Source organism: Nansenia antarctica (genome assembly GCF_963989245.1).
Source record: "Nansenia antarctica genome assembly, chromosome: 1".
In the NCBI taxonomy this organism is placed as follows: Eukaryota; Metazoa; Chordata; class Actinopteri; order Argentiniformes; family Microstomatidae; genus Nansenia; species Nansenia antarctica.
In genome coordinates, this window is record NC_137674.1 from 91,777,106 (window position 1) to 91,899,001 (window position 121,896).

The 121,896-nt window shown below is 42.8% G+C and overlaps 4 protein-coding genes across 4 annotated transcripts; 3 read left to right on the forward strand and 1 right to left on the reverse strand.

Annotated features, from left to right (window-relative positions):
* Positions 1 to 25,218: 25,218 nt before the first annotated feature.
* On the forward strand, positions 25,219 to 26,925 carry rai2 (retinoic acid induced 2; the record flags this gene model as incomplete). The annotated part of the gene is made up of 1 exon (XM_080527257.1): positions 25,219 to 26,925. One exon carries the CDS (start codon positions 25,219 to 25,221, stop codon positions 26,923 to 26,925), a length of 1,707 nt encoding a protein of 568 aa, XP_080383383.1.
* Positions 26,926 to 40,562: 13,637 nt separating this feature from the next.
* LOC308160994 (sex comb on midleg-like protein 2) lies at positions 40,563 to 78,677 on the reverse strand. Its single transcript, XM_080534924.1, has 15 exons — positions 78,612 to 78,677; positions 68,943 to 69,031; positions 65,646 to 65,720; positions 61,026 to 61,096; positions 56,341 to 56,575; positions 56,129 to 56,217; positions 55,769 to 56,012; positions 49,470 to 49,750; positions 49,163 to 49,277; positions 48,781 to 48,984; positions 45,470 to 45,631; positions 45,091 to 45,216; positions 44,495 to 44,725; positions 43,127 to 43,290; positions 40,563 to 42,458 (listed from the first exon to the last, which is right to left on the reverse strand). The coding sequence occupies exons 2-15, from the start codon at positions 68,962 to 68,964 to the stop codon at positions 42,333 to 42,335; spliced, it is 2,145 nt and encodes a 714-aa protein (XP_080391050.1). The 5' UTR covers positions 68,965 to 69,031; positions 78,612 to 78,677; the 3' UTR covers positions 40,563 to 42,332.
* Positions 78,678 to 80,837: 2,160 nt separating this feature from the next.
* On the forward strand, positions 80,838 to 115,123 carry tmem259 (transmembrane protein 259; the record flags this gene model as incomplete). The annotated part of the gene is made up of 11 exons (XM_080527268.1): positions 80,838 to 81,050; positions 89,412 to 89,717; positions 89,985 to 90,099; positions 94,215 to 94,325; positions 94,930 to 95,052; positions 96,900 to 97,000; positions 97,501 to 97,558; positions 101,085 to 101,168; positions 101,842 to 101,974; positions 103,073 to 103,172; positions 110,780 to 115,123. The coding sequence occupies 11 exons, from the start codon at positions 80,838 to 80,840 to the stop codon at positions 111,596 to 111,598; spliced, it is 2,163 nt and encodes a 720-aa protein (XP_080383394.1). The 3' UTR covers positions 111,599 to 115,123.
* Positions 115,124 to 118,116: 2,993 nt separating this feature from the next.
* On the forward strand, positions 118,117 to 119,545 carry LOC308173831 (E3 ubiquitin-protein ligase TRIM35-like; the record flags this gene model as incomplete). The annotated part of the gene is made up of 1 exon (XM_080548892.1): positions 118,117 to 119,545. Exon 1 carries the CDS (start codon positions 118,133 to 118,135, stop codon positions 119,543 to 119,545), a length of 1,413 nt encoding a protein of 470 aa, XP_080405018.1. The 5' UTR covers positions 118,117 to 118,132.
* Positions 119,546 to 121,896: the final 2,351 nt, after the last annotated feature.

Genomic DNA, 121,896 nt, shown 5'->3' on the forward strand with positions numbered 1-121,896 from the left:
GTGTGCCATATCTCAGTATGTAGGCTATGCAGTGTAAGTAAGTGTGTGAGTTTATTCTGTTATTTATGCTATTATATCTAGTAATGTGTTGAGAAGCAATGGAAATGAATCAAGAAATTGATAGAGTAGGCTAACTTACATTATCATTGTTCTATATGCAACAGAACAGATCACCCAGCATTGCTAATGAAAAGAATCAACGAATGTGAGTCTAATACCAATACTTGCTCAATAGGTCTTAAAATCTATTAAAAGTGGTCTTATAAAGGTCTTAAATATAACTTGTTGAAACCTGCAGGAACCCGCATAATTATTTTGAGAACAGGTTGCTTACATTAATTATGCGGGTGTTAAGGTCAGGGCCATCGCTACTTACACGCGCATCATTGTTAGACCACTGTTAATGATAGAGCTAACCATCTACGGGGGAAAAAAAAGTGTCACCTTTTTGGACCATCGCCAGTTTGCACCCCTGCCTTTGACTCCCTGACTCCTCTTTGTGACTCACTGACTCCTCCATTTGACTCCCTGACTCTTCCCCCTGGCTTCTGGTTCTCTGCGCCTCCTCCTCCTCCTCCTCCCCCCGGGGGACAGACAGCCCCTCTTTCCTCCTCCTCCTGCCGCTCCTCCTGCTCCTTGCCACAGGTATCCCATCATTCTCGGAGCTCGGAGCAACAGATGCTGAAGACTCCCCCCGCCCATTGGCAATGGACCCTCCAGGGGAACTGAGAGAATGAGAGAGAGAGAGAGAGACAGAGAGAGACAGAGAAAGAGAGACAGAGAGAGAGAGACAGAGAGAAAGAAAGAAAGAGAGAATAGGTTTAGTCACACTGGTGTTCAACTGCCATACAGTACAGTGCCTTTGGAAAGTATTCAGACCCAAAATAAATAAATAAATATGTTTCGAGGGCATTTCCGGCCCAGTAGGACAGAGACAGCAGAGACAGACAGGAAGGCTGGGTGAGGGAGAGGAGGGACGACATGCAGGACAGGTCCACAGCCGGGACGGAACCAGGGGCCCAGCGACCACGGGGCAGGTGGCAGGGGGACCCAGGCCAGCCAGGGACCCCAAACCACCCAGGGGACCCCCACATCCGCTTTAAACTGAGTCTATAAGACAACGAAATAAAATAAAAAGTGAAGGGGTCTGAATACTTTCCAAAGGCACTGTAATGTGTGTGTGTGCGTGCGTGTGTGTGTGTGTGTGTGTGTGTGTGTGTGTGTGTGTGTGTGTGTGTGTGAGAGAACTGTGCATCCTACACACCTCTGGGAAGTATTTCCCTCTTTGTCTGTAGATCCCTCTTCTCCTCTTCCTCCCTTCTTCTTCTTCTCCTCCTTCCTCCTCCTCTCTTCACAGGCTCGGCTGGAGGCCCGGCTACTCTCACTGCTGAGTAGTAATAATACTATAATATATAGTGGTAATCTATAAATATCACCATGTTATGATGCTACAAGGCAAGGCAAGTTTATTAGTGTAGCACATTTCATACAACAGGGCAATTCAAAGTGATTTACATACACCATTATAATAAATACAGATAAAGAAAGAATACGAAAAAAGAAGTAAAAATGGCAAGAATAGATACATATAAACATTTCACAACATCATAAGACATCCAGTCCATGCTACAGGGCTGTTAGGTACCTTCCTCTGGGAGGACAGCGTCTTCTGTGTAAACTGCTGCTGCCACGGAGGGTAGTTCTCCTCCAGGTACCTCTCATACTCCACCTGAGGGTTCAGACTAGGACAGATGGGGGTCACAGATAGTGTGTGTGTGTGTGTGTGTGTGTGTGTGTGTGTGTGTGTGTGTGTGTGTGTGAGAGAGTGTGTCTCTGTGTGTGAGAGAGTGTGTGTCTGAGTGCGTGTGTGTGTGTGGAGATGTTTTCCATCTGCAGAATGAACATAATTCATTTCCTATGGCGGTCAATTCTGAAAGGGTTAAAGAGAAGGGTTAAATGTTGACTTGTTCAGTCCGAATTTGAGGTGTTATTATAGTGTTCTTACAGTAATGTATAGTGCCTTGTCAATGTGAGAAATTTTAATTTTATAATTGATACCAACTGATGCTCTGATGCACTTTTGCTATTTGAGGGGTCTCTTGTTGAAACAGGAAAATAAATAAATATTGTTTATGTTTTTTTACTGAAAAACAAACTGTAAGTGCACTTATACTGTAAAATATAAATGTTTGTTCATTCTGTGTATTATTAGTAATGTGCTGCGAATGTTCCTCATATATACCATACTTTTTTCGGTCAAAATTAGGAGGGAAGAGAGGGAGAGAGAGCAGGAAGGAGGGAGAGAGGAGAGAGATGAAGGAGGGAGGAGAGAGGGAGAGAGTTATTATGCTATGTGTTATTATATTGTTCTTACAGTAATTAGTGCCATGTCAATGTGAGAAATTTGCTTTTTTTGAGGGGTCTCTTTTGTTGAAACAAAGTTTGATTTTATTATTTTTTACTGGAAAAACAACCTGTAAGTGCACTTATACTGTAAAATATTGTAAAAAATAAATAAATACATGTATGTTTTGATTAATTGTTTAAGCAATTCACTTCGTCCAGTTTGGAAATGTCTGAATTTAAGATTGCTAGTACAGACAACTTTCACTGAAAGTTACCTGGTTGCCGTAGGATTCTATGTTAACTGAACCTAAAGTCAAGTTTAAACAACTTGAATAACTTTGTTGGTACTGCTAAAACAAATAAGTTGATGAGACTTAGGTTAGTTAGTTCATTCAGTGATTTATTGACAACACAGTTTGTCAGCTGAACTAATTATTCTAAGTAAGAGACACTAAAGGGTGAGTTGAGAGAATTTGAGAAAAGGTGTTGATGCAACAAAAATATTTGTTCATTTGACAAAAAAAAACAAGTTCACCCAATGGTTTACTTGCTTTAATTAGAGTCCTGTGAACTTGGCCTTTTAAGTTGGAGAAACGTAATTGTGAGTTGTAATTACTTGACATCCTTTCCTGGCTAAACTTAATTGTGAGTTGAAATTACTCAAGATTTTAAGGCAACCAGGTTACAAATTATTTTAAGTTGAGTCAACTTGCGATTTTTTTACAGTGTAGGTACAGTGCAGTCGGCCTGTTTACTGAACGTGATCATTTTGATGAGCAAAAAGCTGTCTGTGAACACGCATGCGCACAGGGTTGCCAGATGGGGCGGGTTACCGCCGAATGGGCTACTGTATTTAGCGGTTATATAGACTGGTTAGGCTGTAAATTGTCAATCCCATCTGGCAACCCCGCATGCGCAACTCTACTAGTATTTTGAATTTTTAACGGCAGTTGACAGTTGACCTCATCGCCATCGCCACACTGTCAATATGAGTGATATTAATTCAATAGAAACGTTGTGTTCGGTGCCGTTTTCTCTGAGGACATTTGAGGAAAAAAAGAATATAATTTCAAGAGAACGTCCAACTCCTGAACTTGCCATCACAAAAAACGAAAAGAGTTTCGTTCATCACTTTCAAGCTATCTAGCTAGCACATATGAAAAACACGGCTAGCTGGCTGCCCAGAGGTTAGCAATACCGCTATGACTCAGCATGATTTAAACAACCTCCATACCTGTTAGAAAGGTTCCAATGTTCTAAGTTCACGATTGTTATATTTGGTTATCATTTCCACCTTAAGAGCTAAGCTGTGCGTAATATCACCTGCCACCTTAAGTGCACAGTGCATTCTGCGCAGTTCACGCCGCAGAGATTGTTATTCGAGTACTGTCTTAAGTTGGTGTTATAATTCAGATTAGTAACAACATGTGTACTGTAATACCTCTTTCTGTTTATTGCAGAACCACACATACACCCATTGTAGTGTTTGCAATCATCCTACCCATGCCTGAACTGTACCCTGTCTGAACCCACTAAAGAAACCTGAACACAAAGTCAATCTCCTGTCATGTGTGTCCTGATCGACGCCCCGGGGGCGAATGGAGCATACTCCCATTGAACTATTCACCTTATACAGTCCTTTCAACCTTGTTGTAGCCTATTATTATCATGGTCGACATGAGAATTGTTGGCTACTTCATATCACAACTGAACATTCATATCAGAATCAGAATCAGAATCAGAATCAGAAGACTTTTATTGCCATGACATGTAAACATGTTAGGAATTTGGTTTGGAACAATGGAGCACGGTTTACAGCAGGACAGGTGCAAGACAGGACAAGACAGTGCAAACCAACATCAAAGTGCAAGAGTCATAATTAATATAAATATAAAGTGCAGAGATCAAGTGTTCAAGTGTTCATATCCAGACAGTCCAAAGCTCTCTGGGTGGGGGTGGAGGGAGGGTAGATATATATATATATATAGCCTATAGCATTATTTGAAAATTGACAGCGCTGTACAGGCATAATCATCGCCGACATCATTTTATATGATGTACACATTTCACGGCAAGAGACAGTTTATTCACCCAACAATTGTTTGTTCACTGCAAAACATTAACACAGTGAGGATTCAAACAAACAAAATAATGAATACACTCTGCAATTGGCTACTACTACAACGTGGTCTACAGTGATATACAAAAAAGACATTATATACAATATTATAAATATCTGTTTGTTATATAATATTTGTTGATGAACTACTTTGCTGTGGTACCTATGTAATACCACACAGCTTGATAGGTACATACTGTGCAGTGTATCATTCATAACTGTACATAGGCTACACATATCATAATATCTTATCACTATTGCATGGAACTTGGGTGAAAAAAAAACCTCAGCTCCAACAAATCTGAAGGGATTGATACAGTTTATCATTTTCATAACTGTCTGTACATATACATATCTTATGTATCACTATTGCTATATATAGCCTATATATAAACACATTATGTTACAAATATCAGTCTTATCCACTGTATCTAATTCAGCACTGAAGCCTGAAGGTTGAGCACAGTGTGTGTCCCCTTGCTACCTCTGCTGATATAAAAGAGAATTGCAGCCTTGGAGAAAAAGATGGCAGCCGAATTCCAAGGCAAATACACAGACACACACAGAAATACTGCAAAATCGCTTTATACTAACTCGATTTTGAAAATGTAAAGATGCTGGGTAGTAGAACGCACATATCTAGGAAAAGTCATGAAAGGAGGGTCCTGAAATTTGATCGAGTGCAAAGGTAGATTTTTTTTTGTACTCACTGGTGCTGTTTAACACCTCACGGCTGATTAAGTGTTAAACCATCCCCCTGTGCCCTTGATATCCTGCCAAGCCAACACCTCCCTTTTCCAGGAAAGTAAAGCACAATCTCTTCAATAATTTTCAATCAGGCTTGAAACGGCACTGAAATGGCCCTGTGGGGAGCATGGCGCGTTCTGGCCTGCAGGTGGAGCCAGACTGTAGTGAAGGGTGGATGACACCTCTGTGGGTTAACCCTACGAGTGGTATGACAGATTTTCGTTGATTTTAGCTAGGTTTGTAACCAAATTGTATTGAATATTTAGTGGAAGTGAGAAAACCACGTCTTCTCAACACACCGCCATAACCTGAACTCCCAAAATATATATTTTATTTAAATTGCACTGTTTTGGCAACATTGGTCTCTCTTCACCTGTCATACCAATGTTGTGTCTTTTTTTTGTCATTATTAAATAGTTATTTAGGAGGGCAGTAATACCACGTTCATTGATAAAATGACATAAGGGATGGAAAGGGGGGATGGCAGTTTTAGAAGGGGGATGATTTGGACAGTTTTTATTTCAGGGGGGGTGCCATTCCCCCTCATCCCGACTCAACTCGAAATCCAGTATCATTTAGCGCGTGGCCGGGCAAGGCATAGGCATGTTGAAGAGAGATAGACAGCTCCGGAGGGATATAAAGAAAGACTGTAATACAATCATAAACATTAGTTCCCTTTAAATCTTGAATTTAACCCATTTTCTCGGCTGGTAACAACATCGTTAATTTTATTACGAGCCACTTAAACTTCGCATGAATTACAGTAGGCAACGTTTTTCCAGTGCGGCTCACATGCCTGTAATAACTCCGCATAACCAGTAGGTAATGTGCGTAAGCAAGTTGAATACTCGACGTCGAGCTACGATCGTTTCCACGATCAAATTGACTCACGTTGAAATTGTATAAATCACTACGTTGACGTGGTTTTCTACGTACGACACGGGTAAGATCAAAATTTGATCTAAGCACGTTCTATGAATGAGGCCCCTGGTGTTATAAATTGTGACTGTGTACATTTTCTTATATCTGTATTGTGAATTGTATAGGGGACCAAAATAAACATTCTCAATCAAAAAATTCCAGTAATTTGTACAGATTACTGCTCTGTGGATCATGTCCATCTAATGCTATGCCCTGACCCATTAGAGAAATAATAGAGGTTATCTCCTTAACGAGCATGTCACGTCTGTGTTTTTGTTTAGCTTTCAGCTGAGCATCAAGTTGGGATGCAATCGGTTGCTGCTGGAGTAAATGAATAAATGCACTTTGTATGGGACGGCCTCTCTGTGGTATTTGCTGCTTTGATGTTTGTGAAAAGAGTGCACAGCACGTTAGATCAACATAACAGTACAACATGGCATTTTCAATACCCAGTATGCATAGCGTTAACAAAACCATGGCAACGGTGAATACATCACATCTCCTCCCCCCTTACAATAAATGTCCCATTTAACATTAGCTACAAAATCTTCAAATAACACCATAACTCTGTAGATGTCTGTAAACAAAAACAATAACAATGTTGCTGTTTAATTCACCAATAAACTTTTTCTTTTTTTTTCAAACAAGCAAAACAATCCTGGGGTGAGGGTAGACCACCTCAAACCCCTGACTGTACCTGTCACCAGTAGGGGGGGGCGAGAGAGGGAACAGACAGGACTAGTTCTAGACACCGAAAACACGGCTCTGTCTCCCTCTTCCGTCCCCCTCCAGGTTCGAGATCCCCCACGTTCACAGACAAGACACAAGACAAAGAATACCTTTAAAAACAATCTTTATTAAATGTTCTAAAATCTGAAATTCATGTAAGGGGGCACTGATGAGAAGGCAGGGGTAATGCAGGGCTTCAGCAACTACCTTGACTTTTGTTCCACACAACCAACCCGCCACTATCGTCCACTCTGACCCCAGTCTCTCCAATTATAAATGGACACACTCAACCACACTGCAAAACGTGAACTAAGAGATCAAACTCACACTCAAGCTGAATCATAAGATCACTACACAGCAGAAATACCCCTTCCACACAGTAGGGCAAAACCGAAAAGCACACACGATTGCACTCAGCAAATTTAGGTTGCACACGTGATGGAGGATACTGGTGGCATCCACAGGACAGCATGGGGGTTCCAGCCTCAGGGCTAAGCCAAATGCCTGTTACCAGCCCTCCTATAGTCCCCCCCCCTGTTCCCCAACAGTCCCCAATAAATACTAAATACTTAATATATATAAATGACAGTACACAAGAAGGGAAAGGAGCTGGTTTACATAAATAAAGGCTATGTACACTATCCACTAAGATCTGTTATGTAGGACTAGATGTTGATATCCCTCGATAGATACATACTTAAGGCACCGATGAGACTCTGTGGTGTTCAAATGAGCGATGGCATCCTTTGGGTTGTCAAGTGGGCGCCCTCCTTCATGAATGTTTCGCTGATAAGCCCACGACACCTCCAGAGGGTTCAGCAGTGAATCCCAGCGTCCCAGGTTCACTCCCTAGATGCGATCAGCTCATTTGAACGCCCGGGTCGAGTCCTTTCTCTTCATCCACAGCCACTGGCTCCCCTTTTCAGCAGCCTTGGAGAGGTCCTTGATTGCCTGCCGGTGGGTCTTCCCTCGCACTCCCATCTCCCTGAGTAGCCTGGATGTTGAGGTGGCTACGAACCCTCTGCAGCCTACTTCCACTGGGCGTACCTTCGCTGTCCAGCCTTGTTGTTGGGCATCTGCTGCGAGTTCAGTGTACCTCAGCCTCTTCCGCTCGTAGGCCTCCTCCACTGCACCCTCCCAGGGCACAGTGAGCTCGATGATGTAAACGAGCTTGAGCGAGGCTGACCACAGCACAAGGTCTGGTCGCAGGTTGGTGGCTGCGATCTCAGCTGGGAAGCAGAGTTTCTTGTCCAAGTCTGCCAGCAGCTTCCAGTCCCGTGCTCTGCCCAGCTGCCCACTATACTATACTGTACAGATAAAACGACTAGGGTTGTCATATTGCACATAGTGTTATTGCACATTCATTTAAAGTGTCGCAGTTTGCAGGCTTGAAATGTACACATTTGTGCCTCAGCACTACACCTGATTTTTTCAATCCAGCAGCTGCCATCAATCCGTCCAGACTGTCCAGGGCCCAGAACCTAGGTCTTTGCTGTGTTCAGGGCCTGGATGGCCCTGGGGTAGAAGCTGAGCTTCAGTCTGTTTGTCCTTGCGGCCATGGTCCTGTACCGCCTTTTCGAGGGCAGCCGGGCAAAGTGTTCGTACCCAGGGTGGGATGGGTCTCTGGAGATCTTGGAGGCCTTCCTGAGGCAGCGTGTGTTGTACAGCTCTTCCAGAGAGGGGAGGGGGGCGCCGGTTTAAGAGAAGTATTTAGTTCGTACGTCCAGCCCCCCGCCAGGGAGCGTCCTCCCTCTCACTCAGGGGGGGGGACCGGAAAATCCAACACAGTACTGGGGGAGCAAGGATACTCAACTGGCTTGTTTTGATCAGTCTCAGTGGTTCTCCAAGTCCTCCGTTATACCCCAACCATATAGGCTAATCCACAACGAGAGGGTCTCGTGTGTCGGGCGTTTCAATGATAGCGTCCAGCGCAGGTCAGCGAGGTGATCCGGTCCTGTCACCGTCAGCGTGCGGTGTCGGAGCCGGCGTCACGAAGACCTCTCCTCCGGCGTAGCTCTCCGTCTCTCGCGGTGCACTCGGAGAGAGAGACAAAACACAGGTCAGGAACAGAGACAAAAGGCGGCCCCAACTCACATGCAAAACCCCTATATTAGGGTGAGGTGTCGAGCTATAAGTCCAAACGATCAGGAGGCCGCCGCTGTCTTTCAGGATTTCACCGTGCAGCTGGAACCTCAGAGTCTCTGTGTCTCTGTGGTGGGCTTGGACCAGAGGCAGATGCAGGCGGAGGTGTTACTGTCTCTTTGATTGGGGAGTCAGGTGCTGCGGCAGCAACCTCAGGCTCAGGCATAGAAGAGCCTGAAACTTCTGCAGGTAGATCAAGAGGCGGTGTATCGAGAGGGTCCTTGGCAGGCAGCGGGGTGTGTGTTGGAGCTTGTAATAGCTGGTCGATGTGCCTTCTCCAGACGATGTCAGTGGCAGTTTGAAACGTATACGATACCGGTCCAGTCTGTGCAATGATGGTGGCAGGAATCCACTTAGATCCACTGCAGTAATTCCTTGCCAACACAGATTCACCTGGAGTGAAAACTCTGAACTTGGTTTGTCCTCTTTGTTGGATTTGTTTCTTTTGCTGCTGTGAAACTGTCTCTTTCACTGACGTTGGCTTCAGGAGGTCAAAGTTGGATCTAAGCTCTTTGTGTAGCAACAAGCTGGCAGGTGATACTTTTGTAGTTGCATGTGGCGTGTTGCGATACGTCAGTAGGAATCTGTGCAGCCGCTGATGGAGGATTCCCTGCCCTTGTGATGCCTTTAATGCATTTTTCATTGTTTGCACAAACCTTTCAGCGAGGCCATTCGATGACGGGTGATAAGGTGCTGATCTTATGTGCTGTATGCCATTTGCTTGCAAGAAAGCAGCCATTTCCTGGGACACGAACTGTGGTCCATTGTCAGTGACGAGTTGAACATTTCTCCCAGCTTCTCAATTGTCTTTTCGGTTGTGGTGGATCTCATGATAGCCACTTCAGGCCATTTACTGTGTGCATCCACAGCGACAAGTAGCATTCTGTCCTCAAAAGGTCCTGCGAAATCAATATGCACACGATGCCATGGCCTTTCTGGAAAGCTCCAGGGGTGCAGAGGACCTAGTTGAGGATTGTTCCTGATTTTCTGACATGAGGAACAGGTTTTTGCTATCTCCTCTATCTGTCCATCCATGTTTGGCTACCAAAAGTAGCTTCTTGCTATTTCCTTCATCCTTACTATTCCACTGTGTCCTGAGTGGAGTTGCTGCAACACTGGTTTGCATAGTGTTGGTGGTATAACCACTCTCCTTCCCCACAGCAAACATCCAGACTGCACCGACAGTTCTGCCCTCCTTGCGAGGTAAGGTTTCGAAGCACCGTCGTTGCTGCCAGAGTGGCCCTTTACAACAATGTCCAAGACAGCTGACAAGACCGGGTCATTGCGTGTGGCCTTCTTCACTTGTTCAGCTGAAACTGGCGCATCATCCACCTGACTGAAATAGGCAACGTGCTCAGTGTGCAGCTCTGGTTTGGTGACAGGGAGTGGCAACCTTGATAAGCCATCGGCGTTGCAATGTGAGTCTGCTTTATGATATTTTATGACATATGAATGCCCAGACAACAGCAGCGCCCATCGTTGCAGACGGCTTGCGGCGAGAGACGGTATCCCGGTATGTGGTCCAAGGATGGTCGTAAGAGGTCGGTGATCGGTAAGGAGTGTACATTTCCGTCCATATAAGTACTGATGGAATTTACGAACGCCAAAAATTATGCTTAACGCTTCCCTCTCCAGCTGACTGGCTTCGGCTTTGTTTAAAGTCCTTGAAGCAAAGGCAATGGGCCTTTCATCCCCATTTTGCATTATGTGTGAGATAAGTGCACCCACCCCGTATGGAGATGCATCGCAGGCCAGCTGGATTGGGAGTGACGGGTCATAATGAGTTAGGACCTCTGACCCCACTAACACATCCTTTGATTTCTGAAAAGCCTCCTGGCATGCTTTATTCCATTCCCACGCCTTGTCCTGGCAGAGTAAGTCATGTAGTGGCTTTAGTAGCGATGCTAGGTTTGGGATGAAACGACGTAGTAGTTGAGCAACCCTAGGAACGAACGCAACTGACTGACGTTCTGGGGTGGCGGTGCATCCATGATGGCTGTGATCTTGGATGGGGCCGTGTGTAGGCCCTCGGCATTAATGACCTGTCCCAAGTACTCCACGGAAGAGCGGAAAAAGTCACATTTTCCCTGCGAACCCTGAGTCCATATTCCTTTAGTCTTTGAAGAGTGGCGTCCAGATTATGAAGGTGCTCGGAATCGCTGGCCCCTGTGCAAAGGATATCGTCTAAATAGCACTGAACACCTGACAGGCCACAGTGACTGGCTCCAGTACTCCACTCTTCACAAGAGCATCCAAATCAGCTTCCACCTTGTCTCTTATAGCATATGGTACCGGTCTAGCTTTCAAAAACACCGGTTTGCTTTCAGCCTTTACATGTAGTTTTACTGTAATGTCCTTCATGCTGTACTTCCATGCTTCCATGCTTTCCTTCCGGAAAACCTCCTTGTGTTTTTCCAAGACAGCCTGTAGGCCTGTGGAGCCGTTTGCTATCATGCGTACTGCTTGCCAGTCCAGCCTTATTTTGTCTAGCCACAGACGTCCCATCAATGCTTGATAATCTCCATTGGCTATGTAAACAGGGAGCTTCTCAGTTTGTCCATTACACTGGACAGTCACATCCGTCATACCCCTCATCGGAACGGGCTCTCCTGTATATGTTCGAAACTTGGTGTCTGATGCTGGGAGGTGCTTCATGAATTTATTGTAGACTCTATTTGAGATGATTGAAGCCCTTGACCCAGTGTCGATCTGCATTTTCACTGGAAGTCCTTCCAGCTCAGGGGTAGCCCAGTAGCAATCTGAGCCCTCATCCATGTTTAGTACTCTGAGAAAACATATTCTCTCCTCCTCCTCTGAAGAGTCACTAGCTGTCTTTCCCTGCTCGACGGTACGAACATGTCTTTTCTTTTTGTCATATCCAGTGTTTTTCTTGTATCCAGACTTTGTTGGCCATTCAGCGCTCTTTTTGTTTCTACAAGCCCGCTCTATATGCCCTTTCTTTCCACAATTATGGCAGTCCAGGTCCTTACACCAGCACGTAGATGCAAGATGTCCTGTTCTCCCGCAACGACACATGGACCCTGGCCACTTTGCTCCTCACTACTGACCTTATGCACTCGGCTCGTTGTATGTAACTGCTGGGCTTCCTTTGCTGCCATTTCCATAGTCACGTTGATATTGACAGCTTTCTCCAGCGTCAGATCACTGACTGTCAGTAGCTTCTTCTGTGCCGCTTCATTACTCAAACCGCACACAAGACGATCTCTCAATGTGTCATTTAATGTTTGTTTAAATTCACAATGTTCAGCTAGCTTCCATAAAGCTGCAACATACAGGGTAACAGACTCGCCTTCTTCCTGGCTGCGTCGGTGGAGGCTTTGGTGAAAAATGGAGGGCTAGGATATTATCAACTATTTCCTTATATGTCTTGGTACCTGGCTTTGTCGGCTGTAGCAGGTTAGGTAACAAATTGAATGTCTTTGGGCCCATAATAGTCAGAAATGTTGGAACTATCCTGTCATCATCAATGTCATTTGCTGTGATGAAGTAGTCAAAGCGCTCTGTATAGCTAGACCACTGTTCAACACTCTCATCAAAAGGTCCAATATTACCAATAATTCCAGCCATCTTCTTATTTTCCCTTAACTGGATATCTTGGTCGCTCCCCTCCTCTTGCTGCTCCATACACTGCGCAACGCAACACAGCGAGCGGGACGCACTTTACCGTTACTACGGGTGCAGGCTAATAACATTGGTGGCTAACTAAAGCTAGCCCAGCATCCGAGCAAACAACTCGCCGAAACTTCTTCCGGTCGTGGATTCAGACGTCCTCGTCGCCAATTTATGTTATATCCTGAGGACTATGAACCTCACCTGTATAACATGTACTACTCAGACATGGCTGTAACTTGAGTATTTATTTTATCTACTGTGGAGCCCCACGTTAGATCAACATAACAGTACAACATGGCATTTTCAATACCCAGTATGCATAGCGTTAACAAAACCATGGCAACGGTGAATACATCACAAATAGGAAATCTAATTCTTAACTAAATGAATTAATTCTAACCTACTAGATACAAAAAAAAAGCAGACAACAATAATTTAATTAATATTTATTATTTATTAAAACACTTGTGACTTGAAGTGGTGTTTCACGCAATAAATGTGAGCAATGATAGAGCGAGAGAGTAAAATTGTGTAAGTGTAAAATTGTTTTGGTGTATACAGCAGAGCTTGAGAGACCGGAGATCGGGAAAAACATAAGATAACATTTGAGAATTGAATAGAATAATCTGAAGAGGAGATAGCATAGATATTCAACTGAGCAATCAGTTTGTGACTGTCTTGAAAAGTTTGTATTTCTGTTAGCGGTATAAACCGAATTTGGACATTGGATTTTGATATTTTGATATTTTGATATTGAGCTGAGGAGAACCTAGCTAGCCTAGCTACGTAAACTAGCTATGTAGCTTAGCTAGCAGAACAGACCTTTCCATTGTTCCCGTGTGGTTGGATTGTACTTCTTTGAATGTATTTTGGAGTTTTTGTTTTTGGTGTTTGAGTCTGGAGTCTGTGGATACACTGTCTGCATTCTGTGTGTGCAACTCCATCTGAGGTTGGTGTGAGGATGTTGGCTGGCGAGCCTTTCCCAAGACAGGACCTGAAAGAGAAAGTACCATTGGACTGAGCTTCTACATAACCGGTAGGATTGGACTGAGTTGATCTAATAAGAAGAGGACCTGGAACTATTCAAAGATTGATTAGGGCAGAGACTATCATTATTAGCCACCCTAAAAGTGTGCAGGTTTTGTTTTGTTTCTAATGCACTGATTTGAATTTAGGCTAAGAGCCACCAGTGATCTGATATTTTATTTAGTTTTACATATTCTACTGATATTTCGTGTCCATATTGTGATTAATTTTGATAATTGATTTCCTTATCATTTCATAGAGTAATAAGGGTTCATAGAGTAATAAGTGTTCATAGAGTAATAAGAGTTCATATTTCAAAGAAAGAGTCTGGTTAAAAATATATAGAATAAATACATAGATAATAAACATACATTAGAATAAATACATAAATAGGAATACATAGATTATAAAATACCTAACCTCATACTTACCTGTGATCAGAACCAGACTTGTCCTGCATACTTAAATCATCTTGGGTTACCTGTGGATAAACACAGCATCTTTTTATTGTGTTTTCATTGTGTTATATGTTTGTTATTGTGATCAGTAATAAATAAATTACATGGTAGAGAACAAAAATAAAATATATACTTATTCTCTTACCTTGTAAACTTTAGTTTAGATCCTGTCCCGTGTGAGTTCATTTCGATGGTGCTGACCTTCCCTCTCCTAACAAATCTAGAGTTTTCTGATCATCTGGTCCATAACTTCATAAGTAGCCTTCTGTTAACAGTGTTCTCTAAGATACTTGTTACAAGTTTTAGTAAACCCTGAACCCAGTCCTTTCATAGTCCATAGGTGGCAGTGAGTACAGAACAATTTAGTTCGCGTTTGACATAATGTTAGCCATGGGAAGTCTTTAAACCACTGCAGCTGAATTGAGCGTGTTTTCTGTGTATTACCTTGCAACGTTACACGTTTTGTAGCTGAAAGAATAGCTGGGTCATCTGGCTGGTTGGACTTGGTCAGATCCCTGCAACATTCACTGGAGCAATGCACATCTGCATTGCAGAAGAAACAGAGGTGGAAGCTGTTGGACATTCTGGGGCGACGGAGGACTGGCTGGCTGAGTCGGGACTGGGCCGGGCTGACTGGACCGTTGCAGCGGCAGGGCGGTGGACTTTAGCGGGGCATGGAGATGAAGCAGGGTCGGTGGCTGCTGGAGGCTCAGGAGCGATGGAGGACTGGCCGGCTGGCGAGGATTCAGAGGAATGGGTCGAGCGAATAGATGCATCAGCGGAACTAGCAGAGTTGCCCCTGTCAGCTGGAGCGAGACAGACACGAGGAACGCGTTATCTACCCGTTAACTAGCATAGCATGAGGTATGTAAAGTACGTCAGCAGTGCATAACGTTAGCTAGCAGCAGCTAGCTTCTTCTTTCGTGTAACGTCAGAGGTCCAACTCGGTGTCGTGTAGCCATGCCCGCATATCTGGTTCTAAGTCGGAGAGGCTGGCTTCCGAGGGTGGTCCATATAAGGGGCAGATGGTGATTATATGGTCGGCGGTCTGCAGCTAGCTAATTATCTTTGGCTGGCTGCTGTCATGGGGTGGCCTGTTACAGTCGAGTCAGCTGGAGTGACAACTTGGTTGGTTTGGGGAAAAAGTCTGTTATTTCTCGTTTCATTTTTGCACCGAACTTGGTCAGTACTAAAAGATAGGGTTAGGGTTAGAAGTGAGAAGTTTACGGCAGTCACACACACAGGTCATGACATATAGCCAATAATGTTACATTTTTAGATAACTTACTGCATTATTGCTTCCTGATAGGCTATGTACACAACGGCTAGAATTTGAATTATTTAATTTCTTTGTTTTTTCAGTTGCACTTTTTTTTTATGAACTAAAATGTCATGCTTTTATGAACTTTTCATGCTCAACACCGGCCATACCGGTTCCGCGGCCCATGGCGACACTGACTGTCATTTTTAAAACAGGGCCAGTGAACACAATACAATAGATATTACTAACTTCAATCTTTTTAGGCCTTCACACAGTAAATGCCAGCACAGCAATCTTATTATACAACAGAGTTAATTTGGGAAGGAAAATGTGGTGTGGAAAATCACATTAGAGACAGAGTGCTGTCTGTGCTGCTGGGGGCACACACACACACACACACACGCACACACACACACACGCACACACACACACACACACACACACACACACACACACACACACACACACACACACACACACACACACACACACTCGCTTAAAGCACATTCAATGCAGATGTTACCAGGCCCCCTAATGCATCATGTCACTGATCTGTCCCAGAGCAAAGCTGTAAGACAGTGATGTGTGTGAAAAAGGCGATGACCTAAAACAGAGGTTTTTTTCAGGCTTGCGTGATGAGTCCATGAGGGGGTGGAGGTGGGGTGACCTAAATTCAGAATCACTCAGCCCTGACTCCTCGTGCATCTCCTGCTCACACACCAAAGGATCCATCCAAAAGCAGTGCCAATGGCACCTCTCCCTCTTTCCCTCTAAATTGTTCTAATTATCTTCTACTGTTCCTCTATTTTTTATTTATACGCTCTCAAACAATCCTGTATCATGTATCATTTTTGGGGAACTAATTAATAAAACAAATGTTTGTTATTGTGTTGTCATGAGATTGATACCTTAATAGGGAGTGTTTTTACAGAATATTCCTCTTTAACACAAATGCACCAACACAAGCAGCTAGCTAGCAAGTGGAGCTAATGGTGGGTCATTGAGGTCACTGTGAGTCTGATACTAGTCTGTGAGTATTAAATCCAGTTCTGTATCGGACAAATTGTGATCTGTTGTGTTCAAATTGTATTTATATTGTATGGCACATTTAAACAAGTGCAATAAAGTGCACTTTACAGGGGGAAGAATAAATAAAAACATAAAGGAGAAAATACAAACACAACAAGGTAAAACAACAGAGGATAATAAACTCATTACAGCCATGGAAGTTCAAACTGTAAAAGCAGATGTCAAGTGAGGACAGAGTCTAAAAACATTCATAGAAATAAATAAATAACAACAACAACAACAATAATAATAATAATTAATTAACAAATAAATAATATTATAAAACAACAAATACTTTGATAGGATGAATTCTGACTTGAATGGAGACATGGTGAGAAGAAAAACTGAGGGGAATTGTGAAGGGAAGCCATGTGTTCTTTACCCAGGGGAGGTTGTGTGGCTCATTAATGTGTAGATTGGCAGCCTCTCTGTGGAACAATAGGAGGCCTGGGCCTGAGACTGGGGCTGCCTGGGGCCGATAGGGAAGCCCCAGGGAACCCACTCACCGGACCTGGCTGTCACCATCACAGACAGCTCCTAGCACTCCTCTACCTCCTCCACAGGCGCAGCAGTCATCTCCACACCTCGTCTCCCATCATACTTCCATCAACCACAGTAAAAAGGGCTATTGCTATTGGAAGTGATACTGAAAACCTCATCAAAAAGAATCTATGGAGGCATTTGCATCGCTTTAACATCAGCTGCATTTATATATGTTGAGCCATTTGCAATTCATATGCACAGCTTTTTTATTCTCCTTCTTAATCTCATGTTTTAGAATTTCTTGTGACAAATAATACTATTCGGACCAGCCCTGCTCTCATGTGAACCCTCAAGCATCCATGTACGTTTTTATTTGCTGAATAGACAGACCTCCATATATATTAGCCTAAGTAATACAATACGGGTTATACGATACAATACGGGTTATTTGAACCAAACAATATGTTTAGTAAAACTTCAACAATACTGAAAACTTTCACAATACTGAAAAGGAATTCTTCATGAAGCTTCATTAGTATGAGGAGGATTCGCTTCACCTCAGAGGACAGAGCATCAGAGGGGAGGGGGCGGACCGCTATCCCTAGAGCTGCGCGCGCAGCCTCGCTGTCACAGGAGTCGATCCTTCTTGGGGATATTATTAACCGAGCGAACGTCTGTCTATGATGGGGATATAAAAACGTTACCTATCAAACGATATTATTAGCCCAAGGCAATCATATCTCGGTTTTTATTACATAAATTCTACGTGTTATGAATTGCATCCAACGCGCATTTCTGCTGGAATGGTAAATATTGTATCGGCGTTGCTCATCTCGGGGGACAAGAAGTCATTTATGGTGCTGGAAGGATTACATGAGAAGAAGAGGTCTTTAGATTACTAACAGGCACCCCATTCTGGCTGGGTGCTGTTTGCTTTGGAACCAGCATTTTAATGAAGGTACATTTCTTAATTATTCAAATTAAAACGCCCTTTAACTATGCTAATAAACAGGCTGATCATTACGCACATTGCGCATTTATTTATGTCAAATGTATTGTTTATGCTATAATGTAGGAATGTTATGCTTTCAAGTGACTCCCCTAATTTAAAATCATACAGTACCTCCTTTATGTATGCTTCGGTGTCTGATTGATACAGTTAGTCACAGCTATCATCATCTGTAGCCTTTACCTATATACCTATGCTTGTTTTGGTGTTAAAACTTCTGAGGTCAGGTTTATATCATACCTCAATGATGTCTAGACAGTAAATAGCATCTATAGGTAGTCACTATGCAAACCAGTTTGTGTTTTGTATGTCAGGTCAGTGATGCTCAAACCTAAACATTTACTGTGGCTCCTTGTTAGGTAGATGTGTACTGTCAAGTGACACCTTTGAAGACTTTTGTTTTCAGAAAATAAAATAATGCACATGATATGTATAACTCGTGGAGGTCTCATTTGACTAATGTGAGAAATCATGCAGACTCGAACTTGCTGTGCCCCTCTCTGGCATTCACAGTGTTAACACACTCTGGCAGCATCTGCTGTTTGAACTCCTAGTTGCCATATTGATTTTCAAAAATCTGTAGCCGTAGATGTCCAGTCAGTGTGACATCAAATTGAAACACTCTAAAGGCCCTTCTGTCTCAAACAGATATAGATGCTAGCAATGCTAGTTGTCACTCAGAGCAGAATGACTATGACTTGACAGCATGAGGACAGTAGATGCATCAATGCGAGCATTGTGATGCTCATGGCATGGACGGACTAACATTCCTAGGCATTTATGGTGGTGGTGGTGGTGTGGTCTCTGCATTTAAATGAAACAATAGAGCATTGTTATTATGCAGCATCTCATGTTAATGTTGACTATGTTGACTAATTACATTTTGGAGGAAAAATGCATATATTTAGTATCAAATAAGTGTTGTTGTCTCTGGGGTGCGGTGTTGGTATTACCAGACCTCTGATGTATTTACAGTGGGGGAAATATGTATTCAACTCATCAACAATTTGTTTAATTCAACATATTGCAGCTATTCACATGACATTTAGACCAGACATTGGTATTAACTCACTAAAACTACACAGCTAAAGCAATTGTAACATTCCAATACATAAAAAAAGCTATGTACAATAAAGTACACAAGAAAAAAGTATTGAACACAGTAAGAAAAAACACTAAACCAGCTTATGCCACTAATGAGTTCTCCTACCTGTGCTAATTAGAATCAGTTGGGTTAGTGCATGTTGGTGAGTAAGTACTTTCACTCTTTGAAAAAGGGTTTCCCACCTCTGAATGCAAGTTAACAAATAATTTCTCACCAAGCTTTCCTGCAAGAAACATCTTATGATGGATAGAGGCAAAGCTCTCCCTTCACAACAAGATTGTTGAGCAGCATAGTAAAGGCACCGGTTACAGACGGATTTCTCAACTCCTAAATGTTTCTAGAAGCACCATTGTTCTGCAGCTGTTTGTGAGGGAAGTTTGTGTGTTGTTGAAGGGACGCCTCATCGACACTTTGTTGCTGTTGTTTTCCCTCCTATCACTGACTTTGTGTGTTGTACATTCCTTCGATGAGGCAAGGAGAAGAAGGGAAATGTGGAAATGATTACAGTAGAGGGGGTGGGATCTCCTCTGGTCCTCCCAGGGCTAGTATTCTTCTCAGTTTACCCAATTAGTTTTAGGTGCCTGCAACTTGAGCGCCTGAACACCAGTATTGTGTTTTTACTTAACAGAAACCTCTCACAGAGGATGTTTTATGTACTTTTACAGCACAGTACTACACAGACACTCTGACCCGTCTTGTCATAACAATAGTGTTTAGAGACTGAATGGCCATTAGCTATTTAGCAGTAATTATAATGGATGTTCTTGGGTTTCAGTTGTGCTCTGGCTTACATTACTTCATATTTAATTAAAGAAGCGTTGTGTTTCTGGCGATTATTTATAACTGTCCCTGAACTGTAGTCCTCCTGTTGAAATGGAAAATGACAGAAGGCAGATGACACAGGAAGAAGACCTTCGGAAAAGCCACAAGGTTGAATGAATCTCATCAAGGTACACAGAGTCAGAGGTTATTTGTTATGTACTATTAGTATTCAAGTCATGTTGGTAGAGAAGTGACCATAATGATTGTATATTCTCATGAGGGACAGCGGTGAGCATGAGGGATGGATGTAAGCATAAGGGTTGAATGTATTGATATTCTGATTGATAAACATAGATGATAACATGGACAATGTTAATGTATTTTTCTTTAACCAATCAGCTGGGAAGTATGGGCCAGCTGGCAAAATGTCTACTTATTTGTTTGTATATACAGTAAGGCTGGGATAGGTTATAATTCAGGTTATTAGTAATTCTATAGCAGGGATGTAATACCAGCTTCCAGGAGGACCACCTTATCATTGTGTTTTGAGTGTATAGCAGCCAACTTCATGTCAATCAAATTGTTCTTGATTCAGGTCCAGCATTCACTTCAAGCCCCCATACCCTACTAGCAACCACGATTCCACCCCCATGGCACAGCCCCACCTAAGACCTTTTTTGAGCCAGGAAAAACCCTGTGGCACATGATAATACTCATCTTATCTGTCCAAATGATAACTACTGGTTTGCACAGTGAAGTAGTAGTTCAGCTGACGTATTCTGCACAAGATAGTCTCTGACACATTCACGCCTACTCCTGGAGAGTGTTCCTGATCTGTGAGACAGTTGTTTTGGGATTTTCTTAATTATTGTGAGCATTCTTTGGTCATCCACTGTAGAAGTTTTCCTTGGCGGACAAGCCTGTTTCCAATTGCTGAGCTCACCAGTGCTTTTTAATGATGTTACAAACTGTTGATTTTGGCAAGCATATGGTTTTGACTATGTTTCTGAATAATTTATTTGGGTGGAGGGGGGATTTTTTTAGCCTAATAATAGCTTCCTTGACTTTCATTGATACCTCTTTGCTCCTCACCCAAAACCTAGAATCAATATGAGATATTGACAGCTGTCTTATGCCTGCACAAATTACGTGATAGAAAACACCGTCCTCATTTTTTATCATTAACTATTTTTTCGTTCCCTAAAATAGGGGGTCTATATAAAAAGTGTTTGTTATTTCTAAACGGTGAAACCCATGTACACACACACCCACACATAAAAGCAGAGAATCTCCACCTTAACCTCATAGTAATTGTTTGATTTAAAATCCAAACTTTTGGAGTATAGAGCCAAAAGAAGATCAAATGCTTCACTGTCCTATTACTTACACAGGACACAGCATATAAGAAGTAAACAAAAAAGGTGATTTGAAAATTGATGGGTGTGATGGGTGATTTGAAAATTGCAGAATGCTGATAACACAAATGCTTTTCGATCCCCACTTTGACCAAAAATACTCAAGATTACTCAGGAAAAGAGTATAGATATTAGCCATACATGGATAATTAATTGTCCTGGTCTTCACATTGCACTTGTGTGTGTGTGTGTGTGTGTGTGTGTGTGTGTGCGTGTTTATGTGTTTATTGGAGAGTTAAGTGCTGCACTCACATGATCCCAGCTCAGTGATCCGTGTACGGCAGCACTGGTGTGGAGAGGCCAGAGAGCAGCCAGCTCTCCTGCTGATGCCTACTCAGCTGAGAGAGACTATTCACCATGGTCTGAGTTAACATCTCCTGATCCACAGTCAGATACTGTGCAGTTGTTAAGCACCTTATGATATGCCCAAAATGTTTCTGCAGTACATCATCAGTTTAATGAGATAAAAAGGGAAGTGCTATATTAGTCTTTTCCTCTATTACTGGGAAAAAAAGGAGAGAAAATCCATCTGTCCTGAATGCGCCTCTGTTCAATAGTATGTCAATTCAAATTACACCATTCGATGTAATAATAATAATAATAATAATACTACATTAGACTTATAGCTTTTCTAGACACTCAAAGACGCTTTACAAACTGAAAAGATTTGAGTAGTAACAATAAAAAGAAACAAAAAATAAATAAAAGAAAGTATAGGGGCCTAATTAAGGTAGTGCTGGGGACACATGGGAAGGGGAGGGGGAGAGGGTTAACTGGTGAAGGCAAGCTTGAAGAGGTGGGTTTTGAGGGCCTGTTAAAAGGTTGGCAGGGTGTTGGCCTGTCTGATATGGTTGGGGAGGGCGTTCTAGAGGGACGGGGCTGCGGCTGAAAAGGCCCTATCACCCCAGGTCCGGAGCTTGGTCCTGGTGGTCTTGAGGGTGGTTTGGTCGTTAAACCTGAGGCAACGGGGGGGGGGGGGGGGGGGGGGGGGGGGTAGGAGGGGGGGGGGGACGAGGTCGGCAAGGTAGGAGGGGGCCAGATTGTTGATGTAGTCCTGTGACTGCGGTAAGCTGGCTGACACTCCTCCCTAGACTGTTGGGCTTAGAAAATGAGAAATGCTCTTGTGTGGCATGGTGCAGGTAGAAGAGAAGTGAACAGAATTTGATTATTGATAGATTAAAATTATTTTGAAAAGAGTTGATGTGGACAGATCCTCACATAGCAACAGCATGATGTTGACAGTCCCAGTCTGAAATCCTCCCCTGTCTTATTTATGACTGCACATACTGAGTGTATGTTATCCACAGTCTTTTATTGGATCCTCATATGGTGTGTTTAAACATGTTGTTGCTGTTTTATCCCCAAGGTGCACGCTCTCTAGATCTGTCCCTTGTGTCAGCCATTCGTCTAATCATAGATATGATCCATCAGAGGCCTGGTACAATGTCTCAGCTACGCTACAGAACAACATCACAACTCACCCAGAGGGAACAGCATTCCTACACTTTACTCACCCACCCAAGCAAACCAACACTGCATGGAGGGCTATTTCCTTCAAGGAAATCTCACATAAAACCTGTGACATGGTCATTGGTGTGTTGATCTGTGATGAAGTAACCTTTACTGCTGACATTGTAGGCCTACAGTAACCAGAAGCCCCCTGGAGCATTCTATCACTGGGGATGGATGAGGGCTGGCAGGAGGAGGATGTGGTAGCTGTTGTCTGGTGTCACACAGATACATGGAGGCAACAACATGATAAATGTTGAGGACACACAGTGGAAGAATAACCGTACACTGTCCGCACATGGACCATCTATTTCCAATCATCCCATTATCCCCTCTCCTCTGCAACTAATCTTTAGGCCATTGGTGCAAATAATATATTCTTTGTCAGTTTACCAGGGTTGAATAGGTCCATCTCTTCATGGACCACTGAGAACTTTGAGCAGGCCCTACATTTCTGTTTGCTGGTATGATTGGACTTGTGCAGTACTTGGAGTTATGGTTTCTTTATGATTAGTATTTCCCGTAAAGTCATATCCAAAAGAATAAATAATCTCCAAAGCCAGTGACCTACCCTGCTGCCTTTTCAATTCTACATTATGATTTGTACATGTTTAACTGAGTATTTACTTAAATACATGTTAGACTAACTCTAAAGTTAGATGTCTGATGTTGATAGCATTTAAACTAGTATGTATTTGTTTTCCACAAACTTGAACAAGTAAGTAATTTCTACTCAGGCACCAAAAGTGTAGAGTAACATACTGAAGATAAATTAAAGAAATGTTTGTGTAATAGAACCCTGGTTATATGAAATCTACTCTCAACTGCAATATTGTCAAGTTTACTCTGTCTTAAGATTTAACTCTGTTGTCAGTGTCTGACTAGATAGTATCTTGCCTCAATGCTGAGCAGTCTAATTTTGATGTATTTCAACAGTCAAAATGAATGTGTAGCTAAACTGCAATGGTTAGTTATAGTTAAACAATGCATTGTTTACTTGATCTCAGTCAATAATGAAATTGAACCATTTCAGAAAGTAGAGTTTGCCAGGGGCTCTTCCTTGGCCTCTCAAATTAAATGCTTCGCCTCATTCAGCTACATGGCTTATTATTACTCTAGGCGTAACCTCTCCAAGTGAAGTCTTACACCACAGGATAAGAGTTAAACAAGGGAGGGAGGAATAGAATGGGCTTTGAAGAAGAAGAAAAAAACTCCCTCCAGTCCCTGTCTGTAATCAGAGGGAACCAGGCAGCATGATGGAGTGATTTTCCCCACAGCAAAACCACCCATGTGTCAGTGGATTAAAATTAATAAAATAAAACCAGTGTCTTTGTTGAGGAGACAAACTACAGAAACACAGATAAGCCCTTTTAACCTAACTGTCACTGGCAAGAATAGAGGGTTTTGTCTTGTATTTGGAGAGGTTGACAAATATAATTCACTCTTAATCACCCTGTACTGTTACTTTCTGTAACTGAGTTGAGGCAAATGCTTTGATAGTTTTACATACACCAAAGCTGGTGTATTTGTTGACACGGTTTTGTCATCTTTGATTATATAATAGTATTTCATTGAAATGGCTTTATTGTTTACTTGTACTTGTCTTTGCTAATGTTTGCTTATGAGAAAGAAAAAAAGCATGCTGTGAGAGGGAAATCATTTGCAGTGGTATCCAATCTGTATGTTTTCCCTGGCACTGGCAGTGTGTTCTTCCTCACTGTCTGCCATGGTGTGTAATGGGTGAGGGGATGCTTGAGTTGGTCTATTTTGTGTAATAAATTCCACTCATATTCTGGCACATAAACAAATAAACAAGGCTCTTGAGAGTGAAGCTAATGTGATTCCCTTTAATCCGAGGCTATACTCAGATGTGCAGTAGTGTGATGGTCTGATAGATAGACTAGTGATTATAGCCAGGGGTAACCAGCGTTCTCAAACTGATACTGCCTCAGACGATGCTGAGTTGAAAACTTAAATATGACACAAGTAGCCACAGACTACCTAAACCCGAACATAGATAATTTAAAGAACAATAGACTGTGGATTTGTTGATTTGAATGGAAATCTCTATTGAAGGATATTGTTGCCAAAATTAAGGTTTGTCCTATAACCAGAAATGACACTATTTAATTAAACATGCAGAGTAGTATTTATTTTTGTTCAGGTATTGCTAACAACATTTCAGTTATCTCTAACAACATTTGTTAGCGATACCTGAAATGTCCCCCTATAAGGTTGACATGACTGATATTGGCCCCCAGACAATTTGAGTTTGAGACCCCTGCCTTGTTTCTTATTCAAGCACAGGGTTTACATCATCTTATTTTCATATTTTTCAAATGTGTGGAATGAGCAGTGATATTTTAGTTTTTATAACATATTGCTCTCTCTCCTCTTTTTTTAGGACTGCTCACACCAATGGAAAAATCATGAGGCACGCCACTAGCACTTGAGGAAGATCTTGGTAGAGAGGTCAAAATAGATTATGCAGGGCATGTACAAGGACAACATGGCCGTGACCATGGTTACATGTAGCCCCCAGGCCGACGTGTGCAGCAGTGACTTGGGAGAAGGGGAAGTCATTGGGAAGTTGGAGAATGACATAAATACAATCATCACTGCTGATTCCTGGGATGTCAATTCCTCAGGTCTAACAAAGGGAGAGCTCAGCCCCTTGGTGGATGTCCCTGGACCCCCAGTGGTAAGCCCAACGGCTGAATCACCTGGAGGGATGGCCCTCAAAGTAGCCACCACTGTCCTACAGCCCATCTGCTTGGGAGACAGTCCAGTGATGCTGCCTATTCATCTCCAGATGGCAGGGGCAGCTGGCCCTCAGCTTGGCCAGATGGGGGCGACTCCCTACTTCATGACTAGCCAAGGCCCAGTCTCCCTGCCTCTGGTCTTGGAGCAGCAGGTTCTTCAGCACCTGCACCCTCCAGTGATCCCACAAAGTGCTCACTGCCCGGCATTGTCCCTGCAGAACAACATCCTCTGTCAGAATGCCTCTGTCACCTTTGGCTCACCTCCAGCCACGGACCAGAAAACAGCTGGGCAGGTGCAGGATCCAAGCCTTTTGTCCCTCCTCCAGAATCCAGCCTTTGCAGCCATCCTGCAGGACCTTTTCCCCTCTCAGTCGCCCACATCCTGTCAGTCAACTGGATCTGTCCAGTCAGACCCTTTCACCTCTGCCTTTTTCCCACCTCCTCCACTCCCACATCCCTACAGCTCCCCACTGGCCCCTCTGGTACCCCCAGCCACCCTCCTGGTCCCCTACCCGGTCATTGTCCCTCTGCCAGTGCCTCTTCCCATTCCTCTTCCCATCCCCATCCCTGTCCCACAGAGCGAGGGCTCCAAGCGGAACACTGACCCGCCGAAACCAACTTGCACTGTGAGCAAAAGCACCCAGACTTACACAAAGGATACAGCTACCTCTCCTCTCCCTTCACCAAGAGGGTATATCATGCCTCCTCCTCACCTACAGCATGCCTCCCTGTCCTCTCTCTCAGTGGGTGAGGGAGAGGTGCTGGATCTATCCCTGAAGCCATGTCCAGTTGAGCCAAAACAGGAATTCCCTCAACAGCAGGACAATGTCCTCGACCTGTCAGTGGCTGGTGTGAGAAGAACGTGTATCCAGTCATGCGGCTCCAATGGGTTATCAGGGGGCGAGAGACCACACCTCTCTAGTCAAGGTGCTACCAGCACCACCATGCATCTGGGTGTCCTCAGGCCCGTGGAATGCACTCAGAAGCTTCTGAGCAGCCTGGCTTCACTGGAGTTCAGCAGGCAGCACAAGTGGCTGGTAGACAGCAGCATCGGGGCTAGCTCATTGACCCGCGAGGCCTCTCTCAGCAGCACAGGCAACATTGAGATCGTCAGCACCTCACAGACGGCGAAGGTCATTGTGTCGGTGAAGGACACGGTTCCCACCATCTTCTGCGGCAAGATCAAAGGCCTCTCAGGGGTGTCCACTAAGAACTTCTCCATCAAACGAGATGGCAGCCAGGGGGCTACAGCTCTGCAGCAGCTCTATGGAGCCCCATCCAGGGCCCAGGGGGAGCAGCATGACCCCAATGACCCCCTCAAAAAGATCCCCAAGAACAGAGCTATCAAACTTAAGAAGGTCAGCTCACAAGAGATCCACATCCTTCCCATTAAGAAGCAGCGTCTAGCTGCATTCCTCCCCAGAAAGTGAAAGTGGTTGGCTGAGGCATGTTAATGTCTGGGCCCGTCTCTGAACACTAGAACAGAACCACATGCTGCCACGTTCTCCAGTCAAAGGCATGTAAAGCAGCCTTTAATCGTCAGGAACTTGATTGATCATTGGTCACACACTTCAAACCATTCACTTGTATCTAACTATCTCTTCTCTCATTTTCCATGTTAAAACAAGATGGGAACTGAATCACTTAACCAGATGTCACTGGTGATACTCTGTTTAACCCTGAAGACTACAAGTTGGGTCCATCTTTAAGTTTATGGTTCACTTCCTCGTGTTTTAATACCTATTTGGGCACACTGAAGCCATGAAATATGATATTCCACAGTCTTTGAGTTACATTATTAGAGCTGAGCAGTATATAATGGCTGGGGCTGACTGTGACCTGTCCCATCATATGTAATTGCCATATTCATCAGTGGCTGACTCAAGCAAAACGTCTTCTTTGATGGGGAGCATGGCAGGCTAATAATGACTTGGCAGGACTGCCTCCCGCCCTTTCATTAACTTTAATGAGTGTCGGAAATGGCTGTCAATGGCAACAAAGCAGTTTTCATCATTTAGTTTCATGGGAGGAAAAAGGGGACCTAACTCTATACTCTATTTACCCCCTTTCAAATTAAACACAATCTTCATCAAGGGCTTGTTTAAAAAAAAAAAACGGATCAGATGTTCAATGTTCCAGTAATCTGTTTTTGTTAACATTGACAATAGTCCTTTTTAATCCAATGTTTTTAAACCTTTGGTATACATTAAGACAAAGCTAAAGAAGAAAAATAGGCTTCACTCCCATCCAACTGCAACAACTTGCCATGTCAATTCTATCTCTGAAGAACTAGCTATTCTTACCATATTTGTAGCGTATCTTTGACTGTCTCATTGGCAGTATTACTATAAAGCTGGTTCAGAGCTATGTGGGGTCCTCATGATGTCAACCTTACCTGTAATGAGTGTACTACTACTGTGTACACTGCTTCAAGTGTTTGTGTTACATTTTAATGTTTTCTTTGCACATACTGTATGATGTATTTATGCTGTCCTGATATTCATGTTTGTTCTTAGAAATGTGTCTGTGAGTGTACCTGTGTCTTGGTTTTATTGGATGCACTTTGTCATAGCATTTTTAATTAAATGTCTGAAGTTACAAGGTACCGCTACCTATTGTTACCAACAGTACCCTACTGAGGATTGAACATGTGTGGAATTATGTGGTATTCTCTATGATAAGGGTGTCTCTGATAAAGCCAGGGGTTGATAGAACCCAGTGGCTTTGTGTTTGACTGTGGCAGAAAGATGTAAATGGAAAGGAACTGAAACTCACTAAAGGTCCACAACAGGTATACACTAATGATGTGTGTATATACCTGTAAGGCCAAGTTTAGACAACAGTAGTTGTTTTACTTTGTAAGTATTTTCTAACATTAAGTTATTTAATTGTAATGGATGGTTGTTTGAGGAGAGTACATCCTGCCAGCATCAAGTAATGCATCAGAACATTCATCATTCAAGAGTGCACTGTATATATTTTGTATTACCAATGTGAAACTGTACACACACACACACACACACACACAATGAAGTGTTGACATTTCTGTGGACTGGACCAGAGTTGCTGTACAACATCATTATTCATTCTTGCCACTGGCACACTATTTATAATTATGTGAGTGATGTGTTGGGAATGGAGTTATCACACTCTCCAGGGTTAGGCAGATGTCACACTTCCTCAGTCAAACATCTTACTTCCAAATTGTCAATCAGGATTATTATGTCAACAGACTAAGCAAATAGCAACTCAACAGATCTGTTGATGTTGGCACGTGTACTCTTGCTCCCCTTGTGCGTACTTATCTTTTTATAGGGCAATACATTACAGTAAAATGCCCTAAAGCTTGGTGTCACAATATGTTTCTCTGGTTTGCTCTAGCAAGACATACCATTTCATATCCTGGATTGGTATTTCAATTTGTTATTCATGGAAGATTGTCAACAATGGCTTCAAATCATCTTTACAAAGTAATCATACCAAAGGGTGACACAAATGGAGGCAGATCGAAGTATTTTAATGATAACCATTGTGTTTATGTTTCAGCCAGTCATTTCAACACTAGTGCTTATTGTGAAAAGTTTCCATTTTGTATGCATTGGTATTTAAGTAATGAATGACATTTTTCTACTGTTAACCATCTGAGGGTTAGATTTTTTTGGTAAGCAATGAAGGATCACAAAATAAAACCATTGAGCAACTGTGTAATTGCAAGACTTAATGTCAATCTTAATCGATTGTGAACAAGTATGTGAAGGGTGGACAGCATGTTTACATTTACTGTAGCTAAGAGAAATACATCTAATATAATCTTGATTTGGGTCATTTACTGTAGCCAAGAGAAATACACTGAGCAAAAATATAAACGCACTTAAACAACGCTTGTTTTTGCTCCTATTTTGCATGAGTTGAAATCAAAGATCTATGGCTGTGTTCAAAATGGCATACTAGCATACTGCTTACTGGATGAGTAGCCTACTGCATACTAAATTCATAATAAGTACGCCAATACCAGCCGACCGTTCACACGGCATTATGCATCTTAGTATTCCAGAATGTATTTCGCACCGCCGGCAGCAGGGATTTTAAATCCTCCATTTTAAACCTCCATGGGCTAAAAGCTGTATCGCAGGCAACGAGTCTACAGTAGTGCAATGTCTATACTCACTACGCGTTGTCCATACTCGCTACGCCAATCAGATGACAGTGTCTATACCCGCTACACCAATCAGATGGCAGAGCCGGGTATAGACATCCCAATCAGATACAGAGCCGCCTTTTGATGGGCGGAGCCAGAGCAATCGCTCATCAGGTTAGGTTCAAGAAAAGTTCAAATTCAGCAGAGAGAGCGAACGTCTGTTCTTCAAAACGAGTGAGTAAGAAAAAATAAATATTTGAATAAGTCAAAGTATTTCTGTGTAAATGAATGTCCTTCACGAAGCATGCTTGTGTGATGTGTATAGCTTGCTAGTTAGTGCGTTAGAAATACTTCCATCAGGAAGATATAACAGAATCTATAAGCTTAAGTCATCAATGTGAGGTTTGTGTGCGATATCCAGCACCGTCTTTGTCCGCGAATAACACCGCCTTTGTCCGCGAATAACACCGCCTAACACCAGCTAGGAAGGTGGTAAAAATACAAGACTATGCTGGATAACTCCACCATCAGTATACGGTCAGTTTGAGCCATCAGGCATCATTCTGGCACCCCGGGAAGTAATGTTTTGAACCCCGAGAGCATGCATATATGTCTAGCCGAAAATAGTACACTCTCCTCGGCCACTGCACGCGCCTACAGCACCGTGTATTCGGCACGGTTCTTTGCCGGTGTGAAAGCCCTATCCTATCCCTCTGCCTCTCCACTCAATTAATCCTTTATTCATTCATTCATGTAAGAATCCACCCATTAGTCCATTATGGACAGTGCGCTAGTTATGGGTGATTGTCAAATGTTTCAGATGTACACATGATTGGTGAAGATGATATGTACTGTCTGTCAGACCATATATCTTTTTTTTTATTCTGGCCCAATATGATTTTCTCTCTCTCCTCCTCTCTCACCCTTATGTCTCTCTCTCCTCCTCTCTCACCCTTATGTCTCTCTCTCCTCCTCTCCTCCTCATGTCTCTCTCCTCCTCTCTCACTCTCATGTCTCTCTCTCCTCCTCATGTCTCTCTCTCCTCCTCATGTCTCTCTCCTCCTCATGTCTCTCTCTCTCCTCCTCATGTCTCTCTCTTCCTTATGGCTCTCTCCTCCTTATGTCTCTCTCCTCCTCCTCTCTCTGGTAGTTCAAGGATGAGGTGGTGAAGGAGGTGGTGGAGAGGATGTGTAATGACTTCTCTGGCCAGTGCTGCACCCACAAAGCTGCACCCACAAAAAGAAAAAAATGTGGAGACAATGCCAACCCAACTCAACCCTACTTGGTGAAGACAGGAACCACAGGCAACCGGTGAAAATCACAGGCATATGGGCTACCATGTCAGGTCAAATAGTCTTACTGAAAGACCTTGTATAAAAAATATTGATGGGAATCTATAGCCTGTATACCTTAATACTTGATGTCTTTTATTTTCAGAGAATCCACAGCTCCTGTTTGAAGGGACCGTGTTCCTGCCACTCCACAGAGAAGATCCCCTGACAGGCTGTGAAGAGTAGGGAGCTTCTCTTCCCACCCTCAGCCATCACTGACACCCTCCTGTTCATACATCATAAATGTGTTTGGGAACCACGCCAACTTGTTGGGATAGGTATGAAGTCAACTGCCACCAATGGGCAATACTGTGAAATTGTTAATAAAAGAGTAGTCCACAACATCAGGAACACATGCTACCTGAAGAATAGGTTTCTCCACTCTCATATGGAGTAACTCTCCCATGTCACACTGTGATGGTGGTCATTGTAGTCTGTCTGGGATGGAGGATGTCAGTGTAGTCTCTTTCAGAAGGACAGTTTAGTCTCTCTGTGGTGGAGGGGAATCTTGGGGGAGTTGTTACACAACACATTCTTGTTTATTTATTTATTTGTATTTTACATAATTAGAGTTAGTAGATTTGTGACAGCCCCCCAGTGTGTCTGAATTGGAGTCCTAGTATACTGTACTTCCAAATGATTTAGCATGGGGGGTCAGGTTCAGTACTAGATTTGGGCAGAGGTCCAATAGTGTCCTACCTACAAAAGGTTTTGTACATATAATCATTTTGTTCATATAATAATGTTGTACACATGAATGAATGAATAGTTTAATGACCACACGACCTAGGTCGGTGGAATTTGTTTTCGGTACAGCTCAAAAAGCAGTGTCAAAAAACATACACACATTTTACATGACTATTACATGGACATGAAACACACAACCACAAGACAAGACAGAACATATTTACAATTTACAATGTATACAGTGCAGTGAGTCAGGTATTGAGAGTCCTTAATCATCATAATCATTTTGTTCCTATTTATAATAGTTCCTGCAATTTCCTGTAAATGTCTTTATCAATTAGTAATCCACAGTATGATTATGTATTTGTGTATGTTGTTTTTTAAATAATAAAATGCTGAGACAATACTATGACATTCATTGTGTTCTTCATATTTCCAAGACATCTCAAGACATCTTAAGACATCTTCATATTTCTGTGTGAATAAATGTAAATAAATGGCATTTAGGAAAAGACAAAGCACTCTCACACAAGTATACTTTTGATAAAATAAGCTTTATTTCCATGCAGGAAAATCAGTCCAATAACATGTGAATAAATGTAAATAAATGGCATTTAGGAAAAGACAAAGCACTCTCACACAAGTATACTTTTGATAAAATAAGCTTTATTTCCATGCAGGAAAATCAGTCCAATAACATGTGAATAAATGTAAATAAATGGCATTTAGGAAAAGACAAAGCACAAGTATACTTTTGATCAAATAAGCTGTATTTCCAAGCAGGAAAATCAGTCACCTAGTGAAAAAATAAAATGTGCACCTAGTAACACATGGCTACTTGGTATGCAGGAGATCTCTGTCACTCTCGGTCAATGTCACCTCCCCTTTATTCCTTGAACCTCCCACGTCAGGTGATGCGACTGTGTATGGAATATTAACCAATCACGTCATCAACAATTGCACTCCGATACGACGGACCCCCCTCTACAAGTGCTAACTTGTATGAAGTGTTATGGATATAAAATGCACCTGCATTCGTTGTCCGTAGCATATGCCTGCCCAAGTGCCCATACCATAACCCCACCGCCACCATGGGCCACTCTATTCACAACGTTGCCATCAGCAAACCGCTCACCTACATGACGCCAATACACCCTGTCTGCCATCTGCCTGGTACAGTGAAAACCGTGATTCATCCGTGGAGAACACTTCTCTTGCCAGACGCCATCGAAGGTGAGCATTTGTCTACTCAAGTCGGTTATGACGATGAACTGCAGTCTAGTCAAGACCTCAGTGAGGATGAGCATGAAGATCAGCTTCCCTGAGACGGTTTCTGACAGTTTGTGCCGAAATTCTTTGGTTATGCAAACCAATTGTTGCATCAGCTGTCCGGATGGCTGGTCTCAGACGATCTTGCAGGTGAAGATGCCAGATGTGGAGGTCCTGGGCTGGCGTGGTTACACATGTACACAGGTTGTGAGGCCGGCTGGATATACTGCCAAATTCTCGACTTTGGACTTTGGAGACAGTTTATGGTAGAGAAATGAACATTCAATTCGCGGGCAACTCGGGTGGACTTTCCTGCAGTCAGCATGCCAATTGCACACTCCATCAAAGACATCTGTGGCATTGTGCTGTGTGATAAAACTGCATATTTTAGAGTGGCCTTTTATTGTGACCAGCCTAAGGCACACCTGTGCAATAATCATGCTGTCTAATCAGCATCTTGATATTATGCCACACCTGTCAGGTGGATGGAGGTATTTGGTCTTTGATTTAAACTCATGAAAAATTGGAGCAAAAACAAAATTGCGTTTATATTTTTGTTCAGCATATAGGGCCGAGAGAGAGTCGGCTGCCATCAGGAGGTCATTAGTGAGTTTGAGGAGGGCTGTTTCTGTGCTGTGAAGGGGGCGAAAACCAGACTGGAACTGTTCATAGAGGTTATTGTTAGAGAGATGAGTATGAATCTGTAAAGCCATCACTTTTTCCAGGATTTTTGAAAGAAATGGCAGGTTGGAGATGGGACGGAGGTTATTGAAGATGTTGGGGTCTGAACCAGGTTTCTTCAGAATTGGTGTTACGGATGCAGATTTGAGAGATGATGGGACAGAACCAGAGGTGAGGGAGGAATGGATGATTGCAGTTATCAGGGGCAGGAGAGAGGGGAGGGAGGCTATGACCAGGGAGGAGGGCAGGGGGTCAAGTTGGCAGCTGGATGGCTTGGATTTCCGGATGAGTTTAGATAAGTCGGCAGCAGAGGGGAGATGGAAGCAGGAGAGAGGTGCAGAGAGGGGGGGATGGGGAGATAGGGGAGATGGACAACTGGACATGAGAGGGGTCAGTTGCTGGTGGATATTGGCTATTTTTGAGTTGAAAAATGACATCAGGGAGTTACAGTGGTCAGTGGAGTAGAAGTGTGGGGGAAGGGAATCGGGGGGGCGGAGTGAGTTATTGACCACTGAGAACAGGGCCCTGGTGTTCCCAGCATCAGCAGTGATTTTGTCTGTAAGATATTGGGATTTGGCTGAGGAGAGGGCGTCTTTGTAAAGGAGGATGTGGGCATGGTGCATCTGTTTGTGAACAGTGAGACCGGTTTTTCTGGAAAACCGCTCCAGCTGACTTCCTTTGGCTTTCAGTAGACGTAGGTGAGGGGAAAACCAGGGGGCAGAATGGGGGAATGAGACAGTCCGGGTTTTGAGGGGCGCGAGTGAGTCCAGCAGAGTTTGGAGTCCATCATTATAATGAGAGACGAGCTGATCAGCGGTGAATGGGGGGGTGATGATGGGGAAAGTGTCGATGCCTGTTGTGAGATCTGCTAAATTAATGTGTCTGATGTTGCGGAAGGACATAGTACGTGACTGTTTGGTTTTGGATAGTGTCAAACTCAAGTTAAATGAAACAATCATGTGGTCAGAGATGGGGAGCAGGGGAGGCTGGTTCATTAGGGCAATTGGACAATGCCCCACCAAAGGGAGAAGAGAGAGATTTTTTTTTCCTATGACTTCTAGACAGTGTTGCTTCTGAATATCATAGTCCAATCAGCTAGTGTTCTGTGGAGTATATCATAGTCCAATCAGCTAGTGTTCTGTGGAGTATAATCCAATCAGCTTCAAGTCCCGCCCCTTTCAGTGCAACTTTCATTCTACTCGAAATTGCACTAGGCAGTTCTCGTAGACTTCCATGTAAAATCTATTTTGGTAACTTCAGGCCATTCGGGCATTCTCTATGGGTTTTTGGGACATGCACAAAGAATCGTACGTGCTTACGTCATGTCATACGGCTGCAGAAGAAGGACATTGACGCAGTCTTCATAAAACATGCCATCCAAAGCTTCACAAGCAGCATGCAGGCCATAAGGTAAGATCAAAAAATATAGTTTGTACCTTCTCCGTAATATAGAACTTTGTAATAATCAAATGTATGCATGCTATGATGAATGGGAAAGGCGCCGGTAAAACTAGTAGGCTTATATAACAATGAGTTGAATTAAAATTAGGGCTTGCCCGAGTAATTGGAGTAGGATATTCCACTATTCATTTGGTAGGTTGCTATGCGAAGCTTCTTTTTTGCAACAAAACTTTGCATTTAATTTATTATGTTACATTATATTAATATGTACCGTATTTTCCGCCCTATAAGGCGCACTTAAAAGTCCCAAAAAAAAAAAAAAAACGACAGTGCGCCTTATAACCCGGTGCGCCTTATATATGGATCAAAATGTAAAAATTACATGACCAATATTTTTTTTTAAATAATAATACAATGTTTCAATACGACTGGTAAACTACAAAGCCGCACCGCTTGCAGCATTACGGTAATCAGTAAACGACGGCCGCCATCTTGGAATCTCCGCGAATGCTATGCTTGTGGTGGGTTAACATAATTCACCCCCGGAACTAATAGTTGGGAGTATTGTTCCGTACGGAGGGTTAAGTGGGTGGTACTGAGTTTTAGTTCCTGTTTTAAGTGTGTGATAACAACTGGTTCATGTCTGTCAATAAACGTCTAGCTGTGAGTTTCCGAGGGAACAAAGTGAGATTCTTGGTGCTTTCAACTTGAAGTTTTAAAGTACCCACTCGATATAATAAACAACAGTTTAACGATCACTAAACACTTATCATTTGTGTATTGGATTCATTATTCTCGTTTGCCGGAGGCTACCGGTAAGGGAGGGTTGATTTGTAAACATACTTTCGTTTTAGCTCGTGTTCAAAAGCAAGAACTGTGTGTTCATCTAGTTATGTGTAGTTATGTGTTTTTAGCATGTCGATGTTCTCCCAGTATGTTGTCATGTTATTAAAATACAGTTTAGACCTTCGTAGCGATGTGTTTTGTTAGCTGTTAGCCGCTAGCAGCGTTTGTTGTGGTTTGGTCAGATTCATTCAGTGTTTGAGATGAACCAACATTCAAATACGCCTGTCGTGTTCAATCTTTCTCTGATTTGAATGTATGACACATCATTTGAAAGCTTACAATCTGTAGTTTAAGCATGTGTAAAAACTGAAAAAGTACGTTGCACATTTCACCAGGAGCTGTCACATATTGGTTGTTGGTTATAATTGTATAGCCTATTGGTTGTTTTCTGGTGTTGTTTTGCTCTGTTTGTAGTCTACTTGATGTATTTTTATCAGCTGTTAAATCACCACAGCGGTTAATCCACTAATAGAGATAATAGCAGATTGAAAATGCTTGTAGCTAACTACTCTATATCTCGTGGTTGCAGCTATTGCGAATTGCTATTCACGCGAGTCAGCTGTGAATCACCGCAGGTCCTTGACGCTTGTTGCAAAAATGGATGACGAACGGCTGATACTTGAGGTGGAAAAATATATATTTTTGACAGTGGAGCAGGTAGAACGTTGATGGTGACAACGCTCAGGTGGAGCTTGGACAACGGGAAGTTGACACAACACCGATGGAGAGGTGACGCAACGCAGTAGGTGGAGCTTGGGCGTAACGCAACCCCAGTCAAACGTTTGACTGCAGTATCTATTCTATGCGCCTTATAAGCCGGTGCGCCTTATAAGCCGGTGCGCCTTGTATATGAAAAATTTTCTAAAATAGGCCATTCATTGAAGGTGCGCCTTATACTCCGGTGCGCCTTATAGGGCGGAAAATACGTAGTTACTTAATGTAATGTAGTATATTACATTTATCAAACTATACAATACATTTTGTCAGCGAATTACAACTAAGCATTTTTTTTAGATATATGTATTAGGCTAATATATAGAACATGTCTAAAAATGTCTGAGGTTTAATTTGTGAATAGATAGACCTACATATTTCTATTCAAGAATAAGCATATCTACCTAAATAGCTCCAAGATATCTAAGTGGTCGGGAGTGACTCATGTGCACAGCCTGTTAAAGCTAAAGTCAACTGTTATACTTAAAACAGATCCCTCTCTCCTGGAGACCTTAAATCATCTTTAGACTACATTTCAGAAATTACTGTAGATACAATTACAACTACAAGACAGCAGATTGTTCAGCTACATTTTCTTATTTGAAATCTTAACACTGTTGGTCTGTCTGCCTTCAGGGACCAAAGCTCATCTCAAGAGCAGCAGCAAGAAGCCACAGGAACCAGAACATCAAGGAGGGTCTTGGGAGAAGAAGAGAAGCAGAGGCTGTCTAAAGAGGTAGGTCCAAGTTTTGAAACACAGTGTTGGAAAATCACCACCAATCAGAGTTACATTCAGGGATGGGATGGTAGCAGTCTTTATTCAGTGTTGTACTTCCAAAGTGCTTATTTCCACATTTTCTTTCACACCCCATACTTTTGACAGATCTGCGACACAATCCTGGCCCACGCCAAAGAAAGGTTTTCTTTCACCAACCACCTTGTGAGTGCCACGCTGCTCCAAGGAGAGATGTTCCAACAGCACTGCCATGCATTCCCTGTTGAGGCTCTGAACACCACTGTCAAGGCATACCCCATGCTGAACCAGGTGAAGCTCAAGACTGAGCTGTCCCTTGTCTATGAGAGTGCTGAGTTCAAGGGCTGCTCTGGTGCACTGGCACTGTACCAGGTTCTACACAGGTACAACCTCCAGGAGACTTTCTCTGAGACTGTAGCTCTAGTGAGAGAATGATTAGTATTAACATGTGAATATTTAAATCACCTAACAGAATTCTGTTGGATGAGAGTGAACAGATGTGGGTGAGAAATGTATTGAATTCATCAATGAAATCCTTGTTTGGTTTGGGTGGGCGGTAGATATGAACTAAAACAGTTGGGGTAGGTCCATTTAGTTGTAGAGCCACAGACTCAAAAGAATGAGACACTGGCAAAGTGACAGATGAGACCTTCCAGGACTCGCGGTGGATTATCGCGAGACCCCCCCTCTGCCGGTGAGACGGGGCTGGCAGTTGTAAACAAACCCAGGTGGAGTAGACTCGTTCAGCTGAGAGAAGTCATTGGGATGTTCTCTGTTAGACAAAGAAAGTCATATTTGCGGTCGAGGAGGAGGTCCTGCAGTAGTTGTCCCTTGCCAGTGAGGGAGCGGATGTTAAATAATCCAAATTTGAGATCAGAGTGCTGGTTGGAGAAGCCAACGCTAGCCGACCTGCGCAGGCCGGCCAGCGCGCCACGGTCCACTCTCCTGCAGGTGTTTCTCGGAGGGTGGCGGCGGGTGGAGGACCAGATGGAGCTTATTGCAGTGGAGTCGTCAATGTGGTAGCTTCGTCCGGCTCCGCGATGGATGTACCTCCGACGGGGAAGGCGAGCGACGTCCGGGAAACGATGCAGCACAGACGGGGGAGCAGATCGATAGGAACGAAGTTGGTGGAGCTCCGCACTCATGTATTGGATCAGAGTTGACGCTGGATATATCAAGAAGGACAGGACAGTCCACAGGAGCATAAAGCTCACAGCGAGATTGTAGATCCACATGATGAACGGGCAGACGTTACGTTCACCGAACAGCGGCAGCAGAGGCTGGGTGAGTGGAGCGTCAACACGCTAGGTAACGTTTGAGCAAACACAAACACAATACTGACAAACAGATCGATTTGACAGCAAGCCCAGGGAAGAGACCAACGGTACCACGTTCGCCAGGAGTAGATGATCTGCTGCAAACTAATAATAATCATAAAAACATTAAAAACAACCGGAGAGCAGCGGCAGCTAATCGTGCGAGCGTTCACTCTCTCTGAGACGAATGTGGTTCTTCCGTACCTAGTAGGTTCATCATCATGTCCATGTGCTGAGAAGGCGTGCTGTCTCCCAGCCCCTGAATTGCGAACAGACGTTGGGCTCGTTCTGACCGTGATAGTTCGAAGGTCTTGAGGAGGAGAGCCTTAAACGCTGTATATTTATTCAGGGCAGGGGGAGCTGTAATGAAGCCCACCGTTCTGGCTGCAGTGGAGCTCCCCAGCGCCGAGACGACATGGAAGTAGCATGCGGCATCATCTGTAATCCCATGGAGGACGAATTGCGCCTCCATCTGCGCGAACCAGTAACGTGCAGTGAGGTCATTGGCTGGGTAGGCAGTGAGCTATTAAAAAAAAATCATGCGATTAACGCAGCAGCCAGACTTCAAATGGCATAGCGCATACTATAAAGGCAATCAATAGCCCTTATATCTTTTAACGCAGGCTCAAAACTCACTTCTTCAAGAAGTAGGTCTACTACCAGAATCCTCCCTGCACCTATTGTATTGTTAGTTTGCTATTCTTCTCTATGCTATTGCTATTGCTATATTGCTATACTGTATTTTTTGTTTGCTATTCTTCATTTTGCCTTAAAAAAGCAGTACACTCCTACGTTAAATGCAATTATTGTAAGTCGCTTTGAATAAAAGCATCGGCTAAATGACTGTAATGTAGGCTAATATACTATACTAAAGTCAATCACATAGCCCATATATACTATACTATCAAATAGCTGGTCAAAAATGTCAAATGTATTGTTATCTCATAACTACACATAGCGTAGCGCAACAGCCTGTATGGCATTGCCTACATTCACCTAGAACCGCGGCGCGAACAGCAGAGGATGCCGCTACGGCAAGCCAAACGCAAACTATCAATCATGCTGTCAGAAGCAGCGTGGGACGGTGCCTCAACGTCCACCAATGAAGACAATGTGAGAACAGACTACGCATGCGCAAACCTACGAAACCGTTGGTCTGTCACTTCGCATAGCACAGAAGCACAAGCAGTCTGCCTCAGCCTCTGGGAGCAAACTCTCCTGGTGCCAGGGCATGCATTATATTTTTAAAACAACACATTTTACATCATTTATTTTTATTTTAACAACATATTAACACATTAAAGTTAAGAATAATGAGTAAAATACATTTTAAAAATATATTTTTTTGAGATAAAAAAATAATAAAAAAATATTTTAAAAAGACTGATATTCTTTTTCTTTCTTAAATGCCTGGGTGAGGCACTGCCTACCCTGCCTCACCTGACTGCACGCCACTGGCGCGAACCATGCTGCTGCGGACGTCTCCCAAAACTCCGGCAATTTGAGAATAACGGCGTTATTTGCCATGTTGGTTCAGTCTCGGATACTTCAACGGGACTGACGTCGGGGTCACCACCAGTGTAGTGCCGAGAGACGGGAGTCGTAGGAGGTGTATCAAATGTCACAGCTAAACGTTTAATGTAGGACATGAACGATTGTCAACAACACACTCAGAGCAGTAAGTAGAACTGAACTAAACAACTCGGGTACCACGCACTTAACTGTCCGTGCGGAACAATACTCCCAACCCATAGTTCCGTGGGTGAATTATGTCAACCCACCACAATATCTAACATAATGTTGACCTCAGTGGGTCACTGAAAAGCACACAACAAGAAAGGACGCACGTTGTTTTCCTTTTTCGGTATGTTTATAAAATAGAAAATACACAACATCATGAACACAAATACATATTAATTGTTTTGAAGACTTGTTTCGCTGTGACTTTAGGAATATAGGCGACTTGCGCAACATATATTTTTCAAGTACTTTGAGATGCAAATGAGTTTAACAGCACTATGATTTTGTGTTGCATGTATGGCACAACAGGTACTTAAATTCACCAAGGGACCAACGGAGGAACATGTAGTTTTACTGCATCACAACCAATACAGTATGCTACAAGGGTTTGTACTAACAAAAAACATATACACCTGAGAAATCTCAAAGTAAAGCAAGGCAATTTCTATTGTATAATTTTGAGGGGAATTTTAACTACAAGGCGCTGTATAAAGTATTAAAAGGCTGTATGAAATACATTGTCTGCAATTTTCACCCCACCCCTTCACATTTTCTACTTATATATGATTTCATTAAAATATTCTTTTTTTCTACAAAAATGTACATTCTTATCGCTGATATTCATGGTTAAACCCATAAAACTGTACACCAGAGCTGTTCATTGATAACAGTGATTGTAACGGTCAAAATGACAACATTGACGTCCTAACTGGACCGGTGTAGATGTTTCTTACTGGTACTACAAATGTTATTACATAAAATTCTGCATTAAAAAGCCCTTAGAAATGTTAAATTTACACTTCTACAATAACATGTCCTCTGAAATAAATACAAGCATCCAGTGATTTCCAAATCATTGATTTAGAGCTCTGGATGCTTCCAGATCAAGGCTCTTCAGAGTCCTCCACATTAATAATGCCACCAGCAGGGGGCAGTCAACTCTTTCATGCTTGTCAGTGACAACCACAAGTAAATTACTATGTCAATCCCAGCCTGTGAATTACACACAGCAGTCAGAGGGATTCCAGCATGACAGAGTTTGAATTTCAAAATAATTCTCAGAACATATCATGTCCACATGATTGAGGCCCTGAATCCCACACCAGCCCCTAGCCCCTGTGTAGTGTAAACCAGAGAAAATCAGATCATATGCAGAAAATGTTACCAATTAGCATAATATATCAGAGTACTTTCAGATCAACAGGTTACAGGCAAGGGGTTCATTTGCGATTCAGATGAAGGTCTTTTGGCAATGCCAAAATATAATTTATATGTGTACAATACAATGACCATGGGAAGGAAAGTCATCAGTTTAACATACTGTTCATGCTCTTTTCATCTTTCAGAAATTAAAATAACTGTCATGACAACAATCTTGCAGTCTGCCTTGGACTGGCAGCCAGCAACATTTAGAATTAATAAGAATTGAAATGGAAAATTTAAACAAACAACCTTGCAGAACAGATGGAACTGTGTAGTGTGAGGAGGGGGGGATTCTAACAATAATAAAAACAGAAGTCAAGAGGAAACATTCTCCATCTTTGGGATCAAAATCAGGATCAGAAGTCTTAGTAAAGTCTTAGTAAAGTCATCATTCTCTCAGTCTCAGTAAAGTCATCGTTCTTGCGCCCGCCCTGTGCTATGTAATGTAAACACTCTAGAGATTATCTTCCTTTGGGATTGAAACAAGTTGATGCCGTCTATCTGCTTTGGACAGCTCTCTGTTCGCTGATGAGGCAATGAGGTAACGTTTGTGTGTGCGATGCACAGCACGTCTCCAACACACTGTAAGAGGCAGGCTGCAATAAGGTTGGAAAACATCCTTGGAAGTCAGGAGTCACGGTGACCTCTACGAGACGCCACATCTATACACCCTGTGTGTGTCGTTGGTGTGTGTGTGGTGGTATTGTGAGCTGGATCCCAATCTTGGCTCTTTTTCAGTCAGCCGTGTTACAGCCTGCTACAGCTTGCCTTGTCTGAGTCTCTCTATGTGATGGCAGAGCTTGAGGGCAGGCCCCAGTTTGAGGCCCATGTACTTCATGACCATGTCGCTCCGCAGCAGCATCAGGGCCTTGCCGTCTATTTCCTGCAGACACAAACGGAGAGAGAAGTCAGGAGCTTCCTGGAACAGAGACCATCACACTGTTCAGTATACTAAACATGTATGCTGTACTGTAAATCTGTGTGTGTGCGTGTGTGTATATATATATATATATATATATATATATATATATATATATGTCTGTCTTTTGAACCTAGCTAATCTTATTCATCTAATGTTATTCTGAAATCATCAAAACTAAGATATGTGATATGTTATAATAAAGTAAAAAAAAACTCCTCTAACCAGTTTGTCATGCATTTCTTTAAACATGTGTTTTTGTTTTATCTCCCCCCCAAAATACAAGTAAATACTAGTATTTTAAACTAACAAGTCACAAACTAACTAATATATTAGTGCTGTCAATCGATTAAACATTTTAATCAAGTTAATAGTACTAGTACTATATACTGTTTATATATATATATTAGTACTGTCAATCGATTAAACATTTTAATCAAGTTAATCACAATAATATTCTGACATTAATCAGATTAATCATTGTAAATCCAAACCTTTGGAGCATAGTGCCAAAAGAAGAAAACATGCTTCACTGTCCCATTACTCACACAGGCTACTGTATAAGAGGTTATGATTCTGATCAGAAGCAGTGAGTGTGTCAGCAAACGGAAGCAAGATTCCAGGTGACTTACATGTTTCCGGAACAGCTCAGCGTGTGGGGCTAGTGCAGACGGGTCGGCGTCCCTTACAAACTGCATCACCTCCTCGATGGACCAGGTAGAAGGGCTCTTACCGGCCACTCTGGGGGGCTCCCTGTCTGCCGCGGGGGCCTCAGGGCCCGTGGTGGAGCTGGCAGCTGGAAAGAGAAAGACCAGGCTGGGCTCAGTCACCCAGCACTCAGAGACCAGAAGAGAGAACCAGACACATCTAGAGTGGTGTTTCTCAACTGGTGGGTCGTGACACAAAAGTGGGTCATGGACTCGTTCTGAATGGGTCGCGGAGTGTGTGGTCAATCCCCCCAAAAATAAACGTCAATTATTTTGCTAGCGAAGCAAAACAAATTCCGGATGTCAGACTTTTTTTTGGACAGACGTGCGTGAAAGAAGTGCAGCAGGCTAGCCGTTGCCATGGCAACATGAACTTAACCTGTCACTTGTCATTCAAGCAGTGGCTAAATATGGCGAAGCACACATTTGACTCAGAGTATGTAAACAACAGAAAAATGACCTCAGCTACTAACAGCAGTTGCTGTCACATTATGGGTTTACGTACAGTGCTTTTACAAACTTAGAACAGATTGAGCTGTTTGGCGACGAAATCTGGCTCGCATGAGTTGCGTATCTTGCTAATATGTCCAAGCACCTCAACACATTAAAAGTGTCTATGCAAGGGCAAAAATGCCCTGAAAAGAATTCTTGCGGCAAATTTTGTTTAAATAGATTTGCTTGGTTTGAACTCTATAAAAGTGGGTCCCAAAGCCAGACCAGTTGACAGGGGTGCAAACTGGTGATGGCCCAAAAAGGTGACTTTTTGTGTGGCTAACCTTAGTGGGGGAAAGCGCTAGCACTAATGGTGTTAAATAGATATCGCTAGCACTAACGGTGGTCTAACAATGATGCGTGTGTAAGTAGCGGCAGCCCTGACCTCAACACCTGCAGAATTACTTCTAAAACAGTTTACCGTGACTGTGTTCTCTATGCTGTCTAGAATTGTACCTAGCTGCCTGAAGCTAAACGTTATTTCAACAGCAGCAGAGTTTAGCAGACAGGGAGATTAGTTAGCTTGCGCATCATGTGACTTGGAGGAGACTTAGACCCCCCCCCTCAAAATATATTTTTTGCAGATCTACACAATTCACATGGATGACATATTTTGAGATAAAAACGGCTAATTTAGCAGAAAGGTGACAAGTTTGCACCCCTGAGTTGAGAACCACTGATCTAGAGGATCTCAAACAACTGCAAAACCCACGAGCAGTAACCGACAGACGAACAGTTGCTAAGGAGGATATCCAAACAAACACACACCGTGAGGTGAGAGAAGGCTCCTAGCGGGCCTACCTTCCACTCGTCTGTGTGTGTGCGTGGAGGTGAGGTCGGTAGGGTTGGAGGAGGGGCGGCGAAGGGAGGTGCCGTGGCCAGGGTAGTAGGGGCTGCCGCCGGCCTGGGTGGGGGGGTGGTACTCAGAGGGGCTCCGCAGCGTCTGGGGTCGTGGGGTCATGGAGTTGGAGGCCGAGTCCATGAAGTGCTGCTCCTTCAGTAGGCTGTTCTCCTCATGGGGCAGAGTCTCTGCTGGAGAAACACCACCACACACACAATTACACCACTAAAAGATAGACACACACTTCACACATTTGTCACACATTCTTAATGAATATTATTAATATGCGACTTGTTCTTAGCTTGGGGATGGAAAATACATGATCTAAAATATTTAATTCAATAACCTTTACTCGTTTAGCTTGAAGGAATTATTTAAAATGGCAAATAAAGCTGAGTGTGGACTTCTAACCCTAACCAATAAGCTATTGTAAACTTGAGGTATTTATACATCTCTGCCACCATGTTTCTGTTACTTCAAAGTGTTGTATGATGTGTGATAGTGTTGTATGATGTATCTGTGCAGTGAGACTGTATTGACAAATGCTGCTTGGTACCTTCTGAAGGGTGGGCCTCGGTGCGCAGGAGCTTGGGGGACAGGGGGGCTGCGTAGGGGGGAGAGTCCCTGGAGAGACGCTTACTTCCCCGGTTTAGTGACGGTGCCTCTAGCGCCTCCTCTTTCACTGGAACAGAGAGATGGGGGTGGGGAGCTGCTCTGAGCCACTGCTATGGTGTACACACATCCAACAAATAATAACAAAAACACTTTGAGAAACAAAGGTGTGCACACACGTATGGACAGACAGGCAGGCAGAGACACAGACGTATGGACGGACAAACAGACAGGCAGACACATGTATGGACAGACAGACATGCATGCACAGACGTATGGACAGACAGACAGACAGGCAGACAGAGACAGAGACAGAGAGCTACCTGACTTGGTCCTGTCGTAGGCGTTGTACTGGCTGAAGGGCTGGCTGCTGAACAGGTTGTCACATTGCAGGTGGCCACACAGCGTCTCCAGGAAGCGCAGCACAAATGAGGCACTGGAGGCCGAGGGCAGCTTCACCAGACGAACACCGCCGTCCGTCCTCACTGGGGTCAGAGGTTAAACACACAGTCTCACCACTGGCTCACTCATCAACCACGGGTCCATGGGTGAACAATACCATTTGTACAGCATCCTTCAATGCTACTAAACTAACACTACTACCATGTGGAATATCTAAGCTTTTGGTCTTTTTCTTCTTTCCTTTTTTTTACGTCATTCCTTGACGTATATATTCTATATGAGGCACATGACTGAAGTACAAAATGTAAACGTGCTAGAGAGTGTGGTGTAGAGTGTGGTCATAGCAGCACATTGTACCCATGGGCTGAAGGGGTTCAAATCCTGCACCCAAGCCTTTCTACTCTGTCTCTCCTCTCTCTCATTGTAAGACCACCTGTACAAATTCTACCTGTCTGAAGAAAAGAGGAATATGGAAGGAATGTGGAAAAAAGAAAAGTGAAAGATGATGAGATAATTGTTTTACTATGTATTGAAGAATTATTGTTTGTACTGAAAAATGCCGTCATGTGACAGTAGGTGAAAAGACGAGTGTTGCTGTACAGGTGCATCTCAAAAAAGTGGAAAAGTTCATTATTTTCCGTCATTTAATTTTAAAGTGAAACTTTCATATATCCTGGATTCATTACGAGAAGTGAAATATTTCAAGCTTTTGTTGTTTTAACCTCTTCTTATCCACCTAATTTTTCTGGTTTTCTGCTCGAAATGACATGCCCACAGTGAATATAGAATATCTCCACAATCACAAGGGCCTTCATAATGATATTGTTATCAAATAATTTAATTTAATTTTTAATAATTTTGCCATTTAGCAGACGCTTTTATCCAAAGCGACTTACAATTACGAATTACAGGGACATTCCCCCTGGAGTAACTGAGGGCTAAGTGCCTTACCCAAGGGCACACTAGTAGTGGTGTGGCTTCAGGCGGGATTTGAACTCACAACCTTCCGATCACAAGTCCAACTCACTATCCACTAGACCACCACTACCCCAAATGAAAGCTAACACCTGTGGGGTGGCTGTAGAAGTGTCAGAATCAAAATCTATGTTACTGTGTCAGAGCAAATAGAGCTAGAACATTATAAAACATCTCAAATTCAGTCTCCGCCTAAAAAAACAACAGCTTTTACAGTGAATATCACCTTGGAAACCTGATAACCAAGCCCAAATCATCTAGGAATCAGTACTCCAGGGTCTTATTAGTACTTGTGCCAAAGTTGATGCTAGTAACGTGAGCAAATGCAACTTTGTACCTGTTTTAGTACAGGTATGTTTAGGCGGACACCTATATGTTTAGGCCATTTGGAGATATTTTGGCACCATCTTTGACCTTTGACCTTTCTCATGTATCATTATTTTATTTTATTTTTTATTTTTTTGGGGTTGGCCGACCAATGGTATGGAAATTTGGCGTTGAAACCGGACATGACACATTCTCCAGTTGGAGAAAACTGGATGTGACTTAGGCCGTGTTTACCGTCTCGGGAAAAAAAATGTGGCATCGTATAGCATGCAAAATTGTGAAAAAAATGTGATATCGATGAAGAGAATTGATCGAGGTAAACTCTTTATATCACTTCGGATGCCCATCTGGGTCCGTGGATAAGAAGAGGTTAATGTTTATGATTACGGCTTATAGCTTGTGAAAACGTATAGCTCGACAAAATACCATCCAGCCTCTTCTACTCCGAGAGAAGCTTTCAGGTATGGGGGTTGATCCCTCCACTACATCCTGGATCATGGGCTACCTCACTGGACGGCCACAGTCAGTCAGGCTGGGGAACTGTGTCTCGGACACAGTAGTGAGCAACACCGGGGCTCCGCAGGGAACTGTGCTGGCTCCCTTCCTGTTCACCCTGTACACGTCAGACTTCACCTACAACTCAGAGTCCTGCCACGTACAGAAGTACTCTGACGATACAGCCATAGTGGCGTGCGTGAGGGATGGACGGGAGGGGGAGTACAGGGATCTGACAGGAGCCTTCAGCGTCTGGAGCGAGAGGAATGGTCTGCTCCTCAATCCAACCAAGACCAAGGAGCTCGTTATAGACTTCCGCAGGTCTAAGCCACCTCGGTTGCCCATTAACATCCGGGGCGAGGATATCGAGGTGGTGAAGACCTACAAGTACCTGGGGGTGCATCTGGACGACAAACTGGACTGGTCCGCCAACACAGATGCACTTTACAGGAAGGGCCAGAGCAGGCTGTACTTCCTGAGGAGACTTAGGTCCTTTGAAGTGTGTGGAGAGATGCTGGCTATTTTTTACCAGTCTGTCATGGCCAGCATTCTCTTCTACGCTGCAGTCTGCTGGGGTGGAAACATCTCAAAGAGGGACACCAGACGGCTGGACAAGCTTGTGAAAAAGGCGGGTTCAGTGGTGGGAAGGAGTCTGGACTCTCTGGGGACGGTGGTGGAGAGAAGGACGAGGAGCAAGCTGCTGTCCATCAGGGGCAATTCCAACCACCCTCTCCATCATGTCCTCACTGGGCAAACCAGCAGCCGCCGCAGAGGGCGGTTCATTTCGGTACGCTCCCGGACGGAGCACTATAAAAAATAATTTATCCCGGCTGCTCTGAGACTGTTTAACAGCAATCAAAGTAGTAGTCGGGGTCAAGGCTCCTGAATTTGTATCGAATTGAATCTGTATTTATTTATTTATTTTAATCATCATCATCACTTTTTTTCTGTATTTTAATATCATAGCTATAGCCATCATTTTACCAATTTTTCTATCATGATCTTACTGTTTTTTATACTATACATGGCTGGCCCAGTATTGTTGTCTGTCCTTTATGTTGTGCTGTCATGTCATTTTTAGAGAGTGGCGTGGCAAACTGAATAAAGTATAAAAAATAAAAAATAGGTCAACATTTCTGTATTATAAATCCTTTTTTTGATTGGTCTTATGTAACACTCTAATATTTTGAGATACTGGATTTTTGATTTTCATGAGCTGTAAGCCGTAATCATCAACAATCAAACAAAAACGGCATGAAATATTTCACTTTATGTGTAATGAATATATAAAAGTTATACAGTATATGAAAGTTTCACTTTTTAAAATTCAATTATGGAAAATATTTAACTTTTCCACAATATTCACATTTTTGGAGATGCACCTGTATCTAGTTTCTAGTGTGGAGAAGTGAGATTGCAGCGTTGGAGTGGTTACCTCTGACCACCTCCCCCCCGCCAGAGTGGGTCTGCAGGGCGCTGAGCAGGACCTTGGGCTGGTAGGCACAGTCCAGACACGTCTGAACTGCCTGCTGGAGGACAGCATTCACCGGCCCCGGGCCGAAGTGGTCCGGCAGCCGCTGCATCTGTTTCCTGTCCAGGTGTGGTCCGCAGTTCCCGTGCTTGTTCACATACACACACACTGTGCCCAGCACACGGACATGCACACACACACACACACACACAAAGAGAGAGATGGAGACTGTTTCAAAGGTGGTACACCATAGGTTGCGTTGGTGGGGGTGGGGGGGATTGAAATGGTTGTTGTTGAGATTGAGTGACGTTGTTGTGTGATGAGGGTGTTGCACTGAGGGGTTCACCTGTGGAGACTACAGAAGTGAGGTGGGAGGGGAGGTCTTGTTGCCCCTGAAGATTGGCCAACCGGCCTACTGGAGAGGCTGAGGACACCGGGCCCTGGAGCAGACGTGGCTTTCTCTGGAAAAAACAACACCCACCCCCCCACTTACTGGTCAGCCATTACTGTGGTCACAACAGAACCTTAACCCACCGAACTGAAGTCATGCTGAGTCACTGCTCAGAGTTCAACTGTTGGAATGCCTAAGAGCTGGTGTGTTTTCAGTATGGTGGGACAGGGACAGACAGCTCAGAGAGAGGGGGAGGTGTTACCTTGCTCCCAGGTTTGGGGCCTCTCTTCTTGTGCGGCCTGGGGGCCAGCTGGGTGTTGGCAGCTGTCTGGGGGGCCGGGCCGTTCTGTGCGGCGGCTGCTGCCGCCTCGGCCACTGCCTTGAGCATGGCAATGGTCTCTTTCTTGGGCCGGCGCCCCCTCACACCCTTCCTGACAGGCAGAGGGGGCAGGGGGGTGGGCAGCCTGTAGGGGGACTGCATGGAGCGCCTGCTGGGCTTGGAGGGCGACGCTGAGAGGACCGGCAGGGTCTTTGGCAAGGTAACTGCAACAACAACAACAACATGACAGAGATTGTTATCATGGAGGCTAAGGCAGGTATTCACAAAGGTCTTACTCCACCATAAAGCACTGTCCGGTGGCTGTGAAATCTGTGTTCATCGACACTTTTTGGACTGAATAGTCCAAATTTCAGGGACTGGGGCTGCTGTACGTACCGCAATTCAGAGGTCACAGTAGGTGGAAGAGGTTTGCTACTGAACTGTTGCTTACGGTTAGGGAATTGTTATGGGGTAACAGAAAATAAGGGCTGTTGAAAACTAAGAGCATCTTCTATGCATTCCTTACGGAAAAGAATGCAATTCCACAACAACCCTAAATTAATGAAATTCCTAGGGCTATTCAGACATTCAAAAATGCTCTTTATCCTCAGCTTTGTAAAACAATGCAAGACTAGCTCAATATAATCCTTCCATCAGCCTCCAAACATCTCAGCAAAGACTAGAGTAGTAATGGTGCATTAAATCCTTCATAGAAACATAAATGTCTTTGTCTGTGCTGGTTCCTCTGGCCCAGGCCTACACGTGCTCATTCATATAATGAGCAGATAACTATCTCCCATCTCAGAGAGTCTGGTGCAGGCCGGGGGGACAAAGGTGAAGGCCCAATTTATACTTCTGCGTCGAATTTACACGCGGCTACGCCGTAGCCTACGCAAGGGCTCTCCCAATTTATAGTTCTGCGTTGGTCGGTCTGCGTCGCGTTGGTCGGTGTACTCATAGCGGCATAAAAGCTATTTTTTTGTTATGCTTGTTGTAAAGAAAATGTCTATAATGCATTGAAATTAGGGTAGAACTGGCCTTTCAGAAACACTAGGACTCGGGACAGAGTGCAGTAGATTGTGCTCGTTTAAATAAAAGCCTTTCTGAAAAACATGTATTTGTTTTGTACGCATGTATTTGTATTTTCTTTGTGGGTAACTTCAGGGTCAAGTTAGTTTAAAGCAAAAATAACCAAAATGTTCATCCTTAGCTAACAAGAGCTTTACTCAACTAATATGTTCTAATTCTACCCTATACAAATACATGTTTGTCATGAGAAACTCAACACATGGATAATGCACACATTGAGGACATCATCAACTGAATATATATGCCTAGGATTTCAGACATTGAGATACCAGCATTATGGCATTAATTGCTCGATTACATAGAACAATGGCGTCTGGAAAAGTACAAAGAAAATGTTAGGCCTACAATAATAATTTCAAAGGAAATTTGAGCAATGGCTACCTGTCTTCCCTGTTGCCTGTCCTACCTCCAACAGTCTGGGATACCAAGCTCTATTCCCAAAAGACAAGCCTAGCCTAACAGATCTTTGCAACACCGCCCCTCCATGCATAGCTGTTCTTCATGAATGAATTCAGCATTATGCAGAAACATAGGTACCTCTGGCAAACTTTCATGACTGAAACTGGGAACAGTGTATAGAATCCAGTTTATATTTAATGAATTTGACCAAAGGGAGGCCTATTCAAAGCCAACTGAAAAAAAAGACAAGATACTGTTTTACAAACAAATACTAAATACTTTGACGGAAAAACATTTTCCATTAACCAACTGAAATCAATGGTTAATTCTGGGGCCACAAAATGATCAAACATGGACCCCATCAGTGATTACACACAAATCGTCCAAATACACAATTTAACATCACAAATGTAAGCGTAAGTGTACAAATAATTCAAACAGATGAATTGATGAGTTGAATCAAAACGTGACATTCATCCCTTCTCATAATCTGTCACTGAAGAAAATGCTCACCGTCCACACGTTCCACAGAGTTCCAAAAATATAAATAGAACAAAAGCAGAGAAACTCACCGTAGATGGGGGGGGGGGAAACAAAGAGGCTTTATATTCCCATGGACACCCACACCATAACAACCGTTCTCCTCACCTAGCAGCTTACACTCATCTGGTACACATGGAGGAGGATTCCCCCAGATTTAACCCACACAGACAATAACAAGAAAGTGTCTTTACCAAATGTTAGAACGAGCCCATAACAAAGCCCATGCTGACAGACGAGCCAGGTTCAGACACAGACTGAGACTGATTGGGGGGGGGGGGGGGGGGTTTAGAGAGACGAGGGAGGGGTACTAGGGGGGGATCTTCTACTACCGGTACAGACGTACTAGGGGGGATCTTCTCCTAAGCCCCACCCAAGCTTTAGTCAGTGTGTGTGTGTGTGTAGGAGCTCTTACAAGAGAGTTGGCTCCTGAAAGGGTTGTACAACACAAACGCTTCTACTAGTGTTTATAATCAAGGATGAGTCTATAGATTTCCTTCCTAACCTAACCTTCCTACACAGTCCTTATGATGAGTTGTTTGTTTAAGTTATGATCCCACTAAGACAAGATGATGATGACTCTGTCCTTTCCTCACAAACGCACAAGATGCACTAGACACTAGGGGTGCAACGGTTCTTGGTTTTTTTACGGACGGTACGGTTTGCGTTCCACGGCTCAATTCACTAGTGAACCGTGACGGTTTTCGGTTTCCGTTTTTTTTTTTTACCTTTATTTTACCAGGAAGTCACATTGAGATTAAAACCTCTTTTACAAGAGAGACCTGGCCAAGACAGGGTCAAAATAGTAGCTTAAAAAAACAGTTCAGATAACAACACAGGACATAAGACAGTGGCAACAATACAATAGACAAACAATGGTAGGGGTATTTACAAGGTGATTAAAACATTGAGAAGTAAGTCTAACCAAAGCAGGTACAGCGAGCGGTGACCACATCCTTTAATCTACGCTTTAAGATACTTATGGAAATAAGGGCCTCTAATTTAAAAGTAGTCTGTAGGTCATTCCAAGACCAAGGGCCATAATAAGACAAGCTTGCCCTTCCAACATTGTTCATGATAAGTGGCACCTTGTATTGTAGCCATCTACGAGACCTGAGACCCGAGCCACTCGGTATAGGGATGAACTTCAGGCCCAGATAATTCGGTAAGAAGCCAGAGATGATTTTAAACACAAGAGTGTACCAGTGTTGGAGCCTTCTGACAGAAAGAGATGGCCATCCAACCAGACTATACAGTGTACAGTGATGGGTCCTGAAGGCACTATTGGTGATGTATCTTAGAACCGAATGATACAGGGGGTCTAGCTTGGATAAAGTGGACAGAGAAGCAAACCTATATACTGTATCACCATAATCCAATTGTGAAAGGAAAAGGGCGGAGACAAGACGTTTTCTGGAAGCCAAGGAAAAGCAAGATTTAAATCTATACAGGAAGCCCACTGTACGCTTAAGCTTTATGGCGAGAAGATCAATTTGGCCGCGTTCGTAAATTAGCTCTGAGAGCGCCGGAGCGTCCACGTGAATGCCTCGAACGCGGCCTTTGGTCAGAGGTCGAGTTGGTCTGGAACGTTTGTTTCTGAACCGAACCGTACCGAAAACCGTGACCCAAAATACCGAACCGTACCGAACCGTGGGCCAACTGAACCGTTGCACCCCTACTAGACACCCAACCTTTCCTCCCTCCACCACTACCGTATCTCTCTAATTCATCTCCATTGTCCTGTCAGAGCCTCACAGCTTCTGTATCACAGGCTTATCTTCCCCACAGAAATGAGCAGCCATTACACGTTATACTAGGGATGTCCCGATCCGATATTGATATTGCCGCGATATTGGTCCTGAATGCTGGATCGCAGATCGCACCAGAAAAAAAATAGGCAGCGATCTGGGGCTCGCGATCCGGCGTGTCACTCACGTGATGACAACAGTAGTAGTCAGTGGTCACGGGCATGAGAGTTGGCTAGTAGCTACCTGTGTGTAATGAGTCTGACAATGTCATGATGCTAGCTGGTGAAATCCTAAACCATTTGCTTACGTAATTTTTCGGTTGTTTAAAACTACAAAAGCTTTCAAATGATGCGTCATACATTGAAATCGGAAAAAAGACGACACGAGTATTTGAATGTTTGTTTGTATCAATGTTTTGCTCAAGAATGGTGACTGCTAAAAACGCTGCTAACAGCTAGCGGCTAACGTTTCGTTCTAAAACGAAAGTATGTTTACAAGCCAGGTATCACTTACCGGTAGCCTCTGGCAACAGTGAATCCAACCCACAGATTATAAGTATTTAGTGATCGTTAAACTGTTGTATATTATATCGAGTGGTACTTTAAAACTTCAAGTTGCCTGTTATGAAAAAAACGAAAAGCAGATATTGTTGACACCCCTTTGATTCTGCAACTGGTTTCTGGTCTCACCAGCGGGCGTCACTAGGCTACACTTTTTAAAAGGGTGCTATAATTGATTTGCCATTTGTAAGAGAAGATAAATAGAATAAAAACATGAAGGCACTAAAACTAGAAATCAGACAGTAACTCTTTTTTTTCTACAATGCTGAATGCTGCAGTTTAAATTGCTTTAACTTTAAACCAGTTGGTCACTGAGTACTGCAGAGTCCTGTTTTTGTTGCTTGAATAAAGGCTGGCAGTCTTTAATAGCCAACTGTTGTTGTGGACTATATACTGGGGAAGTATTTGTTATTATTCTGGAGTAAAACAATAAATACAGATATCGGTATCGCAGATACCTGAAGCCCAGGTATCGGTATCGGTAGTGAAAAAAATGGGATCGGGACATCCCTACGTTATACCATTGGAAAACTAAACCAGCACTGTACACTGGCCTACTATCTTCTCTCATTAACTCCAATGTTAAGCAGCCCATGTTCAAGTGGGCTTCTGAGCGAGCACACATTGATTGGTTCTCACATACAAACATGTATTTGCATTTGGTCAAGGCTTTTCATTCCTTGCTCCTTTCGCTGGAGTGAAAAGTGATGGGGAGGTTCTTAAAACAAATACACCCAATGGTTTGTTCAATTCAATAAGATACAGAGTACACCAGCCAGCTTAGGGCACATTATTGATTCACCGTGTCAAAATCAAAAGGCTGCCCAGACTCTGAGGTCCATGTCTGTGTTTGAACCATCTTATATCATTAAGAAAGAGGAGAACCGTGAGCCAAAATGCATACAATTATCTAAACATACCAATGGCCAATGACTTCTTTTCTCTTATTCCCAAGGTATTTCGCATCACCTCTTTCAGACCACGAAAATGCAATGGTTTGATCAAATAAAATACATTTAGTATTCTATTCCACTGCTCTTCAAGTCTGTTGATCTAAATCACAATTACAAAATGTCCAGGGGCAGTAATTGCTTTCAAGTGAAAAAAATATCATAATACCGTATTTTCCGGACTATAAGTCACACTTTTTTTCATAGTTTGGCTGGTCCTGCGACTTATAGTCAGGTGCGACTTATGTCAATATATATATAATTTCATACTGACTGACATGAACCAAGAAGTAAACATTACCGTCTACAGCCGACAGAGGGCGCTCTGGGCCACTCTGGGCTTGTGACAACTATATGCTGCTGCTATACCCCTGAAGAAGTTATCTAAAACATTAGCTTGTTGAAGCTAAGCAAACGGTAGCTTGGTGAACTTGCTTACTGGTAACTTGCTTGTTGGACTCGCTGGCTTGTTATGTTCATTTAGCCTATTCAGCCTCCCAGGTATGTTCTTTATGCTATTGTGTAGCTGAATAACTGTTAATGTGTTACTTTAACATACCAGACTTCTATTCAGCCTGTTGTTCTGTGTGCTATTGTGTAGTTGAATAAACTTGCCTTTCCAGATTAAATGTCTGTTCTTGGTCTTGGATTTTGTGAAATATATTTCTAAATAAATGCGACTTATAGTCCAGTGCGACTTATATGTGTTTTTTTCTCTTAATGTCACATTTTTTGACTGATGCGACTTATACTCCGGAGCGACTTATAGTCCGGAAAATACGGTACCAAAAAGGTAACATAGAAGATTCTAATATTCCTCCAAAGGAAAGCATGGAAACGAGACTTTCCCTGAGTCTGTTTTAAAAATGATGCAAAGGTTAGTAGTGTCTCAATAGTCTGCAAGCCTGAAGATTGCAGAAGTAGAGCTCCAGCGCTCCCTACAGGGTAAAACTTACTACTGTTTCCTGGCGCTTGCAGACTGTGTTTGGTGACGGAACACCAGCCTACAGGGAAGATGTCGCGGGAGTCCTGTTTGCACCAATAATCGAAGGCTCCCCTCCACCCGTCAAACATGACAAACACCTCTTCGCCTTTCACTTCGCCTATGGTAGCAGGGCAGATGAGGTATGGATTCTTCTTGTCTACAGCCTCCAGCTTCATTCCGGGCTTGAAGTTGTTCTGGGAAGGCCTTGGAGGTTCCTGTCAATGGACAATGATAAAGACACAGAAAACAAATCAACAATGTACAGTGTGTTGCCAAACCCTAAATTGCAATACTTGTAAGGATAAAAGGTATTATCTAATGGTTTGGGTACCTTTTTAAAAGCGGTTGCTGGTGCCATCTCTGCTCCGTTTAAGGTTCTCAACAGGAACATAGGCCATGAGGATGCATTCATTCGGAACCCTTTCAAACAGAGAGAAGACAGTAGCAGGGAGCCATGTGTTAGACAGCTCTGCACCTCTCCATTCCCTCTTCCCTCGGCACAAGGCCTTCATCCCCACCTCCCATGGTACAAGGCCTTCATACCCAGTGGTGGCTGCAGCATGTCACCGTTCTTCTCACACGTGCCAATAGGCTGAATGTCAGAGGAGTCCACCAGCCTCCAGAAGTCGTTGGTGTTGTCGCTGCCGTCCAGACGGAGCCGCAGACGCACACCTGTCATGCCCATCACCGTGGCGATGCATACTGAGGTGGAGTTACGTGGATCATGAGCTTCAAGCTTCATGCCCACCTTGAAGTCATTGGTGGGTGGAACTCTGGACTAGAAACAACACAGGGGAGGGACATCATCAGAGATGAGGAGAACACTGCTAGGAGTCTGCATGGTCCAATACCCACAACTACTAAGTATAGAATGAATGTTTCCTGCTGTTAATCAAGTATACGTGTAGGGCTATGGCACTACAATCCTTGTAACTGTCTTAACTGTCCGGGGGGTGAAAACAATGATGTACTACACCATATACCAGGGATGCAACCAGGTGAGGGGTGGAAAAGGTGATAGAATAACATTGCAGTGGGGAAAAACTGTCTAGGGGGTCCAGGAGATATTCTTTACATTTCAACTGCTAAATGCAGTGTTCTGGTGAACAAGAGCAACAGGGAGAAAAGTTCTACTCTATTATACCATAAAAAAGGGTCATGGTCGAATAAGAAACGCCAGTTATGTAAGCATTAATGTTGTGACGGGGTGTGCAACAGCCGGTATCAGAACACTTCCAGCGGTTGTGACAATAAGACAGAGGCCACAGCGGGTCGAGGAAGCATGCAGATATTGCACAACTTGGAGCATTCATGCCTTTATAAAACATATCCCATCCTTTCTTTTGCGAGGATTCTCCCTGAATCGACTGGATGTCGATGTCCTTGAGTCCTTGTTAATCTCCAGTGTTCTACACACAATATGACGCCTTGGAATTCTGATATGTTAAAACACCATGTAATTAGATTTCCCTCAAAATGCTCCTGCATATACAACATTTATTGTAGGTGTTTCACAACCACCAGAGGGCATCGTTGAGCAATTTATTTATTGATTTTCCGGAGTGGGGCAGTCCCACTCATATTTTTCTTGATAGACAGTAGAGATTTGACAGTCAGGATGGGTGAGAGAGAGAAGGGATGACATGCAGGATATGTCCACGGCCAGAATCAAACCAGGGAACTCTGCGGTTACATGGTCGACGCTTAATGCCTTACGCCACCAAGCGCCCCATCGTTGAGCAATGGTGAGTGGATATTGAGAAGGCAATAAAAACTGCCTCCAAGCGGCTGCACTATCTCACGGTCATGGCAAGACACGGTCTACCTGCGGATGACCTCATCACCATCTACACCACTCTCATCAGAACGTGTCTGGAATACAGCTCAGTGCTCTTGGTGGGCTGCTCTAAAAAAACAACAGGCTGAGCTAGAGCGAGTCCAGACACGTGCCTGCAGAATCATCAGAAGGAGAGCTGGTGAGATCTCACAACCCCTACCATCACTCCAGACCAGGAGGGAGGAGGCTGCAGTGAAGCTGGTCAGGAAAATGCATGACGAGCAACACCCTCTGCACGACCTGCTACCTCCAACACGAGGCAGCTGCACTGCCAGGACACTAAGGAACCAGCACAAGCTGGCTGAACGAAAGGCCAAGACCAGCAGGCTGGAAAACTCAACCCTTCATACTGCAGTTAGGCTGTACAATGACAGTATCTAGACCCACACAAAACACAGCATGGCTACCATGACTGCTACCTGCCCTTGCTTTGCCGCCTTGACATTTTTAACCTTACATTTTTAACCTTAAAATTGCTGTGTACGCTGCTAATATTTTTTGTCATGTATGAATTATCTCTTGTCATGTAAGTTCTGCAGTTTTTCAGTGGGGCCTTGGCTCCAGTGCAAGCATGAATTAATAAAATAAAATAAAATCAAAATGAGTTGTATATTTAATTTAATTTGTATTATTGTAATTTTGGTAGTAGAAAAAGTTTAAAGATGGTTTGGACGATAGAGAGATTCGCCAGGTAGTTGAAATAAAGTGTCTTATTTTAGTAGAGGATACAGTTAGAGATGGTTTAGTTGGTTGATTGGATGGATAGAATGTTAGTTAGATAGATAAGATAAGATTGGGGTAGTTCAGTGGAGTGGGTAGAGGGTTGGTTGTTGGTTGAGTGGTTGAGAATGGTAGAGTTGGTTGGTTAACTGAATGAGTTAACGTTTTTGTTACAAAAAGCGTGATAGTTTCAAAAGATTGAAGTTTAAAAAAAGGTAGTTGAAAGGTTACATAGAAATATGGTTGGAATGACAGATAGTATGTTAGAAGATTATAAATAGAATGTTAGATAGATAGATAGAATAAGCCTGGGGTAGTTCAGTGGAGTGGATAGAGGGTTGAGCAGACAAGATGTTTCTGTACACGTCAGAATATATTCTGTTCTTGCTGTCAGAAGTTACATCATCAATTAAGACAAGTTAGCCAGTTCTAGTGGCAACTATACATGTCTTAACATAAACCCAAATACAAAGTCTAGAATCAATACTAGACAGCTCTCTTATTCCTGCACAAATGATGTGACGGAACACATCTGACTTAACAGAAACCACTGTCAAGCCAATTGTCCCATCATGTATGGTTATCCTGAAATAGGGGGACTATGTATAAAAGTATAAGTATATGGACTACAGTGTTTCCTCTATATGCATTAATTCGTGGCGGGCCACTTTGATTCAGGCTGCGCAACGATTATTAGTTATTATGACCGGAGAACAGAAAAAAAGCAGATTGAAGCTAGATTTAGGCCGCTTTCAGACCTACATTTCGTTACGATTTAGGGTAAGTTACAATATGTTACAATGTTGCAATTAACCACTGCAATCGAGACTGAATCGCTCTCAACAGGCGCGCGGCGCGAGGTGACGAGCTTGCAAAACAGTTTTGTGATAGGTCCGAATTTCGCGGGACATTTCGATTTCAGGAAATCACTCTCCTCTCTCTCTCTCTTCGCCCGGCGCCCGTTCCTTTAATCCCGTATCCTAATCGAAAATGCAACATCATCAGCGACGACTGTGGTTATTGCATTTACTGCTGTTCTCTGGTTCATGTTCTTATACCAGTGCTCAGTATACGAGTATTTTAAATGAACATTCGTAATATAGTCTGATGTTCATGGTCAACTAAATCAGCCTATTTTGTGAAACAAATAATGTTCCCGCTAATGGGTTAACCGAGCACCCTCGCACCTAACGCTAGCTTCAAACTATTCATAGCAATATGCGCGGGGCAAAACAAATCTATTGCCTCTAAAATCATCACGAACAGAACGGCGGAGGTACGGGTAAGCAGGGCTCATGTCGGTGTCATCAATGGTAAGAGTTGGTTTTCTTTAACTTTTTACCTTGCTGTCGGTTGTTTACCGAATGCTCCATCTGACTGTCACACTGTGATTTTACTTGTGTAAACAGTAACGTTAGCCGGTTTTGTGCGTGTAGTCTACTCTCATGTAGCCTACTTCGTATTGATGAGCTGATGATCTTTCATTGTGTGTGTGTGTGTGTGTGTGTGTGTGTGTGTGTGTGTGTGTGTGTGTGTGTGTGTGTGTGATTATGTATGTATGTGACTGTCAGTCACAAGTTTATATTCTACGGATGTTGTTCAGTGCTGTATGCGTGTTCCCGGTTCCATGTGTACTCTCGTGTACTTCATATTCGATGAGCTGATGATCTTTCTGTGTGTGTGTGTGTGTGTCATGCGCGTTCCGCATGTTCCGCTGCAGCTGTAGGATATCTTGGTATTTGATCACCTTCTATATAAAATCACCTGCTCGGCTTTAATGACTTAACCGCTATTTTAAAATATATATATATTGCCACCCTCTCAACAGGCGCGGGGCGACGCGCTTGCAAAACAGTTTTGTGATTGACAGTTTGGTGAAATTACGTCGTTGTTTTGAGCGCCAGTGCGCGTTTTATGCACGTGCACGCAGACTTTTTTTTTACCGCGCTATGCATAAAGTATAAAGCGTTTTTTATTGTGAATTTGTGAATGGTGAAACCAATATGTCTACACAAATACCATCAAATAGAGATCTCTACTTTAACCTAATAGTACTTGTTTGATTTCAAATCCAAACCTTTTGAGTGTACAGCCAAAAGAAGAACAAATGCTTCTCTGTACAATCCCTGTATATTATCTGAAGAAATAATGCAAATAATCTAGTTTGTTTTTTTTACGTTTTTGCATGTCTCTCGCTGTTTCTGTCAGTCCTAATTACTGAATTGGTGTTTAAAGGCTGCGGAAAATTAATAAATATTCCCAATTCGCTAATATGCCTGTCATGCTCTATTCGCCTGCACCTGACCATGGGCATCAGATAAACTGAAAGTATCACTCACTTCACTGCTTATGGGGCGGCATTGGCACTTACACAAAAACAGGCGACAACAGCAAGATCTGGCTCATTTCTGAAAATATATAAGATATTCTACACGGTTGTTGATAGTAACTGAGATGAGCTTTCAAGCAGTCTCTCCACTCTTCCCAGCGAATGGTTTTCTCCTCTCCTTTACTCTGTAGCACTGTTTTCTAGACTGCTGTTGCTTGCACTCCATGTGTTTTTTCTACTGGTCCTTCCCACGGAATCTATCATTTCTCACTCCCTTCATTTCTCATCTAATTTGTATTCACAAAATATGTTGAGGGAAAAACACCTGGATGGATTACATACCTGTCGAAAAAAGCTTGGGGGGGCCGGTGTAGATGACGACTCCTTGAGATACTCCTCCCAACTGAAAGACTCTGAATGAAAACACGTATGAGTAAGTACAATTTCAGTTGAACGTTTACATACACCTTAGCCAAATACATTTAATCTCAGTTGTTGTTTTTTTATTACAATTCCTGACATTTAATCCTAGAACATTCCCGTCTTAGAATGCAAATGGCAGGAATGTCCACCAGAGCTGTTGCCCGTGAATTGAATTTTCATTTCTCTACGATAAGCCGTCTCCAAAGGCGTTTCCGAGAATTGGAATTGGAAACATCTTTGGAGACCGCTTATAGTAGAGAAATGAACATTCAATTAACAGTCAACAGCTCTGGTGGACATTCCTTGAGTCAGCATGCCAATTGCACGCTCCCTCAAAACTTGTGACATCTGTGGCATTGTGCTGTGTGATAAGACTGCACATTTTAGAGTGGCCTTTTATTGTGACCACACACCTGTGCAATAATCATGCTGTCTTATCAGCATCTGGATATGCCACGGTGGATTCAAACAAATTTGTCAACACAATGAGAGAAATAGGCCTTTTGTGTACATAGAAAAAGGCCCAATCCCGATTACCTTTTCTACCCCTATGGCTCGTTTTCGAGTGTGACTCGATTCGAAGCCAAGGCCTTCGAACAGAGCCACAAGCCATAGGGGTTGAAATCTACCCCTTTGAATTGGGACAGCCCTTCACGACGTCTACGTCATCAGCAGTGGTTTAAATAGACGCGGTACGGGTGACGCGTTATGTTGCCGGCGAATTCTCACATCTCGCAATGCCTTCTTCAGCTGTGTTTATTTCTGTTGCGTGTGCTATAAGCATCTTTTTTCGTTTATTATCAACACACCTGAGAAATCATGGAAGAGGGACAACCCTTCAAGACTGATACGTCATCAGGAATATCGTAGAAAAGCATTGACGCTCGCGACTCATTCACAACTTCACTTTTACGCTATCAATCGATCAAACAAGTCATCAAATAAAAAAGAACAATGCTTCATTGTCAGACCATGACAGAATAACAGCGCTCTAACCTGTATGAAACCTGCCAGTCTGCACTGATTTAGGACAACAGTGCAACAACTTCGCGTGTGAACTTTAGTTAAATTTACGGCGTCATATACCATCAATGGGAAACATGGAAAAATGCATGACTTACATATTTAATTTTATGACGTTCCGAAATCCGAAGTGACAGGAACGCTGGAGAAACAGCCGCTGTCCACTGCATTAATTAACTACATGTCCTTTTTTTTTTTTTTTTTTTTTTTTTTCCAGATTTTTTATCCCTTTTTCACCCAATTTGGTAGCCAATTTAACCCAACTTAGCATCCAATTATCCCCTGCCTATTGCATTGGATCCGCCGCCCGACCCCGTGGCCGGCAGTCCCAGAGGAGGGCGCCAGGCAGACTAGGCTGACTGGCTCCTCGAGCCCAGTACTGTTATTCCGGCACCCCAGGGGGCGGTGTTGCGCGACGGATCCTAGTCCAGAAATACTCCTATACCCCCCCTCGGAAGCGGCCGGCCAATATGCCGCTTCCCGTGTGCCTCGGCCATTATCTGGATCTGGCGAGCCGGGATACGAACCCCGGCCCCGGTGGGCAGCATGCACTAGCGGCCAGTGCGTAGACCGCTACACCACCGCGGGGCTAACTACTAATGTCCTTGATGAGTCTCCCGCTCACTGCCCTCCATCAAAAATGTCACATCCATCAATAATATTACATAATAACAACTGCCGCAATACAATTTATACCACCACGGGGGGGGGGGGGATTCGCGCCTTTTCATGCACATATCAGCCTGTGGATAGAAAACTTTAGAGAGATAACTTTACATTAAATATGTCTACCATCATCCGCTGTCAAACACCACAATTTATTTCATGATTGTACATCTCTGAAATGTTAATCGCGCACATTTCTATGGGTCAGTTGCCGGGGCAGAGGAACACCAGGGTGACTGTCAGCCTGTGACAAACGCGCAGATATGAGTGCTCCGGTGTCTTGCTTTAGTTGTCTAATGGAAGTGATCAGGCATAACAGCGATTTTTTGGTTATGCTTGTTATAAAGAAAAGGTCTATAATGCATTGTAATGACATTAAACTAACGTTTGATAGATAACTTTACATATGTGTACCATCATCCGCTGTCAAACGCCACAGGTAATAATTGATTTATGATTGTACATCTCTGAAATGCTGGACTGTCATGTAGCCTGTAACGTTAAGACACACAGCACATCGGCATAATAACGTTTTGTTGTTGTTGTGCTTGTTAAAGAAAAGGTCTACAATGCATTTAAATGAATGGTACAACCCATTAATAATATTACATAATAACAACTGCTCAGATTAGATTGCGGGTGCCGCTACATGGAAATAGGTAAAAATGCGCATCATGTACAAGTCAGCCGAACGTTTGACAGATAACTTTACATATGTGTACCATCATCCGCTGTCAAACGCCACAGGTAATAATTGATTTATGATTGTACATCTCTGAAATGCTCGACTGTCATGCAGCGTTGTGTTACTGTAACGTTAGACACAAAGTGATTTTTTTGGTTATGCTTGTTATAAATAAAAGGTCTATAATGCATTGTAATGACATTAAACTAAGATAATAAGATGGTTATCATAATTTTTTAAATCTTTATTAATAAGTAATTACAGAGAAAGTAAAATGACATTTCCGCATTGAATAGAGCGACATAAGATTTCTGTAGATGATTCGCAATGCACCCTGGAATCAAGGGGTAGCGTACCCCTATGGCTTCGAAGCTAGTCTGGTCCTGGAACCGCTCGAAACGAAGTCATAGTTATCCCTCGAAATGAAGCCATGGCTCGATGAAATATGAATTGGGACAGCCCTACCCCTCAACGTGAACACGCAAATCAAGCCATAGGGGTGAAAACGAGGTCATAGGGGTGAATTGGGATTGGCCCAAAGTCTTAGGTCTTTGATTTCTTGTGAAAAATTGGAGCAAAAACAAAAGTGTTTAAGTGTAGATAATTTCATGATAAAATATGCCACAATACCAATGATACACTTTTGACATTACATTTCACTCAAGACTTTTGTCTAGTTGTGTCCTTAACCTAGGCTACATCACAGAACTTCTGAGGAGCTCTGTCTGAGGATGAATGGATGATGGTGTTTTTTTTTCTTTCTCTCCCTGTGCGGAGAGCGTGAAGGGGCTGGTACACAAACACACGCATGCACACACCCCACCCCATTAAGTCTTAATTATTATATTGGTTTCAAAGATGTGGTTGGTTGTGGTAACGACACACCTGTCTTGCCTATAGACTTAAGTGACAATTTCCTAAGAGGGTCTCTTTTGAAAATGTCACTCATACAGCAAACAGAATAACAGATACAGATAGTGACCTCTAAGTACACACTTTCTGCCTATCATGTCTAATTTTGCTTGACTGGTATTGACTTGAGATATTTTGGTTCTGTTTAATGTTAACCACAATCAACCCGTTTATTCAGGCTTCAGTCCTATGCAGAAAATGCTCTCTGTGATGCAGTCTGTGGCCCTGCCCTTCTGCCTGAATTAGCCTAGCTTTTTCCAAAATGTTTGGGGCGTTTCTGGGCATCTACCACTTGCTGTGGGTGTGTAACTTGCAACTTCTGTGTGTGTGTGGCTCACTGGCTACAGGTCTACTGCCTGGGAGCCGCAAGCAATTGTCAGTGCTGGAAGCCGACCTAAGCAACAAAAGCCTTCATGTGCAAATGAGTTTGTAACATGATTTTGTGACATTACAGCGAGTAATGAGTTTCTTTTGGGGAGTGAGGTACAGAATGGGGGTGTATCATCTGAATGAGGTACAGAATGGGGGTGTATCATCTGTGAGGTACAGAATGGGGGTGTATCATCTGTGAGGTACAGAATGGGGGTGTATCATCTGTGAGGTACAGAATGGGGGTGTATCATCTGTGAGGTACAGAATGGGGGTGTATCATCTGAATGAGGTACAGAATGGGGGTGTATCATCTGTGAGGTACAGAATGGGGGTGTATCATCTGAATGAGGTACAGAATGGGGGTGTATCATCTGAATGGGGTACAGAACGGGGGCGTATCATGCAGGCGTCAAAAACATTCCCCTCCAGTGGTTTCAACCAAGCACTAAACATGCTTTTCTCCAACCAGTCAGTTGAACTTACACTTCCCCATAGTTCCCCACAAAGGTAAAAAACGTAAGATTTTAAGACTGTCAGAATTTCTCTTTTACGTCACGCCTAGCTCAAGCTTCTTTACTACCTGGATGTTCTTCGAAAGATTCTCACCGGGGACTGCAAGGCTATTGTTTATTGGTTCCAGACCTATTAGTATACTATTGTTGGGGGCGGCGGGGGGGGAACTGATAGGCTAATTACCATACTGCTTACGTTGCAGACCGGACATTTTCCCTGTTTTTCCCATAACACATTTAAAAGCGATAAGCGATAAGTTATCGCAACTTCCTAATCCAAAATGTTTTTAAGGCCTACAATCGTGCTTTCAGACACTTTATTTATGTGTTACTTTTATCACACAATTTATGTGAAGAAATAATAATTACCTTTAGCAGCTGCCGTAGTGGGACCTGGAAGGGGGAAACTCCTTCCAGGTTTCTCTTTTTTGCAGTCTTTCTGATCTGAATAACATGGTAAAATGCATGGTTATTCATCATGTGCTACAGAAAAATAAATAGTAGCATTTATATCAATTTATGACACTGTTTGATGAAAAGGTCCTCATGTCGGGAATTGTGAAACGTTGTTGAAAGTCTTGTTGTGAAAAAAAATGTTTTCCGTTTTTTGGCATAGGACGAAAATGTAAGCGATGAAGAACCCACTCAATATCATAACCAACAGTTTTACGTTCACTAAATACCTACAGTTAGTTAACAAAGTCGGGTGGGGTTTTTTCCGTACATTTTTTTGAAGTTATGTTGTGTCAATCACGCTTGCACTGCACACCTAATCCGAAATATTCGTCATGGTCTAGAGCAGGGGTCGGCAACCCGCGGCTCCGGAGCCGCATGCGGCTCTTTTGCCCATCTTCAGTGGCTCCCTGTGGCTTTGACCACAAATGGATTTTGCCGCGGTCTCTCTCCTTGAACTACAACTCCCTGCTTACGCTGTAATGTTGTCCGAGGGCCAATAGGATTCGGATATGTTGGCACATGAGTAGTATTATACTGTACATTTTGACTAGACCCAACATGAGACTGGATGTGACAGGTTTTTTTCAAGAGTAGACCTATATCCACAGGGATTGACGAAGTACTGCGGCAGGCAAAGCAAGAAACTATCCACATTGTCTACAACTTTGTGGCTAGATTTATATACGGACATCGGCGACGCACATCGATGAACGGGAGGTTCCCGGTGAGCGCTATTTGCCTACTTTTAAATGCAAAAAGCAGCTTGTCTTTAGCTCAAACCATTTCCGAATTATGAACTTCTAAAGAAGGTATGATATTTGGGAGCGCCGGCGTTCCTGTGGGTCTGAGAGGGTTTAACTTAAAATAGTGAAAAGAGGACGAGGGAGGCTAGTTTTCATTTGGTACTGGAGTCTACAGTCTGTCGATTTGTCTATTTTTTGGCTGACGATCTCTTGGTTTGCTCACTTCCTCCGGATGAAATTACAAACTTATCCATATTTTTTCTCAGGCTAGTATAGCCAGATAAAAGTATCAACCCACTTGTTAAAAGGCACCAGAATACACGAAATTGCATCTACTCTGTTAAAAAAATGTTTGGGGGGGAACCCCCCAGACCCCCTTTACGCTATCCTAGTGTTTCACTTTTGTAAAGCACAATACGTTTGCATTCGGTTGTATGCATATGTGCTAAGGCTTATGTATTTGTAGCCTACTATTTTGATAGTAGGCTAATATAGCTTGCCTTATATAGACACTTACAGCATGTGTTGCCTTCATTATAAGGCTTATATAAGGCTTTACATTTTTTGCGGCTCCAGACAGATCCGTTTTTTTGTTTTTTGGTCCAATATGGCTCTTTCAACATTTAAGGTTGCCGACCCCTGGTCTAGAGGGACACATCGTCAAATTAGAACTGCAGGACAGTTGAATTAATGCTTACTGAAGCACATGTCTCAAGTATTATCTCAGCGGTTAGTCGGGTGAAAGAAAAACAACATACAGATGATAATTCACACAATATAATACCACAAAAGCGTACGGCACTAAACAATAACATTAATTTGGATAGCATCATACTCAAATTCAGGCAGAAAGGCAGGGTCCGGGCAGGTGCACACACTGTCACAGACTGACAATGCATCATATAGGTACATAATTCAGCATGGTTATAGGGGTTTCTTTTTCTATTCTCGAGAAGTGACAGGAGCACAAAATCATCCTCAAGAATGAGGAAAGTTTGTTTTCTCAACCGATTTTGTTCATGGAAAATAAGTTAACATTTTTGTTTGAAAAGAATCATATAGTTGTCCGCCATGGTTAATTTCCAAAACTTTGTGTTCTTCACAACAAGGGACAGTTGAAAGGGGTTCTTCCCCCTGATGTAGTCTACCATTTGGTTTTAGTTATATTGCTCTCACTTGTTTGTACCTTTTGCTAAATCAAGCATTTAGAATGTAGAGTGCATATTGCAAAATGTTGCAACGTCAATATAACAAAAAAAACGCATCAGACTGTAATGAAACGCATCGGAGGTCAGTGTGCAAGGACTCTGTGGCCTCGCGTGCCGAAACCTCCGAACGTTGGCGCTGTCTGGCGAACGAGCCCGCGTTCATACCAGTGTATCGTTCGTGGCTCGTTCGCCAGACAGCGCCAACGTTCGGAGGTTTCGGCACGCGAACGCGAACCGGCGTTCGGAACTGCCGGTGTGTAAGCCCTATGTGAGTAACGCTTTTTTTCCGGATGATGGATTTAAAAATACACATACGAAAAAAATGCATCAGTGTGCAAAGACCTTTAGTGTGGCAGTGTGTGTAGCCATGTGTGTGTAGCCATGTGTGTGTGTGTGGACCTGTTTATTGAAGTTTACAAAATGGATGCTTGACGCTCTCGCTAATGCCATCTACAGAATTTCAGAAGCCGGCAGAAATATTGACAGAGGGCAATTAATGAACTCCTTCATATTGGACTATATACATAACGGGAACCCCGAATCTGACAAAGACGAAGAAGACAACAGAATTTCAGACATTGATCTCAACATCAGTTCACTATTCATGGCACAGTCGCCTGCAGACAGACCTTCTGCTGTGTTCTTGGATACGTTTTTGTGAGTTACATGTGTTGTTTACTAGGATTTTGTGTTGTTTACTTAGGATAGCCAAACAGTTATTTGTTGTTTTGTGAGTAAGGTAGATAGCGCCTTTGTTAGCATCAGCTATCAAACCACTGAAACTGCTCACCATAATTATGCCACCCATATACTTAGAATTCTACAAAACTAATAGGCTAAATGGTGGGAGGAAGAAATAGGTTGTCAAAGATAAAACATAATGAATAAATACATGTGTTGCAGACCTACTAAACATGCAACATACTGTACAGTATGTTTCATGCACCATTTTAGTGTGTGTGTGTGTGTGTATATACTACGCTAGCCAAACAAGTGTTAGCTTGTTAGCTAGCTAGCTAGCTTTGTTAGAGATAATAGATTATAGAAAAGGTAAACCTAAAATTTGTGTTACAGAATGACGAGGTGAGAGGTTCTGAGAGATGACACCTTGATGAGTCACCAGCACTTACGGTATTTGTCGTTGTCATTGTATAAGCAATTCTATTTTATGAACATAGTAGTATTTTGTAGAAATGGTGTGTTGGGAACAGTAGGGAGTTCTACAAATGTTTCCACTAAGCATACCCAAGTCTTCTTACCTTTAAGTGAAGTCCTGCCCATGTCTGCAGGCTGTTGTGGTACTTCTACAAGGCGAAGACAGTTGCAGGTTGCTCACCCACTATGGCCCCTGTAGTATGAAAAAAAGGAACCGGGTCAGCCCATAAATAAATGTTTTTCCTGTGCCATTAAGTTGTCACATACATACATACATACTACATACTATGTTCTTCTTACAGAACGATCCGGAAAATTAGGAAATCCCCTCCTCTCTATTCCTCAATAGAATACAAATGATCAGAGGATGGATAATCGCTGCCTTTAAACTCTACATTCATGGAGGCTTCGTCCACATTTGACAGTTAAAATGGGGAATGGTCTCCTGTGCCCACTGTGTGTTCACAATTTCTTCTCCCATTGCTGTATTTGAATAGAGTTTATACTAGGGGTGGGCATCAATGAAAATATTTTGCTCGATAATCATTAATAAATTGAGTGGAAATTAGTTTGTCCACGTTATGTGTGAGAAATGAACTTTGCATTTGCCTTCGCATTGAATTTCGCAACGCAGTACGGCATGATGCAACAAGTTACGCCGCTCATTGCAAACACTGCGCAGTGACATAAATACAACACAACGACGACCCCGATGAAATTACCACCTGCAAACAGTACATCCGACCCTGATTGCTCCTTCGCTACCTTCGTTTGCCCAGCCCTAGTTTATACAACAGTTTGATCAGAACAAACATTGTGATTGGCCGAGAGTAGGGTTGTACATTTTGGGGAAATGTAGGAAATGTGAGGTGGAAACTTTATGTGGGAATTAACGGAAATATATGCAAATGACTATTAATACCATTCAATTTTACCTTATCATACGTAGATATAATTGCAAATGATTAAATCCTTCCAATAGAAATAAAACAAAAAAAATACTTAGTTACAAATTGAACCATTGCACCGAGCAGTCAGTGTTCAAATAGTAGACCAATGGTAGACCAACAGTTTGCATGCCAATGGTAGACTGACAATCAAACCCACTACTCTGGTATGTAAAACCCATTCTTCAGCAATTTTTGCTAAAGCTTGGTAAAGGAGTGGAAAGATTGTGAAAGGGAAAGGGTAGATGGCAGAGGAGTAGGAAGTGGTTGACAGGGGAGCAAGATGATGATGAACACTTAGCAAAGAGAAAGAGGGTGGCAAAGGAGCAGAGAGGATGGCTAGCCAACAGCCAGAGTTGGTTGCAGGTGTGGGCTTCCGGTGGTGGTCCTATCTTTAATATCTTTGACCGATATTAATACTCTGCAGTGCTAACTGATGGCAGTGTGACAACGGACCACTGTTTGTGGTTTAGGCTCGTCACTGTTGGGCCATCATGAAGTCCATGCGCAAGATTCAGCCATGCTGACAGCTTTTGCAGATAGATTGGCCGCTGACTGCCAACAACGGGCCATGCATGGGCCACCACAAGCTTGCTAGCTGGGATCCCTTGATCCTATGTCTTGGATTATTGCCTAGGTAGCCAGGTTGTGTAAAAATACCAAAAGTGATCTGGTGCAAAACTGTCTCTCTCTCAATGTCTATACTCTCTGTCCATCTTTATCTTTTCTCTTTTATTTTCCCCCCTTTTCTACCTGTTATGGCTCTATTTTGTGGCTTTTGGATTTGTCCTTGAGTAGGGCTGCCACAAACGATTATTTTCATAGTCGACTAGTCACCGATTATTTTAACGATTAGTCGACTAATCGGATCATAAATTACAGCTTATCGCACAATTACTCAATCGCTCTTATTTAGCTATCATCTTCTAAATCAGCTTCTAAATTTAGCTTGAAGTTGTTAGTTGTTGTTGTAGGCATGTGCTAACTAAAAATAAAGACAATTAAAATGATTGTTCACTCAAAAATAGATATTTTAATGAACTTTGCAGATTTATTTCTGGCATCACTTGCATGTAATGTAATGTAAAGAGTAGTAGAGGGTGCAAACTGCTGAGTAAAATGAGGTAGGCTAGGCACTAGGCAACCAAAAGAATACAAAAACAAAAATAAATAATTGTACAGAGTACAAAAGTTTTGCTTTGCTTCACTCATCTCATAGTAGAACGCGCCTTCTTAGCACTGTAACGTTAAGACAACATTTTTAGCTATTTGATAAGTATCGCTTTGATGACAACGTAAAATAATGTAAGAAGGCTTTTAACGTAACAATATCGTTAGCCAATAACAAGCTAACTAGCTTACCGAGACGAGCCATCGTCTTCCTCGTCATCTGCCACAACGTGCTTCCTTTTTAGATGCTCGCGCATCATAGACGTGCTGCCATGATAAGCGAGTTCAGCTTTGCAAATTTTACATTTTACATTCTTTTTTTCAACGTTGTGGTTGAAATGCTCTCACACTTTAGAGGTACGAGGACAGGAAGACATTTCTCTGTTTGTTTTTCCGGGGAAGTCACGTGTGCCCCGGATGACCGACACTGCGCATGTACATCAAAGACACTGGGAGACGCTAGCCAGTGGCAGCTTCAGGGAAGAAAAACGAATGCTTATCGAATGAAATGAATGGTCTTTATTGTCATTGATATAGTACAGGTACCAAACAACGAAATTTGGGAGGGGGGGCTCCCCTGGTGCTAGGCAAAAAAAAAAAAAAAAAACGCTTATTTCAGCTCCAAAAAAACATGCGACTACGGCGATTACCAAATATGTCGGCGACGATTTTGGTAGTCGACGTCGTCGTGACTAGTCGACTAATCATGGCAGCCTTATCCTTGAGGGTCAATGACGGATAAGGTTTTCAGAAGTGCAAAAAGTTAACTTAAATGATGCATAACACATTTTACATTAATAACATATTTTATATTTTGCACCCAAAGATGTGTAAATAGGACTAGCATAGATTGTCATCATTCGGTACAACCATTTAAAAAATAAATAATAATAATTACAACAGATTTCTGGTTGTACCTAATGATTATTTCTGGTTGTACCAAATTGTTTTCTTCAAGTAAACAGTTAAAACAGGCACATGTTTAGCTACCTATGTGAGAACCTTGAGCTTGAACTTAGCAATATAAGAATTCATATTAAATATATCTTTCAGTGTGTTTTAGCGGTTGTACCGAATGATGTGATATTTCAGGACATTCATAACAGGGAGCGGAAAAGTGCATTTATCAAGCATTTAAGAGAGCTGGCTACTTTTCTTCTCACTCAGAGGGACTGCTGCAGGGTTCTTAATGATGTCATATCCTGTCACATGATGATTATCAGTTGATTTGATCCAAAATGGTGCCTTGAAATTGGTTGCTCCGAATGATATCAGTGAAATATTTCTTTCTTGACAAAAGTAATTTGAGGAAAGCAAACATTTCTACATAAAAATCCTTAACCATTTTGCAGTATATTGTTATAAACCCTTGTAAAATCATGCCAGAATGTTTATATAATAGTTGTAATATCATTTTAGATATTTTAATGGCACATTAGCTGGTAGCATTTGTGTTCGGACGGTTGTACCGAATTACTTTTCAACCCTTTAAAGAGCTGAAAGTGCCTGAATTTGTAACAAATCACCATAAACTCTTTCTGTATTCAATAAAGGAGAGCAAATAGTGTTAGTTAATATAATGTATATATAAATTAATTGTTAATTTTTGAAAATATTACATTCAGACACAAAATGTACACGTCACGTCATTGACCCCCTTAGAGTAGTCCTGTCTTAATTTGTTTGAATGTGATGACAGCATAAATACATACATTTTGTTTCACGTCTTTGCTTCTCAGAAATGCAGAAATTAGAACCATAATAGTCCTTGGCTCAAACAGTGTAATAGTGTGGGCTCAATAGCATCTTGGTAATGTGCAAGATCTTGAGAATCAGCTGTACATGTGATGAAAGCGTGCACTGTACATGCAGAGGGTTGCAATTCCATTGAATCTGGGATAGTTTAAACAAAAATATGCCAAGACCTAGAATTGCCTTATGTGTATCTCACAAAAAAAGGTTCACCATTATAAGCTAACTTTTTCTAGGAATGTCAGTGTCAGGACTCGAATGTTGTCGTGCGACAATATCGCACGCCATGTGCATTGGCGTGCGATGCGATATTGTCGCACGACAACATTCGATTCTCCATTCACACCCACTCACTTCGGTGGTGTGAATTGAGAATCGAATGTGAATTGAGAATTTAATGTGGTTGAAGACACTATTGAAACCCTCCGTCGTAGACTGAAGACCCATCTCTTCAGGTTACATCTTAACTGCTCCTCCTGAGACATCTTCTGACCCTCACCACTACGTCTCCTAAAGACACCCGCTTTCCCCTCTACTGTGTCCCTAAGAACTTCTATTGCCCCCCTTGTACTGTTTCTCAGTTTCTCCAGTAATATAAAAAAAAAAATAATAATAAAAATAAAAAAAGTTTTACTAGAAGGCGATAATAGGGAGAATGTTTTTCCTTCTATCAGTGGCCCCGGGCCCGAGCTAGAGTACTCTTCCTGCAACGAATGGTGGACTGCTGATTCACATGCTTAGTATTCAAATGTATTGATTGTAAGTCGCTTTGGAATAAGGCGTCTGCTAAATGCCAAAAATGTAAATGTAAAAATGTAAATGAAAGTAATGACAGAAACATTTATTTGTCTAATAAATGACAACAATTTAGAAGCAATCATAAGCATGTCACGTGACCGCTTCTCCTCAAAAGAAGGATACGTGATTCACAGCACTCGTCTGCTGTAACACGCTCTGCGCTTTGTACTTGGGTGAGTGTTTCCCATACATAGTCGAATTTGTCCTGACAGTCTCATTACGAACCAAGTATTTTTAGCATGGTTTTAATTTATTTTATGTGCATTTTTTCAGCACTGCTTGTGGAAAGTGTTCGAGCAGGTTCGGGATAGGGCTTTGGTCCACCTTTCACCAGCTGCTGTCACAAATTCATAATTTAAAATTGGCTCCATCAAAGCCCAACAATGTGATTTTGAATCCCACGGTAAAACCGTAAACCGCGGTTTAGCGCTATCAAAACCCCAACCCATTTTTTGGGGGGACCAAATACGAAACATAAATGTTTTATTTGGACAAATCCAAAAGAAAATAGGCCCTGAAATAGGGGCGTATGTATAAAAAGTTTGGTAATTTCTATGTACACCAAAAGAAAAGCTTCACTGCTTCACTGTCCACTACTTACGCAGGGCACTGTATATGACTTCCATTTTCAACAGGAAAAGTAGGTTTTTCTTTCAGTTCCTCTTTAAGTTCGGTGTAAAAGGACCCATGAGGACGAAAAGATACATTTTATCAGAACTTGAGTTAATGCCAATGTCTGGTCTAAATTGAATGTGAATAGCTGCAATGGAAATATGTTGAATTAATTAATTGAATTACTTTGCTATCAAGGTTTTTTGTTTTACATAAGTTTCAAAGTGACACACTTTCTATTACTGTGTAAATGCCCTAATGCAACCTAAACTTCTAGATCAAAGCCGCAGGCCGATTCACTGGGAGTAAATAATATCCCCATGTTTAAAAACTGACCACAGCTGGTGGCACTGAGCATGTAGCCAGAAGAAATCCCATCAAACATTTAGCCTACCGGTAGCCTATACGTTATGAATCAGTGAAAATTATGTTCTTTAAAAGGGGTTGGTACATCCATTTTAAATTATTGATTTGATCATTCTGTCTTAACCCATCAGAACCCAAAATATCAGCTTGTTTTCCTCCATTGGTCATAAACAACGTAGACCTAGCCTAATTGTAAACAAACACTGTACCGTTAAAACTATCATTTTGATCTCATGAATGGTCATTCCATGCAACCATCGCTCCGCCTATGAATCTGAGATTTTCTCCAGCCCCATCCCTTAACTGTTTACTGAATCCTAGATTACATAGTTTCTATAGAAACAACACAGGTGCCATTTTTGTTCTCAGTCTGGTTGCTTTGGTGGGAGAGCAGAATTCACTACTACATCTAAGGTTACAGAACATTACAGAACACACGGATCACTGCTGCGACCAGAGAAGAGTCATATCACAAGCACTCAAATTAAATCATATTGAGGAATTTTAGAAAAAAAGTAAGCACTCAGGATCAGACTTCTTCCCTGCTTCCCCCTTCTCATTCCTTCGGATAGGGGCTCCGTTGAGCAGTCTCCACAAAGACTATGCATCTGTAGCATACGTACACTATTCAGGTCTACTGCCTGAAGCACATGAAAAGGATTCCTGCTCCTTTCACAAAACAGATGATGTCTGCCCTGAGTGGGGGCACCCCTAACCTGACAGGAAGCTTGGGGGAAGGGGATTTACAAGGGGGAGTTTCAAAGGTAGCACATCGTAGCCTACCACATCATATAAGGGTCTAGCTGAAACCGCACTTCAGGTTGCACACAAATATAAGGACGAGAGAAATAGAGAAACACAGCGCCACCATAGACTGTATATACTAGAGATATGCCACTGCCTTGACTTACTATTGGTAATGACAGGAAAGATGGCACCAGTCCCACGTGGGGATATATCAGTGTTTCCCAGAGGATATTTTGAGAGGGGGGGGGGGGGGGGGGGGCGCTGTTTCTCTAGTAACAAAGTTGCTGTTTCTCTAGTAACAAAGTTGCTAACCAATATCATTTTGGTATGAGTAGTTCTTGTCCTTCCCTCCATAGGCAACTTGCCAAAATGGTGGTAGAGTGAAATGGATTCCTTTAAAGATGCTTTGCACAGTCTATCACAAAACGAAAACATGCTTCAAAATATCCTACGTGTTTGGTGTGTTGTTCTTTTCTGAAAAAAGTTTAAATTAAGTCAAAATACTCACAAGAGTTATTTCCGTTTCTTCCTGTGACGGTGGTGTATTGCACGTTCCGGCTAATGCAAGTGCACGCTTTCCCCTCAATATGCGACTTGAGGGGAAAGCGTGTGCTTTCATTACCCAGGACTCGACTTACACCACCACCATAGGAGCAAAATGGATCAAACATCTCTTCTGGTAAGTCTTTGGACTTAATTTCAAGTCTCTGCAAGAAAGAACACAACAGACCAGTGGGATATATTGAAGCAGGTTTTTATTCTGAGATAGTGTGGCAGTGTGTTTTTCTGTTTTCGTCAAGGCATTTGTGTGCAACCAAAATGGGAAGCAGTCGTGTTGCAGCTAATAAGGCTTTCCCATGATGTTGGCCTACTTTGTTACTTTTATGAATCTGAACCCAAAAAGGGAGGCATTTTGTGGGAAGACAAACATTAGGGATGTCCCGATCCGATATTGATATCGCCGCGATATCGGTCCTGAATGCTGGATCGCAGATCGCACCATAAAAAAAAATGGGGCTCGCGATCCGGCATGTCACTCACGTGATGACGACAGTAGTAGTCAGTGGTCACGGGCATGTAGCTAGTAGCTACCTGTGTGTAATGAGTCTGACAATGTCATGATGCTAGCTGGTGAAATCATAAACCATTTGCTTACGTAATTTTTCGTTTGTTTACATAGTCTGAAACTACAGATGGTAAGCTTTCAAATGATGCGTCATACATTGAAATCGGAAAAAAAAATCAGGACGACACAAGTATTTGAATGTTTGTTTGTATCAATGTTTTGCTCAAGAATGGTGACTGCTAAAAACGCTGCTAACAGCTAGTGGCTAAAGTTTCGTTCTAAAACGAAAGTATTGTAACGTCCCCACTTGGACAGTGGTTGAAATAATGACAGATAGCTTCTCTCATGTAATCTGTGCGTTTAATTGTAAACTATCTCATACACAACTTTCTTAGTTCACCGGAGCTCTCTCTCCCAACGGTCTCAATAACACACACAGCACCCCCCCCCCCTGACCTCCACCAATCACAGGGGTGCATTGGCACACAACACAGTAACAGTGCGAACATGAACATGAACTCAAGCATTAATGAACATTAATGAACAGGGTTGCTACACTATGTTTACAAGCCAGGTATCACTTACCGGTAGCCTCTGGCAACAGTGAATCCAAGTATTTAGTAATCGTTAAACTGTTGTATATTTTATCGAGTGGTACTTTAAAACTTCCAAATGGCCTGTTATGAAAAAAACGAAAAGCAGATATTGTTGACACCCCTTCGATTCTGCGACTGGTTTCTGGTCTCACCAGCGGGCGTCTCTAGGCTACACTTTTAAAAAGGGTGCTATAATTGATTTGCCATTTGTAAGAGAAGATAAATATAGAATAAAAACATGAAGGCACTAAAACTAGAAATCAGACAGTAACTCTTTTTTTTCTACAATGCTGAATGCTGCTGTTTAAATTGTTTTAACTTTAAACCAGTTGGTCACTGAGTACTGCAGAGTACTGTTTTTGTTGCTTGAATAAAGGCTGGCAGTCTTTAATAGCCAACTGTTGTTGTGGACTATATACTGGGGAAGTATTTGTTATTATTCAGGAGTAAAACAATAAATACAAATATCGGATTGATTTCGGTATCGCAGATACCTGAAGCCCAGGTATCGGTATCGGTATCGGTAGTGAAAAAATGGGATCGGGACATCCCTAACAAACATACAATCTCTCCATTTCATTCATACATTTGAAATACATGTCATGGGGCGTCTGATCCATCTGCACTGTGCCGGTCTTTTAACAATCTTGAAGACCCAGACAGTTTTCCTCAGAATATTGGATATTTAGTTTGCTGGATTATCCAACAACATGGCACTCAACTCAACCATCACAGTTGAACAGGTTTTAATCCAGATAATTCAATAAATCAGACCACTGTAGAGTAATCATGTATGACGTTCGTCTATATATAGTATAAATGTCCCGATCTTTTGAGAAAAAAACAGGGGGAGTCGCGCCTCAGCACTGATCAAGGTAACGCATCCTCACCTGGATTCGTCTGTTTTTGCGTTACTCCTACGAAAGAAGATACAGATTAACGATACGCATAACATGGTTATTGTACAGTAGAAAATGTAAGTAGGCCTACTGAGATTAATTCAAGAATATAGAGTCAAACCTGCTCAAAGTTCAACTGTGATAGGTACAATGAGAAGCAAGTGCTTTGGAGTTGGATAATCCATCTGACATTTAGACTAGTGTGCTGTGTGCTGGAATGTTGGAATGGAACATGATGCCACGGAGAAATAACGACTGACAACTGGCGGGCACAACGATACTTTTTTAAACTATCGTATTAGCTAGCTAGATCAATCCTTTTTAAACTGTCTAATTTGCTACTGGATGTCTACTATGTTACCTGCTTTCAGGATGTCAGCCGTGACACACACACACACACACCGTGACGCGCTCAGTCATACGCTTGCTGCCAGGACGACTCCCTACCCCGTAGCGAGAAGTTAGCTAGCTGCAACGTCAGCGAACACTCCATAAGATCATTATTTAGCTAATAGATAAGTACAGTTTTATAAAAGATCCATCTCCCTTTGTAATAACGGCCCAAAAGCAAAATATAGCTACAGACAGATAACGTTTGAAGTATAGTACCAACTAGGAGGTAGCGTTGGCTATATTGGGGTAGCTAGCTAGCTACTGGGCTGGCAAGCGCCAGCTAGCAAGTGTTGACAAATACAGCTAGTTACAGCTAGCTTTTTAGCGAGCGATTTTTTCCGACAGAATCGTCTCTTTTAGATCATGACTTAATCTGTCTGTAATTTCAAATAACCGTAGATGAATAGATTAAAAATAAACGACTTACAAGTGCCCTTTTTCTTTCGAAATTGAGTCAGATCACAACACTTTCCTTTAGTAGTCAGCCGCCATATTTGTGCTACTTCTGTCAACGAGTGCGCATGTACATACTAGAGCAGGGAATTCAACCAAGCCCACTTTCCCCCCCTACTGTGGGGAGGATGTTATAAAAGTTTAATGATCTGATTGTGTTAAGGGCGCAAGCGCATAGCCCTACTGTAAAGTTATTCAGCCTTTTCATGATAAATGGCCATGACTCCCACAAATATTGCTAACTTTTTGCTTTTTGGCAGGCACGTAGAGGACCCCAGTCCCAGGCCACACCCTCACAGGGGGGGGGGGGCAACACCTTGAATTCTTCAACTTTGAGAGGCTGTCACTTTTTAACCGTTTTTCACTGGCAGATCCGCCTCCTCAAAACAAACGAAAATCCAGTAAGATTGAAAAGATGCGTCCCAAAAGATTTTCGTCTATTTTAGAATTTTGTGACAAACACCGTTTTTTCCCTATATGTTTACTTATTCATTTATTTATTTTTAAATAGAACATGAAGTCCGGCAACAACACAACATCCAACGAAAGTCAGACACACATTGATACCCACATCACAAACTAAGAACAACAATGAAAAACAAAGCAAACAAAAAACTCAATTTCAGACACAAAAAAATAAAGCAAACAAAATACATTTTTACAATATTCTGATCAAGTAAAATAGGGCATAGCATAGAAACGTCCAATCCTACAAATATTTAAGTTGTGAATTTCTCGCTGTCTGAAATTGTAATAGGGCCTACCACGTTTTGTAAAAATCTGAACAGTGGCAGATTTCACTGTTTTGATTGATTGATTGAAAACTTTATTATAAGATTTGCAGAAGTAGGTACATGAAAGTACATATTACATACAAGGTCAACTAACAGGATAAAAACCCAAGAAAGCCACTGGCTTATTTCAATTGGGGTCCTTGATACTGTAATCATTTAAGCAAGCCCACTAATGAGTATGAGCAAGAACAACAGTTGGACTTGCTGAAGCAAACCCACTAACAATACACATATTTCCCGTAACCTCTGCTTATACCTTGACAAAACTAATTAGAAGACAACTGAATTGAAATTACTTTCCAGTAACCTTCATTCCTAGAACTCCATTCTGACGGCAGCTTCGGAGCTCTATCCGGAATGTTGTGTAAACATTCGACCTACAGGGGGCGCTGCAGAGACTACCTATGGAGGACTAGATTTCCGTTGTTTCTTCTTCTTGACTTGTTGTTGTTGCTTTCCTGCCTGTAAACGCTTGTATAAACAGCAGCAAGGGAATCGATGAAAGTAGAGGGACTACGGATTATTTGGTCAAGAACTCAACAAAAAGGAATGAAGAAGAACTATTAATCTCTATTTCGCAGATTATGCTGAGATGATTGACAAGTGTCGATGCGAACTCACGACTAACATACGGGTTCCGGGTAGATAATTAAAACGTCAGCGATAGACTGCTAGCCGTAGCTAGCCGTATGGGTTTGCCATTTCATTAGCCAGCTGTCTTTATTATGCAGGTTTTCCTCTTTTATTTGGAAGTTCCTGATCTGCAATGATATAGCTGTTAACCAACTAAGTTGTATATAAGAAAGATATCTGGAGACAACATTACAACAATTGCCAATGACTGCTTCGGAAGATTGCCTTAAAACGCAAGCTAGCTACTAGCTAAGAGCAAGCTAGCTTGTTGGCTAGCGGTGCTAATGTCTGAAATGTTTCGCAGACAGAGCCTATGTAACGTTAGCTAGCTTAGGAAGTTCTCTTGCTACTACGGTGCAAGCGTATTGACCCTTATCAGGCCTAGCTCAAAACTAGGCCTAGCTAAGGATCCGGTTTTAAATCCATTTGCGACACGATAACGACAGCTAATGTAAGCAGGTATTGGAACTCAGTCACATGCAGTAAACCAACTCATGTGAGTGTGTATAGATTTGGTGTGTGCTATGCCCAGCCAGTCATGATCTTGGATAATAATACGACACACAACCCAAGTAGCTAGACGTCCACTTGTGATCATCTTAAGACATTCTTATAAACACTGCTTTGTGGTGTATTGTTGCGGTTAATGTGTGTTGCACCACCCTACTATCGGGAAGCTTTGGAGTTGGTGAAAGCCCAGGACGTTGATGCACGTCTGACCTGGATTAAGAGAACAAGTCAGTGCCATCATCAACCACCCAATCAGAGATACAATGTCTGAAAACCAAGGCAACGTGAACAACAACGTCCCGCTGAATAACAACGGCGGGGCGAATAGGATCCGAAATCCCAACATCAACCAGAACCCACTCATCAATGTACGAGACAGGCTGTTTCACGCCCTCTTCTTTAAGATGGCAGTCACCTACGCCCGGTTGTTTCCACCATCTTTCCGAAGAATCTTCGAGTTCTTTGTCCTACTTAAGGTAAGGCTTTCTGACATGTTTCCACTATGCGCGTTAAATGCCACTGGTGGATGCTACTGACTGCACACTGCAAAGTAGGTTCAGCAGGTCTATGCAGCTCTGCCTTGGTCATGCTGGACATACCGCGGTCATGCCACAGGGGAAATACCTCGTTTGTTTTGAATGTGGTGCTTCTGTTTTGATGGGAGGATTAGTGGCTGAGTAGGTTCAGGTTGTAGGTTGTATATCGCCTTGGAGTAATCATCTTCCAATCATTGTTCTTTTTTTGACCCACCATAAACGATACCACATGTGTTCGCACTGACACCACACTCAACATTCTCATTTGATGAGATTAGGGCTTGCAGGTGTTACAATACTTGATGTGACTGGTGATCCGGATGGTGACCATGACTGCATACAGCTGGGGGGGGGGTGTATTCCACGTAAATGTCCACACCAATTCATAGCTTTCAGTCACGTGGTTTCTTCCCTAGCAACCACCAACCTGACGGGCAAAAAGTATCATAGCAACATCGCTCAACATGGCGATTTACCGGCTGCCTACTATTTAGACCACCTCACCCATCTTCGAAGAACTATCAAGATACACGACGGTGATAGGAGTGGAGGATCGACTCCATTCAAAAACGTTTGGATTTCATGTCTTCTCCTCTATCCGGACACGTTGGAATTATTTTCCTAACCCCCGGAGAATCAAAGTTATTAACCCGCAAAAGGTGCGTCCTTGACCGGCTTTCTCCGTGAATAACACCGGTTATGGAGGTGGTACAAATACAAGACTATTATTGCTAAATTCACCATCAATATACGGTCATTTTGAGCCCTTAACCACCTCGCTGACACCCCGAGAAGATATACTTTTAATACGAAACTCGATCAACCGGGCGTTCGGGAGTTCTACCGCTGCTGGACGGAACTCCCGCTGACAGCGGGTCGAGGGGATATTTCTACCCGGGAATTCGCTCCTGTGTCCACGGTGATAGGAGTGGAGGATCGACTCCATTCAAAAACTTTTCGATTCCCTGGCTTCTCCTCTTTCCGGACACGTTGGAATTATTTTCCTAACCCACGGGAAATCAAAGTTATTAACCCGCAAAAAGTGGGTTTTGCCCGTGGGTTTTGCCCGCAAAAAATGCCTTTTGCCCGTCAGGTGGGCGTTTCCACTATGCTGTGACGTCACATGAAAGCTATGAATACGTTTTTTTGATAAACGTTTTTCGTATATAAAAATATGACCGTCCACACCAGCATGTTTAAAAGCAATATAAACGCTGTCATTGAGCATTCCACACCAGTAGTCGGCGATATAATTTTAACCTCATAGCCCCGCTGGCCAATCAGACGCCTCTGTCTTTCAATGTTCTCGTTAACTTAAAAGTCCAGTTAACAGTGAAAGAACTAGAAGCACTTTGTACACATCCATTTTCCTCGCTTGTGTAGCCTCGAACACCGTTGCCTGTTGTAAACATAGTAGTTACTGGTGCCAGGATATGACGTTGGAGGGAACAGCAAACAGCTGCAGTGCGCATGATCATAGAAATCTACACGCATGATGACGTGACGAATACAAAAAGCTCAGTCTATCTCGTCCACATGGCAAAAAATAATATACAGCGTTTTTAAAATCTTCACTCTGGCAGGCGTTTTTAAAAATCTTCGTTTTCAGGGGGCAAAAACTTGTTTGCGTCTGGACGAACCCCCCAAAACGAATATAAAAATCCACGTTTATCAAAAAAACGTATAGGTGTGGACAGGGCCTGAATATTCGCGATTAAAAGGAAAGCCTCGTTCAGGCAACTCTCGATTGGGATTCAAGCCTCAAGTGATTATTCGAATGAGAATCAGGCTTGTGTCATCAATGTTCACGCAAGACAGAATGGGAAATTCTCGATTTGTGCGCGTGCCCGCAGGTAGAAGGAGCCCAGAAGAGCCGACTGTCAAAAAGAAGATACTAGACTGAATGACAGCGCAGCGCTCCTACTTAAGGGCTCTGCACACAGCGTGCGATTTCTGTTGCGCGTCAACGTTCCATTTTGAAGTTTGAATGGAAGTCTATGAGAACAACACATTTCAACACACACGGCCCCGATTTTAATCGCACGGCGAACATTCGATTCCATTCATTTTGAATGGGACAAAGCACAAGGCGTGCGAGTTTTGTCGCACTGTCAAATTTTGCAAAATGTTGTAAAAGTTTGTGGTGCGACGGATTATTGCGTCACAATGGGACAATTGGGAAAACTTCAACTGGTCTATCTAAATTAATTGAGTCACTCATAACGGGGAGAGAGACTGGAGCATACATTTTTGACTGTCTCCTTTTTTGAAAGAAGTTAAAGGCTGAAGGTCTGACCCAAAAGGTCTGATACAGTACATACACCTACGGTACATGAAGGGTTTATGATGTACAACATTATCATTTCATTTTCATATCATATATTTCAAATACATACTGGACACAACAACGGATAATGGATGCCATTTGGTAAACCTCATCTTCTTTTCAGTGTGCCAGGCACATCATTCACTAATCACTAAAATATAGTTTTTGGCTGCACGGGGTTGCCAGATTTTCTAATCTAGCACGACTGAATGACCAGCCAATTTATACACATGTTGTATAGACACTGTCCACTGAAAACCGGACATCCGGCAACCCAACATTTATATTTAACTGAACTGTCAAACTATGGTTGGTTACCTGACATGGGGCTGGTATGAAAATTATGACAACGCTAGCTAGCTAACATTAATGAAGTGTCGAGTATAAACACAAATAAAACGTTAGCAACAAAAAAAAAGTTACTATTAACTAGCTAGCTAGCAAAAAAGCTAGCTATCATTACTTAAAAGCATATCGACGTTAACGTTGCTACTCACCCATTTTCGTTTGTCTCCTTTCGTTGATGAGATGTTAAGTGACCGTTGTTCTAGAACGAACTGTACTAGATACGAACATCACCATCAGCCAGCCACTACACTTATATAGCCCACAGCTAGAATCCATGTGGAGAATCCATTTATTTGTTGAGTGTTGTTGTGCTAAATGCTCCCATGTATTTTCCCATCAAACACTACAAGTCCCAGCAGTCTAGAGGACAATTGCGGCAACATCCGGCCATGAGACATCCGGCCGCCATCTTTCAGAACATGTACAGAACATGGTACACCCCCTAAATCAGGGGACCCACATATTTTATCACAATATGTCCAGTTGTATCTTGTAGAAATTGTGGAAGCAAGGCAAGCAATATTGGTAGAGCCTATTGTAATCAGCCTGCCTGGTCCGACTACGTAACAATTGAGAATGGAATGTTGAGGCGCAACAGAAATTGCATCGCACGCTGTGTGCATTGGGATGCGATGTTTTATGATTTTCTCATAGACTTCAATGGTGTGAGTTGAAAAAGGAATTTTGCGGCGCAACAAAATCGCATCGCACGCCGTGTGCGTTGCAATGGAATGCTGTCGCGCAACAGAAATCGCACGCTGTGTGCAGAGCCCTTTACTGATCTTTATGAAGACGGAAAATGAGATGTAAAAAAGTGCAGTACTGCCGCAATTAACAAAGCGAGGGAAATGGTTTGGCAAAAAAATTGCTGACAGATTAAATGTGTAGGTCATACTAGTCCCTATGTATTGTTATGTTTATTTTGTAATAAATTAACATTCACTACTGTGGTGATATCAGCAGCAGGTTATAAATGATCGGATCACAGGATGGCAGAGTGGTATCAGCCGCTGCTATCAGCGCATCGCTTTATTTTTCAGACGGGGGTTCGAATCCCGCTTCTGATATACACTTTTTACTGCCTTGCGTTGTCTGATGCTTGTACTCTGCAATAAATTGAATCTAATCTAAAAATGTATCTTTAAAATGATGGTGTAGGCTAATTTATGAGAACTGACAGGATTACAATGGTGTTTGAAGCCTTTCTGACTAGTAAATGATGTTCTTCCAGCATTGTAACTGGACCCTGGATTTGGCATAGATTATTATTTCTTATAATTACTGATGGATAGATGATTCACTTACTTAGACAGATGTACATCGATTTGCATGAAGGCTTCGGTTAAATGGCAAAAAAATAAACATTAGGCTAAATTAAATCAAGGATCGAACCAGTCCAGCAACCTTCGGACAACTAGCTGGCTGCTTTAACTCTTGCGCCAAACACACTACTGTGATATTGTCGATGCAAGTTGATACACACACACCAATTTATTTTTTACACCTTTTTATCTATCTATCACACATCTTTCTCTCTCTCTAGCACACTATCTATCTATCTATCTAGCACTATCAAATTATCTATCAAAATATCAAGTTATCTATCTATCTCGTAAAAGGTGGGAACTAATATTTCCAAAAAGACACTTGACGGAACTGTCGTCCTGGGAGACATTTTTGACACATCTTATTAAACCAGACTGTAAACCTGGTCGCTACCAGGTTTGTTCTGAAGGATTGGCTGAAATGATTGCGAATTAGCAAAAATAGTCTCGATTGTCTCTAATCGCCCTTCTTGGAATAGGGCCCTGGATGTGTGACATTGTGTTGAAAATAGACTCTCAAAGCTGTGTGTGTCCTAGTCACATTTCGCACTTCCAAAGACTAGTGCATGGTCTGCCAAAATAACTAAACATTTTGATTTCGTCTGAGGTGGGACGTGAACTCAAAATCTTCAGATGTCATGCAGTGTACTTAGCCATTACCCAATCGCTCCTTCTCCATGAACATGTGTGTTTCATCATATAGCATTCTGTAGGCTTGTGTGTTTCATCATATAGCATTCTGTAGGCTTGTGTGTTTCATCATATAGCATTCTGTAGGCTTTGTTTTGCACACTCAAAATCACTGAGACGCCCTCTGATAACTTGTGACCTGTGTAACAGGCTGTAATCATCGGTATCACTTGTTAAGCAGAGTGATTTTTCACCGTAATAATGGTTTCTTGACTTTGTCACACCTCTTTGGTCCTCATGTTGACAGACGTCAAAAGCAAACCCCAAAGGCAAATGAAAAGCCTATAATCAATACTAGACATTGACAGTTCTCTAATGCTGCACAAATTATGTGACGGAACACACGACTTACCAGAAACACCTGTCAAACCAATTGTCCTGCTACTTTTGGGTACCCCAAATAAACACCAGTGCTTAATTCAGACATTTCATAAATCCTTTCCATTGCTTTTGGATACCCTGAAATAGGGAGACTATGCATAAAAAGTGTTGTAATTTCTGAATGGTGAAAACGATATCTACACAAACACCATCAAATAAAATGAGTATCTCTGCTTGAACATAACATAGTCGTTGTTTTGGAGCGTAGAACCAAAAGAAGAGAAAATGCTTCACTGTCCCATTACTTACACAGGGCACTGTATATCGGCAGATGAGATGTATCAGTTGCATGATTTTTGGCCCCCATAAATTTGTATCGGACTCTAATGTCCAGTATCTGTTAGGGTGTGTTCTCACTAGAACATTTGCTTCACTTGAAACGCAGTTTAGGATCAAATTCGCTTTGCTCTGCGTCGTTTGGAGCTGTGAGAACGCGCATTCGAAGTAACTCCCGGAGCAAAGAACCAACGGATGCTCCGCTTGAAAAGGGTGGTTTCGCTCCGGTTAGAAACAACGCATCGAGGCTGTCCATAGGAAAACAACGATAAAAACACCCGCGATTAACTTAATCGTGGCGAATTTTAATTATTTGTATAATCGTCATAATCGTATGTTATGAATAAACTGTGTTTAACAAATGTCTGGCGCTATTTTTCAGCCTAGTCTACATTACTTTTGCAGTCAAGTTAGCGACTGTTACTGTAATATAATTGCAATTCCTCACATGAGCCGCGCGCGAATATCCTCACAGAACTTGTCACGCGCTATTGTTCAGCCTGCATGGGTAACGTTACTGTCAAGTCAGCCTGGTCAGTCAGTCACTAGGTAACGTATGCTAGCCTACTCACCATGGCTGGTGAAAAACTTTAGACGGGATACTGTCATTGGCCTTCCTTGTTATTACCAGGCAGTGACAGTCTATGGCTGCAAAAGGCACGGTCGCCCCCAAGCTTTAGCAAATATATTGTGGTGGTTTACTTAATACTGTTCAGCACTTGAGGTTACATGCAATGCATGACTTGTGCTATAGGCTAAATACAATGATTAAAGCGGCAAGTAGCAAGTGTGCGCATCAAAGGCATTAGGCACGTAACATCCATGCTGTATAAACACATGACAACCGTCCGTTATTTCCCGAACTTTGCCCGAACCCCCCGCGAGGACCCGGGGAACAACGGTATGCTCCCCGCGGCTGCTATCAGACTGGCCGCGGGAGTGAGTGTTGAGGGAGAGAGGAGACGGCAACCCTCGCTCGCCATAGACTGTATCCCTACTCGTCTCTCCTGAGCTCGGTTGTAACGTGAACCGTGGAATACGGGATATGTTACCGTATTTTCCGCACTATAAGGCGCACCGGATTATAAGGCGCACCTTCAATGAATGGCCTATTTTAGAACTGTTTTCATATACAGGGCGCACCGGATTATAAGGCGCATAGAATAGATTAAGATACTGCAGTCAAACGTTTGACTGGGGTTGCGTTACGCCCAAGCTCCACCTACTGCGTTGCGTCACCTCTCCATCGGTGTTGTGTCAACTTCCCGTTGTCCATGCTCCACCTGAGCGTTGTCACCGTCAACGTTCTACCTGCTCCACTGTCAAAAATGTTTTTTTTTCCACCTTAAGTATCAGCCGTTCGTCATCCATTTTTGCAACAAGCGTCAAGGACCTGCGGTCACAGCTGACTCGCGTGAATAGCAATTCGCAATAGCTGCGACCACGAGATATAGAGTAGTTAGCTACAAGCATTTTCAATCTGCTATTATCTGTATTAGTGGATTAACCGCTGTGGTGATTTAACAGCTGATAAAAATACATCAAGTAGACTACAAACAGAGCAAAACAAGAAAACAACACCAGAAAACAACCAATAGGCTATACAATTATAACCAACAACCAATATGTGACAGCTCCTGGTGAAATGTGCAACGTAATTTTTCAGTTTTTACACATGCTTAAACTACAGATTGTAAGCTTTCAAATGATGTGTCATACATTCAAATCAGAGAAAGATTGAACACGACAGGCGTATTTGAATGTTGGTTCACCTCAAACACTGAATGGGAGAAAAGTGACTCTAAACGCAGCCACAGCTACGAACGCTGCTAACAAAACACATCGCTACGAATGTCTAAACTGTATTTTAATAACATGACAACATACTGGGAGAACATCGACATGCTAAAAACACATAACTACACATAACTAGATGAACACACAGTTCTTGCTTTTGAACACAAACTAAAACGAAAGTATGTTTAAGTCAACCCTCCCTTACCGGTAGCCTCCGGCAAACGAGAATAATGAATCCAATACACAAATTATAAGTGTTTAGTGATCGTTAAACTGTTGTTTATTATATCGAGTGGGTACTTTAAAACTTCAAGTTGAAAGCACCAAGAAGGACCGCCTCGAAATTCATCGATGTTCATGCCCCGTGCTAGCGCTGCTTCATTCGAATAGTGACTGTAGAGACGCTTCTACTTGCTGCTCTCTGTTCAACAACCCACTGTTCGAGTTTGTCCTCTAACTGTGGCCATCTCGCTTTGTTCCCTCGGAAACTCTGTTTAGTCTTCTTTACTTGGGGTCTTTATACACACACAAGTGGTGTGGGACTGTGAGTAAGCACAAAACCGGTGTTTACTGATTACCGTAATGCTGCAAGCGGTGCGGCTTTGTAGTTTACCAGTCGTACTGAAACATTTTGACAGAGCGCCTTGAGCGCCGTGTACAACCAGTATGGATCAACCAATTAACCAATTGATCCATATATAAGGCGCTCCAGATTATAAGGCGCACTGTCGTTTTAAAAAATAAATAAAGGCTTTTAAGTGCGCCTTATAGTGCGGAAAATACGGTAGATGCTTTACAGTAATTCCCCAAATGACCAGAAAAGGAAGTTAGATTTGTCGCTGGTCGCTTTTGACTAATTTAAGTCGCCAAGGGGCTCTGGAAGTTGGCAACACTGGGAGTGCGTTCTTTAAACTTCCTTGGGTACGTTAATGAAAGGTGCTGATTGGCCGAAAAGGAATTGCTCTTTCTTAAGGACCCGGATTATGGCCAGAGATATGTGCCACTTGTGTACAGCCACATTGCTCTGTGGAATGGGTGTGAGGTCTGATGGTAGAGTGAAACGTGAGACTGCGCCATCTTTATGCACGTCTACCCTTGAAGATTTTTTAATAGATTTTTTAAAATCATCTTATATATCCCTTTTCACTTCCTCCATAGGCCCTGTTTGTGCTCTTCATCCTGGCCTACATCCACATCGCCTTCTCTCGCTCCCCTATCAACTGCCTGGAGCATGTGCGGGAGAAGTGGCCACGTGATGGCATCCTGCGTGTGGAGATCCAGCGCAACTCCAGCCGGGCGCCCATCTTCTTGCAGTTCTACGAGACAGACGGCTTCCAGGGCCTAGTGAAGGAGTCTGAGGGCGAAGGAGAGGGAGGAGGGGGGCTGGGGCTGGCCTCGCTGCACCACGAGGAAGAGGATGAGGAGGAGATGACCATGGAAATGTTCGACAACAGCTCAGTGCAGGTGAGATGCTGGTAGTCGGGAAATAACCTGAAGTTGGGGTGAGCTATTTGGACATCTCTGCTATGCAAGGGGGGCCACTTTGAGGCTAGCGTGGGCTAGCGTGGGCTAGTAAAGTGGCTGAGTAAAGTGGACCCAATCTCTGGGTAACTGCCTCTATAGAAGTGTGTGTGTGTGGCTCTTACATTTTTCTCTTTCCATCTCTATCTCTTTATCTCTCCTCTCACTTTCTCTTTGCCCCACCTCTCTTTCTCCGTCTCTCTTGTCCAGTTTGAGCTAGACATCGAGCCGCGGCTGAAGCCCTCAATGAGCGGTGGCGGCGGTGGTCAAGGCGGGGGCCTCAATGACAGCCAAGACCTCTCCTTCAGCCAAGCGCCCACTAAAGGTATGCAGCCGCTGAGGGAAACAGTCTCCGAGATTGAGATGCTAACACGAGCAGGTAAACCAATGCCCTCTCCCATCCCTCCTTATCTTCACTTCTACACTCCAGTGAGTGAGAATCCTGAATCCACTCCTCTCTTCCTGTCCCCGTTATGTTGCTGCTTCACCTCTGTTTATTGCTAGCTCACATCACTTCCCTGTGGCCTCGTTCCATTACAAAAATGTGTCTTTTATTCTCCGACATGGCACACTGAATCGGTGTACGTCATTTTACTAAACGTTGATATCAGGTCCATGCCATCTGCTGTATAGATCCAACTTTATGTGTAATCTCAAATCAATAGGAGTGTTTTTGGGTACCATTTGGAATTAAACATTTTTTTGTGTTCTGCGAATGTTGATATAGTTCACTCCAATGTCAACAATCACTGAAAGCACTCCACGTCTACAAAGCGCCATCAAGCGAACACGTTTTTGGAATGGAACCCACATGTTCTCCCTCCCTGAGGGCTAATTTCTTTGAGAACATGCAGTAGGGTGCTTAGTGAAAGAGTTCAAGTTCAAGTTTCAAGTTTATTGTTACGTCGCATTACACAAATGTAACAGAGTAAAATTCTTAGGCTTCGGTTCCTGACATTGCATTGCAGCACAAAGACATAGGGCATAATAATCAGGGGTGCACACAACTGGTGCGCCAGTGCGCATGCGTCGCCAAAATGCATGCTGCGCGGCAGATCAGCCGCATGAAGGCGCTTTTGCGCACCAACAGCTGGGTCCAAGAAGCAAGCCCCACTAAGTAACTATTTGCTGTCCCCTCAGCCGAAGGCCCGACGAGTAATCCATCACAACAGTCGACCGACGACGACCACGGCGACTCGTAACTCGTACTTTCATTCCGCGTATCGCGTATCGCACGGTTATCACGCCGCCACGTGAAAATTCAGTCCCGAACGACTCGTCGCTAAAAGGAAAAACAACACCAAGGGACTTCACGTTTCTTTTCTCTGAAGCTTTCAAACGTTCAGACGTTTGTTTTACAGCTTCATTATCGCACCTAGACCCCTGACCCAGGGAATATGGTTGGGAATTCTATGAAAAAATGGAAAAAAAAGACTTTGTTGCACAATCCAAATAATGAGCTATTTAAAGTGATAGCCTACAACGTCCTCTACCATGGTTGAAATTGAGGACAGTGATAACAGCAGTCTAAGAGAGCAGTGATGATGGTGATTAAGCTTGTAGCATAAATAAATGCTTAGGCTGTAACTTTTTGTTGAAAAGTTGATTTCAGTGTTTACAGAACAGAGCAGTACTTAAAGAGATGTCCGTTTATTTCAGTGTGTTTAAAGGAGTCTGATAGACTTTCATGCTTAAAGAGCAGTCATTTGATTTTGCATGTGTTTCTTTTGTTTTGCACACAATCATTTGTTCGTTCATCTTTATTTATGAATAAATCTCGTTTTGCTAATACAAGTTATCCATGTATCCCTTTTTCATCCATCCTGTGGGACGGGTCGTGACTCGCGAGCTCGGGGAGCACCAAGCAGCATCCCTAGGTGCTCCTCTGAGCACTGGCCCCAAAAAGTTATGTGCACCCCTGATAATAATCAAGTATAATTCAAGATAAAAGTCACAGTTGTACAGGACATAAGTGACAAAATAATAGGCATAATACAAGATACGGTGGCAATAGTACAGGTAAGACAATACGGGATACACTAGTGGTGCCACTAGTGATAATAGAGAGTTCAGTAGTAAAGTGGCTTAGAGCTTAAGGCTACTGTAGTCTGTGTACATGGGGTGAGCTAGGGGAAGATAGTCAATGGACCTATCGCTAAGCCACGCCCCAAAATGGAAATTGTCCAATCATATCACAGCAAAAGTCACTACAGGCAGAAAACTCTGACAAACAACTCGCTAATATCTGATGGTAAAAAGCTTCTAGACTAAATATTCTTGTCATCTTTAAAAAACATGTCTATTACTTGCTGTGGTAAATCAGAAATTTGCCAACTCCCGTCATTGCATGTCATTCAGTCACGGTCAGTCAGTCACTGTCAGCGAAGCGTTGTTTGTTTGTCTGAGTTTTCAAAGGGGGCGTGGCTTAGCGATAGGTCCATTGTGTACAGTGGGCTTGTTCAAGAGCCTGATGGCCTGGGGGAAGTAGCTGTTTGTTGGCCCTGAGGCTCCGGAAGAGGCCTCGCCTCTTGGACGGCATCGGTTCAGACAGGCTGTGGTTGGGATGACTCGGATCCTTGATGATCCTCCGGGCTTTGCTGACACACCGTTTGTCGTATATATATATCCTGGATGGAGGGAAGCTTACATCCGGTGATGCGCGCGGTGGTCCGCACCACCCTCTGTAGTTCTTTGTGGTTGTGGGCAGTGCAGTTGCCATGCCAGGCAGTGATGCATCCAGTCAATATACTATTGGTTGTGCCTCTGTAGAAGGCCTGCAGGGTCTTCGACCCCATGCCAAACTATGCTACTAGTATGCCGAACTATACCTGTGGAGAGAGAGATTGAGTATGTGTGTGAACACACCAGCCAGCAGTGGAGTATCTTACTCCATTAGTTATATTCAGACTGTTATTGATAAAAGAACAAGACGTTTCGTTTGTACCAATTCTAAAAATGTATATATATTTCTGAATAGGTGTATTTGCTGTACACTCATCAAACCATATGTGTGGTGGCCTGGGAAAACCCTTCACATGGTGGCATTTTGACATTTTCATTTTTTTATATTTCCATAAATTAGAAGTTCTCAGCTATTCATAACTGGTTGAATGACAGAGATAGCCCTTTATTTTAAAAAGTTATGAGCATTTTAATGTAGCATGTCAAAAAAAGTGAAAGGTGATTTCTCCCCCTTTCTCCTCTGGGTCGGGGGAGGAGCCTATGCAGATCGGCCGGTCTCGTTTGTCTGCTTGTGATGCGGTGTTAGTCTGCTCGCCTCGTCGGTATGCGAGGGACAGATCCAATTTTGTGTGTCTTCTAGTTAAGATGTTATTACTTTATGCTTATATTGTGAGCATCAGTAAACTGGCAATAACACAGGTGGAAGTATCGTCTCTCCTTTCGCTCATGTGTGCGTGCGTTGCTTAACTGAGAATGAGGAAATGAGAATGACCTTGTTTCTCTAGCAAACTACCCACCACAAAAACATAAAAATAAGTACTTTCTCTTTTGTTTTCTTAAAATGTTTATTCACCATAATGTAGTATGGAGTTCAAAGTACTAGAATACCACATAATATCAAAATCGCCAAAATCGCGATTTCCATCTATTTTTGCTCTTTGCCACGAACGAACGCCAGCGACATCCGACGGGTTTTCCCAGGCCACCACACATATTGTGATTATTAAAATCCTCTTGCATATCTGTGATTTGAAGAGAAAACAGAAAAACATATTCCAGGGAGGTACTTAGAATATCGTAATATTTCGATTTAGGCAGGTTATTAATTTGGTTTCAGTAAGTCTTTCGTATCATTACCAACCGCTACTGAGGTAGATAACAAAACACACACTGAAGAAGTGGATGTTTGAGGGAACCCATATGGAGAACATGAGAAGCTAAGCAAATCAGATTGGGACAAAATACCAAGAAATATAAAAGAATTAAATAAAATAATCTGAACTGAAATTGGTTTAAGGGAGGGTCAATGTTGCTGTTCATTGGTTAGATTTCCAGATTGATGACGAGAGGTGTGACATGACATGGCTGAGGCTGTGTATGGAACAATCAACCATGTCTCCCTACTATTTATCGTGAAATGTAATTGGAAATGTCCTGGAAAATGATATCATGAAATGAGTGGAAACCATGCGTAGCCTCTAGAGGCGCATCAGGTAGGGGTTAACATGTGATCGAATCCTGCCATGTCATTTTTCAATCCAGTTTTTCCTCACACTGAATTGAACATGAAGTTGTAAATGGTGAGTAGTAGACACCAGCATCAGAATTTAGTTGGAAAAAAATGCAATTTGGCTCATGCCTTCATTTCCCCTAAAGTGTGGGCCTATAAAGGGCCTATAGAGTGAGAGAGAGAGAGACTGACTTAACAGTGTTGGGTGCAACAGGATACACTATTGATGTGTGTGTGTGTGTCTTTAGTGTGGCCTCAGGAGGAGTACATAGTGGAGTACTCTCTGGAGTACGGCTTCCTCCGCCTCTCTCAGACCACTCGTCAGCGTCTCAACATCCCCGTCATGGTGGTCACACTGGGTAAGCTGTGTTAGAAAGCCGTCTTACAACTGTACAACTATTAAGTTTGGATCGCATTGGCTTTAGCAATGTTTTGAGTTCTTAAAGAGATAGTTCACCCAAATTACAAAATCACACATTTGGCTATAGACAAAGTCAGACTTCAATCAACACGTGTATCTGGGCACTGTAATAAGTGATTGAGCCTCAGAGTATTTGAGATGATTTTGGCATGACATTTAAAAAATGCAAATTTAGGGTTCATTTACATCCATTGTTTTTGGTTAAAAATGCTAACTATTAGCTGTTAGTTACAGTGCTCAGATAAATTGAACAAAAGTTTGAATTAGAGGTTTGTCCTTGTCATTAATTTCAGGGTAAGGTATCAAATGTGTGATTAAGCAATTTGGGTGAACTATCCCTTTATGTTTTTGTCCTTTATCCCTTTTTGTTTTATGGTGGGTAACTCGCCCTATCCTCCCCAAATGTGTAGCATCTACCAACAACGACATGTCTCTGTTTGATGTGCAGACCACAGAGATGCTCTATAATGGTCTATTCCTATGCTGCAGCCCCAGTGAAGGACCAGTGAGCTGTTCTATAATATATTGTATTTCTATAACAGATCCAGTGAAAGACCAGTGTTTCGGGGACGGATTCAGCCGCTTCCTCCTGGATGAGTTCCTGGGATACGACGACATCCTCATGTCCAGTGTCAAAGCCCTGGCTGAGAACGAAGAGAATAAAGGTGTGTGTGTGTGTGTGTGTGTGTCAGTAGGTGCGTTTCCGCTCATCAGTTTGAGATGATTCGCATGATAAATGTTATGGAAACGGCTTGATTTGCATAAACACGATGCGAATCACCTTTAATTCGCACAAAGTCGATACGCTCGCTTCAGGTGGTTTTTGCCTTATACAAATCACCTCTGACTCGTGTCAAGTTTTAATGGAAACAGGTCATTCGAATAAACTCTGACGTAGCGAATTTCAACTCACGTGACTCAGCTGTTTCTGCTGTCTGCGTCTTCCTGGTTATTCCCTTACGCGTGATGAAAACATGTCTGCTAAACATGTCACAATATATATGCCACACAGTGTTCCCCCTACCATTGCCTTGGGGGGGCGGGCCGCCCCCCCCAACGGAACCCCCCGCCCCCCCAAGAAAGAGGAATTATTACGGACGTAGACACCAAACATCTGACAAGCAGGCTACAATATCCGCTTTTTTTAAACGCACCCAACCCGAATCTGGCGAGTGGCAAGCCCATGGGCTCGTTGGTAACGTAGTCCGCCCGTAGTCTCGCATAGCGAGATCTATCTCAACACTTTGCTTCGCGCTGGAGAATAATACAAGATTGTGCGCGAGCGACGCGAGAGAGTTTTTGCAGGGTGAGATGTCTGCAGATGGAAAGTAAGCAAGTTGAAATGTTAACAAATATAATTGCTGAGTGTTCTAACAGAGCAAGTTGGTTCAAATTGGTCGTTATTATTGTGACTAGAAAGTGTCTGATTATAGTTCCATGGTGTGTAAATAGTGTCAAAGAACTAGCAAGCTAGCTAGCTAGTTCAGAGGTGATGAAATGAGCTAGTCACTAGCACACATGCCAGCTAAAGAGCTAACTGGATGCACTTTATTATTTTACTTGAAGTAGATATACTATCTTTCTTATTCTGCTAGAATTGGGCTTTATGGTAATACCATAATGGCATAGTTACAGTACATGGACAGTGGATTGAAGCATTGGAAAAACAGCGTCTGTTTTTTATAGTTGGACATACGATTTTTTTTCAGGTGAGAGAGTAAAGTCAAAATGACATTATCTGACTGCATTGCCCACAGCAATCCAATATTCAATTATAATTATGTTATAAATTGATATGGATCAATGTATACCTCTTATTAGATTATAAATACTCTGGTTGTTATGTTTGCCTTTTGGTTGACAGCAAAAGAGGGAGAGAGGAGGATAGAGAAGGAGAGAATGAGAAAGAGCAGGATGGTGTCAGCACACCAGAGAGAGAGAGAGCAAGAACCAGGTGAGAAAGTGGACAGGTAGTCAAGACCACATAAGTAAGTAGCCTCTAATGGCCCATAGGGCAGGAGCCTATCTGCTGTTTCCGTAGCGTGAGGCGGCTTAATGTACAAGTTAGTACACCCCCTGGACATGACGCTGTGGGGGGGGGGGGGGTCCATGCCACCCCCCCAAGGCAGCAAACCTAGGGGAAACACTGCCACAATATACCAGGACTTAAGAAACGAGATGCCCAACAAAGGATTTGACAAACCCTGGCCCATTTTGCACAGTGGAAGTGGAAGAGTTTGAAGCAGCGGAGACAGGGTCAACCCTGAGTGGAGAGTCTACAGATAGTATGTTTACAGATATCGCACTACTTAAGATACACACCACATTAGTAACCCATCATATTCAGGATAAATTATTTTAGACAGAAGCATGGATTTACCTGATGATGGAGTCCCAAATAACTTTCTCTATGCAACAATGTTTTATTGTGGATACAAATGAATGATTCAGATATGTTTGTGTGTCAGAGTGGAGTGTGTGCAGTGAAAGATGTTTGTGTGTGTGAAAACAGGCTTCCTGAGGAACGTGGTGTCAGGGGAACACTACAGATTTGTGAGCATGTGGATGGCCCGCACTTCCTACCTGGCTGCCTTTGTCATCATGGTCATATTTGTAAGTATCTCCCTGTACCCATCTACAAACATTGGCACCTTAAACAAGTGCATACCGGCTCAATGCCTAAATATTAAGGCTTATATCAGTACAGGGTCTCCCCAGGATGTTTGAACAGCGAGATGCTGGATTGCATTAGCAAAACTAGACATGTATTTATTAATTCCTTGAGGAACATCATAACGGTTTCACTTTCGCTTTCGTTTTTAACAACAATGTTGTTGGCAATCAAAGATGGTTATCTACACTGTCATTACTAAATATAATTTAATTTGCCTTGCAATCTTTATATAGTGGCACCGCAAAGTTCACAGTGTGAACACTCTTACAATCTTTGGGGAGAGCCCTGCCGTAACTGCTTGATGACATGTCACCGAATAACATGCAAAGATCCAAACCATTTTTGTGTAGGACTAGCCATTGAGTAGCCTTTATTTGGAGCCCTTGAGTTGTCGTCACCAGATCAGACATTGATGAGTTTCTGATGTCCATGTCTCCAGACCCTGTCGGTGTCGATGCTGCTACGCTACTCCCACCACCAGATCTTTGTCTTCATTGGTGAGCTCACACATTCCAGTCTAACTACTGTATCTGTCCCCAAACAACCACTAGCTAGTTGGTTACTCCTAGGTGCTTCATATGGATAGGATTGGTTAAGATGATAGCAGAGGTGGGGGACTCGAGTCACATGACTTGACTCGAGTCGCAAATTTGAGGACTCGAGACTTGCTTGACTAACATTGATAAAAGACTTGACTTTGACTTGGTATTCATGACTTGAGACTTGACTTAGACTTGAGATACATGACTCGAAAGGACTCGAAATTTAATTTGAGCAATTATATTTAGCAATTCTAGATATTAAGACGTTAGAATGTTTTGTTTTGAAACGGGATTGGGTGACTTCTAGCGCAATGACCGTAACCTGTTACCTAGCAACCTACTGGACGCAGCACACCAGTAGAGGCCAATGGACAGCTGTCATGGCAGCGGTGCAGTGATTATTTTGGCGACAACGGTAATAACAAGTGAGCAGCGTTATGACAAGTCTACAGCTCAGAAATCTGTGACACGACCACCACCACAACATCCAACTTCATCTGTCACTAGAAAACCCATAAAGAAAGGTAGCTAAGTGAAGGTGTCTTTTTAGCTAACTTATTGGCTGGTTACGTTTAAGCTGTTATGTCTGTGTTCAAGGTGGCAATAGTTATAGCAGTACCTGCATCAAGTGCACCAGTTGAATGTGGTGATAATGTGACCCTCTCGCTCACAATTGAGTGACAAAGTACTATCAAATAAATGTTTTTGCAACTGCAGAGCATTGTAAGTGGCTTCACCTTACGTTTCTAGGCAGCAAGATCGCTACCAGCCGCTAGCTAGTGTGGATATGGACAAAATAGCATGTCCCATAAAAGTTACAGTTCATGCTTGACAAAACTCATTATACTTGAATAATTTGAATAACTTTGTACCCTAATGTTTAGTAATGTCGGTATTTAGTGGCATACTAAAACCATTATACTAGAATAGTTTCATGTAATCTTTAGTAATGTCAGTAAGGTTTACATTTTAGGCGATATGCATTTATTTGTATACAGTACTTGTTTTTAGTTTATACACTATTCTTGTTGTTCATTTAGGAGGCGTGTTATTGATTGCCACAAAATGTCATTTTTTTTTGTTAATGTTTAAAATAAAACTCAACTTTTCATGACCACTGTCTATTAGGCTAACTGATTTAAATGTAGAAACTGGGGTAGATCATTAGAATCATCAATCATTCATATGACTTGACTTGTGACTTGCTTGACCTGAGCAATGACTTGACTTGACTTGCTTGATTCTCACCACAGTAACTTGTGACTTGCTTGAGACTTGAAGGTTAAGACTTGAGACTTGCTTGTGACTTGCACGTGTATGACTTACTCCCACCTATGGATGATAGGAGCTCCACTTTTCTCACTAATAGGCGTGGTGGTGTGGTGTTTGGGGTTTTTGTTGTTTTTTTCCTCCAAATTGTTCAGAGCTATGTAGTCTTTGCAGATCTACACAAGTTGCTATGAGTACATTTGGGGTTGAGCTCAGCAGTACAATTTCAACTGCCTTTCAGGACACTTGCATCTTTCTTTCACAAATTGTCATGGCTTACACATTTGCCAAATATCTGTTTCTGGTTGATGTTACTTGATACTACAACACGTTTAGAAAGGTTAACAAACTAATCTCAGAGGGTGAGACTGAATGGATGTCTGTCTGATGAGCTATCCTCTCCATGACACCTTTTGCCACCTACTCGCTACTGCTTAACACACATGATACCAATCACAGAGACCCACCTCACCCCACTCACACACCGGCCCTACAACACACACACACACACACACACACACACACACACACACACACAAACTTAATCAAACACACGATCACCATATAACACATCCATTATGGAGTAAGCCCTCCATAAGTATTGGAAAGACAAAGCATTTTGTCTTCTTTTAGATCTATACTCCAACAATTTCTATTTTAAATAATTTACTTGAGATTAGTAAGTAGAGATATTCCCAGCTTTAATTATGCATTTTTCAGATTGGTTTCACCATTTAGAAATTACAACCTGTCTTATACGTCCCCCTATTTTAGGGCATTAAAAATATTGGAATTTGGCTTGACGGGTGTTTCTGGTATACCAGATGTGTTCCGTCACATCATTTGTGCAGGAATAAGACAGCTGCCAATGTCTAGTATTGATTCTAGGCTATTGGGGTCTGTCAACATTAAGACTAAAGAGTCCGCAATGAAAGTCAAGGAAGCCATTATGAGACTGATATTTCAGAAACATCTATCAGAAACATAGCCAAAACTAAGACGTATCAAAATCAACTGTTTGTATCATTAAACAAGAAAGAATGCACTGGTGAGTTCAGCTATCGTAAACGGGCTGGTAGGCCAATAAATACTTCTACATTGGATGACAGAAGAACGCTCACCATGGAACACTCTCGAAGAGGCAAACCACAAGTTATCCTCCAAAATTATGGTCATGTTACAGTTTGCTTAAAAAGTACCTAAAAGGCCTGCAGAGGTCTGAAAGACATAAGATGAATATTATTATGTAATGACTGCAAGAGGCGAGTTTGGAGAAAAAAGGATCTGCCCAAAATGTACAGCATACCACCTCATCTGTGAAACATTAGAACTGACTAACTTGTCTTCATTGATGATGTAACTGCTCACAGCAGCAGGAGGAATTCTGAAGTGTACAGAAATATCTTGTCAGTACAAGCAAATGCCTCCAAACTCATTGGACGGCGCTTCATCATACAGTAAGACAATGCCCCAAAACATACTGCCATAGCAACTAGGGAGATTTTCACGGCCACAAAAACCTGGAAAGTTATTGACTGGCCAAGTCAATCTTCAGATGTAAATCCAATTGAACATGCACTTCATTTCCTGATGATAAGATGTTAGGCAAAAAGACCAAATAAACAACAAACGAAGATGGCTGCAGTACAGTCCTAGCAGAGCATCACCAGGGAATACAGCGTCTGGGGTGGGTCAATGACTTCAGGCAGTTATTGCATGGAAAGGATTGTCAACTAAAGACTAAACATGAGTACTTTTTTTTTTACACTATATGATTTGTTTTAGTTGAAAATCTGAATATCTGTCCTTTGACCTGATAGTCATTGTTTGTTTTCAAATCCAAACTGTTGGAGTACAGAGCTAAAAGAAGACAAAATGCTTCCTCTTTCAAATACCAGACCACTGGACCACCCCAGGCCACAACCAGATACAGATTTATATATATATATATATATATATATTACACATACATATAGGTATGAGAGGGGACGTGAGGCATGACTTATATAGATATTAATCTATATTAAAATATTGACATTTTGTTGTCCTTACTAAGGAAAATTGTTTGAATTGTATCGTTTTTGCTCCATGGGAAAGACCAAATAGACTAAACAGGGTCAGCCTAATGCATAGTTTTATGGATGGGCTATAAAAGCATTGATAATAAATGTTCCCTGCTGCATTTCTCTGCTCCGTCTCTCGTTTCCTCCAGTGGATTTGCTGCAGATGCTAGAGATGAATATGACCATCGCCTTCCCAGCAGCTCCCCTCCTCACAGTCATTCTGGCTCTTGTGGGTAAGATTACCATCATCTCCTTGTCTGGACCGTACTCAGGATGGAGCTGTCTGTATGTAGAGGATATGGATGATATGCATGCCCTCAGGTGTAACTGGCGTTGTCAACCCTTGGTCTTCAGCATGCTACTCATCACAAGAGCGTGCTTTCAAATCACCTCTGCTACATTGGTACATATCCAGGATCATTTTATGCTTCCCAAATACTGACTGTAGATCAGTATTGAGGGCCAATGTAATCACCCTCCTATTTTGCAGACCTAGGTTCAAATAGTATTTTATTTAGTATAGTATAATCCTTAAATACTTAAACTGTGAGCACAGTGAAGCCAATGGATTATTCCCAGCTGGTACTCGAGGCAGGCTAAAGCAAATGCTTTAAGTATTTGAAAAATCTCAAGTAATATTTGAACCCAGGCTTGCCATTGTCTGCCCAGCTGCACCTGACCCTCCCTGAGTTGTGTTTGAAACAGTGTTGAAAATGTGAAATTGGTAATTGAGATTGTGTGTAATTTAAAGCGATCTATTCTATACCGTCGATTCATCAATTTGTTGTTATTTGCTATGAAGAGCATTTCCCTATTAACAATACCCCAGGTAAGTCACACATCAGGTGACTTCTCCTTTATCTGAACTAATACAGGAATGGTAAGAAACCTCTCTTCCTCTCTCAGGCATGGAGGCAATCATGTCTGAGTTCTTCAACGACACGACCACGGCCTTCTACATCATCCTCATCGTGTGGCTGGCCGACCAGTATGATGCCATCTGCTGCCACACCAATACTAGCAAACGCCATTGGCTGAGGTAATCCTATATATATCCACACGCATCAATACCATCAGATACCATTGGTTGAGGTAAGCCCATATACACTCACTGAGCACTTTATTAGGAACACTATACTAATACTGGGTAGGGTTAGGGTTAGATGTTGGAAACATTCCTTGGAACTTCTATTCCATGATGACATGATTGTATCACACAATTCCTGCACATTTTCAGGTGCACTTTCAAGCTATAAATCTCCCGTTCTACCACATCGCAAAGGTGTTCTATTGGATTCAGATCCTGTGACTGGGAAGGCCACTGATCACACAGTGATCCGCAATGCCCCTACCCTGGACACCTTCAAATCAGCCCTCAAAACCCATCTGTTCACCAAGGCCTTTGGCCCCTAGTTTAGTTTTGTCGCCGGCTCTGTTTTTTTGTTTTGTCTGACAGTTTTTCTGTAAAATGTGTAAAGTGTCCTTTGGGTTTCTAGAAAACCAAGATATTATTATTATTATTATTATTATTATTATTATTATTATTATTATTATAAGAACACTGAACTCATTGTCATGTTCATGAAGCCAGTTTGAGACAACTTTTTGTGACACGGTGCATTATCATGCTGGAAGTAGCCATTAGAAGATGGGTACATTGTGGCCATGAAGGGATGCAACAATACTAAATAGGCTGTGGCATTCAAGCAATGATTGATAGGTATTAATGGGCTCAAAGTGCACCAAGAGAACATTCCCCACATCATTACACCACCTGAATGAATGAGAAAGTGTACAGGTGTTTCTAATAAAGTGTTTAGTGAGTGTATACACACACACACACACACACACACACACACACCAATACCATCAGATACGATTGGCTGGGAATTCACCTCCCTTACCCAACCCTGCTTTTGGGGTACATGGACGGGAGCAAGAATTTGGAAGTTAATTCAGTTAACAGGATTCCTTTCTATTTGTATTACATTTTAAATAGTTGTTGCCATATTCAGTGGATCAGACAGCGTAATCTCTCTGACTGATGCTCTGCTACAGACCGTGAACAGCTTTCTCTTTCCAGTTCCTGATACTTTTACACAGTGTGATGTTGAGGCCCTTTGTATTGTATTTCCAGGTTCTTCTATCTGTACCATTTTGCATTCTACGCCTACCACTACCGCTTCAATGGCCAGTACAGCAGCCTGGCTTTGGTCACCTCCTGGCTCTTCATACAGGTGAGCTCACTACGGGCAACGCTGGGACAGGAGGAAGCAGAAAGGAAAGATGTGGTGATAGAGAAAACACACAGACATGAGAGATGCTCATAAGACACACAGTCTTATGTCTGTGCGTGTCTGAGGGAGCTCTAGAGGCCTCCCCTTTGCCTACAATTGTGCACAGTAGATTGAACATTTAAAGATCGGTAGAAAATGTAAAGACATGCCGCAAAAGACGACCCGGGTCTCTTCAAATGTATGATAATGTTTGCTGATGTTGGATTTTGGGGTGATCTATCTCTTTAATGGGATTTGAAGCAGCATACAACTAGACAGTTTTTATGTTCATTGTGTGTATATTTTGATCCTGTACATTTCTGTCAGAATTGCCATATTTCAAAAAAGTCCATAAGACTCATACTCATCCCTGAGATACTTTTCGAACGGTAATGTAACATGTTCTGTTTTAAAAGTATTCATACAGGTAATGTAACATGTTCTTTTTTAAAGGTACTCATACAGGTAATGTAACATGTTGTGTTTTAGAGGTACTCCATACAGACATGTTGTGTTTTAAAGGTACTCCATACTGACATGTTGTGTTTTAAAGGTACTCCATACAGACATGTTGTGTTTTAAAGGTACTCCATACAGACATGTTGTGTTTTAAAGGTACTCCATGCAGACATGTTGTGTTTTAAAGGTACTCCATACAGACATGTTGTGTTTTAAAGGTACTCCATACAGACATGTTGTGTTTTAAAGGTACTCCATGCAGACATGTTGTGTTTTAAAGGTACTCCATTGATAGGGCTTTCACACCGGCAAAGAACCGTGCCGGTTCGCGTTCGTGTTCGGAAACCTCAGAACGTTGGTGCTGTCTGGCGAACGAGCCCGCGTTCATACCAGTGTAACCTGAACCATCCGCGTCATCAACGCTGGGTGATGAAGGGGCGGGATAAACAAACATTTCACAACTAGATGTAGGGTTGGGTACCGAAAATCGGTACCGGTTACTTTACATTCGGTATGTACCCGTACCGAATCGCAAAGGAGATTTCGGTTCCTAATTTCGGTACTTTTCTATCTCGCTCCGGTGTCAACTGGTGACTCGTGACGTCACATCGCCTGTTAAATGTCCACTCAGTGAAAGCAGCGAGTACGGAAGGATAACGAGAAGGTTGCTAATAGCAACTTCCGCTAGCGGGTTGGCATAACGCGACGCTCGACTTATGGGTGCGTTCCGTAAACTCGTTCTGGAATTCTGATCACCACTCGTGGAATGCCTTCTGTCCAATCAAATGACTTGCTCCCCTTATGACGTCGGGCCCAGTGTGCGCTGCGACGCTCTCAGAGCGAGTTTACGAACGCAAGCCTTTGATTGGACAGTGCACTCCAGGATTCGACGTCTGTTGATGACGTAGTTAGGGCTGCACGATTAATCGATTTTAAATCGAAATCGCGATTTGAAATGATGCGATTAGCTAATCGCAAAGCCTGCGATTTGCCTGCGATTTTTTTTTTTTTTTTTTTTTTTTTTTTTTTTTTTTTTATACCTTTATTTTACCAGGAAGTCACATTGAGATTAAAACCTCTTTTGGAAATTTGATCAGCACTCATGGAATGCCTCTTGTCCAATCAAATTACTTGGTCTCTTTATGACTTTGAACCCGGCGCTCTCAGAGCGAATTTACGAACGCAGGCATAGGTTGTGTCACGACAGTCAGTCCAATTATTATGAGACTTTGGGCTAACGTAACGGAGACAATTAGACACCACATGGCTTACTGGACGTATGATAAACGTTAGCATGTTATAATTGCGACAGGTAAGTGTACAATTTCACTATACTTTTTTTTTTTAAATTTGTTTTTCAGATTTTATCCCCTTTTCACCCAATTTGGTAGCCAATTTAACCCAACTTAGCATCCAATTATCCCCTGCCTATTGCGAAGGATCCGCCGCCCGACCCCGTGGCCGGCAGTCCCAGAGGAGGCCGCCAGGCAGACTAGGCTGACTGGCTCCTCGAGCCCAGTACCGTTACTCCAGCACCAGACGGGGGCGGTGTTGCGCGACGGATCCTAGTCCAGAAATATTCCTATCCCACCCTCGGAAGCGGCCGGCCAATATGCCGCTTCCCGTGTGCCTCGGCCATATCTGGACAATTTCACTATACTAACTGTACCAGCCAAGTGCATGTCGGTGCTGTTAGTCCAGCCTTAAACTTAGCTTAGCTAACTTGTAGTCTTCGAGACGGTAGCTTAGCTTAGCTACTCATGCTAACCCGGCGTTAAAGTACAGACACAGAGTTGACAGTCTCAGCAACCTGCGGGTTGGTGTTTATATAGTATAGCAGGCTTATGGATACATGGAAGTTAACTGTTCTGTTGTCAAACATGAATGTGTCCTGTATGCATAACCTCATACCATTCGTTCATACCAGCCGGCTTTAAAGACGCAGAGGTTAGCCTAGCCTAGCCTTGGGCTGAAGTATGTCACAGATTCCTAAGTCAAGGTGACGTGTGTCTGTGCTCCATAGTCAGAGACCACCATTCTATCATTCATCAGTTCGACTGTTGACCGAGTCATCTAGATGTGGTCCTTTCAGTTATAGTCACAGTGTATCCCCAAATGATCATTTTAATAGCTGGATCATTTTAGAAAGTAGCCACCTGTCTAGATGAGATGAGGTTATCATATATACAATTCATATCTTTTAAGTTCTCATCCTTGCATTAGAATTAGAGCAGTTAATAGTTTGATGGTATCATGTGGTAATGCTCTCTGAAAATAGGTGATAGACAGATTCATCCAATCACCTGCCAAGTATTTTTTGAAAGTACCTGCCCTTTTCCAAACAGCTTCCAATTAAGCTTTCCTAGATGGTTGTGTGAAACAAACCCCCTGAGTCAGGTTAGTAATGCTCCATCACATGTTTTAATCTGAAGCTTGATTTTAAAGCAACCCAACTTTAAAGCAACCCAATGTAAGTTTAGTTCTTTCACTCGTAGCTCGGGCTGTGGGGGTGCTAGAGGAGGGAGCCTCTAAGTCCCCTGAAGACATACAAACAAACTGCACGTTAATACGACCTTCCTAGCCGGAGATATGGCCACACTTTACAAAAACTCCCCTTCTTTTTTTTTTTTTTTTTTTTCTTTTTTTTGCTATTTAAAAAAATAATAATCGCAAATTAATCGCAATCGCGATATCTGTCCAAATAATCGCAATTCGATTTTTTCCCCAAATCGTGCAGCCCTAGACGTAGTGCGGATGTGTGGCAGCGTCTCTGCGAGGTGGACAACATGATCGGGGATCTCCTGATATTCGGGTACTGTGTCAGATCATGTATCATGTAGATATATCCTTATCCTATTACTGTGTCTGAAAAATCTATCGTCCTGTCATCATGGACCAGAGAGGGGGAGGGGAGGAGTAGTAGCTGAGCGGCAACAGAGTTTGGATTTTGACGAGGTGGAGGGCTCCAGTTCATCAGTTATATTTCCTCTCGGTCTTCTTGGTTCTGGGGGCTATGCAGGCCTCTTCACTAGATCCCTTTTCTAAGAATATTCTGATGTCCTTGAGGGGCCGCCGAACAAGTGTGTACTCGTATTCGACATCAGTACCAACGATAGGCACCCCCAGCTTAATGGAGTCCCCAAGGCTCAGGAGTTTTATTTTCATTTATTTTAATTTGAGTGTATATTTAACTAATATATATTGTGCCTCAGCAATAAAAAAGTGAAAAGCTGTTTAATGTTGTCGACCGTGTTATTATTATATATATATATATATATATGTCATTTTAAACAATCAAAAGTACCGAATTAAGTACCGTTTTGGTACCGGTACCGTTTTTAAAGTATCGGTTAGGTACCGGTACCGGATAAAACCCAAACGGTACCCAACCCTAACTAGATGGCAGCTACTTCACTGGAAAAGAGGATAATATCTTCCACTACAGTATCTGAAATAACACAATTTTCTGTGAAACAAAACAAAAGACACTTTCTATATGCGTTCTTTTACTAATCAGCTGCTCCGTTACTGGAATAGAAATGGCTTACGAAATTCGCGTTCGCGCATGTCCGCGCGTGTGCGTGTGTGTTTGTTTGCTGAGCATGTGAGGAAGAAAAAGAGAATAATGAGACTTTTGATATTGTTTTTGATCACTAATGATTAGATTTAGATTAGATTTGATTTTGTCTACTTCCTCCTTGCTGGTCTCTGCAGCCTAGAATAGGACACACCCACTGACGACGTGACTGTTCTACGTTTTGGTTCGCGCTTGAGAACCACTATTTTTTGGTGCCCGCTGCGAACCAACTTTTCAGGTTCCGAACCAATTGAGCTTCGGTCTGAACGCGCCGGCCGGTTCTTTGCCGGTGTGAAAGCCCTAACAGACATGTTGTGTTTTAAAGGTACTCCATACAGACATGTTGTGTTTTAAAGGTACTCCATACAGACATGTTGTGTTTTAAAGGTACTCCATACAGACACAGTGTTTCCTCTAGGATTTTTCACATTAGTGGCGGAGTGGTAAAAAAATACTAATTGCACGCGCATGAAACGCGCACTGGCGCTCAAAACAAAGACGTAATTTCACCCAAAACTAAAGGGTGGCAACATTTTTTTTTTAAACGAACCGGTGGTTTTTATATAGGGTGATCAAATACCAAGATATCCTACAGCTGCAGCAGAACATGCGGAACGGTCATACAGCACTGAACATATACATGTGACTGACAGATACGCCCAAGACACACACACACACACAGAGAGAAAGATCATCAGCTCATCGAATATGAAGTACACAGGGAACCGGGAACGCGCATACAGCACTGAACAACATCCGTAGAATATAAACTTGCGACTGACAGTCACAATGAAAGATCAGCTCATCAATACAAAGTATTGCAAGCCTACATGAGAGTACACGCACAAAACCGTCTAACGTTACTCATTAACTGTTTACACAAGTAAAATCACAGTGTGACAGTCAGATGGAGCATTCGGTAAACAACCAACAGCAAGGTAATGCTATCAGCTGAGTTAAAGAAAACCAACTTTTACCTTTGATGACACCGACATGAGCCCTGCTTACCCGTACCTCTGCCGTTCTGGTCGTGGTGATTTTAGAGGCTATAGATAATTTTTGCCCCGCGCATATTGCCCTGTAATTAGACCATGCGACCACACCTTGTGTCTCTTATTGTCCAAATGTTCCCAGAATTTTAGCTGCATGTTTTTCCAGCATCCGTTGTCAATAAAAATTCGACTCCCCTTCTTTTCCCCTGCCAATACTGTGTCTTTTATGACATTTACCAACGTTTATGCTATGAATAGTTCGATGCTAGCGTTAGGTGCGAGGCTGCTCGGTTAACCCATTTGCGGGAACATTATTTGTTTCACAAAATAGCCTGATTTAGTTGACCATGAACATCAGAGACTACATTACGAATGTTCATTTAAGATACTTGTATACTGAGCACAGGTATAAGCACATGAATCAGAGAACAGCAGTAAATGCAATAACCCACAGTCGTCGCTGATGTTGCATATTTTCGATTAGGATACGGGATTAAAGGGACGGGCGACGGGCGAAGGGAGAGAAAGGGATTTCCTGAAATCCGCAAAATTCTGACCAATCACAAAATTGCTTTGCAAGCGCGTTGCCGACGAGGTTAATTGCAACATCGGAATGAAATCGGAACGAAATGTAGGTCTGAAAGCGGCCTAAATCTAGCTTAAATCTGCTTTTTCTTTTTCTATTCTCCGATCATAATTCCTCGCTGCCTTTCTCGTTGCGCAGCCTGAATCAATTAGTGGCGGAGAAAATGTATTTGTGGCGGCCCGACACGAATCAATGCATATAGAGGAAACACTGAGACATGTTGTGTTTTAAAGGTACTCCATACAGACTTATTTCCTTGTGATCATTAGACGCTGGCTCTACCTCCTACAACTGTAAGATGTTGATGGAGTGAAGCATCAGTTTAAGATGATTTCTAAAATCTTTAGATGATATTATGGACTGTAGATGGTGAAATCCCTACATTCCTTGCAATTGTACATTGAGAAACATTGTTCTTAAGCTGTTGGACTAGTTGCCCACGCAGTTGTTCACAAAGTGGTGAACCCCTCCCTCACCCCCTGCCTCACCCCCTCCCTCCCTCACCCCCTCCCTCACCCCCTCCCTCACCCCCTCCCTCAACCCCCTCCCTCAACCCCTCCCTCACCCCCTGCCTCACCCCCTCCCTCCCTCACCCCCTCCCTCCCTCACCCCCTCCCTCACCCCCTCCCTCACACCCTCCCTCAACCCCTCGCTCACACCCTCCCTCACCCCCTGCCTCACCCCCTCCCTCACCCCCTCCCTCACCCCCTCCCTCAACCCCCCTCCCTCACCCCCTCCCTCAACCCCCCTCCCTCACCCCCTCCCTCACCCCCTCCCTCAACCCCCTCCCTCACACCCTCCCTCACCCCCTCCCTCAACCCCCTCCCTCACCCCCTCCCTCACCCCCTCCCTCAACCCCCTCCCTCACCCCCTCCCTCACCCCCTCCCTCACCCCCTCCCTCAACCCCTCCCTCAACCCCTCCCTCACCCCCTCCCTCAACCCCTCCCTCAACCCCTCCCTCAACCCCTCCCTCAACCCCTCCCTCACCCCCTCCCTCAACCCCTCCCTCACCCCCTCCCTCAACCCCTCCCTCAACCCCTCCCTCAACCCCTCCCTCAACCCCTCCCTCTCCCCCTCCCTCAACCCCTCCCTCTCCCCCTCCCTTTCCCCCTCACTCAACCCCTCACTCAACCCCTCACTCACCCCATCCTGGCTTGTAAACGACTGAGCCTTTCAGGGATGCTCCTTTTATACCCATCATGACACTCACCTGTTTCCAATTAACCTTTTTACCTGTGGAATGAGCATTCTTCAACTTTCCCAGTCTTTTGTTGCCTCTGTCCCAATTTTTTTGAAAGGTGTAGCTGGCACCAATTTAGAATAAGCATATATTTACAAAAATCAAGTTGAACAGGTAAGACCTTAAATAGATTGTCCTTGTACTGTTTTCAATTGAAAATATGTCAAAAAAGGATTAGCAAATTATCACATTCTGTTTTTACGCAACGTCCCAACTTTTTTGGGAATTGGGGTTGTATGAAAAACTCACCTTTTCAGTGCTTATGCACATCCATTTGGGTCTCTGATGGGCCTACTAACACACAAACTGAAATAAAACAACCCAGTTATCTTGTGTTACTGATGACCTTTAATTTGTGATTACAGACTGATTGTTTGTTGAACTGTTGAGCGATGACAGTTTACATGGAGTAGAGATTCACTGTAATGGGAGAAACAGCTCTACTGTATATATATATATATACTGTATGGAAATAACTCTGTTTTGTTTGCCAAAACTTACTCAATAAATGTGTGTCTTAGGTATAGAGTTGTGTCAAACGTTAGGTGCCTAACTTAAAGCATTTTGTGTGAACTGTTTTGTTCTGTTTGAAAATGCCACTGTTGTAATTGCTGTGGCTATGTGAACTTCTACAAATGGTTTAAGCAATCAAGAAAAACTCACCTTTCTATTACCCACTCCATCCCAACCCTTTTTCATCTCTTTATTCACAGCACTCCATGATCTACTTCTTCCACCACTATGAGCTTCCGGCTATCCTGCAGCAGATCCGCATCCAGGAGATGCTGCTCCAGAACCAGCAGGCGGGTCAGGGCAACCAGACGGCCCTGCAGGACAACCTCAACAACAACACCACCAGCAGCCCTGCAGCAGGAGCTGCTCCTTCAGTGCCTGGTCCTGCCCGAGGAGGAGCAGTCAACAGCCAGGTCGGCCTGACAGGCGAGCCCCAGGCCCAAGGCCTGACAACTCAGACCAATGGTCTTGCTGGGAACGTGACAGGGACGGGAGACGTGACCTCGGACCTGGACTGGATGGCGGAGACGGCAGCCATCATAACAGAGGCGTTGTCCTCTGCGGCCCCGCAGCTGGGGGGGTCTCTGCTGGAGAGTGCTGTAGCCTCATCCGGAGGGGGTTTGGTGGAAGCCAGTGGGGCGGGGAGCTCTGAGGCAGGCCTCAGGGTGGTGGCAGAGCTCCGGATGGGGGGAGCGGGAGGAGGGGGCAGTCGGGAAGGAGAGAGTATTGATGATGCTAGTCCAAGCCTGGTTACCGTGGAAATCCAAACCATAGGGGATTTATGCGGTGCAATGAGCATACAGGGCTCAGGCCTGCCTCTCCCCTCCTCTCTTCCCATAGGAGGTGCACAGAAAGCAGAGACTACAGCCTCCAGTTCCAGTCCCGCCTCTCCACACACAGACTGTAGTAGGGCTGGCCCCCCGGCGCCAGATAGCCCCCTCAGGCAGACCCCCACAGACTGGGATTCCAAGACTGAGGATCCCCCCAGCCCAGACTCCCCCCACCCAACCCCATCCTGAGCTCCCTCCTCACTCAGTCACACGCACATGCTCACACACACAGTGGCAATGTGTATTCTTCTATCCCCCGCTTATTCCTCTTAAAACACCGCAAGAAGGCCAACAAGGCTTTCATTACTGTAATCTTATTCGTAAGACACAAATGGGAAGAGAAAGAAGAAAAGGAGAGGGGATGGATAGCAAAGAAAAGGAGAATCACTCCCCAGGGTCTTTGCTCTGGACATATGGGGACACTAGTTTGGCTTTTAGTTTTCGATTCCCAAGTGGGGGCCAGTGACTTTCCATCGATGGCAGGTTTTCTTTCATTAAAGTTAAGCTTAGGATGCACCACTTGGCAAGTAAAGGTTTGTGATAATTTTGAAAAGTCTACCCTGGCTTTTGTTGCCATGTGATTCTTTTTTCTTTTAAAAAAAATAATAATAACAGTAATAAAAAATGTATAATAATAATATGTATATGTTCAGAATGGGGGTATTTCTGATGGGAATAGGATGTCACAACGATATTGAAAATTAAAATGCCCTACTCTCAGAAAAACTAACACACACAACCAAACTCGTTATACGAAAATCATCACATAGCTACAACACATTGACTCTCACTAGCTGCTTTTTCACAGCAGTGCCAGTGCATGCCAAGGCTTACTAGCAGCCAGCTAGTGCTCGAAGACTGGTGCTTCGAGCCTAGTGAACAAACCTATTTGAATTTCCACAGATGGGCTTTCTAGTCTCACCTCGCAATATAGTTTGTTTACATTCTGCAGGTCTCAAGGTGGAAAACTCAGAGAAACTAGCAAAACATTTTAAATCCGTTTTAAATCAGTTTCCCAACAGGTTCTGGTGACATTTGGTAGCAGTTTATGACAATTTTATTTGTAAAAAGTGCTATTCAAACCAATTCGATCCAGCTAACTGGGATTATACTTGCCACCCACCAAGTTTGTTAGCCAAGGGCCTCGTCTACACTTAAATTAGACTTGGAATAAGATGATCCACATACAAATGTACAGGTCTAGATGCGCCAGTCGCATTGTGTCGCCACTATTGTGAGCAGCATATGTGACACTGTGTTCGGAACCGGCTGACCACAAGAGGTGGACGAGCTTGTATAGTATTCAGATTTCTGTCTAGTCTAGAGGGAAAACCCACAGTCTTTATACCCACAGTCTCATACAGTGAGGGGAGAAATTCATTAGTATTCATTTTTAATACCAGATGTGGACGCACATACTGTGATCTGATCCTCATATCAGGTTAACGGAGGTCTGATTTAAGTGTCATGTCTAGACAAGGCCTAAACACTTACTTGATAAAAAAAATAGTTCATCCACCCTCGTTCTGAACCACCACCCCGCCTGAGTTTTAACCACCTAATAGGCCCGGAGTGAACACCCTTGAAGCCTGGGAGTGACTGGAAACTGAATTCACCTTGGCACGCACTGGCTCGCACTATGTAAGCCCCGCTTTGGAACTGCATTTCATTCATTCCATCTGGTCCTGGAACCAAGTGAGAAATAACTCTTGTGATATAATGTGGTTTCCCTATTTGAGAGAGTTGTCAGAACAGTTTTATTTTATTTCTTTGGTTAATGTTTTTATAAGCAGACAATTGCTCTTATGGTGATTGCCAGTTGCAGTCACTTCCAACTGATTATCTAGTGTGGGAGAGCAGTTGTTTCTGTGCAGTCTGTTTTTCCCATCTTAACCCTTATTGAGTAAAACTGCCTCTCTCCCTACAAGACGTCCTGTGTACTTGTCAGGAGACCAGGGGGGTATTCCATCAACGTCGCTAAAAGAAAATCCAGGCTTATTTTGATAAATGTATCAAGACTTGTTAAACATATACCTGGATTTCCCTTTAGCAACATTGATGGAATACCCAGGCCTCTCTTCCTCACTGCATCACCTAGTTCTGTACTCGTCTTTGGCTTCACTAATTGTATATAACTAGAACAGGTTGAAGGCTGAACTGTGGCCTTAAACACTTGTTTTGGTGGCAATTTTTTGTTCCACTTCCCCCATTGATCCATACAAAATAGTAGTAGTTGGAGTAATACATTTAAAATAAGAATAAATGCTAGCTGTATCTGCAGGGGTGTAGAGAAGTCGGATAGCATTCTGGGGTGATCAGATATCCACATTGATCCCAGGGTTCTCCCCAAAGAATGTAAGAGGGGCGCTGTGCCATCTTGTCGACTTTGCTCCTCCACTGTGTAAACATTTCAAAGAAAATTAAACTGGTATTTACTAATGATAGAGTAACTATCTTTGTAAAACAAATACCCAAAAAAGCAAAAGCAATTTCATGTTCCTCAGTGTTTTAGCTGTATTTTGACATGAATAAATGTGTCGGTATTGATAATGCAATCCAGCACCACCTTGTAAAACAATCTTGGGGAGAACCCTGCATCATGCCTCCGTTCACTGAAACTAGCTGGAAATGGTACTAATATGGAAAGGACACTGAAGGTAGCTACTAACTATAGTAACTATCACAGGCTTGGCGTTGAGGTGTGTATGTGACGTTTTGGTCCATGAGGCTGAAATTGAGGGTAAAAACAATGACCCATTACAGCACAATGGGTTTAGCTTGTTAGCAAAAGGGTGTAGGTTGCCATTCAACTCATTTCAAAATGACTTGATTTTCTTGGTGTGCAAAAGGCGTGACCAAGTCCAAAAAATAATCTGATTTTATTTTGCCTTTTTATTACATGAAATCTGATGTTTTAGAAAAAATAAAGTGATTTTCAATTGTTTTAAATGTAATAAACACTAGGCCTACCAATGTCAGATTTATTTTTGGCTCTCCTGTAAAATGTTGAAATGTCACTTACGCACTAAGCCCTCGCTATAGACAGGGAGAGGGGAGTGGGGGGGGGGGCAGTAATGACAGGTGTGTTTGATGTCTTTATTCATAGTGAAAAAAAACAATCTCCAGAATAGAGAGCTTTATTTTGAGGATGCCTTATGATTCCAAATGTGATATTAGCTAGTTCAGTCCAAGTTGAGATTCCATTGGCTGTCAATGTATACATTTCTGGAGGGTTTTGCTGATTGTGGCCTATTATCAGAGAAAGGAATGTGGGTTGTGTTTCTAAAAGATGAGAACTGAAGGTCACCCATATTTTGTTATTCTGAAAAGACACAATAAGGGCTCCCTATTTCTCCTCTAAGAAATAGGTAGAGAATCAGTAATGGCTATGCAATGTAGGACATGGTACTGAATTGAAATGTTGTCCAAATCGTGCAATATGACATTTACGTCAGAAAGTCTTGTTCATTCTAGTTCTAGGATATAGACTATACCGATATGACAATATGCTCCATCAATGAGGTTTTTATGATCAGTTTGTTTTCTTTATCTGTGCCTATATGCTGTTCTGTGAGAGAAAGCAGGATGATTGTAGCCTTGCAACATTTGCTTTCCATTGTAGTTCATTTTAGACAATGTTAACAAATCCTTCAATATGTGATGGACTAGATTCCATCTCTCATTCAAATGTATATTTAACTGTTCAGTAAACCAAGTGCAGAAGAAGCATTCTTAGCACAAACAATTGTGTTTGTATTTCTCAATGTTTCTGTGTCTTTCCTGAATCGGGTCAGGTATCTGCAGGCAACTGGCAAAAGAAAAAAAATCTATTCACAGGTGGAAAATCATTCCTTTAGTGATAAAAGCACCACATCTTATTCAGAACAAGGTCGAGGTTTTACTGCACCGATAAACTTTTCAGGTATGGCCAAAATTACTGGGTTCTTGGCCCCAAAGTGATACAAGTGGCCATTTTGGAAATCATATCTGATTGGTCCTATGGATGCAGATTGTGAAAAGCTCATTATTTAGTATTTAGAGTAACGCTTGACTGCAATTAATTCCCCACTGAGGTGGTTGGATATGTTATTGGTCCTCAAATCTATATCCTTGTTTTAATTTGTTCACTTGCATACACCAGTGTTAAACAAATATTGTCTCATATCTTTAGTTGCACACTAACCTTTGCATGACACACAAACCTGCATCCAGGCGGGGTTATCAAAGACTGATAAAAGGAACCACTGTCATAAAGGATCCAATGAGACCCCGTTAGTAATGAAGATAAAGTGCTCAAACAGAAGCTTAGAAATGTATGCTTTTGTTTTTGAAAGTTTGGTACCTTTTTTAACTAAGAATTTCCTGGTTAAAAGAGCTAAAGAAAATGTGTTCATATGTTATGATTTATGACTTAAAAATTATGAAATGTTTTTCTGAATTTAATCTAATCGAATTAAAGGATGGGTTCAGATTTTTTATCTTTTATGTAAATGAGATGTAGAAGCGTACAGACACTTTTGTGATTTCACATAGTTTTTAGAAACGTACAGGCACCAACGACATCCTCATCATTCTACAATGGAAAAAAGGGACAAACAAAGGCAGTGAACAAACGCTCCAAAAGAGCTGAAAGACGTACTTTTTTGTAAACTGAAAAGCTCTGTATTCAGTATAGTGATGCCGCCTTTAAATGTTCCACATAAACAATTGCGGCAATACAAACTTTTTCCTCAATGTTATATTACATTTTGTGATGATACTTCACAATTTCTGTGTTTCCACTTCTGTGTTTCATCTTCGCATCTCTCCCTATGGCTTCACTCCTTTCCCTATCGCTCAAGTCTAACAAAACAGAATAGGACATTGCAGAAAAAGCCCCCCAGATCCTTGGATATGTTCCGTAGAACATAATGATTAAAAGCTCATTTTTAAGACATGACCAAAGAAAAATGTTACAATTGTATTGGAAAACCACAGACATGCCTACCTCCTGGAGACAGGGTTTGTCTTTACCATGTAAAGGATCCTGCGATCATCCACCACTGCATTTCTGATGTGAGCCGTTGAGGTCATGACTCATGTGTCTCCAAAGTCCCAGCCCCCACCCTTGTCGTCACCGCTGCTGTCTTGCATGGCCTGGGAGGGTGGCACTGTAAGCCTAGTGTTCCTGGCCCACAACAAGGTTGTGGTAACCCTTTGCTACCCAGGGAAGGTGGCGCTGTCCCAGCAGTGTCCCTAGACCCTCCCTGAGCACCGGAAGCCTGGTCCCCAAAGAAAGAGGAGCCAGACACCCCACCTCCTCGTTCACCCTCATCAGCCCTGGTTTGGTTGCTGTCCGGGCCGATGTAGGGGCTGTATACCCACATCTTGTCTCCTTGCTGGTACCCTCTCCTGCGAGAACAGCCATCGTAGGCTCTCTTCTGCCTTTTCCCTGCAGAGGCCATATGTTCCTGAGCCAGCTGATGTGTCGCCACCATCTAGTCCTGTAGTGCATCAATGTCTGTCAGGCTGACATGCCTTTACACTCACCAGGCCCCTGTTGGTGGTGTGTGTACACACCCTTGGTTTTCTATTGGTTAGTGACCATTCACACACACACACACACACATACACACACCTGACATAATTCTGCTTGTGACCCTTGAACACAGTGACTCATACCTTGCCTGAAGCTCCACCCTCTTACCTGTTGAGTTAACAGTGGAGAGCAGAAGTGAACCACACAGAAGGCTAACATTCAGCTCTCTGGTGCTGCCGTTCACTAGCAACAACATTACATATGTAGGACTCTCTGAAGGACTTTACACTCTTTTACCATCAACATTCAAAACTACCACAAAGGAAGAAGCAACACCGTTGTTAGAAAGGTTCCAATATTCTACGTTCATGATTATTATATTTGGTTATCATTTCCACCTTAAGAGCTAAGCTGTGCGTAATATCACATGCCACCTTAAGTGCGCAGTGCATTCTGGGCCGAATTGATTCGTTGCAAGCTTCCATCAAGTTCCTCATGTTACAACTCCAATCATTTAGCATCGTTGTGCAGCATTACAGTGTCAATGTGCGTCACTGAATTACTGTAAGTACAATGTTTCACCCAGTATTTAGGTTGTACATAGTTGCTGTGTTGATTTGGATACTGCCGTTTTCTGCACTCTATATTAGCACTAGCAATGAGTTTGGCCACATGCTCTTCAATGAAGCTCGTTTGGCGCAGTTCACGCTGCAGAGATTGATATTTGAGTACTAGTGTCTTAAGTTGGTGTTATAATTCAGATTGTATGGCAAAGGGTACTGTTAAGTAGCCTAATGTGTATGGTTAAGTTACATGTACTTTTGTATTGTAGAATGCATTTTGATATTGTAGATCAGTACTGTATTATTAGTAACAACATGTGTACTGTAATACCTCTTTCTGTTTATTGCAGAACCACACATACACCCATTGTAGTGTTTGCAATCATCCTACCCATGCCTGAACCCACTAAAGAAACCTGAACACAAAGTCAATCTCCTGTCATGTGTGTCCTGATCGACGCCCCGGGGGCGAATGGAGCATACTCTCATTGAACTATTCACCTTATACAGTCCTTTCCCACAACCTCACTAACAACCGTAAAAAATCTGGATTTGACTTCCTACTGACTTCAACGCAGTGAGTTTTCAGAAGTGAACTTTCACCTCAGAAGCCATTACAGAGGAGACGGAGGTGGTGAGAGAATGGCGTCTAAACCCTCTCTCTCTGAGAAGAATCTCTCCTGTCCTGTGTGCTGTGACGTCTTCAAGGATCCTGTCGTCCTCCTTTGTAGCCACAGCTTCTGTAAAACCTGTCTGCAGGAATCCTGGAAACATAAAGACACTCAGGAATGTCCAATGTGCAGGAGGAAATCATCCATGGATATTCCTCCTTGTAACCTGGTGTTAAAGAACCTGTGTGAGGACTTCTTACAGGAGAGAAGTCAGAGAGCTGCAGCAGGGTCTGAGGTGCTCTGCAGTCTGCACAGTGAGAAACTTAAGCTCTTCTGTCTGGAGGATAAACAGCCCATCTGTTTGGTGTGTCAGACTTCAAAACAGCACAAAAAACATGACTGTTGCCCGGTAGATGAAGCTGTACTGGATCATAAGAGTGAACTCCAGACTGCACTGGAACCCTTAAAGGAGAAGCTGCAGACCTTTCAAGAGGTTAAACTGACTTGTGATGAAACAGCTAAACATCGTGAGAGCCAGGCCCAGCGCACAGAGAGGCAGATGACGGAGGAGTTTGAGAAGCTTCACCAGTTTCTACGAGATGAAGAGAGAGTCAGGATCGCTGCACTGAGGGAGGAAGAGGAGCAGAAGAGTCAGGTGATGAAGAGGAAGATTGAGGGGCTGAGCGGAGAGTTATCATCACTTTCAGACACAATCAGAGCCATGGAGGAGGAGCTAAAAGCTGATGACATCACATTCCTGCTGAACTTCAAGGCCTCCATGGACAGAGCCCAGAGCACACTGCCGGATCCAGAGAAGGTTTCAGGAGCGCTGATAGACGTGGCAAAGCACCTGGGCAACCTGCAGTTCAGAGTCTGGGAGAAGATGCAGGGAATAGTGGAATACACTCCTGTGATTCTGGACCCCAACACTGCAGGCCCATGGATCATCCTGTCTGAGGATCTGACCAGTGTGACACCCAGAGAAGAGAGACAGCAGCTTCCTGACAACCCAGAGAGGATTAACCCCTATGCTGTGGTCCTGGGCTCTGAGGGCTTTGACTCAGGGACACACAGCTGGGACGTTGAGGTGGGGGGGAATACACGCTATACCCTGGGTGTGAAGACAGAGTCTGCAGGCAGGAAGGGAGACTCAGGCTATTTGGATGGATCCTGGGTGCTTGAGTTTTGGGATGGGATGTTTTATACACGTGTTCCAGTTGGTCCCCTCACAGTGAGCCAGATCCCCCAGAGGGTCAGAGTGCAGCTGGACTGGGACAGAGGAGAGCTGTCATTCTCTGACCCTGACACTAACACACACCTACGCACACTCACACACACCTTCACTGAGAAAGTATTTCCATATATCTGGAATGGTTGTAGTGTTCATCCTCTGAGGGTGTTACCAGCGAAGGTGTCTGTATCCATGGTTACTCCCTCTGTCTGAACCAATGATGAGTAGGGATGTAACGATGCATCGCGATGCAGTTAATTATCAATACAAATATGAGACGATTCAAATCTGTGATATAAAAAACGGATTGCGATACTCTTAAACTGACAGCATTTTACATGCGTTGGAATATTACCGTAATTCCTAAACTAAATGTGCTATCGAAATAATTAGAAACACAACACACTGTATTAACAACTGGTCTGTGTTCAGCTCCTCTGACTCTAAACACAACACACTGTATTAACAACTGGTCTGGGTTCAGTTTCTGTGTTCAACCTCCCCAAATTGTCTCATGTCACCCCCCTCCTTCGCACCTTGCACTGGCGCTCGATAGCAGCTCGCATCAGATTTACGGCTGTCAGAACTGCAGAGTCACTACCCATCTTCCGTCGGAGACTGAAGACCTCCATCTCTTCAGGTTACACCTTAACTGCTCCTCCTGAGACATCTACCTTTACTGTGTCCCCTATGACTTCTACTGCCCCCCCTGTAATGTTTCTCTGTTCTCCAGTGTCTATATAATAAAAATAAAATAAAAACATTTTCCTTCTATCACTGAGACTGCCAATGGCCCCGGGTCTGAGCTAGATTACTCTTCCTGCTACGACTTCCTGCTTCTCTGTGAGAACACATCATATACAGTATATATATATATATATGTTACGGTACATGTGGAAAGACGGTACATGTGGGAAAACTAGGGTTAGGTGCTAGGGTTAAGGTTAGGGGTAGGGTTAGGGGTTGGGTTAGGGGTAGGGTATGGGTAGGGTTAGGGTGAGACATGCCAGCATGTACTAAGTCGATGTAGCACCTAACCCTAACCCTATTTTTCCCACATGTACCGTATTCCCACATGTACCGTAACATATATATATATATATATATCAATCATCATCATAATCATATATTGTCTCATACTACGGATAGATCCGGTCCATTGTCTCTATTGGTCAGTTTGCGTTCCAGCCGTGCCGATATCCATGACATACGCACGGCTAAATGGAATGCTGACGCATCTTTTCATATTACTCTGCGTTTGTATATATTACGCTACACTCTTACCGTTGCTTAGCAACCGATAAACAACTGTTCAGCGGATGAATACACTTACAATAAAACATAGTTCCATTAAAATACATTAATTGAAAGTTTCTTCTATTGATATTGATAGATGAATGTGGTAACCGTTGTATAAAAGCGTTATGGAACGAGAAGCCGTGGTATATGGTGGATATCGGCACAGCTAGGGGGTGTATAGATAACGGCACTTAACGCGCCTAACCACCCCGCTAGCTGTGCCGATATCCACGATATACCACGGCTTCTCGTTACATAACGCTTAAATATCATATCATATCAAAGGCCCAACGGTCTGAGCAGCTCTTAGACATCCCTGGTCTGGCAGAGAGGTCCAGAGGCCTGGTGTGGGTTCTGGTTCTGGGTGCATGACATAGTTTGGCATGGCTTGACCGTAGGGTGGTGGAGGTCCATAGGGGACAGCAGGTGTGACAGGTAGACACTAGACAGGTCCATAGGGGACAGCAGGTGTGACAGGTAGACACTAGACAGGTCCATAGGGGACAGCAGGTGTGACAGGTAGACACTAGGCAGGTCCATAGGGGACAGCAGGTGTGACAGGTAGACACTAGACAGTTTGGCTTGAGTTTGACTCTGAGTGATAATTAGATCAGCAGACGACAGAGTATAAATAAACATCACTGAATCAGTCTGTGTTATTATGTCTGTCAGGCTGACATGCCTTTACACACCCTTGGTTTTTTATTGGTTAGTGACCACACACACACACTTACACAGGGCTTAAAGTTCTCTGGCACGGTGCCGGATTTCCGGCGCGGGGGAATTTTGAGCAAAAAATAAATAAAAAAATCACATGCTATTTGTTTACATCGTAATTTAAAGAGTCATCTTCAGCAAAGAGACAGTTCCGCCTACCAATGGTATCACATTGCTCAAGCCAACCAACGACTTCTAGAGGCAGATATATATATATATCATTTGAATACAGGCCAGGGTTTCTGGCTGATTTTACAGTGGCAGGAACCATCCATGACTATGTGGTATCCATGCTGTGTGGTTTGGAGAGATGTGCAATGACTTCCCAGAATGCAGCCAGCTGGGGCTACTTTAACACTGCCACCAACCAGTGGAACAAGGACATGTGAGTATATACTGTCTAAAAATGGTGCTGTCCTACTACAAAGTATGCATGGGTTAGAGTTTGTTTTACATCTACTGTATGGACAAACGTGTTATGCCCCTCTCATTAGATACACTGGAAACTACTACTACTACTACTACTACTACTACTACTACTACTACTA

Excerpts from the sequence above, each read along its gene's own strand:
- LOC308160994 (XM_080534924.1), bottom strand. The coding sequence starts at position 68,964 with ATGGGCAGGACTTCACTTAAAG. Across the intron at positions 45,217-45,469 it reads CTACGACAGGACCAAGTCAG|TGAAAGAGGAGGCGCTAGAG; the intron begins GTAGCTCTCTGT and ends TCTCTGTTCCAG. Across the intron at positions 43,291-44,494 it reads CACACACAGACGAGTGGAAG|CTGCCAGCTCCACCACGGGC; the intron begins GTAGGCCCGCTA and ends TTCTCTTTCCAG.